Raw genomic sequence first — 127036 nt, forward strand, 5'->3', positions numbered from 1 at the left:
CCTCTTACTTTTATAATTCAAATCCTACATCAAAATTGCCTCCGAACGACTTTTAGAGCCTATCAAGAATAATATTTTGCGATGCAGAACTTATCATTATCTTAATCCTACTAAAAGTTATTGATGATTTCTCACCTTAAAACTCATTATTTCAACTTTAATTTACTCAAATACAAAAAATAACATAGTTTTGCAAAACCCACATTATGTAGAGTGAACTATGTTCTTTTAAATGCCGTCAACAAACATTTTTTATGTTTGGCCCAAAAAGAATGACAAGCGAATGAAGAGAGCTTATTTTTTGGAAAGAAATATCAATAACTTTGAGTAGAATTGAGAAATTGAAAGTTCAGCATCGCAAAATATTTGTCTTAGTAAGCTCTGAAAGTGTTCTCAAGACAGTTTGCATTTAAAATTTGAAATATAAAAATTAGCGTCGAAGACAGTTTTTGTCTAGAAAATAACTGTCGAGCTCTAAATGCTAATTTACATTTAAATGCACTTTCTGGAACTTTGTTCATTGTGGAATCGAAGATGGTTACTTCCGGTTCGTCAAAACCGGCTCTACAAGCCTGGAAATGGAATGAAATCCCACAATATAATCGGGAATGATAGTGTTAGCATATATGAGAATGAAAAAAGAAAATAAAGTTTGATTGTGAGCAGATAGGAGGTAAGGATATATATATATATATATATATATATATATATATATATATATATATATATATATATATAAATGGATTTCTGTCTGTCTGTCTGTCTACCATAGAAATGAAAGACAAATTTCTGCATAACTCGAAAACTAATCAAGCAAACGGAACCAAATTTGGCATATGGAGCTTTTAGGGGGCAAGAAACATTTAAAAGGTGGTTAACACATCTCTCACCTAAGGGGAAGGGGGGATGGTCTGCTATAGAAATGAAATACAAATTTCTGCATTACTCAAGAATTAATCAAGCAAATGGAACCAAATTTGATATATGGAGGTTTTAGGGAGCAATAAATGGCTTATGGTGGTTTGACACCATAAAGGGAGAGGGGGGGTGCTGTACAACTCGAGAACTAATCAAACAAATGGAATCAAACTTAACATATAGAGGTTTTAGGGATTGATAAACATTTCTATGGTAGTTTGACACTCTTCCCCTCTCTCTAAAGGGGGGCTCCCATACAAATGAAACACAAATTTCTGCATTACTCGAGAATTAATCAAACAAATGAAACCAAATTTGGCATGTGGAGGTTTTAGGGTGCAATAAATGTTTTTACGGAGGTTAGACACTCCACCCCTTCTCTAAGGGGGAGCTGCCATACAAATGAAACACAAAATTCTGCATTACTCGAGAATTAATAGAGCAAATAAAACGAAATTTGGCATGTGGAGGTTTTAGGGTGCAACAAATGATTCTATGGTGGTTAGATACTCCTCCTCCCTCTCTGAAGGGGGGCTTCCATACAAATGAAACACAAATTTCTGCATAACTTTTGGGTACGAGAAATGTTTCTGTGATAGTATAACACCCCTTCCTTCTCTGGAATGAAGAGGGGGTTCCATAAAAATAATACACATTCCAACCAAACATGACAATTGAAATTTTTCGGAAAACTCTGAAGGAAAATGGAAAAATTCAGAAAATTCAATTCGCATGTGTTCTACAATAACATATTGACAAGCGTTGTTAGTCCATTTTATGTTTGCGGTAACGAAATTGATCTTCGTTCGAAAATGGAAATGGATTTCAATGTGATCAAACGCACTCCTATATCGTCTTCTATCTATATAAAAAATGGATCGCCGAATGTGTTGATAAGAGCAAAACTCGAGAAAGGAATTGTCCGATTTAGGGCTGTCTTCATTTTATCATATTTTCTGTATCAAACATTTATTCCATGTAACGGAGAAACATGTTATTTGCAGGTGGATGAAAAATCTTGAACGAGAATTGTGTCTGAAATTAATCTGATATTCTAATGTCGAGTTTTGGTAAAAGTACTGAAATTTTATAGTAAAAAATAATGTTAAAGGGCAGATTAGAAGATCAATCAATGAACAGTTCTGCGATTGCACCCATGAACGCGCTTAGTAGGAAAACGTTGATGTGATAACGAAAAATAAATTTTGGCGGGACGAAGTTTGCCGGGTCAGCTAGTGTTAAATAATTACGAAGTAATAACGGGGTGGCTTCCTTCGAAAAGGACATCAATCCACCCAAATACCCTCAATTTCGCCTAAGGGTCTGTCCACATACCACGTGGACAGAAAAAGCACGATTTTAGACTCCCCCTCCCCCTCCACCTCCGTGGACAAGCGTGGACATTTTCATACCCCTACCCCTCTTTGTCCACGTGGACATTTTTCTCTTTTTAATTAAAATAACTAAGGGAATAACTGAATTACGCCTAAATTACATTTGAGTTTATTTTATTTCAAGTTTTACTAGCTGTACCCCGCTGTACCAGCTTTGCTGTGGCTCATTGCTGATTTACGGTAGAGAAATGAGTAGCATAACAAAGCACATGTTTCATTTAATTTTAAAATACTTGTGAGTAAACAATATTTCTTTCCATTATCAGCGAAGATAACGGGTGTTAAATAAAAAATGAGAATTTTTTCAATCACAGATAAAAAAAATGTTTTTTTTTCATCGATTTCAGTATTTTTTATTAATAACATAATGTATTTTCTTCAAAAAAATGTCAGTGTATGTTTGAGTAAAGGCAGTGGTCTGCTGTTCGACGCAACTTTGTCGCGATGCTCTCACAAGAACGTTGTACGGCACTTACGTCCATTTTCCGGATACAATTCCGGATTCTTGTTTCGTGACCTTAGCCCTCCAATTGTTTTTATACACTAGGGCACTCAGTGAGCCAAAGAAATCCTCTATTGGGCGGCACTGGGGCAAGTTTGTTGGGTTACGATCTTTCGGCACGAACGGTATCTTTTTCTCCTCAAGATACGCCAGCATCTTCTTGGCGTAATGGGAAGACGCCTTGTTCGGCCAGAAGACGTACTTCCCATCCGCGTGATGCTCGTTCAGGAACGGCAGCAGGATTTTATCGAGGCACTCTTCTCGATAGATTTGTTGGTTGATTGCCAGACGGCTCGGCTTAAACCAAGGCTTTGAAATGCCTCGGTCGGAAATGGCGATGTACAACATAACCTTTTTTTTAAACTTGTGCTTGAATTTGCATTTCACTTCAGGCGGTGTGGATGACTTGTCGCTGGAGTAGTAATTATCATTTCCTGGAATATGCGTTTTGGATAGCGGAAAATAGCTTTCGTCGTCCAGAACGAAAGACGTCCCCCGGTATTTTTTGGTCATCCACCGACACTGTGATTTAACCGTCTCAATCTTCTCCCCCGTGTACTCCGGCGACCTCGTCTTCTTCCTGCAGACGATTCCTTCCATCTTGAGGGTCCGATGGATCAATACGTGGGAGCAGCCATATTTCCGACCGGCGTCACGCAGGCTGGTTGCGTCCTTGTTTTCAAACAGCTTCTTTAACGATGTCTTCCCCTGCTTCGTTATTATCGTCACCGGACGACCAATTCCGACCTTCCGCTCTACGTTCAGGGAACCCAGGATACGATATACCGTACTGACAGGTACATTTTCTTCCTTAAAATGTGCCACCGTGAACTTTTTTCCTTGCTGGAAATGCGTTCCGTAGAACCGTACAATGCGTTCACGGAGCACGTGCTGTTTCGACGCCATCTTTGCTTTGACTAAATTCAAACTAGCAAAATCAAACACGCCTACTGTTTCTAGGGAGCCCAAAGAGCAATTTTCTTGGAGAATGAAAATTTTACGCTATTTATTTAAGTTACTGAAATGTATTGAAATTTTTTTTTATCATTTTTTATTCAAAACCCGTTATGCAGGCTATCTAGTTTGCCAACACGGAAACTCGTAATGTACAGTTGACTAGGTGAGGAACAATCTGCATCTGAATATAAACTACACAACTTCAAAGATTGATCCTGTGCTTCACTAATTGTGATTGCAAACGCTAATCGAATAAAAATAAAAGGATTTAAAATTATTTTCAAATACAATTTTAGCTCAGGATTTTTTCAACACTTGTAATAAAATGTGTTGATATAACATAGAATATATAGATACAATAATGTTAGTTTAAGTTCACAGCTTTGTTTCAGAAATGTACTTATTCCATCTGGAAATCCACTAACATCTTCGCCAGTAATAATCCAATTAACCTGATTGATTCGCTTTCATTCGATTCAAATGAAATTCCAGTAGAATTTTAGAAATCATCCTTTCATTTTGAATTATGAATATTTAGTGACATAACGATCGCATAGCTAATCGATGGACAGTTTTGAAATGTTGTATACAAGACCCAATTATTGCTTTGACAAATGCGTTTTATAACAGTTACAGCGTTCCAAAACCCACTCAATATTTTCGATGTTGCATTCTGGTCCTTTATTTTTTTTGCTGAGTGCAGATCTGTGCCCACTCCAGAATATGATCGATCACAGCAAATGCCGATTCATTTTCGCTCTGAATTTTCGATTCACCTTTAGTATGTAGCGCAATACGAAACCTTTTCCGCCATAGTTCGGAAAATTTTCAGAGGGTATTGAAAGTGTATCAAAATATTTTATTATTTTTTAAATCCTTATTGACCATTCTGCAATTCATTAATCTTTTGCGGTAGTATGTCTGCTCTTAGGCACTACAGCGAGGTATCATACTAAATACTTTATCCAACCGCATGCAATAATTTACATTAGTACCATTACAATTTTGTACAAATTGTAATGGTACTCGGTGTAAACAAAAGATTATGAGCGTGGAGAGATAAGAGGATCATAGGAAATTATGACGACTAGTGGTGCATGGATCATCTTTCGCAAATGTAAATATTTAATACTAGAAATTGAATGAAAATGAAAAATTCCAATACTTTAAAAAATTGTTACTTTTGGAGAAAAGTAATACAAAAAAATGGTTTTACACGCAATTTTGCATGAAAAACTATACAGACATTTTCATTCTAAAACTAACTGTTCTCGAGTTAGAAAAAAATCTATAGAAAATTATATTTGATGAATAAGGTACACTGGGGCAAGTGGAATTTGGGGGTAAGTGGATCAAATATAAAGTAAACAAATAACAAAAAATATTTTGCTTTGTTTCCACACAACATCTGCCAAACAATCAATAAACATCTACTAAACGTACTTTTTAGTCGTTGTGAACCACCAGACGCAACCAAATATTGCTTTGTTTACAATCGCATTTCTGCAGCTGCGATCAGAGTCGATTACGCTGTCAGTAAAATTACATTTTCGACGATCGGCAGTTCGGAAAACTGGTTACATTTCACTACTAGGTAATTGAAAAATGCTTATTTTTGTGTTTACCGATACAAAATGTGAAAGATTGTCTTTTTACTATAAAAATCGGCCTGTTTCCACTTGCCCCACATGTTTTTGTAATTGGGTTAAGTGGAATACGTGAAAGTAAACATTGCTTATTGAATGTTTTTAATCTTTACAGCCACCGGAAGAATGGTTCGCAAATACATTCGCAAGCGTTCTCCTGCTAAATACAGTGGACAGGACTTGACAGATGCGATGGATGATGTAAAAAACGGCAAGATGAAGATAAAAGCGGCAGCAAAGCACTTCCGAATCCCATATGCAACACTCTTCAAGCGAGTGAAATGTCTGAGAGGCATTAAAAGTATAACGGGAGGCCGACCCACTGCTTTGCCGTTGAAGGTTGAAACACAGATCGCCGACTGTATCAAGAAAATGGATAAGTGGGGCTTTGGACTATCCAAAGAGGAGACAATTTTGGCAATAGCAGAGTACGTAAAAGTTAACAAGCTTCAAACACCGTTTGTAAGCGGTGTTCCGGGAGACGATTTTTTCCGGAATTTTAAGCGCCGGCATCATCTATCGCAAAAAAAGCCCCAAGCCGTTGAGGTCGCACGGAAACGAGGAGCTGATCCTTTCGTGATGACCGAATACTTCAAGCTCCTAAAACAGGTGACCACGAACGTTCCTCCAGAGCAGATATATAACATCGATGAGACTAGCTTCTGCCTCGATCCGAGTCGGGTTAAGACTGTGGGAGAAACTGGAAGAGCTGCTCATCGTGTCACGGGCGGTTCAGGAAAAGAAAATTTTACTGTATTGATGGGAGGAAATGCGGCTGGTGACAAATTACCACCACTTATTATTTTCAAAGGATCCAACGTATGGAACAGCTGGATGGCTAGTAAATGTGATGAATTTCCTGGAATAGTTTATGCTGCAACCAAAAACGGCTGGATGGAGACGGATGTTTTCGCCAACTACTTCGAACGGTCCTTTCTGAGCGCTACCGCTGAGGGACAATTGGTCCTACTTTACGATGGCCATGTATCACATGTTTCTCTTGCTCTCATCCAAAAAGCAATCGAGAATAATGTTGTGATACTCAAACTTCCGCCCCACACAAGTCATCTCTTGCAGCCTATGGACCTGGCGGTGTTTAAACCATTGAAGCAAGACTATGACAAGTGCGTTATCCAGTGGCAACGGAATCACTATGGGACGAAGCTGTCTAAATCAGCTTTTTCAAACATTATCTCCAAAGTTTGGAGATCATTTGATTCACAAATAATTAAAAATGGGTTCCGCAAGGCCGGCGTATACCCGTTTTCCGATAAGGTGATTCCGGAAGACAAATACGAACCGAGAGCATGGGCACGTTTCATCGCATCACAGCAAGCAGCTCAAACGTTAGATGACAACACTGTTGAGATCGTCGAAGGATCGAAGAAGGCGCTTCCAAGAGTAACAAACACCAGAGATGCAGCTTCAGCAACTTGTAATTGCATTGCTTCCTCAACAGGGAATGACCAAATGGAAAATGATAATCCACAAAATAATTCTTTTGAAGCGATTCTCCTTGACCATGTGAAACAGATTCCTGTTTCCAAAGCGCAGAGAAAAAAAGTTTGTCCTGGGGCAGAAGTTATAACATCGACTGATGCCGTTGTGAAGCTGGAAACGATCAAATCGGTTAAAGAGGCGACACAGAAAGCAAAGCGTAAGAGAGCTTCGAAGAAATCATAACTGTGGTTAGCGATGTACCTGCTATTTTTATCTATTGACCTGATTTTGAAGACTTGCGAAGCAATAACGATATTTATTGCATTTTTTTTTTATTTCCTTAAATGCATTGATTAATTAATTTTGTATTATCAAAGAATAAAAGAAAGTGAATACAGTTTGTTTTATTCATTCCCAAACACCTTTTTAACAGAGTTTAACTTGTTGTAAACATAAAATTCCAGGTTTCCACTAACCCCCGTATCAAGGGGTAAGTGGACTTTGGGGACTTGGAGATTATTTTTGGCCAAACTTAAAATCTAGTTGAGGAATTCATTTTTCGGTTCCATATATTAATAGCTAATCGGCTACAGTAGTGATGTGTATAATTCGTTTTGAAAAATAATCAAAAACAGGAAAAATAGGACACTTTATTTTTGAAATAATGGTTTTTGGGGTTCCACTTGCCCCAGTGTACCTTAAACCATATGCGTAATACCATGAAAACTCAACCATTATGGAGTTGTTTAATTTTTACAGTTTTTGGTTATGAACGTCTATGTATATCCCGTAACTATAAAAGTCATAGGATCATAGGAAATAGCTCGGTTGTTCACAGTTTACGTGAGTTATTTTCAGAATATGGATTTCAGTGAAGAAGTTCAATGATTTAGTAAATATATATGAAGCACTTTCAGTAAATATCTGACTCTCAACTCAATCAGTTTATTGTTAATTACGGAGTACTCAGGTTGGGCGGGGTTTCAAAATTATTGAATACGGAACAGTTTTTATTTAATTTAGAGTGTATTGGTGATTATAATTGAAAAAAATATTTATTCTTCGTGTCCACGTGGACATAGTCTATACTCCCTCCCCCCTCTCCATGGACAAGCGTGGACATTTTGAAACCCCCTACCCCCCCCTAAAGTTGTCCACGTGGTATGTGGACAGCCCCTAATGGAGAATTATTGGGCAATTGTAAAACAGAAGTCAAAGAAGAGTGGAAAGATGTCTCGGGATGCGTGGAACAAAATGACAGCTAAGGTTCTCCAACGATATGATCGATTGTATGGATGAGCAAATGACTCAAACTTTATTGGAAGATCATTCGAAATTAGTCTACTTTTAATGTATACAATAAATGGTTAGATGTCTAGAATCTTAGAATATTGATTTCCAAACTCAGATTTTTTTAATTGATAGATTTGGAAATCTAGAACATCTTGATCGATTGACTTAATGTCCTCAGAAACGGAACATGTTCGAATAGGTTTAAAGATTTCCAATCCATATAAATCCACAGATATTGTACTGTTAATTGAAAAAATCGTCTGTTCATGGCATGAAACGCAGTCAAAAAAAAATTCAGTCTCGACCACTGGATGCACTGCAGTCTCCATAGTATTCCTTCTCTAAGCGACCTGAAGTCGACGTGGTCGTCAGATATACATTTGAACTGAAGTCCGAAGCTGATTATTATATATAATAAGTAATATTTTAATTCTCGATTCCCGTTTATAAAGCACGGGAAAACCACACTACGCGAACAAGGTTGAAGTTTGCGTGACGACCTTTAAATATTAGAGACCCTTGATGTTTACTGAATTCTATGCCAGAATCATTAACTGATCCGGCGCGTCTTTCCACGAAAGAAGCTGCTCATTGAGAGAGTAAAATTTCCCCAAGAAGGGTACTTCCCTGGCACCAACATCAACAACTTCAGTTTGTTTTCGTTTCGAATCTTTGTTTGTTTACGATCTTCAATTGTATATAGCTACAGGTGCCGGTTGTGTCTGTATGTTCTTTGAGCAGCAATTGATTCTGTTTAGGGGTGTTCGATTTGTACGGTTCTCATCATTAATCCTGTATGTTTGTAGTACTTTCATTTGTTCGCAATGATTATATGATTTCAGTATGGGAATAAAATTATGCAATCGATACAGTGCGGTGTTTTAACTGATATGAAAACCCCTTTTGGAAAAATTAAACCGTTGCTGGACGTCACCTCGTGTCGAGCCGACAATCAAAGCTCTCAGTATGTATTATAAATTTGAGCGATCTCTTCATGCAGCGATCAGTTTGTTTGGAACTATCGCAACCGACGGTTCAGTCGAAGGTTGTTCGTGCGTATCCGCGGTTTGGTACGGGCGCCGTGCGTTTGTGATCTGAATAGCAACTGACTTGCTAATAGCAATAACATATAATAAGTGCTCGGAGAAAAGAGTGGAGTGCAGTGGGAATTTCCAGGTTTTCAAAGCAACCTTAGTAAAAACAGATCGTCGAAGAAATCGATTATCAGTGTTTAGTATTTAGTGAAACTTATTCTAGGGAAGAACAAATATTTGGAATGGGGCATTCTAGAATGCTCCCGTTCGCGGTTGCTGCAATATGTCTGGCGTTTGCAACAACTTGCAGCTGCGAAGGGTTCGTATCCTGTTACTTTGAAGCTGTAATTAGATTCTAATTTTCGATTGCGCGATTACCGTACTCTCGACGGAGAGATCAATGATATTGGTGGTAGTGAAAATGACTATTCGCGCTATTCAGACTTGTACCGTATTTAGCGATGACGAAAGCCTCGGCGCTTTTATACTTCACAAAGTTGACTTGCCACTTATGGTCAGAACGTGTTTCCTTGTCGAATCTTCGACCGCAGGGAAGTGCAAACAAACAGTGCAAAGTCGCCGAGGTTCATTGATGGTTTCTACGGCACAAGCAGCCCAATGTGCGGGAAAGATGCGTCGGCGTCTCCCAATAAACTGGTTGCGTGTATGTTAGTCATCAGGTGGAGGTTTTTGATCGCGAAAACTGGACTCAGACTCTGAGCGTGTCATGTAACCAAAGTATTCAAATTACATCCACTCTCCCACGTCTCCGGCAACACCACCGCGCTCGCGCGGTTAGTCATTCATTTAGAAGCTAAAGTTAATCGAATGCGTTACAACTTCAACTGTGCAACTATTGTTACCGAGATTTGCATTCTTCCGGAACGCTCCTTCTATGGTTACCGTTAGTGAAGATGGTGAAGATCACCTTGGCATTGGATGGCACGATTGTAACGACTATGCAACCAGTTGACAATGGTTGCAAAGGGAGATGAATTACCATCAGGCTATTCATGTGTCAATCGTATGAAAATAAGTTATTTCCCTTCCTTCCTTCGTGAAAGTACACGGGTCAATTGACGGAAATTGGGATTTGTTTGGATATAGAGTTACAGCGTGGATAATTCTTTAGAAGTGTTCCACGGAATAAATACAATCTTGCGAAAAAACAGTGTCGGGTATTTGTCATCAAATGTAAGATGTTATCGCAGTGGGTAGACCGAAGTACGTGAGAAAATTTTTCTCTTAGATTCTAACATCATATAATTGAAACAAATACCTGTCGCTTCGAACTCTTTCTCCATAAAATCTTCGTTTTTTAGATACACGTCTACATTGCGAAAGAAATATATTCGCTAGTAAATGAACACATGCATTCTAACGATAAAATTTTTTAGTTTGCGGAATTTTTGAACGATGTCAGTGAATTATCGTCGTGATTCGAAGTGTTGAGTAATGAAACTTGTTTGGGGGTTTTCATTCGCAGGGATGCAATGTTGGAGTGTCACATAGTTTTTCATTATATTTGTGCATTCGATTTAGTGCAGTTGTTTAATGATTTTTTCCCATATGAGAACGTGGTAGTTTGAATTCTTGTTTTCCTTTTGTTTTAACATTAGGAGAACAGTATCCTGTTCAACAAAATCACTCAGAAAGATAGGTGTTCGATATACAAGATGTGGCGATAACTTCGGGAATTTTGGATGGAACACAAGCAAATCAAGTTAGCAGCGGAATTTTTTCTAAGCCTTCACAATACAGGTCGGACTCGATTATCCGGAGTATTGATTTATTTTTCACTCCGGATAATCGAATCCTACGGATAATCGAGTGAAAAAAGAAACAATTTTCTCTCGGTAAACATAATATAATTATGATTTGCACTTATTTATTAAACGGTTTCATCTAGGTTGACCCGTTTGTATGTTCGCGACTTTGTAACTTTGTCTGTAGCGCTGTACCACATTAATAGAAATTTAATCCCCTTCCTGTTGACCGATTGATCTGAAATTTAGAACACATCTTTACTTCTGGTTCCATTATAAAACTGCGTATTCCATGATCATGAAAATCCAAGATGGTACAAAATGGCGGATTACGTACATATTTTCTCAAAATCCCATCAATATAGGTTTTCCCAAAACCCCCTCAATATGGGTATCGAATATCGACTATTAGAACTAGTAAAACAAGATGGCGACCGCTACAAAATGGCGGATTACATATTTTCCCAGAACCGCTGCAATTTGTGTATCAAATGAAAGGGCTTGACTAGTAGAACACATTTGTTTATGAAAAATGCAAATCTCAATCAGCTGCCACAACAAAATGGCGCCATATATTTTTTTTCAAAACCTCATCAATATGACTATCAAAAGAAAGTTCTCGACTAGTAGTACATAGCAGATCATGAAAAATCCAATTTAAAGATGGGCGCAGTCCTCAAACAACTAATTACGATTTTAAAAGATTTCATTCTGCTTGACCAGTTTGTATGTATGTTTGAATGTTTGTAGTGTTGTCCCACATTAATAAAAAATTGACCCCGTTCCTGTTGACTGATTGATCTGAAATTTGGAAGACACCTTTAATTCTTCTATCATTATAAAACTCCGTATTCCATGATCTTGAAAAATTAAATTTGGCCGTCGCTTAAAATGGCTGAATGACTTGACTTGGAGAGCACGAAACATAATAAACAACATACATTCAAAAAGGTCGCCGTCTCTAAATGGTCGACCATGTATATTTTGCAATCCCCTCAATATCCGTATCAAATGAGATGATTTGACTAATAGAATACAGTCTCATCATTGTCCTAGATTAATGAAGGAACGGATGTGATAACTACTAACTGCTACTTGTCTAATCATTTTCTAGCTTTTAGTACATTAAACCATTACCTAGCTTTCTTCGGAATATTTTGATGATGTACTGTATTCTATTAGTCAAATCTTTCATTCGATACCAATATTGAGGGGATTGCAAAAAATACACAGTCAAAAATGTTGTGACGGCGACCTTTTCGAATTTATGTTGTTCATTGTGTAGTGTATTCTCCAAGTTGAGCCATTCAGCCATTTTTTAGCGGCGGTCGAATGGAATTTTTCAAGATCATGGAATACGCAGTTTTATTATGACAGTAGAATTAAAGGTATTCAAATTTCAGATCAATCAGTCAACAGGAACGGGGTCAATTTTCTATTATTGTTAGACAACCCTACAAACACTCAAACATATATACAAACTGGACAAGCCGAATGGAACCATTGAAAAGTAATTGTTTATTTGGGAACAGCGATCATCTTAGATTTGGATTTTTCATGATCTACTGTGTTCTACCAGTCGAGCACTTTCATTTGATACCCATATTGATGGGTCTTTGAAAAAAAAATATGGCGCCATTTTTTGATGGCGGTCATTTTGGATTTGCATTTTTCATACTAGTCAAGCTATACTAGTTCTAGTTCTGAGAAAATATGTAATCCGCCATTTTGTAGTGGTCGCCATCTTGTATTTGCATTTTTCATAAATAACTGTATTCTACTAGTCAAGCCCTTTCATTCGATACCCATATTGATGGGGTTTTGGAAAAATATATATGGTGCCTTGTGGTGGCGGCCATTTTGAATTTGAATTTTTCATAAATAACTGTGTTCTACTAGTCAAGCCCTTTCGTTTGATACCCATATTGATGGGGTTCTGAGAAAATATGTAATCCGCCATTTTGTAGTAGCCGCCATCTTGGATTTGTATTTTTCATAAATAATTGTATTCTACTAGTCAAGCCCTTTCATTTGATACCCATTTTGTGAACAAAATATATGTCGCAATCTTGTGGCGGCGTCCATTTTGGATTTGCATTTTCATAAATAACTGTGTTCTACTAAAGGGTGTGTCACATCAAATTGCATCACGGAAAAAACGCTGTAGAAATTCGCCCAGTAGACCGATCCTTTTGAAAAATTTAGACAGTAAAATAAAAACTATTAAACAACTTTTGGCATTTTCTTTTTATTCATACTTCGAGCCCAAGCCCGTATGCTCGCACCTTCCTCTTTACCCCGTCCATAAGGTTCTGTACAACGTCAGGTTGTAGTTTTTTTTTAACAGAAATCCATTTTCTTTTGAAGTCCGCCTCCGATTTGACAACTTTTGGGTTCTTCCGGAGGGCCTGCATCATAATCGCCCAATATTTCTCTATTGGGCGAAGCTCCGGCGCGTTGGGCGGGTTCATTTCCTTTGGCACGAAGGTGACCCCGTTGGCTTCGTACCACTCCAACACGTCCTTTGAATAGTGGCACGAAGCGAGATCCGGCCAGAAGATGGTCGGGTCCTCGTGCTGCTTCAATAGTGGTAGTAAGCGCTTCTGTAGGCACTCCTTAAGGTAAACCTGCCCGTTTACCGTGCCGGTCATCACGAAGGGGGCGCTCCGCTTTCCGCAAGAGCAGATCGCTTGCCACACCATGTACTTTTTGGCAAACTTGGATAGTTTCTGCTTGCGAATCTCCTCCGGAACGCTGAATTTGTCCTCTGCGGAGAAGAACAACAGGCCCGGCAGCTGACGAATGTCCGCTTTGACGTAGGTTTCGTCGTCCATTACCAGGCAATGCGGCTTCGTCAGCATTTCGGTGTACAGCTTCCGGGCTCGCGTCTTCCCCACCATGTTTTGCCTTTCGTCGCGGTTAGGAGCCTTCTGAACCTTGTATGTACGCAGGCCCTCCCGCTGCTTGGTCCGCTGGACGAATGAACTTGACAAATTCAGCTTATTGGCGACATCCCGGACCGAACTTCTCGGATCACGTCTAAACTGCTTAACTACGCGCTTGTGATATTTTTCACTGACGGAGCATCCATTTTTGCCGTTCTTCACCTTCCGGTCGATGGTTAGGTTCTCGAAGTATCGTTTTAGTACTCTGCTGACCGTGGATTGGACGATTCCCAGCATCTTACTGATGTCCCGATGTGACAACTCCGGATTCTCGAAATGAGTGCACAGGATTCATTCACGACGCTCTTTTTCGTTCGACGACATTTTTCCAAATTTACGAAAAATTGACAGTGAAGCATGGCCAACCTGATCTATACACTCTTATCTGATTATAAGCGAAAGCTGAAGATATTATTCCTGAAAATTAAATTTCTACAGCGTTTTTTCCGTGATGCAATTTGATGTGACACACCCTTTAGTCAAGTCCTTTCGTTTGATACCCATATTGATGGGGTTCTGAGAAAATATGTAATCCCCCATTTTGTAGTGGCCGCCATCTTGGATTTGCATTTTTCAAAATAACTGTATTCTACTAGTAAAGACCTTTTATTTGATACCTATATTAACTATTTAATATGGAATTATTATACAAATTCTTCAAAATTTACGAAAATCAAAAATAAATTACTCCGGATAATCGAATCCCGGATAATCGAGTCCGACCTGTATATCCATTCTAACTTGAAACATTGATCCCAACGGTACTTCCATGATTGGAAGCAACGTTGATGGTCTTCTGCAGTTAAGGCATTTATTATTTCATGTGTTCTTGACAATCACTGCGTCAACATAATAGGACCTATTTCATGAGGTTATGCACCAAATAATCAAATTTTAGATCAAGTTTTAGAGTAAAATTTATAACGTTATCAGAATAAACACTGTTTTTTATACACCAACCTTTGAGAAAAGCGTGTTTAAAAAACTATTTAATTATGTTCAAAATATTTTAACTTTTCGCTATTTTTTGTCTTTTGAGATATCTCTGCACTTACTTCACCAAACTATAATGTATATACACCATTGAATGAATAATTTAATACTTTTTTGAAGAGCAGTGGGTCGTCGTCCTAGGTTTCATTTTGTAATTTATGATGCTTCTAGGAAATTTTCTCAATTCTGACTTTGTCATCGTTTACTTTTTGATAATCGTTTGATTTATACTTGAAAACGAGAAAAAATATGTTTTAGTGAGTCAAAATGTGGCCACGTCACACTGGAATGGGCCATAGGTTTCCTTGAGGTAAGCCTTCAGTTTTGGGAACGAGAAAAAGTCGTAGGGGCGATATCGGGGCTATAGGGTAATGTCGGGATATCGTCAAAAAGTCGTTCACAATGTGTGAAGAATGGGCGGGCGCGTTGTCGTAACCAGAGATGCCAACCTGCCTGATTTATCAGGATTTCCCAGACTTTTCAGCACGCTCCCTGATATCCTGACGAATACTCAATTTATCCTGATTTTTCCTTATTTTTGTACTCTTTACATTATTTGTAATAAATATACTGGTTTCCATGCCAAAGTTTTCTGTCATGATAGTTCTCCGGCTCGCACTTGTATATATCTTACATTAAGTTAAACTTTGTGCTTAACTTTTTTTTCTCTACCCTCAATGGTTTCGTGGCTTCCCAAAACATTGCTAGAAAATTTCATTAAACCAGATTGTCTGACGAATTTATGAAATTACAATGAGATAAAGTTTGAGGATCAACTTTGCTTTATTGAGGATTATGTGTATGTAGATGTATCCCCAGAGTTATTAATGTAGGTATACGTTTCAGATTGTAAAATTACTCAAGAGAACACTTTTGAATTTATAGTCAATATAAAAAGATTTTATATGTAATTTGTTCGTCTGATTCAAAGTTGAATAAACTTAAAAGATGGGACTATGGTAAATATTATATATCTATAACCGTACTAAATATCATAAAATTAGAAAAAAATCTGAAAAAAAAGTCTTCTCCTGCTGATGTGCTTTCCTCATTTGTTGAGTAAAGATTTATTCCAAAGCATGGATGATGAGTTCAGTGGAAATTTGAATATTGATTTCTCTGCAAATCTCTGTAGTGATGCTGTATGTTTTTCGGAAAAAATATAGACGATCAAAAAGTCAGGCGAAACACTAGCATTTCCGCTTCTGTGAGGATGTATACCATGCTTATTAATTCATTTCGTCTTCAAGTCTTCAAGTCTTCGCCCGAAGGAAGGAAGACATAGAACTATGGATATACAATTATATTATAATGCTTTGATTGAAAATGATGTTTTTGTTTTCCCAAAAATCTACATTAAATTTTCGGACAACCCAATATGAGCTATCCTGATTTATACTGATTTTTATTTTTATTCTCCCTGATTTTTTCAAATTATAGTTGGCAACCCTGGTCGTAACAGAAGATCCAACCGGCGAGTTCAGGCCGTACACGAAAAACTTTAATGTAATCATAACAATTCATTTTGGGTGAAACAAATTGGATTTTTTGTTTTCCTGAGTCACAAAATGCTCGCACGATAATTTTTTGAACAATTAAATATCGAAAACGTACGAGAAATTTTTCATTCAAACAACAATATCTCTGTATCTATAAATATATTTGCTTTTGAATTGATAGGAAAAAAATTGTGTTAGTCAAAATCTTGTAAGAAACAGAAAGAAATCGATTTTTATTTCTTCCCGATATTTTTGTCCACTACATCTACACACACCAAGATAAAAATTTGTTAGTAAAATTTACCAAAACTTGAGAGTTTGAATTTTAAAATGATGTACATCCCATCTTTATTCGTTCATTCTATCTACAAAAAAGATGTGTTTAGCTTGTAATGTTATTTCAATGAATCACACAGACTGGTTTCATTAAGCTCATATTTATAACTTGAGCTTATGAGATGTCATCAGGTGAACACCCTTACAATGCATTATACAAGTTGGAAGTAGTTCTTGAAATGTTTGATTCGGAATATGACGAAAGAAATGAAAAAAAAATGTTAATAAAGATATTGATTTATGTCATTTTGCTCAATTCTCTTCTTCTTCAATGAAACTAACGCTCCTGAGGAATTGTATATATCTGAAGCTTCTACTGCAATTTATGCGACAATAATGGACGCTACCCAGCGGTCATAGAAGCCACCACTTCAATGCAGGCAACTAATTAGAAACCAGCCGGTTTTGTACACAAACTTACCATGATTTTATGATTTTAATCGAGGTGACTGAGATTTGATTCGCAAAATTGTCATCGGCCGTAACATTCAATCGCTAAAAGAATTACCTCTACTTGGGATATTATGTTCAGATAGAATCGATGAAAAATAAAACAAACCATCCTTCCAATGTCGCTATACCAGTTTTTGCGATAGTAAAACTCAATGACATTTGATAGCCTTCGCTCGTTGGGTTCGTCAAGCAGTCAAGTTCATCAACCGTGAAATTGTGTACTCTCGCTTAATGGATTCATTTGAAATCTGTTCAGCGCATAAAAATTCTGATTTGACTTTAATTTGATGTATGTATTTTTATGAAACGTAAACAATTTTTTCCTGTTGGTTTTACCTCATTCTGATTGGATATCTGCATTTCAACCGCTTTCTCGTATGTTGTGCTAATAAAATAAATATCTAAGCTATTATTAAAACAATTTTTATTCATGGTACTATAGTATTCTCATTTATTTCCTAACAGCGGCATTCATTTCTCAACACTTTTTAACAACCTGCTTTAAAAAACAAGAATGAACTGATGTTATATTCTAGTATACATTTTAAGAAGCCACATAGCCGATATGGTCGGTGTTCAGTCAGACCGGACTAAGTAACATAATTATAATCTCGAGTAAACCGAACTCAATGTTTGAAGCTGTGTAGTTTTAGTAGCTTTCGATCACTCTCCCTAATTGTGTTTCTACAGCTCTTCGTTACTCTTTAACAAGGTCGTGTTATTATAATATTAGGCTGTCAAAAAAGTCCTGCGGTATTTTTTTTGAATTTTCATTTGTTCATGAAATTAGTTACAATCATCTGTTTCAAGTCAAATATGCGCCGTTTTGTTCGATGACTTGTTCCCAACGAGATGCCAACTTCATAATACCCCTGTTATAGAAGCTCGCTTCCTTATTGGCAAAAAACTCGGATAGCCAATTTTCACAGGCCTCTTTTGTGGCTAACTTCTGGCTACCTAGCTCGTTCGCCATGGACAAAAACAGGTGGTAGTCACTTGGTGCAAGGTCCGGACTATACGGCGGATGCAAAAGAACCTCCCATCCGAGCTCCCGGAGCTTCTGGCGCGTCACCAAAGAAGTGTGTGGCCTGGCGTTGTCCTCATGGAAGACAATGCGGCCTCTGTTTTTCAAAGATGGCCTCTTCTTCATGAGTGCTACCTTCAAGCCGTCCAGTTGTTGGCAGTACAGGTCCGAATTGAGCGTTTGGCCATAGGGAAGCAGCTCATAATAGATTATTCCTTGACAATCCCACCAAACACACAGCAGAACCTTCCTGGCCGTTAATGAGGGCTTGGCCACCGTTTGAGCCGCTTCAGCGGGCTTCGACCACGACCTTTGCGCTTCACGTTGTCGTAAGTAACCCACTTTTCATCGCCAGTTACCATCCGCTTCAGCAACGGGTCGATTATGTTGCGATTCAGCAGCGATTCACATGCGTCGATACGGTCAAAGATGTTTTTTGCGTCAACATGTGTGGCACCCATACATCGAGCTTCTTTGTGAATCCAAGCTTCTTCAAATGGTTAATAACGGTTTGATGACTTATCCCCAGCTCTTGGCCGATGCTACGGCTGCTAGCTACTATGCCGGTCTTTCTCGGCTAATTCAGCGATTTTGTCGCAATTTTCGATGACAGGCCTTCCGGAGCGTGGCGCATCTTCGACGACCTCTACACCAGAACGAAAACGTTGAAACCATCGTTGTGTGGTGGAAATGGAAACTGTATCGGGTCCATAAACTGCACAAATTTTATTGGCAGCTTGAGATGCATTTTTGCCTTTGTCATAGTAGTACTGTAAAATATGTCGGATTTTCTCTTTATTTTGCTCCATATTTGCGACACTATAACTCACGAACGACTTAACCAAAGAAAACAATGCTATATTATAGCGCGCAAAAATACCTTTCCAACAAGCTATAGTATGACTCGATACAATGAATACAACTAGAACTACGCGCTTACAACGACACCTCGCGGAAATACCGCAGGATTTTTTTGTCCTTGTCCTTGACAGTGTTTTGTTTGGTTAAGTCGTTCGAGAGTTATAGTGTCGCAAATATGGAGCAAAATAAAGAGAAAATCCGACATATTTTACAGTACTACTATGACAAAAGCAAAAATGCATCTCAAGCTGCCAATAAAATTTGTGCAGTTTATGGACCCGATACAGCTTCCATTTCCACCGCACAACGATGGTTTCAACGTTTTCGTTCTGGTGTAGAGGTCGTCGAAGATGCGTCACGCTCCGGAAGGCCTGTCATCGAAAATTGCGACAAAATCGCTGAATTAGCCGAGAAAGACCGGCATAGTAGCAGCCGTAGCATCGGCCAAGAGCTGGGGATAAGTCATCAAACCGTTATTAACCATTTGAAGAAGCTTGGATTCACAAAGAAGCTCGATGTATGGGTGCCACACACGTTGACGCAAAAAAACATCTTTGACCGTATCGACGCATGTCAATCGCTGCTGAATCGCAACAAAATCGACCCGTTTCTGAAGCGGATGGTAACTGGCGATGAAAAGTGGGTCACTTACGACAACGTGAAGCGCAAACGGTCGTGGTCGAAGCCCGCTGAAGCGGCTCAGACGGTGGCCAAGCCCTCATTAACGACCAGGAAGGTTCTGCTGTGTGTTTGGTGGGATTGTCAAGGAATAATCTATAATGAGCTGCTTCCCTACGGCCAAACGCTCAATTCGGACCTGTACTGCCAACAACTGGACGGCTTGAAGGTAGCACTCATGAAGAAGAAGCCATATTTGAAAAACAGAGGCCGCATTGTCTTCCATCAGGACAACGCCAGGCCACGCACTTCTTTGGTGACGCGCCAGAAACTCCGGGAGCTCGGATGGGAGGTTCTTTTGCATCCGCCGTATAGTCCGGACCTTGCACCAAGTGACTACCACCTGTTTTTGTCCATGGCGAACGAGCTAGGTAGTCAGAAGTTAGCCACAAAAGAGGCCTGTGAAAATTGGCTATCCGAGTTTTTTGCCAATAAGGAAGCGAGCTCCTATAACAGGGGTATTATGAAGTTGGCATCTCGTTGGGAACAAGTCATCGAACAAAACGGTGCATATTTGGCTTAAAACAGATGATTGTAACTAATTTTATGAACAAACTAAAATTTTAAAAAAATACCGCAGGACTTTTTTGACAGCCTAATATTATAAATACCATAACCCTAAACCTGGCTGTTGTTAACATAAGTGTGATCTGATATAAGTAGAATGTAGGTTGAGAATTTATTGATTGTTTGCCAGTTTTACCTCATTTTTTCTTATTTTGTTACTTAGTCCGGTCTGACTGAATACCGACCATATAATTCCGACAATGTATTTGCAGTCAATTGGAATTGTCCAACCAGAACCACACAATATGAGTATGCTAGTGATCGGCTAGCCCTAGGTCATTTTGGAGGCCAAAATTGGCACTTCTGGTTAGTCAAACCAAAAAGTATATTATATCGCAAAGTATACTGCAGTATTCATGACTTCAGTAAAACATTCAGACATTGTAAAAGACTTGATATCTCCAACAGCTGTACCAAAATGATTGACACACTCTTTCGTCGTGAAGGCCTTCCATACGTCCACAACACTAAGCGTTAAATAATCTTTGTAATGCTTCGTAAAATTATAAATGATACCCTGGTCAAAAGGCTATATTAAGGACGTCGTGTTTGAATGCATGAAGATTACTTTCACGTTAGGGTGATCGGATTTCCAGGGCATTATCGACGAGCACAAAAACATGAAACTCAAGACCTCTCTCTTCAAAAAAAGCCTTGACGGTCACCTGATGTATTTCTGAAGAAGTGATTCTATCTTTTGGAGCTTGTAATCCACCCGCCCTTTTCTTATTTTTCGTCAGATATGTGCGAGATGGCATTTTCTTCCAGTAAACTTCACTCTCGTCCGCATTGAAGATTTGATGGGCTTCTTGATAATTTCATAATCTCGTCAGAGGAAGCATATTCCTCACGAAGTTTCATATTGTGAAGAGAATATCTCTTCAAAAATCCGAAAAACCACCATGAGCTAGTACTGAACAACTTTTTTCCGTTACTCTTGGTCAAAGACGGTTCATGTTCAACAAAGGCGTTATATAAATGTATTGCTATATAACGCAGTTATATAGAACTATCAAGTAAAGTTCTTCTCTGAGTGTGGTTTTTCAATCTACAGATTCAACCCCTTTTCATCTTTTCAACCAAGGAATCTCGAGCATATAAAGAAATCTTCATTTTTTTTTTTTTATCTTCGCTTATTTTTTCGTCGGCCTATTTCCGCCACTTTAGTGCCAATCACCGACATCAGGGAGGCGACTCCACCTGTTCCTACCTATCAGACTCAACAACTCATGAGCCGGGCCAACTTCTTTTACTTCCGCTCCGAAGGAAGACGTAACCAGAGATTTTTCGCCTCAGAAAATCCCAACGACGCCAGCTGGGATTGATCCCAGGCCGATCGGATTGTGAGGCTGTTACGCTAACCATACAACCACTGGCGCCGTCACAAAAATCTTCATTGTTATGGACCATTTCGATTTCGATGTTATGGACCACTTGTCGCTGTCAGTTCAGCACAACACCAATAACTCATAAACAAAAGCAAGCTGAATCCAAACAATAACAATAGAACAAGACGATACGAGAAAGGTATCGGATAATTCCTATTGCTATAATACAAAGCTCAATTGTTTATAGCGAATATTCCAGATCAAACCGGTCTAGCTAGAGACAATTGAATTCACTGTATCGTGTACCAAGGAAATAGGACGCGTAATGTTCAGTACATGTTCAGTCGCAAAAATACTGAATTGAAGAATGTTACAAATGCACATCGGCCTTCAGATCAATGTCACATTAGTAGCGGTATAAAAAGTATTAATATTTGCATTAAAAAAATGGACAATTTCCGGATGGCGATATAAAAAACTACAATAGGTAATTCAATAGGATAAAATTTCTATAAAACATATTTTTATTGACCATGTTACAAAAAAATTTCGACGCCCTGTCGGGGGACCTGTCTTACATTTTCGCTATTGCTGTCGAAAACATACTTGTTGGCATGTTTTTCAGTTAATTCTTGGCTTTATTTATTAGTTCATCCTCCGTTTTCACCACGAAATTTTTAGAGTAGACCCTCCGCTTCAGGGTTGCCCAGAAATTCTCGATGGGAACGCAGCTGGGTGACGTTCGGAGAACTGGCGAACTTCGGAACAACAAATGTCTTCAAGTGATTCATCCCCTCCCCAGCCTTTGTTTTTAATCATAGCTTGCTGTTCCAACACTGCCGGTCTTGACATACCTTTCCGCGTGATGATGTCCCTCACTGATAGATATTTTTTCACTGTCTGGACCGTTGCTCCGATCTCCCGGACCAAAACCCAGACGATGTTCATTTCCTTCGCAACGAGATGGAGCTCCCAGTACGCACAAACTATGGAGCGCAGTTGTTTTACTGTTTTCGTCATAGATTCCGAAGTTCAACTGATAGGACTGTCAAATTTTGTTTGAAAATTCATGGGTTACTATGATTGACGATGCACAAGTGGACTCATCATCAAGTGTTGAAGTGAGCACATTAAAAATTGGTAAAATTTGTCCATGTTTAATGCAAGTGTTATTTTGGTAAATTTTCGTTTGTTTTTTTGTGATAAGCAGGAAACCCGTTGGAGTAAGCCATCTTTTGTTCGGTAGGCACAAACCACCTATATCTCTTTATGTTAATAATTATGTGCATGATCTGTTCGATTTTCAGAAGATAATTGAGATTTGTCACATATATTACAAAAATGCTGAGATAGGAGAAGTAACGTTAAATTGGAAATATAAGTAATATTTTCTTAATAAATGTGTACATCTGGAGGCAATCTGGCGTAGTAGTAACATCCATGCCTCTCACGCTAAAGGTCACGAGTTCAATTCTCACTCCCGACATTCTCCAAAAATGGAAGTAAAAAGTGACGAACCAGCCAAATGAGTTGAAAATCACTATAATACAGATAAAAAAATGTGTACATCTTTCTTGCGTGCAATCTTTTACATATTTCATTCATCATCCAATTTATATTGTCGCCTTTAAAGTAGCTTCCTTCTGAAGCAATATACATTTTCCAGCGAACAATCCAGTCATCGAAACATTTTTATCCAGGAATTTCGTTCAGTTCACGCAGCGAAATAATTTTTCGTTAAAAAGTTTGAGGTAATACTGCGCCAAGGTAATACTGCTTATTGATCGTTTGGCCTTCCGGAAGGAGTTCCGAATGAACAACATCATATCAAAAATCGTCGAACAAAAAAAAGGATAACTTGTTCTTAATTACGTTGTAGATAAACTAAATCAAGCGCCAAACAAGCGTTTGCACACATACAGAGCCATACATTGGTGGCTCTAAGCGACTAAAAATATGAACAATTCTCATCATTTTGCGCTATTCTAAACAAAACGATTCTGTTAATATTACTGGCCTCGAAAATAGTTGCATTACTTTCTCATATTCAAGATAAGCGCAGCTGTCATTCTTGGTGGAGGAAGTTTTGCTAGTGCCGAGCGAAACCAAATAACATACAAAATTCCAGAACAACATTTACTTTCTTGGTTACTAATTAAAAGTGAATAATCTCTTTCTGTCAATCTCAACAACCTCGAAAAAAGTTGCATTGCTTCATTATGATCAAGATTAGCGCAAATGCAATCCTAGTTGAAAACAGTTTTGCGACTGGCACGCGAACCTAAATAACTTATATAATTTCAGCACGACATTCAAGATCCTTGGTATTCCCCAAATAATGTTTTGGCGTACAACCTTAACGCCTGCTTCGCCATAGCGTCGATTCAATGCATTGATGCAATTTCAAAGGCACCAACGAAGCCTTTATGATGACGGAAAACAAACAATGTCAACTGCTTGGAAAAATTCTGAATATTTGGCCTCAGCAGAGATTCATTACTAATATCCTAGCGCAAATATTTCCCTCCCGCTATCTCCCCTCCTTGTTTAAATTTATCATTACGGCTGCATAATTTGCACCACCAATGCACACGGGAGCATATACAAATGGGGTTTCGCGTACGGGTTATGAAGCTCGCACGTACCCACACAAATATCCATATATATCCATATTGAAGCATCGAAATATACACACACACTTATCTCCATTTTGCGCTCCTCTCAACAAAAGCCCTTTCTATTGTTATTGCCTGTCTAGATTAGCTTACCGCCATGCGTGACCAAATCTCAGGCAGAATTCCAGAACAATTATTTTCTTCCTGAGCTGACGATAGCCTAGCTTGATGATTCCCCACATAATTGTGTAGCTCAAAACATTAATGCAATGGCGTCAGTTTGATGCAATGATTACAATGCCAGAGACATCAGCGAGTGAGTAACTTGGTCGCGTCCACAGCTCAGTCCGAAACGAAGACATGTGATGGCGCAGAACAAGGAAGAACAAGCGATGTTCATTGCTTCGTATCTAGAACGATACTGAACGTTTGTCTTTCCTTTCCTTGTTGAATTAAATAGACTTTAAACTTCTTTAGTTCATTCGTCTCTAGCCTTCAAAAAGGTCCTTGGAAAACTCTACTCTTTCCTCATATTACTCCTTCACTCCCCCCCCCACTCGATCCCTCGCCGTCCAGCTCGCTCAGCAGCGGTGTTATCTAGTCAGTGTCCTCACAAAGAATGAACGTTTTCCCCAGCGAGATCCACTGTTTATATTATAAGCAAACATTCCCCTTTCTTCTTCTTCTTTTCCTTTGTTCACGGAGACTTTACATCTTACGATTACCCCTTCGTTGCTCGTTGATAATTTGCTCGTTATTGACAGCACACAAATGGAGAAAACAAATGTATAGGGAAATAAGATTGCTTCCAATTTTTATCAATTTAAACCATATACAGACTATGGGATAGTAATATATAGCATATCAAACAAATCTTAGAAAGCTTCCGATTCGATTGGTATGCAAATCGTTAAAATCCCCTCGCAGCAAAAATAGTTTTTAACGTTAACTTTATTTCGTAAAAACCAGTTTTCTGATTTGGCACCTTTAATGAAAGGCGTAGTTCTACGTCAACAATTAAAAAGGTTCAGCCGGAAGGTTTAAAACTACAACATTTTCGGTATCTCGCGTAACTTTTGAAAAGGTCCTATGTAACAAATGTAAACAAATCGAGTTAATGGATGCACGCTATTAGTCTTCAATCATTGAATGCATTACAAAAACTATCGTTCACGTATCCATTTTCTTCATCTTTTTATCGCCGATACAAAAAATATCCAATGTACAGATTCGGATTTTAAGCACCCGGCGGTTACTTCGGACGCCACTTTCCGCCGATGCCCGAAACGTCCGAAGTAACAAAGCAGTTAAAACAACACGAATTCGTACTTCGGTCGTTTTAAGTTTTTGTTTCTTACAGTAGTTGTTATCGATTTCAGTTAAATTCAACGGGTGATAACAATAATAATCTGTCTTTAGAACGAAATACTGATTTTTGATTGTTGTTTAGTAGTTAGTTTCAAATTCTTATCGTACAACGTAATATGTCCAATGTGCAAACGCGGACAGTCAAAACGACCAATGTAACATTTTTCGCTCATTGGCTTCAACTTTCTTGATCGCAAGTGGTGAGAGGAGCGATAAAGATCGATAACTTTTAAGACAATACGCGGAATAATGTTCGGGTCTTCAACTTCGTTTTTCTCGAGTTGACGAAAATGTTACATTGGACCTTTTCAAAAGTTACGCGAGGTATATATTCTACAGAATATAATAGGTTTTGGCGAAAAATACAAATTGTTCCAGCCATCGAGTTCATCACAAAATCAATATTTTGAGTAACTACAACAGTGAAATTAGGTCCTGAACGTACGCTTGTGATATTTTTTTACTTTCAAACTTCTTAAATTTACACAATGTTGCAATCGAAAGAACGATACGGAATGTTTTTCCCCATTTTCCCATTAACATCATCCATTGTTATTCGTGTAAACATTAAATCGTATAATCGAGCACATTTTATTGCGAACGCTCGGCTTTGTCCCCATAAAAAAGCGATTCCAGCCACAATGCAGAAAAATCGTGAACAAAAACTGTTCTAAAATACTTCCAGTGATCTGCGCGGTAAAAAAATATGATCGTTGCTTGCTAACTTTTTCAAACACAGCTCAGCTTTCAATCAGAGATGACATGCGAATGAAGCATTAGGTGAACTTAATAAAAAGGGAACCAGGAATAATTTGATCTTGACGGATTGAATGACTTCCAGGTAACATTGGGTTGAACCCGGTTTTTTTAAGAAACGATGATGCCATCCGAAAAACCGGTTAAGGATTCGGTTGTTTTATGATGGGTTCTGATTAGAACAAGAAGACATGCGCTCGGCGAGTGAGAAACAAAAAAAAAGATGCGATTTTGATAAGCGGTCCGAATGACTCTTCTTCTGATGTTCTTTTGGTGCTCCAAAACCTGTATCGTTTCAAATTGACTGGACATGTTCATGAGCAGTACTTTAAATAAATTATTCCCCGTTTTCTGAAATGCGTCAGTTTGAATGTTTATACAATCGAACAAAAGTTTATACAATTCAAACAATTTGAGCATATTCAGATCCGACGTTGTGGACTTCCCCTTCTGCGGTCGCCATTCAAACCACTTGTGCTATTGCAAATAATTACACTATTTAATTATATGGAATTCTATCGTGATAATTGACCGTTGATTATCAATCATACTACTGGAAAACCGATGTTGTTGTTTTCAAACATCGGTCTTGATCGCTCACCACCATGTTGATTTCTATTCTGTTTCCAGATTTTATTCCATCGTGGCATCGAATCTCTTGAGGCCCAACTCCGAGTACCACGTATCGGTTAGCAATCTGAACGTACCGGAAACGGTGCAATTTCGGATCACGCTAAATAACACCGATAGCGCAACTCCTATCGCCAGCGAGGAAGTCAACCTCAACCAAGGTGAATCGCGTCTAATTCCATTCGCGGTAGGTCAAATTGACACACGAGAAGCAATTGGAATGGGTATGACATAATATTGTTGCATAATGTTTGCTTCCAGATTGGCGATATCGCCCAAGCGGAGTACAGCCTGATCGCCGAAGGGTTATCTGGGTTCATTTTCAAAAACGAATCCAGTCTCACGTTCCAACCTAAAAGCTTTTCGGTGTTTGTCCAGACAGATAAGGCTATTTACAAGCCGGGAGATACCGTCAGGTTCCGCGTGTTGGTGCTCGATCCCAACACGAAACCCCTGCAGAAGGTGGGCGCGGTGAAGATTCACATCACCGATGGCAAGGCAAACCGCATAAAGCAGTGGACAGACGCCAAGCTTGTCAAGGGCGTGTTTGAGTCCGAGTTGCCGCTTTCTAGCGCACCCGTGCTGGGACGATGGTTGATCAATGTGGAGGTTTTGGGAACGGTTGGTTAAATTTACTTATAAAAAGTATCTATTATTATTGCGTTTTTTTCCCCAGACAAAAACACAAGAATTCGAAGTGGACGAATACGTGCTGCCCAAATTCGAGGTCAGCGTGGAGTCACCCGGAATCACAACATTCAAAGATGGATCCGTCAAAGTGATCGTGCGTGCGAAGTACACCTACGGGAAGCCCGTTAAGGGAGAGGCCACCGTGTCGGCCTATCCGGATTTCCGTTTCCACTATGTTCAGCCGTTTGAGCGTGATGTGATTACTAGGAAGACGGTTCCGATCGACGGCAAAGGTTCGGTGCAGTTTGATCTGCGAAGCGAAATAAAGTTGGAAGGTGATTACACGAGGGATATCGTTGTTGAGGCGATCGTTGAAGAGGAGTTGACGGGGCGAAAGCAAAATACTACGGCCAAATTTACTATTCACGATAAAAGATACAAGATGGAATTGATTAAAAACTCAGACAAGTTCAAGCCTGGACTGCCGTACACAGCTTGGCTGAAGGCATCCTTCCAGGATGGACGTCCGGTACAGGATACTACGAACCAGATTGAAGTAACTCAGGAGTATGGATACCCCAACCGAACAATAACGAAGCGTAACTATACTTTGGATGAAAATGGAATGGCAAAATTGGTTGTGAACACTGAAGATGGACCAAGCTACATGGATTTCAAGGCCGTATACCTAGGATCGACCTTCTATCTCGGTGGGATTTCAAAAGAGAGGGCAACGGGTAATGCCTATATGCGAGCAAAGGTTTTAACCGAAGTGTATGTAGGGGTAAATCTGTAACTATGATCGAAGTGTGATGACTTTCTTTTATCCAGGCCTACAATCAATAAGGATCTAACGGTGGATGTCACTGCTACCGTTCCGATGAAGTATTTCAGCTACCAAGTACTTGGACGAGGAGATGTTATTGTTGGGGGAACCATTTCCGTTCCCGATCGTAAATCTCACACTTTCCGTTTTCCGGCTAGCTTCGCTATGGTGCCCAGAGCACGTTTGATTGTGTACTTCGTACAAGATGATGGCGAGCTGATTAGCGACCGTGTTGACATTGAGTTTGGAAATGAACTGCCGAATTTCGTAATTATTTGCAAGAACCACTTTCAGAACAGTTCTTTATGAATACGTTTTGTTTGTTCCACCACAGCTCAAGGTATCGCTGTCCAAGACCCAGAGCAAACCCGGTGAGGACATGGACATCACGATCAGCACGAATCCCGATTCTTACGTTGGGCTGCTCGGAGTGGATCAAAGTGTTCTGCTGTTGAAGAGTGGAAACGATATCACCGGTAGCAAAGTGTTTGACGAGCTGAAAATGTACGAACAGCGAAGTTATGGTTATGGTCGGAAGAAGCGGTTGGCTACCTGGAGATTCCAACCAACGTACGATGATTTCAGTGTGAGTAATTAAAGTGTAAGAATAACATATAGATTTATCATTGATATGCTCGTGGGACTGTAGTGCTGAATTGGAAACGATAGTGCTATTCAAGAATACCTGCGAGATTCGTTGATTTGGATGCAATTATTCATATATTATAGTTATGAAGTGGAGTTTGACGCGATTTTGATAAATGCCCCATGCAAATATTAGGAGAGCTGTTTGGCTCAATTTTTCAAATTTAGGGCGCAAATGACACTTATTACTTATGAAACTCAGATTTTGACGTAGGACTACGTCTTCCATTTCTATACTGGAGTATAAGTTCAAAGGTTTGGAAACGAAATAGACGCAAGCTGCGGATACTTTTGTAATCGTTTACGTTTTTGCAAATCGGAATGTTTCCCTTGCACAGACTTCAAAACCATGGAACCTGGGGAAATCGGCGTTGCGGAATAGATGCAAGCTGCGGGTATTTTGTACTCGTTTGCGTTTTTGTAAATCGGAATGTTCCCCTAACACAGACTTCAAAACCACGGAACCTGGGGAAATCGGCATTGCAAAATAGATGCAGGTTGCGGGTACTTTGCGTTTTTGCAAATCGGAATGTTTCCCTAACTTAGATTTCGAAACCAAGAAGTTGGGAAAATCGGCATTGCAGATACATTCAATTCGGCAGTATTTTTGTCCTATATTTATAGTGGATTCCGAGATCCAGTGGCGTTGTGTACGGGAGCCAGGTTGACGATCCGCCCCGGGTGTCATCCTCAGAGGGTTGATGCCAGGGCCCTGATACCACCTATCTCTTCTTATGTGCTCGGATGATGGAAACATCAAAGTTATCAGTGAGGTTAAAAATTATAAAAGCGCCTACATCTCAGCTGTCAGATGTCAGCTCAGATGTTGGCATCAAAAACATGATTGCCTATGAGAGGGCTGTGTGACATCCACGCCATGATTAGTACATTATATTTTTCCGAAAAAAAGTCCAAGATTTTGAATAAACTTCGCTTGTCAGGAAATGGTGTTATTCTATTTTCACGTTGGAACTAAAGTTTCACTGAATAACTCACTTTCGTTTGCTCAAATATAATCATACAGAAGTCATTTGCCCAAAATTTAAACGGAGAGGGTAATACCCGGTACACCCGCCCCGGGTGTCACTCGGTCACGACATACCACTGCCGGGATCACAATTAATATTTGCTTATTCCGAGAATCCTTAGCTTCAAAGAAGCACAGTATGTGCAATGCGAAAAAAGATCACAAGAAGGATCAAATTTCTCATGCCGTTTCCATCACAATGTTCATTCCCATGATCGGAACAATCCGCCTTTTTTGTTATTTTTTGTTTTGTTATTTGTTATCTCTTCCCTTTGATAGATATGAAAAAAATACCTTCTTAAAAATGACATAGATCATTTCAAATGAAGCAGTACGTTTAATTGTAATCATGGCTCGAAGCCGAACAGTTTTGCTCATCTTTGATCTGAAACGACATCTTCGAATTCCTAAAAAGGCAACATAAATTGGTATTGCTTCATGATTGTCATGGAAATCAGCGGGTATTTCCGTGAATGTCTTAGGCTGAGGACATAGTAAACGTGGTGCGGTGCGATGCGATGCGGAGCGATGAATTGGAGCTCATCGCGTGCTATGACATACTGATCGCTTCAGATCGCGCGTTTTATGATGTTTCATTCCACTCCATTCCACATGTAAACAACCCAGCACACGGATGACAGATATGATAACATGTCTTCATTTTGTAAACAGTTGAATTCTCGCGTAACTTTTCAAAAGGTCCAATGTAACATTTTAGTCGAGAAAAACGAAGTTGAAAACCCGAACATTATTCCGCGAATTGTCTTAAAAGCAATCGATCTTTATCGCTACTCTCACCACTAGCAGTCAAGAATAACTCTGAAAAACCAATCGTAACTGTTGTTCCGTGATTTGAGATTAAAGTTGAAGTTTCGGAGTGAAAAATGTTACTTTGGACATTTTGACTGCCCGCGTTGGACATATTACGTTGCACGAGAAAAATTTGAAACTGACTACTAAACAACAATCCAAATATCAGCATTTCGTTCTTAGGACAGATTATTATTGTTATCACTCGTTGAATTGCACTGAAATCGTTAACAACACCTGTAAAAAAAACAAAAACTCAAAACGACCGAAGTACGACATCGTGTTGTTTTGACTGCTTTAGTACTTTGGACGTTTCGGGCGTCGGAGGTAAGTTACGTCCGAAGTAACAGCCGGGTACTTAAAATCCCAATCTGTACATAGGATATTTTTTGTATCGGCGATAAAAGATGTAGAAAATAGATACGTGAACGATAGTTTTTGTAATGCATCCAATGATTGAAAACTAATAACGTGCATCCATTAACTCGATTTGTTTACATTTGTTACATAGGACCTTTTCAAAAGTAACGCGAGAATTGTGAGATCGTTTTTATCTGTGAACATAGCCCTTAAGCGCCCTTAACGTAACGTTTTCGTTAAATGCATTATGTAAATTAGAATAAAGTTATATAATTCATCGAACAAAACGAAAATCTTTATTTTCGATGAGTTCGATTGTGAAGATATTTATGAAAATCGTCTGGCAACCACCACTTGCGTTAACTCGCGGCAAAACACTCCACACACAGTTTCGCCGCATTGAAATCGCGTTCGCATCGCGTTTACTATGTCAGGTCCGGGCGGTTTGCATTTGATTTCCACAGTCGTAAACTAAAGAACTTTGCCGCAAACGATCCCACGCTTGCGCACGCATCGCGTCGCCTTTACTATGTCCTCGGCCTTACGCATCTGATTTAGCTCACGTTGAGCTTGAGTTTGGGTAAATTGTAAACATCATAGATGCTCTTCATGCTCGATCTGTAATAGTGAGATTGCAAAAAACAAAACTAGAAGTGGGTTATATCTGTGATACAACCGCAAGGTTAGCGTGGGACTACCGTTGGCTTAGCAATCAATAAATAACAAACATATAACTCTTAGATTTTTAACTTTCGAATAAAGTGATTATCATATCACTTCATTGAGCCGGAAAAGAATTATTAACGCTCAAAAGAGGAATCGATTTCTACTCGAAAATAACAAGCGCAAATCATGACGCTGACGTTTTCGAAACATTAACTCATTAACGACCAAGCTGTAAAAAATATTTTTGTAACGAAAGCTATTGATGTAAATTTTAGAATTGGCGTTACAGGAACCCAAATCTTCAAGAATTATTTTCTTCCGTCTACATCACAATGTATGTTCTATTATCAAAGTAGTACTGTTGAAAAGTTTACATATTTTTGGATTTTACGAGGAATGGCTATTTAATAACGAGACTGTGCGCCTGGAGGGCGCCCTAGAGAGAGGGGTGGAAAAACGAATAGTGCGTTCAGTAGCTTGAAGTGTCTGCTATAAACGTACGAAAACATGTTTTTGCCACTATAGTAATTTGCGAGCAGCAGTGGTTTGAATAGAATGTGGTTTGTAGTGCGCGTCGGAAATCATGTGTGACGAAAAACACGAACAACAACGCACAACGCTCATAACGTGCTGTCGGCGAAGCAATTTTAGCCGATAAGGGGATTCCAGTGCCCTAACATGCCCCGTACTCGCCAGATCTAGCCCCATGCGTTTTTTTCTATTCCCCAAGATCAAATCCGTGTTGAAAGGTACCCGATTTCAGTCAGTAGAAGAGACGAAGGAAAAAGCGATACGGCTTTTGAACGCCATCACAAAAGAAGAGTTTCAGCACTGCTTAGAACAATGGAAAAAAACGCATGGAAAGGTGTGTGAGGAGCCAAGGGGAGTATATTGAAGGAGAGCATATCGTTGTACCGTATTTTTTAAAATATAACCCTTTTTCGTAACCAGTCTCGTTATTTAATAGCCATACCTCGTATAATATTTTGTTTTTTGTTAGGTTATGAGAAATAATACAAAATTTGATGAAATTGATGGTTGGTGGTAGCTAATGAACTAAGCTATCATTTGATACCGAAACCTTGCCATATGGTTGCTTTCCAGAGTCATGAACAATTATCAAAGTTGCTGTTCGGTTTTTTTGAACGCTTGGCCTAATATGGGTTAAACTACATCTCGGGACAGAAATGAAAGACGTAGTCCTACGTTAAAAAACTTAAATATTTCGATTTAATGGTTCAAACCATGATCATCATTATTCAAGTTACAGTCTCATTTCAGCTAGCAGGCAGCAGTCTTTATAATGCTGTTTTACAAAGGAGAAATGGAAGATAGATATCTCACACAGTCGTGGAATTTTGTTCAGTGAAAACGGTGATGCGATTGATTTCCATGCCGCCTGGTGGAGAGTGCTTCTGTATTTTTGCACCACATCATTTCTGTATCTGTGCTGGTGAAAACTTAAACTTTTAAAAATGAGAGCGTTACATGTGGGGTGCAAGGATTTGAGCCTTAATACCGTGCTGAACAAAGTGGTATGATAATCACTCTTCAAAGATGAAAGGTGTAATAGGTAATAAAAAAAATTAAAAATATTGATGGTATCACAGAAATCTATAAATATTCTTGAAAGTACATCGAAGGCAAGATAGGAAAGCTGTAAAAAATGACAATTTGGAAAATCGAACACTCTGCCCTGAGAAAATTTATTCGGAAAGCCCAGTTACCACTGTCATCTAGTCGTTAGCAGGATGACTGATGAATCGTGAATAATTTACTGGTGACTTTTTCCGATCGAACAATCCATTTCCGTGAAAACCGGTTCGGATTTTCTGTAGCGGTTCTGTGTGTTTTTGGAGCTTTGTTTCTGAGAGCGTTGGAAATGCAATGTTGCTAAGAAATACCAAAAAAACTAAAGAAAATTACTTGGATATTCAGTAAGTTTAGTGTTTCAGTGTCGTCATAGACAGCGAGCAACGTGTTATATCTGAGAGTTAATTTGAAACTCTGCTCAAATCGGCGTTTTATTTTCTCGCGAAACGTTCGCGCTCCTCATTCACTGAAATCATTTATTCATCGGCCCTTGTCAGTTCTACCAAATGGTTTGTACTGAAGTGTTCTTTATTTCTTAAAAATCTGCGATGTTCTATTTCTCGCCGGTTATAATTTCATAGTCCTACGTTAACAATGGACGTGGTCGTGTCTTGAACAACACATTTCATCCCCTATATTTTTACCAAAAGTCTTTTGAAACTGTCCATAGTAAGTCCCTTGGTACTGACCAGCACAAACAACAAATATCCCCATGCAAAAACAAATCAAGAGGATTCATATCAGCTGAAGAAAATGGCCACTCTTTCGATAAAATCCGGAAGATGGTTCTTGCACCAGTCCAGAGTAGGTTTGGACTGTGATATGATGGTGCAGAGTTTTGTTGGAAGTAGAATAAGAAGGTTATGACATCTTTGATGTGTCTAAGGTCCTTCTTCAAAATAAGTTCTATGGATAACTGAGATATTTCTAGCTGCCTGACCATCCAGATTGATTTGGATCTCGACGATTCTTCTGTTTCACTGTTTTCATCGCTTGTGAGGTTTCATTACGGCAATCCAAAACGCAAAAAATCGCATCTGAAGCCCAGCCAACCAGGGACACCAACGCCGTAGCCGAATATCCACGATGCCAAAGTAATGCTTTGTATTTGGTGGGATTAAAAGGTAGTGATCAACTATGAGTTACTAAAACATGATCAAATTATCAATGAAGACTTCCACCAGCAACAATTGATCTGTTCAAAGCGAACTATTGCTGAAAAATGACCAGCTTATGTATGCGTCCAGACCGGAGTGGATAATATTCCATCATGACAACGCTCGGCCTCATGTTGCTGTTCGGGTTAAACATTATTTGGGAAATTGCGGTTGGGAAATTAGGGTTCACCCGCCTTATAGCTCAGACCTTGTCCCTTCCGACTACCATCTGTTTCGACCGATGTTTCTTTCAATACAAAGTTTCAAAAACAAAAAAAAGCGGAGAGGTGATTTTGCGTGGTATTAGTCATATGTCATTTCAAGGATCTGATTTATCGCGATGTTACTGAGTTCAAAAAAACTACTAAACTTTATTGTTGCTGCGCGTCGGTCTTCTTTTTTTTGGCATTTGTAAATTGAGTGGGGTTTGCAGACTGGAATAATTTTAATAATAGTATTTTTTTTTCTTTTCAGAATGTTGGAGCTCTCATTATGACAAACGCTAACGAACCACCACGTAAGTATCCAAAACTCATGCCACGTTTTCTGAAATATCATTCTCGGGAAAATATCAATTCCCTCCAATGAACATTTCTTAAAAAAAATCCAATCGTCGTTATTTGTTTTCGGCTTGTTGATCAAACACAATAGATTCTATGACCAACATGTGTGTCAACAATTGATAAAAAAGAATTTACAGGGCTTCAGTATCAATATGCATTTGGAGGGATAGTTTCAACAAGTACGATAGCTCTAACAACTAGCGTTCCATCTCAGCACCCGACAGTCGCTAGCCAAAGTTTGCAGACTCCCGTTTCAGTAAGGACACTTTTTCCCGAATCTTGGATTTGGGAAAGCGCCCCAGAGTACGTGTCATTTGATTACTAAAGATTCTCTTTTGATCTGTAGTGTAAATAATAACACTTCAATCGCAGCTGTTTTTCCCTAATCGTACGCTCCAAGTAGAGATGCTAAGCATGGTTGAATCATATTTAACAGGAAAACGTATTCCCCTATAGGGCGTACGTATATTTTATATTCGCGACCTACTGTCCTGTATAGCTTAGGCCTACCTGATCCATCTCCAGCTTTTAATGCGAATCATGATCGATCGGTACCGAAATTACCGAAGCCGATTCAATTGAGGAAATATTTTCCCGAAGCCTGGTTATGGGAAAATTTAGACGAAGAAAGGTGAGAGCTTGGCATCAACATATCCTACAGAGCATTTTCATATTATATACAGCATTCGCATTCTGTGATAACCCATCAAACTGTAGTCGATGGTGGCTGCATCTCTTCGTAACACAATCAAGATCACCATAATTTTGAGTCGTGGGTTTGGAAAGTGCTCCAGAGTACGTGTCATTTGTCATCGTATACCTTACACTGGCTCAAAGATTCCCTCGAGATACGTAGTGTAAATAATAGCTCTTCAATCGTAGCAGATTAACCGAAATGTTCATTCCAAGTAGTGATGCTATGCCTGGTTGAATCATATTAGGCTGTCAAAAAGGTCCTGCGGTATTTCCGCGAGGTGTCGTTGTAAGCGCGTAGTTCTAGTTGTATTCATTGTATCGAGTCATACTATAGCTTGTTGGCTTGTTTTTGCGCGCTAGAATATAGTCCTTGACAGTGTTTTGTTTGGTTAAGCCGTTCGTGAGTTATAGTGTCGCAAATATGGAGCAAAATAAAGAGAAAATCAGACATATTTTACAGTACTACTATGACAAAGGCAAAAATGCATCTCAAGCTGCCAATAAAATTTGTGCAGTTTATGGACCCGATACAGTTTCCATTTCCACCGCACAACGATGGTTTCAACGTTTTCGTTCTGGTGTAGAGGTCGTCGAAGATGCGCCACGCTCCGGAAGGCCTGTCGTCGAAAATTGCGACAAAATCGCTGAATTAGCCGAGAAAGACCGGCATAGTAGCAGCCGTAGCATCGGCCAAGAGCTGGGGATAAGTCATCAAACCGTTATTAACCATTTGAAGAAGCTTGAATTCACAAAGAAGCTCGATGTATGGGTGCCACACACGTTGACACAAAAAAACATGTTTGACCGTATCGACGCATGTGAATCGCTGCTGAATCGCAACAAAATCGACCCGTTTCTGAAGCGGATGGTGACTGGCGATGAAAAGTGGCTCTCTTACGACAACGTGAAGCGTAAACGGTCGTAGTCGAAGCCCGCTGAAGCGGCTCAGACGGTGGCCAAGCCCTCATTAACGGCCAGGAAGATTCTGCTGTGTGTTTGATGGGATTGTCAAGGAATAATCTATTATGAGCTGCTTTCCTATGGCCAAACGCTCAATTCGGACCTGTACTGTCAACAACTGGACCGCTTGAAGGTAGCACTCATGAAGAAGAGGCCATCTTTGATAAACAGAGGCCGCATTGTCTTTCACCAGGACAACGCCAGGCCACACACTTCTTTGGTGACGCGCCAGAAGCTCCGGGGGGTTGGATGGGAGGTTCTTTTGCATCCGCCGTATAGTCCGGACCTTGCACCAAGTGACTACCACCTGTTTTTGTCCATGGCGAACGAGCTAGGTAGTCAGAAGTTAGCCACAAAAGAGGCCTGTTAAAATTGGCTATCCGAGTTTTTTGCCAATAAGGAAGCGAGCTTCTATAACAGGAGTATTATGAAGTTGGCATCTCGTTGGGAACAAGTCATCGAACAAAACGGCGCATATTTGACTTAAAACAGATGATTGTAACTAATTTTATGAACAAATGAAAATTCAAAAAAAAAATACCGCAGGACTTTTTTGACAGCCTAATATATAACAGGAAATCTTATTCTCCTATAGGAGCGATGTATTTTTATCAACCATTTTCTTTATCTGGTGTCGCGTATTCTGGTGCAAGCCTTCCCGGCCCACCGCTAGTTTTATTTGACTCTCCTAGTCGATCGGTACCGAAAGTGCCGGAACCAATCAAATTGAGGAAATCTTTTCCCGAAGCCTGGTTATGGGAAAATATAGACGAAGAAAGGTGAGAGCTTGATATCAACATATATCCTACAGTGCATTATTATATGATATTCAACATTCGCATTCTGTGGCGTCCCGGCAAACCGAAGTCGATGGTATGTTTTGCATGCTGACAGCATCCCTCCGTAGCACCATGTGGCGTTAGGCAAAGTTTGCAGATACCCGTTCCAATTTGAGCACTATCTTCGGGATCTTGGATTTGGGAAAGCACTCCAGAGTACGAGTCATTTGATTATACCTTATATCTGACACTGGCTCAAAGAATGTCATAGGAATATACGCTCCAATTAGTGATACTAAGCTTGGTTGAATCATATATAACAGGAAAATTTATTCTTATATAGGGCGCAGGTATTTTCCCCAACACTATCCGCAATTCGCTGTCGCGTATAGTGCAGGCATTCCTGGCCCATCTGTAGCTTTTATTGGTACTCCTAATCGATCGGTCCCTAAAGTACCGAAAGTACCGAAACCAATTCAATTGAGGAAATCTTTTCCCGAAGCCTGGTTATGGGAAAACATAGACGAAGAAAGGTGAGAGCTCGATGTCAACACATACCCTACAGTGTATATAGATATACAGCATTTGCATGTGGCGTCTCGACAAACTGATATCAATTGTATGTTTTGCATGCTTACAGTGTCCCTTCATAGCAGTATTTTCAAACACCCGTTTTGATTAGAACAATATTTTCTTAACTTAAGATTTGAGAAATTGCTCCAGAGTACGCGTCTACACGAATATCCCGATCGCTGTCCTCTTCCTTGGATGTATGCACCGAGAGAATCACATATTTGTATAACTGAGAAAATTATTCTTCTATAGCGCGAGACTTCTCTTTGCGTCGGACGGATTTAGCTTTAGAACTTGAGCTTGGGTAAACACTTCGTAGTTGATCTCCGTGATTGACCTGAACCAGCGAAATTGCACAAATGGTCAAATGGTCAAATGGTCAGTAACGATGCCGGTCACGTCCTTACATTCACCAGGGGGAAGGGAAGGAATGTTAGTATGATATTCGCCGCCCGAAGGCCACAAGGATCGCCTCTATAGTGTGGTTCCCTATGGATTATCAAGGAAGGGTTATTTGCTAGTGGGGGAGGTGATAATCAGGATTCACTGTGGAGAGTTTATCAATTTCCTATTTGCATAATAGCCATGGATAACAGCTATTACAACCATCTTCCTTAAGGGTTTTGGACCCTCTGTTATGGTTCCCAATAGTTTCAGGTTATTTTTCGGCCATGCTACTATTGGCGGAGTTGTTTACCGTTCTCTAGCGAGAGTACCGAAACCAACTCCATTTAGAAAATGTTTTCCTGAAGTTTGGTTGTGGGAAGACACAGGTGAAGAGAGGTGAGATCCCGATCTTAACATGTACCCCGATATAGATAATGAATTCAAGATCGTTACACGGCAATATCACCTTTGAATTGTTATAAATCATGTTACGTCGTGAGACATTTTTATGAAATTTTTTTTCGATTTTAAGGAAGTTCTGGAGATTCTGAGGGTCTAATGCGTTCCACGCCTTCTGGAGAACTGTCAAATAAGTTTCCTTACTAGTGACACCGTCTTTCACCACTATGTTGTCGAGAATGGCCCACAGGTTCTCAATCGGGTTGAAGGCAGGACTTTGTGGTGGCCATTCAATGGGTTTTATTTTGCGTGGACGGAAATAGGCTTTGGTCTGTTGGAAAACAAACCTGCTTCGTAGGCCAGTTTTTCGAAGCGATTCTTTCAGGTTGTCAATGTACACATCTGCTGTCCGTGAATTCGCACCAGATTTTCAACATCAGTCCAGGAAAAACATCCCCACACCATTACATTGCCTCCTCCCTGCTTGATGGTAGCATGCAAATGAAGTTCCTGCAAGCCTTCATCATCCTTTAGCCACACTCTTTCGCGCCGCTTCTGTTGAAAAGCTCAAATTTCGATCCGTCATTCTAAAGCAGGGGAACCGCGGGTAATACGGACAGTGGGGGTAATATGGACAGGTGGTTGATTTGTATAGTTACATTTTGAGTTTCCGATTTCTGTTAATGAGAACACCTTCTACATGTTATGCTATAATATTTAAGCCACCCTATGGCAATGAATACTGATCAAAAGTGGAAAAGGGAAACAAAAACCCGAAAATCATACATGATTCCGCGTGAGGATGTAATTTTAGCTGCTTTGATATTAAGCATTTTGAGTGGTTCAATATCAAATTTCAATCCGGTGATGGTTTTATTTCGGTTTGTGATTTAACAGAGAAGCGATATTAGGTATGTACGGAAATGTAAATTCATTTTTGAGTGGAAAATTTTAAATTTTTGAATGATTGTACTGGTTGGATAAAGCGGACAGTTGCCAGTGGGAGTGAGGTGAGCTGTAAAAAGTCTGTTTAATCTATTCCTAAGGAATGCCCTGCGTCTATGAATGGAAATCAAATCGTCAAATGTGGACAGTTCCAGTCAGTTGACTGGAACCAAAAACAAAATAGTTGAGTTCGTTTATACTGCTGAAAAGAACGATATAGCTTCTAGGTGGATTAATTCGATTTTTTAATCATTTAACGGACATTCGTGATGAGTTCAGACCTTGGTTGAATAAAATTATTCTTTCCCATATCACACTACACTACATGTCCATTATACCAGCATCGAAAAAAATGTTGTACCGAAAACCGAAAATTGTTTTAATTTTAGTAAAAAATATTGAAAAAGATTTTTCTGTAAAATATTTGGTCAATTAAGTAGAAAAACAGTATATTGAATTGCAAGAAACTGCATCAAAGTTTTGAGAAACATGAGTTTCCAAACATATAATTGAAAGTCTTCTTAACTTGTCCGTTTTACCCTCGCCTCCCCTACTTTTTTTTTCCTAAAATCTGATTTTATTAATTTGTTTCCAACCGTTTCAGTTTATTTTTCTTGTTGATAAACGGACTTTTTTTTGTGAAACTGCTGCTGAGTTCATGTTCAGCTAGTCTACGGCATGCGGTTCTGGCCGATACCGCAAACGAGAGGTTTTCCTGGATGACTTTGACAGATACTTTTGGAGATATCTTCACTTCCCGGATGATCCGACCGGCTATCGGTCTTCCGTCGACGATCTCTCACGGATCTGTCAGCGAGCGAACCGTAAGATTTGTGCTTGTGCACAATTTTACGGACTACTACCCGGCTTATTTCGAACTTCTATGCAATATTCCGCTGTGAAGCCTGCTCAAAAGATCCTGAAAAACAAGATTTCGGATTTGCTTTTTTTTCCACACGCTTTTTCTTTTGTTAGAAACCTTTTGTGTAGACAACAAAAATTACTTTTATGTGCCAACGTAAACAACACTTTGTTTATTTCGCAATAATTTAGTTCATTGAAAGAATAAATAATATTGCACAGCCTTAGCTGTCATAAAATGTGGGAACGAGGGGTTACTCAAAGGTTTTGAGATATTGATATATATTTTTTTTTGGAGGAAGGCTTTTGTTGTTGTCATCGTATATTTGCACACTTCAAAAAAGTCATGTAAGGAAGTAAACAAAATCTAACAAAAATGGCAAAACTTGTTAATTACCTGAAAGAGTAATAGTTAATATACAATTCTATGAAATTAAGGTAGTAGTTTTTGATAAAATAGTCCAGAAATTGAGAAACGGTTTTAAATATGCAAGGTGGGCTTTGTTATGCATATAACTATATGCATTAGAAATTCATTAGAAATTGTTGTTCGGAATTCTGGTTTTCTATAGAAAAAATATAAAAGCACGAGCTGTGGGGAACTTAAAAAAATATTCACTGAGAAAAAAAGAAAAATGAAAGAATGAAAGAATGAAAGAATGAAAGAATGAAAGAATGAAAGAATGAAAGAATGAAAGAATGAAAGAATGAAAGAATGAAAGAATGAAAGAATGAAAGTATGAAAGAATGAAAAAATGAAAGAATGAAAGAATGAAAGAATGAAAGAATGAAAGAATGAAAGAATGAAAGAATGAAAGAATGAAAGAATGAAAGAATGAAAGAATGAAAGAATGAAAGAATGAAAGAATGAAAGAATGAAAGAATGAAAGAATGAAAGAATGAAAGAATGAAAGAATGAAAGAATGAAAGAATGAAAGAATGAAAGAATGAAAGAATGAAAGAATGAAAGAATGAAAGAATGAAAGAATGAAAGAATGAAAGAATGAAAGAATGAAAGAATGAAAGAATGAAAGAATGAAAGAATGAAAGAATGAAAGAATGAAAGAATGAAAGAATGAAAGAATGAAAGAATGAAAGAATGAAAGAATGAAAGAATGAAAGAATGAAAGAATGAAAGAATGAAAGAATGAAAGAATGAAAGAATGAAAGAATGAAAGAATGAAAGAATGAAAGAATGAAAGAATGAAAGAATGAAAGAATGAAAGAATGAAAGAATGAAAGAATGAAAGAATGAAAGAATGAAAGAATGAAAGAATGAAAGAATGAAAGAATGAAAGAATGAAAGAATGAAAGAATGAAAGAATGAAAGAATGAAAGAATGAAAGAATGAAAGAATGAAAGAATGAAAGAATGAAAGAATGAAAGAATGAAAGAATGAAAGAATGAAAGAATGAAAGAATGAAAGAATGAAAGAATGAAAGAATGAAAGAATGAAAGAATGAAAGAATGAAAGAATGAAAGAATGAAAGAATGAAAGAATGAAAGAATGAAAGAATGAAAGAATGAAAGAATGAAAGAATGAAAGAATGAAAGAATGAAAGAATGAAAGAATGGAAGAATGAAAGAATGAAAGAATGAAAGAATGAAAGAATGAAAGAATGAAAGAATGAAAGAATGAAATAATGAAAGAATGAAAGAATGAAAGAATGAAAGAATGAAAGAATGAAAGAATGAAAGAATGAAAGAATGAAAGAATGAAAGAATGAAAGAATGAATCCGCAATCCGCGCAAAAACAACATAACAGAAACGTTGTTTCGGAGTGCAGAAGCCATCAACGATGGTAATCGTTGGCTTTTTGTCTCCTTTTGGATAATAATCATCTCGCGTCTAACTTCGTTTTTTCTAACTAACCAGAACTACCATACGTATCATATTCGGGCGTTGAACAACAATTCGTTGAAGATTCCATATCATCGATGGCCTCTCCGAGGATAATAGAGGATGATGTATCATCGATCGCAACACTTCCGTGGGAAGTACTGATAAGAAAAGCTTTCCCCGAAACTTGGTTATGTCTGAACTACAGCGAAAGGTTTGTGTTCCAGAGTTGTCCGTCTCGCAAACTAATTCACATTTTTAGTGGGTTGCATGAATTCGTGATTGATTTATTGGCGACTTTCATAATCGGGTTGATTATGATGAAATTTTGAGTCTTCATACTTTGATTCGGGGCGAAGATGATATGTGTTATGTAACTAATATTCATATTGGTCCTAACAAACGATAATTTTCTGATGATAGCTGGAATACAACATGTCGACCAGAAACGAGGACGTTTTCGGAACAACTTGTGGATATTCGTATAGAAAATAAACAAATTCAATGTTTTTTTGTTGTTGCTACTTTTGGTTTCTATATCGCATATGTGCACAACTAAATTCTCGCTGTTTGTTAATAGATGATAGTGAGTGTTTTCTCGTCTATGACCAACTGTTGCAGTAGCATAATGGTAGGGTTTTCTTAATCGCATCGTGACAGGCGATGAAGAAAAAAAGATTCATTACAGTAACTTAAAGAAAAGAGAGTCATGGGGACTGTCCCGTTCATTATGGCAAGATTTCCTAATAATATTCAGAGAATATAATTTTCTATCTTCTCATCGAATGCTGTTAAAGCCTTGAATGTTTGTATGATCACAGATTCCTTGGTGTCAAAGAACAAACATTGGCTTTATTTTCATTGAAAGTCCAATTATTCATCTCTAGACGACAATCGCGGATGTCTCGTCGTGTTTTCGTTACTAACATCATTAATTTGATTTTCTATGATAGAACCAGAATGGGTTTTCAAAACAGTATCAGACATGGACAACATTTTCTTCCAAAATGCCGTGCCGATGGCTGCTTCTGCTGCTGCTGCTTTCGGTTCTGCTGGCGCAATAGCGTCTTCGAAGGAAGTGGTCGTACGTAAAACTTTCCCTGAATCGTGGATATGGCTGGATTACCCCAACGAGAGGTTTGTGCTTTGAAGGTCATCACTTTAGGAACTAATTTTGGACATATTATGTGTAACGAGGATGGATGAAATGTTGGTTGAAGGGGAAACAGTGTTTGAAAGCTGAGTGTTAACTTTTTAGTGTTTGTGTTGTTTTTCCGCGGCGTTGGCAGTGTGTGACATATTACTAATATCTTCATTCATTTCTAAGGGTGCTCATACACTATTTGACCGAACCAAATATTTGAAATTTTTGACATCACATGACCACATGTTCTCTAATTGAAAAGTTTGATGGTTTTATCGAATGTTTATACTTTGTAGTCATAGCTGCAAATTGCCATCATCATCATGCTATGGTATATGAACAAGAATAACTCTCAGACACAAATGAGAGTAAACGTGATTGACATTCGTGCATCCAATTCGTCTAATATTTAGGTCCTACCATAACAGTGAGAAAGAAAATCCAGAAACAACCGATTTCTAGGCCTGTACCCTTGGCCAATCGTGTGGGAAGCGATCCCATGGAAACACAACGGATAGATGAGCCGGCTGTGGTGGCTGTTCGTAAAACGTTCCCAGAGTCATGGATTTGGGATCGCCTCAATGGGTTTGTTACATCTTGAATGGTGATGGAGTAGAAACTGGATCGATTTGCATAGTATTCATCACTGTATTTAGAACCTTTCATGTCGTACGCAGTTTTATTTAATCTTCTTCTGTAGAGTACAAGAGATACATGCTAGACTCGTAGTGTACCCGTAGAAGCGTGCTTTTATCCGTTTAATAAAGTAGCGGCGTGGCTTAATTTTTATACATCACTGTGAAATAGGCTTCGGTAAATTGCTCGCTCGAAATGCAAATGCATTGCTCGATCTACGGAATCGAGGAAACATTGCAACCATTCGTTTATGGGTAGAAGTGACACCACCCGCGATTTTCGTTACACAGTCTCGCTCCAGGCTGCGATCTGTCTACAGTTTTTCTTACCATTGACAACGTATGCTTTATTGAATAGACTACTTTGGGATGGCGACGAAATTAGTCCATTCGATAATTGAATCCTACGTTTATTAAGCCTTCTACAAAAATGCTTCGACGACCAGCCCGATGGCCTTAGCATTTTCGTGTCATTGACGATAAGCTGCTTCTTCGTTTTCGCCACGAAGTTATTCGAGTAGTTTTTCCGTTTGATGTTCGCTCAAAAATTTCTTTTCGGCTTGTAGCTGGGGAATGTTGGGAGTGTGCGCGGTCTTCAGTGCAATGCGAACTTGCTTAAGGCTTTCGTCTTAATGTCTAGATAAACCTATTTTGTTATTGTTCCATCAGTGGATTCAGGTTCTCCGATGCCCCACGATGCCTTTGAGCACCAAACCTTGACTCTACCTGTACAGGAAATGGTAAAAAAAATAATTGAATCACAATTTATGATGTTGCAATAATTTCTTCTTCTTCTTGGATGGCACTTCCGTTTCCAGTGGGACTTTTGTCTTCTCAACGTAGGTATTACTTGCGTCTTTTTTTATTAGTAGTACTTAGTTGAGATTTCTATAACATGCCTTGGATGTATTCTGGAGTGGTCAGCTCTAGAATACGCGTGACCACAGTGCAAGTCGGAAGCAATTTCTTTGACGAAAAATTCCCCGACCAGAATGGGAATCGAACCCGAACCCCCGGTATGATAATGTGGGACGCTAGCCACTCGCCACGAGAGCACAATGCAATAATTTACCTTCCTCATTTTTGACTATTGGTTCTCTTTGACTACACTCTCTTTTCATACTTTCTCCGGTTCGTCACCATTTGTGTGTGATATCATTGGATCCAAATAATATTATTTCATTTTATTTCTAAAATCAACAGGCCTTCACAGGCCATTGCGCACTGTTTGATACGATAGCCCTGTCAATTCGAGAAATCGTCCTGATTTTCGTTGCTCGTACCATCCTTTCCAACCATCCATCCATTATCTTTCGGTGACTTAGAGGAATTTGTGAGTTTTTGGGCATTTTGAAGCAAAATAACACCATTATTGATCATGAAACCTTCCAAACTTTCGACAAAGTGACAGAAACACTGTAGTGCACAACAAAGTGATGCTAAGCATATTTGAGTATATTTGGTAGGATAAACTTTTTTCTGCATGTTTTGCTTTCGTTTTTAGTTTCTCACGATGTAATAACATAAGGTAAGAATAATTTCAAGCATTCGATAAGTACTTCAAATTTTATAAGACAAATACAATTATTCTAATAATTATGCCAGTTTCAAACGAAAAACAGAACATGTGCAAATTTAGAGCAGAGGTGGATAAACTTTTTTTTACATGCTGTACTTTTGGGTGTGTGAAGCTGTTGATTATGTGCCAAACAATTGTCATTTGCGGGAAGTTTTTTCGTCTATGAACAACTGACCCAGAGGCAAAAATTTCATGGCATCGTAAAAAAAAAACAGGAAGTGGGTTATATCTATGGTATAACCGCAAGGGTGACGTAGGACTATCGTTGATTTAGAGATCATTTGTATGAAGTTGAATCTGAATTCATTCTGAATGAATGAATATTTGGAGAACTTCGAAAACGAGAGCGTTACGTTGGAGGCACAAGGTTTTATGCATCCAATATTGGATACGGAAATATCCTACTGATGGGGAAGAATAATCTTCAGAAGCTATCCTGTTGATTGCGATTGATTGAAAAATCACAAAACCTAATGTATTTGGTCACAGTGTTACATGGATAGAAAACATTCAAATAAACTCTTTCACATAAATGTATTTCTAAATTCCTAGAGGAACTGGCAGATTATTTTCCAGATCTTTCTCGATCCAAACGGAAAGAATTCCGTGCGTGTATGTGTGTGTGTGTAGCGGCTGCTTCGAGATCTTCCCGGGGAACCGTTTGTAGCATCACTCTCCTCCTGATGGATTCCCTTCTGGCCTAAGGTGCACAAACAGGCTCTTGGTGACACCGTTCATCCGCGCTTTCATGATAAATGAAGAGCTTCACCACAACAGCGACAACATGCTCCAATCGCTGTTCAATTAGAACTGAGTGGATTTCCGACCAGCGCTCGCTTATATACCGATTGGTGATTTCAATAGCCTATTGAAAGCAAATTTAAGACTATTGAAACAAGTTTTTGGATCAGAAAGTAACAAGTATAGAACGCGTAGACATTTTATCTTTCGAATGAAGTGTTTATCATACCATTTCGTTCAGTTGTTTAGGAGCTATTAACACTCAAAATCTCGGTCTTCGGCGTAACGCTTTCGTTTTCGAAACTTTGATTTTACACCCCAGTATAGAAATGAAAGACGTAGTCCTACGTCAAAAAGATCTACTACAGCAACCAAACGAGAAGAAGGTCATGGGGATTGTCAGGTTCTTCATGGAAAGATTGTCTAATGACTTTTAAAGAATTAAATGATTTGTATCAGTGAAAAAATTTCGATGCCAAATGACAAACATTGACCGTATTTTTACTGAAAGTCTTATTATTTAGCTCCAAATAGAATTTTTCGGAAACCGAAGGGCGATCAGGCTCTTGCAATGACCGGCGCTGATATCTCGTCATATTTTCGCTAACTAACGTCATTAATTTGATTTTCTATGATAGAACCAGAATGGGTTCTCAAAACAATGGACGACAGCGTATTCTTCCTAAATGCCTTGCCGATGGCTGCTTCTGCAGCAAACTTGCCAGCCCCTGCTGCGGCTTTTGCAGGTTCTGGTAGCGCAATGGAGCCTTCGAGGGAGGTAGTGGTGCGGAAAACTTTCCCCGAATCGTGGATATGGCTGGACTACCATAACGGGAGGTTTGTGCTTCGAAGGTTATCACTTTAAGAACTAACATTGGACATACGGGGTCTGTTCAAAAAGTGTTACGTTTTTTGAATTTCCACGGGTTATGTATATTAGATTTTCGGTTATTTTTTGGTGGTGTCAACATAGCATCGCATTAACATTGCTAAGAAGCTGTTGGACTTTGTCCGTGACGTTTCATATTTGCTCCAGAGGGTCATAACTGGTGATGGTTTATGTTCATGACGTGGAAATGTGCACTTCTTGCTACGAAGGTCTGTATTATAACTTTCAACGCTTCTTGGCTGGTTCGTCACGTTTTTACTTCCATTTTTGGCAGAATGTCGGGAATGAGAATTGAACTCGTGACCTTCAGCGTGAGAGGTGTGGATGATACCACTACGCCAGATCGCCTCCATTGTTAAGAAAGTAAATCCCCCAAAGCTATAACGCGTCTTACCTGTTCGAAGGTTCGAAGGGAAGAGAGGACGAGTCATGGTTGGGTAAGTATGTCGACTTGAGTTCGGTTGACATTTCTACTGATTCGGTAATATAGCCCTGCGTACCACACGGAAAACAAAGCCCAATCATCCCAATGGAATCTGCAATGCTATAATTGAAAAGATAAAGATGGAGTCAAAGGTGGAGCTGAAATAAAATTAGTTTTTGAATGTTCTGGAAAAAACCGTTCGCACAAAACTGAAATAATTTATGGAAAAAAGCAAAACACGCGATACTATTTGAACAGACCTATGTAAAAAATTGGGATGAATGAAATGATGGTTGAAGGGAATAATTCTTGGGAACTGAGTGTCAACTGTTAGGTATTTGTGTTGGTTTTTCATCGGGTTGACAGTGGGTGTCATATTACTAATATCCCCATTCATTCCTAAATATTGTACCGTATGCTAACCAAACCTAGAAAGTTTGGCATCACATAATCGTGTTCACTTATTGGAAAACTTTAGGGTAATAACATATGTTATTGTTTTATTATTATAGATTCAAATTGTTATAATCACCATGCGATGATTCTTGCACAAGACCTTTTCTTTTAAAGCGTTACAAAGCTCGATATAATGTGCTGAGATGAGTAATAACACAATAATAAGGAAGGGTGAGCTTCGGTTAACAAATACAAAAGTGAGTTTCATTATGCGTGCTCGGTTGACGAATCACCAGTATTGAAAGAGACGAGAAAGCAAGGAAATTCTGACGTTTCAATATTTCAAATATCAAGATGTTTTTTTTCTTTGTGTGTGTTTATAAATGTATATATTCCCGGTGTAAAGTAGTGTGGAATTACAAATTAGTAAACAAATTAGCGTCACAAATTCGGCGAAAAATGATCATGATGGTCATAAGCGATCAGAAGTGGCCCTCTTACCATTTTCCTCTACGTCGAATCGTAACTTGAGTGATCATCCTCTGAGTTTATTCGGCTATTGAAACAGTAACCGTGCACAAAATACTTGCGTTTGATACTTGGAATTCCGAGAAATGTGATCGATTTTGTGTATCCAATTTCTCCAATTTCTAGGTCCTATATTGCTATTGGCAGATCGTGTGGTAAGCGATCCCATAAGAACTCAACAAACAAATGCGCTGTCTGTGGTGGCTGTTCGAAAAACGTTTCCAGAGTCATGGATTTGGGATCACTTCAATGGGTTTGTTATATTTTAAAGGGTGGTGGGATAGAAGCCGGGTACATTTGGTATGTGATCAAACCTGCCTATTGTAAGGCACTATATTTAGGAACTACACCAAGGACCTTTCATGTCGTAAGCAGCTCTATTTTATTATCTTCTGTAGAGTCCAAGAGATACTTACTTTCTATTGCATGTGCTTTATCGGTTTGATTATTTTGCTGAATCTGAATCTTAATTTAATATTTTATTTTAATACACAGTGCTCAGAATTTGATTTGAATTTCCTGAAATTTTATTTCAAGTTTGAAACAAGAATATCGTAGAGATTTAATGCTCTCAATATTTTCTCTTCTCATCGTTATAAGTATATGATCACTCTAAAGCATAACTGTTTTCATTTAATTTTAGTTTGTACACCTTTGAATAACATGAATCGGGTGCTTTGTTTCAAAAAACTGTTATATAATCAATGATTTTCGCAGGATTTTTTTGACGTAGGACTATGTCTAACCGGAAGATATAGGGGGTGAAATGGAAATCTAGGCACTGAACAAGTAGGAAAAAATGCAAGATTTGGAACGCTTATAACTCGAGCATTTCTCAATAGATCGCAAAGGTTTTTGCATCAATTGATAGGAAATATATCTACGCATCTATCATAACGAATAACATTTCATTTTTATTGAGATAAATAATTGAATAATTGTGAAATATCAAGCATTGTCCAAATGCACTATGTGCCCATTTTTGATTGGTCCATTTTGTGCTCCTCAAATCGTACCGACCAAAACGGGCAACCAGAGCAGCAGCGAAATAGAATGAAGCACGATTGGAAAGGAAAAAGAAAAAAAAATAACGAAACATTGGTCGCAGTCTCACACATGCGTAATTCTCGAGCCAGCCAGTCAGCTTAAAAATCCCCGCTCCGCTGCCGCAACGATCATTCTCATCCAAACCGTACACCACATCGGTTCGCATCAGAACACATCAACAAACCAACCCAAGCAGCCATGTCTGGACATGGTAAAGGAGGAAAAGTGAAGGGAAAGGCAAAATCCCGCTCGAACCGTGTTGATCTGGAGTTCCCCGCAAGGGTAGGTAGGCCGAGCGCGTTAGTACCAGTGCACCAGTCCACCTAGCCGGCGTTATATAGTTTCGGCCGCCGAAGTGATCGAGTTAGCTGGCAAAGCTGCTCGCGACGACAAGAAAACCCGCATTCGGAACAGAACACATTCGGTTCGGTGGACATCAAGACAACAGGCAGTTGCAGCGAGTGGCGAGTGGCAAACGCAATCGCAAAACGGCATCAGGTAGCAGTAGAAAAAAGTTTGTTCTTTATACAAACTGCTTTGGTGGGAAATCCAGAACAAGGCGGCATCGAGGGCGTTCGAAATGTTTTTTTTCAAAACCACGAGTACTAAGGTTTCTAAATTGGAACCATTCTATAAAACAAGGCGCTTTTCAGGGCCATTAAACCTTCCAAAAAAGAGTTTAGGAAATACAGTTCAATGCTTTCTAAAACATTATCCAAAATTATAATAAAACACAAATTGATTTTTTCATAATTTGTTTGCCAGGATATGATGAGTATGTGAATTTGGCAGTTGTTCTGAGCTTATTGATAGTTGGGGACTTTCCTGATTATTCAATTTTCACCAATTCTTAAATCGTTTCCAGATTGAAAGTACAGTAATTTACAATTAGTTCGACATTTAGCTAATTGGACGGACATGTAATGCGACTTATTTAGTTGGACATTTTTGTAAACATAGAGATCCAAATTATGACCCCACATTGAAAGTCGACACTGTACCACTGTCATCGTAAATGTTCAATTACAGGTTAAAATTACCTCCAATGCGACACTGTACAACATGTCACGAAGCTGGATGGGAAGAAATTTTCCAACTGTGAAAGCTGTGGCGAGTGGCAACAAATCGCTAAACAGGAAGGTTTAGCCGAACAAGATGGGGATATCGAGTGATAACAAAACAATAAACTCTTTAGATTGAAGATAATTTTGTGATCCTGAAAAGGACCCTTTTTAGCCTGCATGTGAATCCAACGAGCGAACAAATCGTAATGAATGTATTTTTTTGCCATCGCTCCCTTTTAACGCTCATTCGTTCGTCTCGTTGGACTCGCCTCTCTGGCTGAGTCTGCCGATTTGTCTCTATCCTGTGAGTGTGTACCGCTAGAGTATAAAACACGCGGACCCCAAAAAAATATCTTATTTTCTTTCAAACCGTAAACCCGTGTGGTTGTACGGCATCGGCATCGTGGACGTAACAAAGGAGGACAAGTTAAGGGAAAGGCAAAGTCTCACTCGAACCGTGCAGGTCTCCAGTTCCCTGTTGGTCGCATTCACTGATTGCTCCGCAAGGGTAACTAGGCCGAACAGATTGGTGCCGGAGCACCAGTATACCTATCAGCGATTATAGATTTTCGGCCGTCGGAGTGCTCGAGTTGGCTTGCAAAGCTGCTCACGACAATCAGAAAACCCGCATCAAGAACAGAGCAGCTTCGGTTCGGCGCTCATCAAGGCAACAATTAGTTTCAGTGAGTGGCAAAGTGTTTTTCCGGCACGTCGCATTAAATATAATTTACTGAACAACATGTCACAAGCTGGATGGGAAGAAATTTTCCAACTGTGAAAGCTGTAGCGAGTGGCAAACGCAATAGCTAAACAGGAAGGTTTAACCGAACAAGATGGGAATATCGAATGATAACAAAAAGACAACACCAAAGGTTCTTTTCAGAACCATCAACATGTTCATAAAGAGTAAACAGTAAACTAATCCATTTTTCAGGTAGATAGGAAAATAAAAAGATGGGTGGGTAATGTCGGGGACATAACCGGAGTGACGTAGGACTATACAAAGGGGACAGCTTTTGTTAAATATATATTTTAATAATATTGTTTTATTTTCTTCTCCTACGTGAATACCTACCTATCTACCTGAAAAATGGATTAGTTTACTGTTTACTCTTTATGAATATGTTGATATGAAAAGAACCTTTGGTGTTGTGTTTTTGTTATCACTCGATATTCCCATCTTGTTCGGTTAAACCTTCCTGTTTAGCTATTGCGTTTGCCACTCGCCACAGCTTTCACAATTGGAAAATTTCTTCCCATCCAGCTTGTGACAGTAAATTACATTCAATGGCACGTCGCATTACCACCACTCAGTATCGGATTGGAGGTAATTTTAACCTGTAATTGAACATTTTGCGATCACAGTGGTACAGTGTCGACTTTCAATGTGGGCTCATAATTTGGACCCCGAACTTTATGTTTACAAAAATGTCCAACTAAATATGTCGCATTACAGGTCCGTCCAATTAGCTAAATGTCGAGATAAGTGTAAATTACTGTACTTTCAATCTAGAAGCAATTTAAGAATTGGTGAAAATCAATAAGCTCAGAACAACTGCCAAATTCACATACTCATCATATCCTGGCAAACAAATTATGAAAAAAACCAATTTGTGTTTTATTATTATTTTGGATATTGTTTTAGAAAGCATTGAACTGTATTTACTAAACTCTTTTTTGGGAGGTTTAATGGCCCTGAAAAGCGCCTTGTTTTTTGGAATGGTTCCAATTTAGAAAACTTAGTACTCGTGGTTTTGAAAAAAACCATTTCGAACGCCCTCGATGCCGCCTTGTTCTGGATTTGTTCTGGATCAAAGCAGTTTGTATAAAGAACAAACTTTTTTCTTCTGCTACCTGATGCCGTTTTGCGATTGCGTTTGCCACTCGCCAATCGCTGCAACTGCCTGTTGTCTTGATGTCCACCGAACCGAATGTGTTCTGTTCCGAATGCGGGTTTTCTTATCGTCCCGAGCAGCTTTGCCAGCTAACTCGATCACTTCGGCGGCCGAAACTATATAACGCCGGCTAGGTGGACTGGTGCACTGGTACTAACGTGCTCGGCCTAGCTACCCTTGCGGGGAACTCCAGATCAACACGGTTCGAGCGGGATTTTGCCTTTCCCTTCATTTTCCTCCTTTACCATGTCCAGACATGGCTGCTTGGGTTGGTTTGTTGATGTGTTCTGATGCGAAATGATGTGGTGTACGGTTTGAATGAGAATGATCGTTACGGCAGTGGAGCGGGGATTTTTAAGCTGACTGGCTGGTAGAGAATTACGGATGTGTGAGACTGCGACCAATGTTTCGTTCATTTTTTTCTTTTTCCTTTCCAATCGTGCTTCATTCTATTTCGCTGCTGCTCTGGTTGCCCGTTTTGGCCGGTACGATTTGAGGAGCGCAAAATGGACCAATCAAAAATGGGCACATAGTGCATTTTGACAATGCTTGATATTTTACAATTATTCAATTATTTATCTCAAGAAAAATGAAATGTTATTCATTATGATAGATGCGTAGATATATTTCCTATCAACTGATGCAAAAACCTTTGCGATCTATTGAGAAATGCTCGAGTTATAAGCGTTCCAAATCTTGCATTTTTTCCTACTTGTTCAGTGCCTAGATTTCCATTTCACCCCCTATATCTTCCGGTTAGACGTAGTCCTACGTCAAAACAATATATTTAAATTATATATTTAACAATAGCTGTCCCCTTTGTATAGTCCTACGTCACTCCGGTTATGTCCCCGACATTACCCACCCGTCTTTTTTGTTGAACACATTTTTTTACATAGAAAGATGACGTCTTTCCATAAGTGTGCCAAATCAAAAAAGAAAATTACAGCTTTATGAAATAGATTCAACGTTAATAACTATTATTGCTGAGGACGAATTTTTATGATTTGCATACCAATCGAATCTAAAATTCCTCAAGGTTTGTTTGAACTGTTACACATTACGTTTCCCAAGTCTGTAAATGCTTTACATTGACGAAGCTACGAAGAAATGTTTTGTACATTTCTGTGCATATATATTCGTGCAGTCAATAACGAGCAACTAGCTTAGGGGCGGGCACCATTTTGTATACCACTGTGAATTAGGTGCGCGTAAATCGCTTGCCCGCCAGTTTTCAATCTATTAGGCATAAAAAAGCCATGGTCGTTCGAAACAAAAAAAAAGTTGCATTTTTGACGATTCAAATGTCTTACAAATAGTGCAATTGTGAAAAAAAGTTTGTTCATGCTATAGAGAGATTATAAAGATGTATTTATATCAAAATCAGTGCGGTAGAACATGGGATATCGTGTCTGTAAGTTCCAAAAAGCTTAGAAACAGCGTCACCGAAATGGCTATAACTTGATAATAATGGGAATCTGGAAAAAACTTTCAAGAGCACACTCTTAAATGTCTAAACTTCAGAAATAGGAAGGAAAACAATTTAGAACAAACAATTTTTCAAATTTGAAAATTGGAATACCCCTTTAACGTCAATGTCACACACAGTGATTTTACAGGGTCTTTCAGATTAAACGTTCACGCAACAAAATTTTATAACTTCTACAAAAGTGAACCGATGTTTAGTAATACGATTTCACTAAAAATACACGTTTTTGTTAATTGTACATCTTAACACTAAAAACCATCCGATCAGACTGAACGAGTTGCCGAATTTTATCATCCCGAAGTGGGGAATGCAGTGTTACCATCGATGGCATGATTTTTTTTTATAAGGAGCTATTCCATTTTTTTTTGCGTGAGCGTTTAATCTGAAATACCCTTTACTTGATACGCTCGATGTCACAACGCGGGGTATTTTTTTTCTGACACAAGGAAGGAAGCTAATACACAGCGTTGGTTTTCACGCCGTCTGACGAAGAGTGCTTGTGTATTTTTACTTCGCTCGTACACATTGTTCTTGTTATCATGCGTTGTTAAAGATAGATTGATTTGTTCGGGAGACTTCCTGACATGTATGTATTCGTTGGTAAACACCAAAGTCAGTTAATAGGGATCGGTCCGAATTTGAACCTTTGACAGTCTGGTCTTGGCTCAGATCAAAAGTGTAACAATCGTTTCAGAGTGCACAATGGTCCATATGTAACAGTCACTCGTCTTCTTGTTTTCAATGTTCTTTCTGTTGCGCTCTTCAGTTTTGGCCGTGAAAATCTTCTCTTTTTCGTTTGCTATAGACAACAGCCCGAACTCTATCTATATTTGTATATTTGAAAGACTGTATTCTTCTATTCAACTGTATTCCTCTATTTTTTTCAAATCGTATCTCAAGTGATGGACTTCATCGATATACACACCCAAGACGATGAATATGATGCGGATGTAATGGATATGGATGAGGTCGATAGTCCGGGCGCAGGCACTGTGCAGTCCACCATTAGGAAATCCTTTCCAGAGTCGTGGATCTGGGACTCGATCGGACAGCGCGATGGGTTCGTGAAATTTGTTTGATCTTATGACGAATTATTGCTTTCATTTACCAATTCTGTGGGGATCCCTTGTAAATAGGCTGGTAAAGCTTCTCGTTTGATAGAATTCCGATAAAGATGTAAGAGATGATAACCATGTGGGCTTGAATAATTTTGCATATGCTGGTGTTTTCGCAGAAAGAATAAAGGGTGTGTCACATCAAATTGCATCACGGAAAAAACGCTGTAGAAATTCGCCCAGTAGACCGATCCTTTTGAAAATTTTAGACAGTAAAATAAAAACTATTTAACAACTTTTGGCATTTTCCATTTTTCATACTTCGAGCCCAAGCCCGTATGCTCGTACCTTCCTCTTTACCCCGTCCATAAGGTTCTGTACAACGTCAGGTTGTAGTTTTTTTTGAACAGAAATCCATTTTCTCTTGAAGTCCGCCTCCGATTTGACAACTTTTGGGCTCTTCCAGAGGGCCTGCTTCATAATCGCCCAATATTTCTCTATTGGGCGAAGCTCCGGCGCGTTGGGCGGGTTCATTTCCTTTGGCACGAAGGTGACCCCGTTGGCTTCGTACCACTCCAACACGTCCTTTGAATAGTGGCACGAAGCGAGATCCGGCCAGAAGATGGTCGGGCTCTCGTGCTGCTTCAATAGTGGTAGTAAGCGCTTCTGTAGGCACTCCTTAAGGTAAACCTGTCCGTTTACCGTGCCGGTCATCACGAAGGGGGCGCTCCGCTTTCCGCAAGAGCAGATCGCTTGCCACACCATGTACTTTTTGGCAAACTTGGATAGTTTCTGTATGCGAATCTCCTCCGGAACGCTGAATTTGTCCTCTGCGGAGAAGAACAACAGGCCCGGCAGCTGACGAAAGTCCGCTTTGACGTAGGTTTCGTCGTCCATTACCAGGCAATGCGGCTTCGTCAGCATTTCGGTGTACAGCTTCCGGGCTCGCGTCTTCCCCACCATGTTTTGCCTTTCGTCGCGGTTAGGAGCCTTCTGAACCTTGTATGTACGCAGGCCCTCCCGCTGCTTGGTCCGCTGGATGAATGAACTTGACAAATTCAGCTTATTGGCGACATCCCGGACCGAACTTCTCGGATCACGTCTAAACTGCTTAACTACGCGCTTGTGATCTTTTTCACTGACGGAGCATCCATTTTTGCCGTTCTTCACTCTCCGGTCGATGGTTAGGTTCTCGAAGTATCGTTTTAGTACTCTGCTGACCGTGGATTGGACGATTCCCAGCATCTTACCGATGTCCCGATGTGACAACTCCGGATTCTCGAAATGAGTGCACAGAATTAATTCACGACGCTCTTTTTCGTTCGACGACATTTTTCCAAATTTACGAAAAATTGACAGTGAAGCATAGCCAACGTGATCTATACACTCTTATCTGATTTGAAAGCGAAAGCTGAAGATATAATTCCTAAAAATTAAATTTCTACAGCGTTTTTTCCGTGATGCAATTTGATGTGACACACCCTTTAGAATGATTTTTTTTCAGAGTTGGCATTTACCCGTTTATCGTTCATCGTAGTCTTTACGCATCCCTGCTTGACTTCGAAACTACAAGCAACACACACTATTTCGAATATTTTTCCATGAAGGAGCAAAATTACTAAAGTTTTCAAAGCGGTTTTAGTTCTTCTGAACTGACTGTTTTTGACGTAGGACTACGTCTATGATTTCTATATAGGGGAGTCACTCTACGAAAAATGTAACGTTATTAAGAGTTTTCAAATGCATATTACACAGAATCGTTCCTACGATATATGTTATATATAATATATACCATTAGACGGCAAATTTATCCGCATTTTTTTTTGCCTGAGACTTCAACAGTGGAAATGATAAAACAAGTGAACAATTTAACAAATAAAAGAGGTATGTTTTGCGAGCGGGTGCGAAGGTAAATCATGTGTTATGCATTCTTTCTTCCAACTTCGCTCCCATGAATGTTGTATGTAACATAAAATTGCGTGCAATGATTCGTTCTATCTAACAAATTAGCAAGATCAGTGTTCGGATTTCGATCAAAATCGAATGATACACAATGTGTCATGCAAGTAACCTCTCACGAACATATAACCAAATATGAGACGATCATTCAGATACTTGTATGAATGACAGTAACCACTTGTGTAACATTACATGATTAAACCAAAAGAGGAACGAAGACTGTTGTTTGCAGATTCGAGCTGTATCAAACATCGCAAACCATTTACGAAGCCTGCATACAAGTTTGAACCGCATATATCGTCCCGCTCCACTATAGCGAAACCCACTGCATAGACAAGTGCAAAGCAATAAATGATACAAGAAAAATTACGTCATCATTCGGTCGCCATTTGCGGAGAGCAGCGAATGGGAAAAGAGAGCGGTGTTGCTAGTAAAACTATGCGGTCTATATGAATATACATATTTCAAGGGATAACGGCGTTAAAAATGGAAAATATGATCTGTCTACTCTTCCCTTAGCCTCTTTCGAGCTAAATAATCATATAGTTTGCACTATCTGAGACTTAAAAATCAGGATCTGCTATATTAGCTGAATATGAATCATTCGCTTTGCGTAGTCCGTACGATCCTGCTGTTTCATGATGCATGGAGAGGTCGATATGCATATGTTAAGACGCGTCCACATTATGCCGAATGATACCGATCGGCCTGTACCAGGTGGCATATTCGGTTCGTTATGTAATGTGGACGCCCCATCGGGTGCACGAAGCCGAAGTCCCATCGGATGCACGAAGCCGTCACGAACACACGAAGCACAATGTCGTCAACGCTAATTTACTTCGTTTTGTTTTGGTTCAACTTTCTCGAACCGGACCCACTTGTTTCGGTTTGAGTTCGGTTTGAGTTCGGTTTGATTCGAGTCGGTTTTCGGCACGTCAGCAAGCCCGGGCGGTACGTCCACATTTAGTCGGCTTTACCGGGCGGCCAAGGCCGATTGGCGTAATGTGGACGCGTCTTTAGAGGCAAAGAAGAAAATAAACTTTCTACACCGAAAGCTTCATGATACCGACACGGTATCATGAAGTGCGAACCGATGCAGTGTTGTCTCGTTCTCTTTTGTGTCGTGATTTGCAGCACGTAACAACAAGAGGATGCCGCTGGGGGAAATTATTTGTGTATGATCATATTTGAACGAACGAAAGCGATTTTTTCAGTGAATGGATCATTTGGCAAACACTGAGCAAGATGTTAAAGTAATCGGATGCAAGATTTCATGCATCACTCAAACTTCATGCGAGATTTCATCAAAGCTACGAGGAAAGTGTCACCCATACAGTGATTGTTCATTAATTAGGAGGAGGCAGCGAATATCATGCGAAGATTTATTGAGATGTTAAAATTCTTCATGACTCATATTCATAATTCTCAATGATTCAATCCTTTCTATGATAGATTGAGCAGTAGAACCAATACGACATGATTGTGATAGTCTGCAAACGAACATTATTTCTCAGAAGAAGCTACTGCTTCCGATGCTAATAATAAAAATAAGACAATGTAAATAAATCACAATACCATAGCTATCCAAATAAAGCAACTTCATGATTTCATGTGTATTTTACCTCAAAATACCATGAAATCGTGAGTATTTTCAACTTGTTGTTTTAGTTTCTTCCCCATAAATTTCATATTCAAAGTAATCAATGACGATGTAATTTTCTACCGATTCACATATACTTCATCTACCATTCCAAACTGTTATGTGTCCCATTGATATTCATTAATCATTTTCAATTAAAAAGTTGAACAACCTGCCAGAAGCTTATTGTCTTTCTTTGTGCGTTATAAACCGTTTGAAGGTTATGAGTACAAACAACGAACGGCCCTTCTCAGGGCTACTATTTAGAGTTTCAAAAAAGTTAAACTAGCAGATTTCTGAACAATGAAAAGAATTACATTTAAAATAACCAAGTGTTTTGAACAATCACAGTCTTACGTCAAACTTCCGTCCGTGCCCCTAGGCTCAGACCCTTCTAATTTTTTGACGTGGGACTACGTCTAACCGGAATATATGGGGGGTAAAATGAAAACATAAACACTGAACATGCAGGAAAAAATGCAAGATTTCGAATGCTTATAACTCGAACATTTTCTACTGGATCGGAAAGATGTTTACATCAATTGATAGGGAATATTTCTACGCATCTATCGCAATTAATAAAATGTCATTTTTCATTAGATAAATAATTGAATAACTGTAAAATGTTAAACGTTATCTAAACGCCCTAACTGCCTCGTTTTGATTGGCCCGATTTACGGTTTCCCCAACACAGACTTCAAAACCAAGCAGCGTTGGGGAAATTGGAATTGAAAATACATGAAAGTAGGGGGACTTTTGTTCTCTCCGAAATATGTTCCCTAACACAGACTTCAAAACCAAGCAGCATTGGCGAAACCGACATTGCAAATACATGAAAGTAGGGGCAGCTTTTGTTCCCACCGAAATGCGTTTCTCTAACACAGACTTCAAGTTCATGGAGCGTGGGGAAGTTGGCATTGCAAATACATGCAATTCGCGGGCATTTTTGTTCCGACTGAAATGTGTTTCCCTACCACAGACTTCTAATCCATGGAGCGAGGGAAAATTGGCATTGCTAATACATGCAAGTCGAGGGCAATTTGTTCTGACTAAAATATGTTTCCCCAACACAGGCTTCAGAACCAAGGTGTCTAGGAAAATTGGGATTGCAAATTCATGCAGGTCGGGAGTATTTTTGTTCCAACTGAAATCTGATTACCTTTAAAGACTTCTAAACCAAGGTGTCTGGGGAAATCGGCATTGCAAATACATGCAAACTGCGAGTACTTTTATACTCGTTTGCCTTTGTGCAGACTCGAATGCGTTTCCCTAACACGGTCTCCTAAACTTAGGTACCTGGTAAGATCGTGCAGGGGGGTCTCCGTAGCCACAATGGTTGCGCGTTCGCTTAGTAAGCGATCGATCGTGAGTTCAAAACTCAGGGCCCTCATTGACCATCTTTGTGTTGTTACAGAATACCTACGTCCACGCAACAATCATCAGCGATGGAGATCGATCCACGGTCGAAATAAGATCGATTCATCCATACAACTGCTCTGCTCTGCAAGACACATCGGGCTGCTGTTCTATAAATAACTCAACAATGATCAATCAACTGTCTCCGCTGTCCGGTCTAACTGGATAATGGAAGAACAGATAGAAAACTCTTACGCCTAAATGGCTATTGTGTGAATGTACCATATGTAATGGTATAGAAGGAATACTGGCGAATGGCAACTGTGTGTAATGTGCTAATTATAGATATGATAATCATGTGACATGTACACGATTAAAATTCGGCTCTGTTACAGCTAAAATACTAATGAGCCTCAAATAAATAAATGGGATAAAAAAAAAAGATCGTGCAGACACTAGATACATGGCATTTGTTCAAACATTTTACTCACAACGCAAATATATTGAATTCAATTGAATTCGGAAATTGTTTCATTCAATCAAAAATTCAATCAATACATACAAATGATTACTAAGCTAAGGTAGTCCCACGTCAACCTTGCGGTTATATCATAGATATAACCCACCCATTTTTTTTACAATGCTATGGACAATTTATCCTTAGCTCGAATGCATTCTCTGTCTTAAAAAGTTGTTCCGTTCTATTCAACTCAATTAAATACTCCACTAGGGCACCTGGATCCAGAAACTTGCGTATACGGCTGGGGTGAAGAATCGTTTATTTCTATTCCTGAATCGCTGGATGGTGATTCACTTGGTGCCTCAATGGGTACGACCGTTCCTGTAGTTACTACCGCCAGCATTAGGAAATCTTTTCCCGAAACGTGGATATGGGACAATCTCGTACAGTTCGATGGGTTCGTAAATTGTGTTTGACTAAAGTGTTTGTCAATAATTGAGTTGTATGAGGTTGTATCGGTTTGTATCTTTGTATCATTTGTAAAATAACATGGCATTATCACTGAAAACTCAATCATACAGATAACCATGGACAGGTTTGGACCGGAATTTACGTTTTGACGGGTTCCTCCGAAATATTGCTTTTGATCTAATTATAATGTTGTTGTTTATAATTAGTATCTGCCCAAGTCAAGCTCTAGCTCGCTACATTCAGAAATGTAATGCGTGGAGCAATACATTCAATGAGATAAATTTGAAAACACATATGTGAAGTAAACTAACGGTTTGTCACTCCAAAATCGTCCAAACCTCCATAATTCGTTGAAATTGAGTGTTAAATACGTTAAATATGAAATGTAATTAGATAATGTTTCGATTGGCATACGCTGAAAACAGTAATCCGTGGATCTCTGCATGTCTGGTCGGACACCGCTAGACGATGATCGTAGTGTTCTAGTTTTAGTTGTGTTTGCCTCAATGGAATTCTAGTCAGAATGTTACTTGATCATAAAATTCCCGGCATCGTTCGGAATTCATGTAATATGGAGCACTTTGCTTATGTGTTTTATGGTATCTTGGTATCTTTCCAATAGAAGTACCTAAATTACTGACGCAACTACGTTAAGACTCTTAACTTAAGAGGATAATAATCTTTTGGGACGGTTGGTATCATTGGAGACACTCTTTCCACATTTCAATTCTGTTCAACAAATCCAAACATTAACCGAATATTCCACTAGCGTATTCAGCTACGGACTTGGAGAACGCATATTTATCGCCGACAGTGGAGATCCACTTATGGTTGTTCCTGCACTACTGGATTGTCAGCTGATTGACATTCGGGAGGAAAATTCCATTCCTGTGGCTACCGAGCCCAACATTAGGAAGTCGTTCCCCGAATCGTGAATCTGGGATACTATAGACCAGTATGACGAGTTCGTAAAATTGTGCTTGTCTACTATATACCATAACGAAAAGTTCTTCAGTGTATAGATTATCCTCACTGACGAAAAAAAAGTTCTATTTGGATGGTCCTGATGGTTTCAACGGGTACTGGCGTGATTTACGGAAGAAGGAACGGTATTTTTCAACCAGGAATTTTGGTGGAGGCTCGTGCAAGGTTTGGGCGGGGTTATGTGCAATCGGAATGCTCAATATAGCTTTTACATCATTCAAGGATTACATACATGTTCTGGAATTCTCTCTCCTACCGATTTTGCGTGGATATCGTCACAAAAATTCACATTCCAGCAAAACATTGCTACTATTCATACCAGCAAGAAATCTAAGCAATGGATTAAGGACCAAAAACTTATTTTTTTTGGACTGGCCGGCTCGCTCTTCAGACATGAACCCTATTGAAAATCTGTATGAATGTATCTAGTTGAAACTTCAACTATTTTTTTGTTGCAACGGAATAGTGTGGTCTTATAGAAGTTGGACAGAGTGTATGTAGTGGGAACCTCAACCGTTATGGGTGATGTGTTAACCATAGCGTAATGGTAACTGAGTTCCCGGTTATATCGTTTTGCATCATTGTTGTATGATTTGTGAAATCATATCATACCTATCATTGGAGAAAAGGTCGTACAGAAAGCCACGCATAGGTTTGAATTCTGCTCAACCAACGAACATAAATTTTCGTTTGTCCAGTTCTATGCTGATTGTTTATTGTATTGAAGATTATGTCAGAGCGACTTTTGAATGTTGAAGCACAAACTTTACGTAACTCGTCTTGTATAGGACTTCATGTACACAAACTATTCGCATATAATACTGATCAAAAAGTCCTCGGAAATTATTCCACGTGATCTGCAACGCGCTTGTGCTGTGCGCATGGTACAATTACTCGCAAATCTCGCTAAGGCCATTAGAGCCGTCTTCGCTGTATCACAGTTTTTTTTCGAATCGATCGATTCGGATATTGGCTGATGTTCAGTGTGCCTTAGTGTAAATGTTCTTTTATCAAAAAGTTTCCAGTATTGCTCGGAAGTTATGTTTCTTTAACACGCCATGTCATTGAAGATTTGTGAAACTCAATTCAACAAATTTCAACATTAACCAGATAATTATTCTACCAGTGCTCTACTACGAACTTGCAGCCGACAGTGGAGGTCCACTGATGCCGGTTCCTGTATCGCTGGAAAGTGACGTGATCAACGTACCGATGGAAAGACCCGCTCTTGTAGCTTCTGAGCCCAGCATTAGGAAGTCGTTTCCTGAATCGTGGATTTGGGATACCTTAGGCCAGAATGACGGGTTCGTAGAATCATGTTGGATTTGGGGTGAAAAAAATGGTGCGAGAACCTCAATCGTTACGTGAAATGGAGGTGGATGACTCAATATGTAATTCAATTGAATTTGTCACTAATTGAATTGTTCGGTGTTTCGGGGTTCTCTTGCAAACTAACATATCTCTATCGCTGAATTCAATGCCATGGTCAGGCATGAGTAGGAACTTATATCCGACTACAAAATATATATTGCTTATCATGATTTATTGTATCGGCTTCTAAGATCCCAACCAAAATAGAGTACTAGTTTATTAGGTTGCTTACGTCAAGGGATAATCCAATCGTCAAAACATTAGTGAAGTCCATCTTCTGGAACAGAAAACAAGTGCACCAAGTGTTGATTTGAGTCTTAGAAAGATGAAAGAAGTCAGCGGGAGCTATCTCATGGGAATACCGTGATTGTTCGATGATATTTGTTGACAGTCTCACACGAAATCTCAAAACGATCTAAGGTTCGTTTGGAAGATAATCTAGTATGATATGCTAATTTAAATTGATTTCCCGGCTTGTTGTGTGTAAAAAGATAAACTCTCTGATAGAACGATCTAAAACGATAACTTTTACTCGATTGATTCTGGAAGGTGCATAATTTTGTTCTTCACGCAACAATGATTTGGATAAAATATAACTCGTACAATTTCTCCTTATTCCCACTGAAATTTAGCCAGGGCTGCACTTCCCAATGATTCCAGAGCAGCAAAAATGGGAATAAACACCCTCTCTTCAGAATCGTTCCGGTAGTAGTTGTGACTATTTTTATTTCACTCAAGAGCAAGTTCATTTTCGTACATGGAACGAATCCTCTAGTCTGGAGATTGAATCAAAAACATTCGCCAAACTGTTAATAATTTAGACTCTCAGTGGTGACCAGGTATAACCATGACGCGGGCGCATCAAGTTTTCATCATAGCCGCGGGCAATGTTTTTTTACCACTGCTGTTTTACGATGAAATGTAACATATACAGATTTAACAGTCTATGGCTCACTACAGCATTCAAATGAGAAACTATTCTGTTCTATAATATGATCACGAATAAATTGGGTGTTCTTCCATCATAAAAAAAATATTACAATATTTATTAATTTATTTCAATATAGAAAATGTTGAAATACAAACATACTCCAACGCTGTCGTGATTTTACCTGGACAACTTTTTTGAACCAGTTGAGTGGACGTTACGCGGAGCGAATTTTCCAAATGATCGCCAATCAATGGAATGGAATAGAAAAAGTTCCGAGAAATCTTTCTTGTGCTTTGAAGTTCCCAAATCTGTGATAAAAATCAGCCTTCATCGCCTGGGGTGCGTCAACGTATTTCCTAGTTGACGATCTTCTTCTGTAGGTGCCTTGAACCACAGAGACCTTTGTAAGTGCTCAGTGTCACAAAATGGGCACAATTAAATTTTTCCATTTGTTTTTCAAACAACATGAATTAGATTTGTTTTTTTTATTTGGTTGAGTTGTGAACTGATTTACGTCGCAGGCCCAAGTTCAGGCTGTACAGATGCCTTGTAATGTTCGGTTATGGTCCGCTAAACGGATATGGTCTGGTTTTAAGTGAAAGATGGAATGTTACCATACTGTGCGTCCGCATCTTCATGAAAAGCTTGGAACTCACTTTGATTCAATGCGTGTGATTTGATGTAGTTCATGATTTTGACGACGTTCTTCATGACATCTTTCCAAAGGTAAAAAGTCAATATTAATTTGAAATATGGAAAATGTAATCAAAATTTAATTTACCTCACAAATCAGAAGTTCCATCAGCAACTGCACCGGAAATTTTCTTCAACAATGGATCGAATTTGTGCTGAACTTTACGGGATGCGTTGAAGATATCGAAGCGTTTTGGTCGTTCCTTTCTTAGGAAAAGGCAAATCAATTCTTCCGCCACTTCAAATTCTTAAGATATGTCCCGAAAAACAATACAAGTTGGTTGGTTGGCGGTTGGCGCAGGTTGGTGGTCGACTCGGATTGCGTCACCTGCGCTTTGGGTCCACCTTGGTTCCTTATTCTCGTTGGATGAGGACTTCGATGATCAGCTTGGATATACACGGTTAACAAGAATTACTCACAAAGTTATTTTTGTTCAGTTTTATGAAGAAATTTTTAACTATATTCATGCATCACTTAGATAAAAAAAAATCCATCATTTTTCAAATCAGGCCGCGGGCCGCATGAACAAAGCCGGAGGGCCGCATGTTGGCCACCACTGATTAAGGGCAAATTTTCATCAATCCTCTTTTTGTTTGTGTGAGTAATTTATCATCCAAAAATAGTGGATAAATATTGGTAAGGAAATAGTGGATTAGTTTTGATAAGGAGGATAAACATAACTGAAGCAAATCATGAGCTAGTGTGAGTGACAGCACTGTATGATATACATATACTTGTACTTTGTTGCGAGTTTGCATGTCATTCATTGTGTTCATACCCAGAAAGCTGCTGCTTCCATTTAAAGTTAAGTGATTCTTTTATCAATTGACAGTCCTTTCATTCAAGTGTTCACTGAAAATCAATGCAATTCTACAGCGAGGAGTTAGTATCTAATATTAGGTTAGGGGAAAAAAACCCATTATTCTTGCGAGAAACTCTAAACTTTATTTAATATGCTTCGGATTATCCGATTTCGGTCAAATATGCACCGCTTTGTTGTAAAATTTGTAAAATTCTAAAGCAAGCTTCATAATGCTTTTCTCTTAGAAGTCTTGGTCCTTCTTCTTCTTGAATGGCGTTAACGTTCCCTGTGGAACTTTTGCCGTCTCAACGTATGCATTAACTAGCGTCATTTATTAATACTTAGTTGAGATTTTCTAAGCCAAATAACACGCCTTGAATGTATTCCGAGGGGCAAGCTCTAGAATACGCGTGATCACAGTGCAAGTCGAAGGAAATTTCTTTGACGAAAAAATCCCCCGGCCAGAACGGGAATCGAACCCGAACACCCGGCATGATAATGTGAGATGCTAACCACTCGGCCACGGGTGCACAAAGTCTTGGTCCTTATTGGCAGCAAAATCTAGCACTCGATTTTTACAATTTTCCCTTCATCCCAATTTATTAAGTTTCGCAATGCGAGAAAAAGATTGTAATCACTTGGTGCCAGGTCCGGACTATATGGTGGATGCGTTGAAACATCTCAGTGAAGCTCCCGGAGTTTCTGGCGAGTCGCTATTGACATGTGTTGCCTGATGGAACACAACTGTTGGCCAATTCTGGTCAACGTTTCTGGTCAATCGCTGGCTTCAAACGGTCACTCGGCAGTAGAGATCTTAATTTAGTGTATTGCACTAAAAAAATTAAAAAATGAAAATAAAAATAATTAATGAAAATAAAATTGCATGAATTTATCTATTACAGTATCGGCACCATAAACACCATTCACAATTTCAGCGTTCTGCCTTAAATTTTCGCCTTTATAAAAGAAAAAGTTTAAAAGGTACCGAATTTTTTTTTGTTGACTTCCATTGTTAACACCCTGTAACTCACAACTGAATGAAACAAACAAAAACAGCAGAACATTATTTTTAGTGTGAAATGTCATCTTCACAACGAGTATAAACTTGAGGTTGTATGATGAATATTACGCGAGATGTCACTAAAGCCACCGAGCCACCACCAAATAATAGATTACTTTTCCTCCAATATATCATACCGGGAAAGATGGATAAATATAAAGTTCTTGAGTCATCCTCATTTCATTCGATAAAAAGGATAATTTTACGATAACTGTTTCGCTATATCTCTGGCAACATGTGACAATGACAATGCTTAAACTTTGGACCAACACTTTTTCGAGCAATTATTACCGCGCAATTATTGATTCGTACCGTGGAAGACAAAATTTCGGAAGTGATTCTTCAATTTTTCGTCTCTTTTGGCAATCTTTGTATGAGCTCCTACTGACGTCACATAGAACCTGAGAATTGAACGTGTGCATAAGAGGTTTGTACAGCTTGCGCTCTGGAATCTACCGTAGCATGATCCATCGAACCTACCGGCATATCCTGACAGATGTCGCTCGCTTGAACTTGAAACACTTGATGGGTGATGTAAGATTCAGCAAGTGACGTTTGTAGTTAAACTATGCAATGGCGATGTCGACTGCTCTTATCCCCTTTCGCTTTTGGACTTTCGGGCCCCGGATAGGATGCTGAGATATCGACCCCTGATGCTGCCGGGATTTCATCGTACTTTGTATGGACCTGTTTGTACAATGGTCCACATGTTTTCGTCTGTTGAATCAGTGTTTGGATTTGGAATGTCCACACTACAATTTGTTAATAGAATAAGAAGATTGCATGTGTTTTAAATCGTGATAGATTATTCATTAATACTGTTTCTGTTAGATGAATAAAATAATAATAATGAATCTTCAGTGGTAGTTCTCGATTATACGGCGTACACGAATAATCGAGAACTGTCAGTGTAAAGGTTATGAAGAATCATTGAACGATCTTTCTTGTTCAACCTTTGCACAAGTGCTCGCATCCTAATTGTTTCAAGAAATATGTTTGCTAGGCTAGGTTTGTCGGGGCTAAGACTAGTATCGACTTGATTATCAGAGCCCAGAATTTTTGAATCCAAAAAAGGAAATTATTTTTTACTCGATTCTTCTACCATTTTCGGTTGATTAATTTTATACACATACATCGATTTAATTTGGGAAGCAGAAGCCTTCAATGGACATTGAAACTGCCCAAACGCGGCTTACAGCCGTTTCATTTCACCAAAATGGATTGCCGCGGACCACCTTTCAAATAAAGCTATGTTAGAAGCGACAAAGGAGGGCATAGCAGTCGCGTTTACCCCTACACACCAGCGCTGGGAACTGATTACTCATGTACATCATTTCAGCCCTCTGTTATCCAAAATACTCATTCGAATCTGAACAGTTCGAATAAATGAATGTTTCAATTCGCTCTGAAAATTACAATTGAAAACAACGTCCTATCAATGTGAAAGAGAAACGATTGAACGTGAAAAGCGAAGGTAGCATGAATACATCCCAAACCTTAAATTTTTGAATGTAGCAATAGCTCTGTGAAAATGGTTGATTCGTTGGATTCGTGCCTGATACACAATCGCAAAAAAAACAAATTGCATATGTATGCGAAATATAATAATCAACATTTGATCAAATATTTCACCAGCACAGTACTACTACGACTCTCTGTATGCCACTGATCGCATAGCGGATGGGGAATATCTGGAAAGGGGTGTGATTGACATCCGCCAAGATTCGGATGCTTCTGTCGAAACTGAGCCTACCACTACTATCAGGAAATCATTTCCCGAATCATGGATCTGGGACTCTTTTGGCCGGCTGGATTGGTTCGTCTATTATGTTTTGATATCATCTTTTTGTTGGATTATTTTGTCCATCTCATTCTCGCTGTCTCGTAAACGTAATGGTATTTAAAAGCAATGTGATTGTCTCTCACCAATCCAAATTGTCGATATTTTTGAAATTATTAGATTACTAACATCGAATTATCAATGTAAATTAGTTCACACACACACATACACACACTACTATCGAGGTGTTCTAATATGATGGTATTGGTTATGATCATTGCTTCATGTAGGTCAGTATCTGCAACGAATTGAACTTGCAATTCGCTCTCATACATGTGTTGGGTTTTATTATGATCGATTTCGACTCTCTCGAAATTACGCGGTTTTTACGCCTTTTTCGCGCGTACGCATCAATCGCCTAAAAAAATAATTCAATATATTTAGCATTACGTTTCAGTGATTCTGTTTTACCATATATTGTATGATATATAGATTCACAGCTACAGTGACCTCGAAGAGGTTCTCACAGTTTTCCAATAGATACAGTTACGAGAATTTTGTGCGGGTAGTATCGCTTCCGTGATAATTCACAACTGATCCTCCCACGATAATTTTCAGTTAGAACAAACGAATCATTCTAAAGTTCCAGCAAATTATCGATTCGAATACAATTGTTCACATTATTATTTCTAAACATATTAACGAAACAATCATACATCGAAATTGTGTTCCACCAGAGATTTACTTCGGCAATTACCCAGTAGGAATAGCAGTTTCTGCACCGCTAGACGAGAGTGCGCCTGTTCCTGTAGCATCCGAGCCCATTGTTATCCGGAAGAACTTCCCCGAATCCTGGATTTGGGATACCTTCGGCCAGTTCGATGGGTTTGTGAATTATGTTGGGCATTCCACAGCGATCGTTCGTTAACCGGAAAAACGTAATCAACCCAATTATTGATTTTTACTCGTTGACTGGGCTGCAAAGCAAAACTTCAAATTGCAGATGACGTCTATTATTGATACATAACTGCTTTGCAGCCCAGTAAATACTCGCTCTGTTAGATATAAGTCCAGTTGAAGAAAGCCCAGTTAGCGAATGATTGCTGTATCTTATTTTTGATCCGTATTTTGAGTATTTTTTTTCTTCTACCGTCGCTTAATATGTAAGTTACAGCTTCTCGCTAATTTGGATTTTCAATATCTCGGGATTAATGGGGATTAATCGGGAAAACTATTCAAACGTGTTGCTGTAGTCGAAGTTCGATAATTTTTTCTTTGACATCTATATACTGATACTTCACTAATTGTTTCTCGTATAAAGAACTTTATCCTTCTTATTCTTCACAATATGCTACTAATTATTCATTGGATCGTAATATAAAATTTAAAAAAAAACTTGATTTGGCCCAAACAGTTTCTATCATCATCAAATGTTATTGAGAACGTCAGTTTTGAATAACTTTTTTCGTCGCAAGAGCAAGGACGGTCAAAAATTAAAAAAAATATATAGGAGGTTGTTATTTTATATAAGTCGCTTGTTTATACCTTCGGATATTATTCTATAATGCTGTGAAATTTTCGAAACAACTGCTTAGTAGAATAATCTTTGAAATGGTTTTTCATTGTAGAATCAGTTGACGATAATTGATTTATGATTCATTCTTGCCCTCGCAAAACAATAAACTAGCTGATCGTATGTCGCAATTTATTCCATGTCAATGCATTGAAAATTTACCTCGAACGCTATTCCGGTGGCCTTTTTCGCAATTGACATAGACTCGGCTACAGTTGATTATATACATGTTACACCAGCACCATTATTCCACATCTCATAACTACATCAATATAGCTTTGACACCGAATGGAAACAACAACAATGACAACACATGCAAGTATCAAATATCATGCTACAAGTTATTTAGTATTGCCTCAAAGCAATCGCACCTCTAGGCATCGTTCGTACAACGTAAACCAAGCGGCATAGCATGCATACAGAACCATACATTGGTGGCATGAAGCTACTAGGAATACAAATACTTCTGTTTGTTTATTCATTACTATCAACAGGCCTGAGCATGAGTGCCCTAATGATACCTAAAAAATAATAACTTAAAATACTTAATCTACTTAAAACTATGCCTAACTGGAAAGAGCGGTCAAGAATGCCTTTCTCAAACTGGCGTGAGATAAGTGAAAGTCATGAGATAAATAACAGCGGTTAAATACACGAGACATACTCGATACGGGTTCGTTGTAACCGTAGTTTGTGCGAGAGTGAGGAAGGCAGAGAAATGTATGTGAACGCAGGATACGAGGGCGTATATTAAAATCGATCGACTGAAGAATCAGCACAATCGATTTTCGAGGAAATTAGATCGGATATAAAAGTTGCCTTCGCTACATCTCTACGTAAGCTCAACAAATCGAGTCCGATAAATTTACAACGATCCTCATAGCTGGGTAAGTTCGAAGGATCGCTCCAGGGCAAGTTGCGTAGGGCGAAACGGACGAATTTCCGCTGGATCACTTCAATTCGCTGGACACTATTTTGGTATCTCATCATTTTGCGCTATTCTCAATAGAAACGCCTATGTTAATATTACTGGCCTCAAAAAAAGTTGCATTACTTTCTCATGCTCGAGAGAAGCGCAGCTGTCACTCTTAGCGGAGGAATTTTTGCTACTGGTAAGCGAAACCTAATCACATACAAAACTCCAGAACGACATTTACTTTCTTGGTGACTAAACAAGCGAAATAACTCTTTTTGTTAATATCAACAAACTCGAAAACAGTAGCAATGCTTCATTATGATCAATATTAGCGCAAATGCAATCCTAGTTGAAGGCAGTTTTGCGACTGGCACGCGAACCTAAATAACTTATAACATTCCAGTAAGACATTCAAGATGCTTGGTATTTCCCAATTATTTTTTTGTCGGAGTTTATCGTGTACGTGTTAGATGTTTATCGTATCTAACATATGGTGAATTACGCAAGAGTATTCGTACTGTTCCGTTGTTCAGTTAGATCGAACAGCGGAGACAATTGGGGGGTGGAACAAGATAGCAAATACGGTTATTAGCAGTGCTGTGCATTGAACAGCTGACGAATAATTTTTATGTTTTTTCTTAGAGTAATTAAAAAACCTACAAAATGACATCCTTCCCTTTTTTGTACGTTGTTTCTTCTGCTGAGAAATGTCTTACTTTATGCGATCAAATACTAACTAAAACATTTCTAATTGAATGCGGAGAATTTCTTCATAGTCCCCTGACTATCCTCAGTTGAATATGACTTTGCCGAGCCCTGGTCGGTACACTCTCCCCAACCGATTTAATGTAAAATTGAAGCCCCGGCAGCTTTGCGGAGTTCTCTTTGACATATGTATCGTCGTTCATCAAAATACCTCGGTTGGGATTATCCAGGACACGTTCATAAAGCTTTCGAGCCCTCGTCTTAGCACGTTGTTACTATTCCAGAGTTTGTTTTGGTACTTCCTACTTCTTGTTGTTTTTCAAATCATGTCCCTCTTCTTAATCCGCTGGATCATTCTGATGCTGGTACTCAATTCTCTGGCCAAGTCACGAATAGAGGTAGATCGATTATTATTTACGACTTTCTGGTCCAATCTGGGGTCACTAGAACCAGGTTTACATCTACGCCTTGGAGAATTCTCCAGATAACACTCATTGTCAAACTTCTCAATTATTCGTTCCACTTTTTTGACGTAGAACTACGCCTTTCATTTAAGGGGCCAATTCGGACATGTTTTCTGATCGTTTTCATAAAATAAAGTTAACGTTAATAACCAAACGAATCAGAAATTCCCTAACATTTTTTAATGCTATATATTACAATCCCCTGATGTGTAAACGATTTAAATTGATGAAAACTAGAAGCATTTCCATTTTCCCATACATTTACTCTGCTCAATTGTGAGCTTCCCTACCTATGCCGTCAATAACAAGCAACTTATCGGCTAGAGCCATAAAGGCTAGATTTAGACATTTTGATAATATTTTAGCTAGTAAGTTTACCTTCGCATGTAGGTAGATTTTAGGTTAGAACAAATTCACTAGGTATTCTAGAGCGAGCGCTGCATATAACTTTTAATTAGTTAACTGACTTTCAATATTTCATATGTTATTTTTTACCAGAGAGATCAATAGATATCACAATAATATAGCATTAGTTAGCACAAATTCAATCAACAAGTTAGCTTGTATATTTATAATAAATTTGCTGCACGTTTGCATGGAGCACGCGAAATTGTTGTTCTTTTTGTTACAATAGATTCCGATGGTGACGTTTGGTCAACCTTTTCGGTGAAATAGGTGTCATACTATACCTGCATACACTGGTGGGTTGAAGATGTTGGATGGAAAGGTGCGTATTTGCGCCATGGGCGTACTCAACAGTTCTATAGGGGGCCATCGCTAGAGAACCGGCCATTCACAGCTTTAGCAATCACCCAAACACTTCTTCAAACCAGGGCAGTGAGTGTACGTAAGGACTTTCCGGAGTCCTGGATCTGGCACAGGGAACGAGAGCAGGGGTTTGGGGGTCTATTTTTCCCATACTTTCATCTGGCGTTCGAATTTCGTATTTCCAACTACTTACTGGAACTAACACTATGTATCGTTTTCACTGATGATTACTTGGCTACGGTTCATTCTTTTCTGCTTAACAATCTCGGTATACGATTCTCGATCGACTCCTCATTTCAGGATATGTGTCGACACGAGGACCGAGAGCGAGGACGAGGTTTAGAATGCCAAAGTCGCGCCTGAATTCAAAGAAGACTATGAGCGTCACAGTTACAGTTCGAAAACAATTCTTTGAGGCATGGATTTGGGATAAGTTTGTATTGGTTGTGTCTCTCAGACCGTGCATGTACATGTCAAGTTCCATGAACTAGAAGTATTGCATGCAAAAATTATTGCTTTCCTCGTTCTCTCTATCACATCGTCGTTGTATTCAGTGCCTGACAGGAGTCTCCAGAGAAACATACTCTCGAGATCCGGTCTCCCAGATCTAAAAGATGTTAGAGAAATGTCAGTACAAAGGTAGTTGAATAATTATTCAACCCAAACAAGAAGAATTTATCGAGTTTTATTGTATATATTTTTTTCTCTCTTCTGTTTCAATGAACTGGACTCATTGTTAACATTTAATGAATTGATTTTATACTTTAAATGCATGTTTGTGTGGCTGAATTTTATCGAGTACAGTTCTCAAATATGTGTACTTAATACTACTTCCTTTAAATAACAGAACTGATTATATCCGTGAAAACTTTTATAAGAAAATATATCATGGCGTCTTTTTAACTCGACTGATCCTTATCTATATCGTTGAATCCTTGCATATACCAGGTCTGCGAGTTGGAATTGTTTTTTTAAGAAGAAAATAAATTTTAGTAGAACACAGATACAGATATTTATACGATGTAATCCCCATTTGATTTTACACATTTCGATCATGTCTCAGACGAACTATGGATTTCTTTTTTGTTTCGACGAAAACCATTCACCGACCTATTTTTCGACTACTTTATATTCGACTATCAGCAAACGGACCATTCCCAGTGGGAGCAATCCCAGGTGGCCTGCCATTCGCAATTTCCGAAACAGCTCTTCAAACCAGTGCCAATCCAGTGAGTGTACGGAAAGACTTTCCGGAGTCCTGGATCTGGCATAGTGAGCGGGAACAGGGGTTTGTTCTTTTATTTTTTTTTCCATAGTTAGGTCACCTCTTGTTCTAACTTCATAGCTATATCTGCTTTCTGGAACTAGAACTATGAATTGGTTATGGTTTATGCTTATCTGCTTGGCGAGCTCAAATCCGATAGCAAACTCTCTTCTTTTTTGCGTTCTCCATCAACGATATACTTTTCTCGAGCCACTGTACCGAATTAGATTCACAACAAAAAAAATGAGTGGGTTATATCTATGATATAACCGCAAGGTTGACGTGGAACTACCTTAGCTTAGCAATCATTCGTTTGTATTGATTAAATTCTTGATTGAATGACACAGTTTCCAAATTCAATTGAGTTCAATATATTTGCTCTGTGAGTGAAAAAAATGAACAAATGCCGTGTAAAGTCAATTCATTTATTGTGATTGATTGTTCTTCGTTACAAGTAAATTTAATGACGGACCTTTTACGTTTGGTATGATGACTAGAACAAAATATATGTACGGAAGAATTATCAAACGTTTGATGAACCAGCCTAAGGCTGAAAATCTTTCCAATAAAGACAAAAAAAAATTATCAAACGATTATTTTATTTTAAATTTCCCTCTGAAGTTTACATCCCAAAAGTGTACATACTTCTCGAGTCTCGAATTTGCTTGAAACTGGGAAGTTCATTCGCTTCTAGTGTCTGCACGATTTTCCCAGGTTCCTAAGTTTAGAAGATCATGTTAGGACAGACATATTCCACTCTGCACAAAGGCAAGCGAGTGGTGTGCTGTGAGCGTCTCCGTTGAAGCATTGTTTTCGGTTACCGTTGGCTGTTATTATTTTTTTTTTGTCGCCCGGGTGTGGTTTTTTCGCGCGTTTTCGAATTGTTCGAGATATCGTGGAACGCAGTGTGAACTCGGAATTGGTGAGAAAAGCTGAATCGTCAAAGCCTGGCAAGGCCTGCCGGCTTTCAGTTATCGCCGATTTGTCGCCATCGCAGTCGAAGTCGGACATCGGTGGTCAGTTGCACGCACACAATACCAGCGCGATTCGCTGCTAACTTACAGCAGTGTGAAGGAGAGCATCACTTCTTAGTGGTGTGTGATAGTACCGAGCGCTCAAGCGCTCCGACTGAGAAGCAAGCAGCGGTTGCCAGTTCATCAGCACTGGGGTGCATTGTGGTGAATAGAAATAAATAAGATATAAGATTTATTTTTTTTTTTAATTTTTTTTTTTAATTATTATTATTATTATTAAAAACAAATTATTAGAATATAAGTACGAATTACAGAATGGCAGAAGGAGGGGGAGGATCTCCAGATATGGAGATCTCTGATGATGACTCCCCTCTGGTTGAAAAAAGTTCTAATAAAGGAACAGCGAAGACACTTAAACGCGTTCCTACATCAGAGGATGTTTCGTCCGGGGACGAGTCTGCTAACTCTAGCAAGCCCCCCTCTAAAAAACCTGCAAATACCTCCTCTCCAACCCCCCTCGCTCCTACAACAGCTCAGATTTCGCCTCCCCATCCTGTTGTCCCCGATCCCCTTCAATCCTCGTCATCTCCTTCTCGTCCTGTAGTCTTCTCTCCACGTGTCAAGGTCTATCCTGAAGATGCACCTGGAACTGGTCCGTGGGTTGTTTTCTTCAGGCCTAAGCCAAACGGAAAAGCACTTAATGTTATTCAGATCATGAAAGATCTGGCAAGATACTCCTCCGTGACAGAAATTTCGAAGGTTAGACCGACCAAACTGCGTGTTGTCGTAGCTGATCGGAAAGACGCAAACGGTATTGTCGTCGACCAGAGGTTTACCCTGGAATATCGTGTCTACGTGCCTTCCCATGACGTAGAAATCTCGGGGGTGATAACCGAAACGGGTCTGACGTGCAAATCAATTATGGAAGGAGATGGCAGATTTAAAAAGCTGCCTTTGATTAAGGTTAAAATCTTAGAATGCCGACAACTCGGCAAAATCTCCCAGGAAGGGAAAGAATCGAAATTTACGCCGTCCGACTCGTTTAGAGTCACTTTTGCTGGCTCCGCCCTCCCTGACTACGTTATGGTGGACAAATTGAGGCTACCGCTGCGACTCTTCGTGCCAAAGCCCATGACTTGCCTGAAATGCAAGTCAGTTGGTCACACAGCAGCTTACTGCGCCAACAAGGAGCGCTGTGCCACTTGCGGAGAGCAACATGTGGACAAATCCTGCAGTGCGATTGAGCAAAAGTGTCCATATTGCGGAGGAACTCCGCACGTGCTCTCGGCTTGTGAAACTTACAAGAGTCGCTGGGAGAAGCAGAAGCGCTCTTTAAAGGAACGCTCGAAGCGCACTTTTGCGGAAATTTTAAAGGGCGCTTCTCCATTGGCCCAACAGCAACAACCTTTAACCGCAAACAATGTCTTCGCTTCGCTGCCAGTTGACGAAATGGAAGCGGATACAGCTAACGAGGGCACACCGTACATCTTCCAAGGGAATCCCCGGCGCAAAAATGTGACCACTCCCAAAGTTCAAGTACAAGCCCCTCCGGTTATACCCTCTGTTAGCATGCCTAAAAAATCGAGTGCAGCGGACAAGCAAAATCAGGTTCCTCCTGGCTTCCGTGGGAATAATTCACCTTCGAACGACCCAGCACTCGAAGGAACATCAAAAACCCCAACTGTCCCTATTTTACCGTCAAGTTCAACTTCCCAATCGGGATTTATAAAGTTGACTGACCTTGTGGCTCAAATCTTCACATGCTTTAATGTTTCCGACTCCATCAGAACCATTGTCATATCAATGCTTCCAGTATTAAAGACAATTTTGCAACAATTGATGCAAACATGGCCCCTCCTTGCAATGATTATCTCTCTTGATGTCTAATTCAAATAGAGAGGTCGGAGATATCACTGTTTTACAGTGGAATTGTCGTAGTCTTATCCCTAAATTGGATACATTCAAATTTTTAATTCATAAGTTCAATTGTGATGTTTTTGCTCTGTCCGAAACTTGGCTTTCTTCGCGAGATGATCTCTCTTTCCACGATTTTAATATTATACGCTTGGACCGTGATGACAGATACGGAGGGGTGCTATTGGGGATCAATAAGTGCCACTCATTTTTTCGAATTGACCTTCCACCTATTGGAGGGATTGAAGCTGTTGCTTGTCATGCAAACATCAGAGGAAAAGACCTCTGTATTGTCAGCTTGTATTGGCCTCCGAGAGCTGCGGTTAGCCGCAAGCAACTTGTTGACATGTGCTCACTCCTTCCTGAGCCACGATTGATCTTGGGAGACTTCAACTCTCACGGAACTGCCTGGGGGGAACAGTACGACGACAATCGTTCACTGTTGATATATGATCTTTGTAACAGCTTCAATATGACACTTTTGAACACTGGGGAAACAACACGTGTACCTAAACCTCCTGCTAACCCAAGTGCTCTTGACCTCTCGCTTTGCTCGAATTCACTATCGTTAGATTGCAAGTGGAATGTAATCCAGGACCCCAACGGTAGTGATCACTTGCCAATCAAAATTTCCATCACCATTGGGTCGAATTCTTCTGAATCTATAAACATGGCATATGACCTTACAAGACACATTGACTGGAAAAAATATGCGGACGCGATTGCTCTAGCCATCAATTCCAGAGATGGTTTACCTCCATTGGAGGAGTATAACTTCCTTTCTCGTTTGATCTATGACAGCGCGGTTCGCGCTCAAACGAAACCCATCCCAGGTTCCACCATTTCCCGAAGGCCTCCCAATCTATGGTGGGATAGCCAATGTTCCAAGCTTTATGTAGAAAAATCGAATGCATTTATAGCTTTTCGGAAACGTGGAACCCCTGAAAATTTTCAAACGTATTTAGCCCTTGAAGATCAATTTAAAAACTTAATCAAAGGGAAAAAACGTGCTTATTGGCGAAATTTCGTGGGAGGTTTGTCACGAGAAACGTCAATGAAAAAATTATGGAAAGTGGCTCGAAACATGAGAAATCGCTCTTCAACGAATGAAAGCGAAGAATATTCACATCGATGGATTTTTAATTTTGCACGGAAGGTTTGTCCTGATTCCGCTCCTGTGCAAAAAATTGTTCGAGATATACCACAAGATAGGTGCGATCTTGATTCCGAGTTTTCGATGGTAGAATTCTCTCTTGCTCTCCTTTCATGTAACAATTCTGCTCCGGGATCGGATAGAATTAAGTTAAACTTGCTGAAAAACCTCCCTGATGTGGCGAAACATCGCTTGTTGAATTTATTCAATCGGTTTCTGGAGAATAATATTGTTCCAGATGATTGGAGACAAGTACGAGTTATAGCTATTCAAAAACCCGGAAAACCCGCGTCCGACTTCAATTCGTACCGCCCAATAGCAATGCTGTCTTGTATACGGAAATTGTTGGAGAAAATGATCTTGTTTCGCCTTGATCGATGGGTTGAAACGAATGGCCTACTCTCAGATACACAATATGGGTTCCGCAGGGGCAAGGGGACGAATGATTGTCTTGCGTTGCTTTCTTCAGAAATTCAAATGGCTTACGCCGGAAAAAAACAAATGGCTTCAGTATTCTTGGACATAAAGGGGGCCTTTGATTCTGTTTCAATAGAGGTTTTGTCAGACAAATTACACTCTCGGGGTCTTCCGCCTCTATTGAATAATATTTTATATAACTTGCTTTGTGAGAAGCATTTGAACTTTTCTCACGGAGATTCGGCAGTAAGTCGGGTCTCTTACATGGGACTCCCCCAGGGCTCATGTTTAAGCCCCCTTTTGTACAACTTCTATGTAAGCGACATCGACAATTGCCTTACACAAAATTGCAGCCTAAGACAACTTGCAGATGATGGAGTGGTGTCTGTCGTAGGATCAAACGAATCCGACCTGCAAGGACCCTTACAAGATACTTTGAACAATTTTTCAACCTGGGCCATTGGGCTAGGGATCGAATTCTCCACGGAGAAAACAGAGATGGTGGTTTTTTCTAGGAAGCATAGACCAGCAAAACCAAAGCTTCAACTTTTGGGTAAACCGATCACTCATGCTATGTCATTCAAGTATCTTGGGGTCTGGTTCGACTCCAAATGTACTTGGGGGGCCCATATTAGGTATCTGAGTAAAAAATGTCAACAAAGAATAAACTTTCTCCGTACAATTACCGGCACCTGGTGGGGAGCCCATCCCGAAGATCTTATAATGTTGTATCGAACAACTATTCTCTCAGTAATGGAGTATGGCAGTTTCTGCTTTCAATCAGCTGCCAAAACACACCTCATTAAACTCGAGCGAATTCAGTATCTTTGTCTCCGTATCGCGTTGGGATGTATGCCCTCAACGCATACCATGAGTCTCGAGGTTTTGGCAGGCCTACTCCCACTAAAAGATCGCTTCAATTTATTATCTCTTCGGTTCTTCATCCGGTGTAAGATCATGAACCCATTGGTGATCGGAAATTTTGAGCAGCTGATCGAGCTAAATTTTCACTCCGGATTCATGAGTTCATATCATGAATTCATCTCCATGCAGGTTGATCCTTCTTCGTATATTCCCAACCGTGTTTGTTTCCCTGACTACATCAATTCCTCTGTGCATTTTGATCTGTCCATGAAGCAAGATATCCATGGATATTCAGATTACCAACGATCGAGGATCGCTCCAACGATCTTCGATGAAAAGTATGGGGGTATCAATTGTGATAATATGTACTTTACTGATGGGTCCACTATAAACGAGTCCACAGGATTTGGAGTGTTCAACGAATTTTTTAGCACCTCACACAGTCTTCAGAATCCTTGCTCAGTGTATATTGCTGAATTGGCAGCAATTCATTGGGCGCTGGACAGCGTCGCCTCACGACCTGTTGAACACTATTACATTGTAACGGATAGTCTTAGCTCTGTCGAAGCTATCCGTTCAGTGAGGCCGGAAAAGCACTCGCCGTACTTCCTTGAGAGAATACGAGAAAATTTGAGTGCTTTATCCAGACGCTGTTATGTCATTACCTTTGTGTGGGTCCCTTCTCATTGCTCAATTCCGGGTAATGAGAGGGCTGACTCATTAGCAAAGGTAGGTGCGATTGAAGGCGATATTTATCAGCGTCAAATCGCCTTCAATGAATTTTACTCTTTAGTCCGTAAAAATACCATCGCTAACTGGCAACGCAAATGGAACGAAGGTGAATTGGGCCGGTGGCTTCACTCGATTATCCCTAAGGTTAGCCTCAAACCATGGTTCAAAAGTCTGGACTTGAGTCGGGACTTTATTCGCACCTTCTCCCGACTCATGTCCAATCACTGTTCGTTAGACGCGCTACTCTTTCGTTTCAATCTGGCCGGCAGCAATATCTGCGTTTGTGGCCGAGGCTACCACGACATCGAACACGTTGTTTGGTCGTGTGAGGTGTATCTTGTTGCCAGATCGAATTTAGAGAACTCCCTTCGGGCTAGAGGAAGGCAGCCCAATGTGCCGGTGAGAGATGTGTTGGCTCGGTTAGACCTTGATTACATGTCCCAAATATATGTTTTCCTTAAATCTATCGATGTTCGTGTGTGATTATCCTTATATCCTTATACCCTCCATTTCTTCCTTTATGAGTAATTGGTCCGCTTGCTATAAACAGGAGAATGAAATGTAAATTCACAATAGATGTACGAATAGATTTAAGAATTGAGTGTGTGTGATTATCAACATTGTAATAATTTCCTTATACCCCATCCTTTTCCTGAGAAAAATATGTCACCCTTCTAATCTCGAGTTCACCGCGAGTAATCGGTTTCCCACATTACTAACCATAGATTTAAGAAAATTGTTCATATATATAGTTTTAAAAATATATTTAAGATTTCGGCTCCTTTAAACTTATGCAACTGAGCCTGTAAAAATAAACGAATTTATATAAAAAAAAAAAAGGCAAGCGAGGACAAAAGTACTCGCCGTTTGCATTTATTTGCAGAGCCGATTTCCCCAGAAACCTCGGTTTTGAAGCCTGTGTTAGGGAAACACATTTCAATCGGAACAAAAATACCCCCGATTTGTATGAATTCGCAATGCCGATTTCCCCACGCTCCATGGATTTGAAGTCTGTGTTAGGGAAACACATCCCAGTCGGAACAAAAATACCCCCGACTTGCATGAATTTGAAATACCGATTTCTTCAGGCACCTTGGTTTAGAAATCTCTATTAGGGAACACATTTCGGTGGGAACAAAAGCTCCCCCTACTTTCGTGTGTTCTTCTTCTTCTTTTTGGCTTTAAGAGGGTTTAAACTTTTCAGTTCATTCGCCTCTAGGCTCTTTCGTGTGTTTGCAATGCCGATTTCGCTGCTTGGTTTTAAAGTCTGTGTTAGGGAACATTTTTCGATGAGAACAAAAGTCTCCCTACTTTCATGTATTTGCAATGCCGAATTCTCCAAGGCTGCTTGGTTTTGATGGCTGTGTTAGGGAAACCGTAAATCGGGCCAATCAAAACGATGCAGTTAGGGCGTTTAGATAACGCCTAATATTTTACAGTTATTCAATTGTTTATCTAATGAAAAACAACATTTTGTTAGTTGCGATAGATGCGTAGAAATATTCCCTATCAAGTGATGCAAACATCTCTCCTATCCAGTACGAAATGTTCGAGCTATAAGCATTCGAAATCTTTCATTTTTTCCTGCAGGTTCTGTGTTGAGGTTTTCATTTTACCCTCCATATATTCCGGTTAGACGTAGTCCCACGTCAAAAATACCATATACAATTTCAGAGGATGTTGGCGATTTAAGAAATATGTTAAAACGGCGACATCCACTATCGAAGACGAAGACGAAAGCTGCCCTCGAGTTGAACCTCAATTCAAACGAGGATATGGACGTGACAGTTACGGTTCGAAAGCAGTTCAATGAAACTTGAATTTGGGATAGGTTTGTGTCATTCGTTCCTCTCAGGGTGTGTATGTGGCCTATCACTCCATTCCACATGTAAACAACCCAGCACAAGGATGCCAGATTTGATAACACATCTTCATTCTGTAAACAGTTGAATTGTGAGATATTTAATTCGAAAAAAAAGGGGGGGTTATATTTATTTATTTATTTATCACCGTCTCGAATTGTTTATAATTCCTCAGACTGAATCCTTATATTAAATTCTTAATCCTATTTTATCTATGATAAAACCGCAAGGTTGACGTGGGACTACCTTAGCTTAGTAATAATTTGTTTTTATTGGTTTAATTTTTGATTGAATGAAACAATTTCCGAATTCAATTGGTTTCTATATTTTTGCGTTGTGAGACCGTGTTAGCGATGGACGAATTCAACAAAATAAACCCGGCTCAAATCGGACCATTTCATACTCGAGTTTTGCGCTTACGAACACATTTGGCGTTCCATTTTTATCTATATAGATAACGCTAATAACGCAGACGTTTGTATAAGAATGTAGGACATCATGCTAAATATGAATCTCGAAAACAGATGATTCTCATTTGAACAGATTCGAAGACTATACGAATAAAATGGATGAGATGGGCAAATATTATTATCAAGCCATAACTTTTATTGGAACGTTCTTTAAAAAATCTGGACATTTTGTATGAATCTCCAAAAATCTGTAATATCAATCTTCAGATTCTTGGTATCAAAAAGTCGAAAAAATCTGTAGAAATACAGATTATTCTGTAGATATGGTAACCCTGCCCCGACTTGCATGAACTTGCAATGCCAACTTCCCCACGCTCCTTGGATTTCAAGTATGTGTTAGGGAAACACATTTCGGTGGAAACAAAAGCTCCTCCTATTTTCGATTTCTCCTACACTGCTTGGTTTTGAAGTCTGTGTTAGGGGACACATTTCGGAGAGAACAAAAGTCCCCCTACTCTCATGTATTTGCAATTCCGATTTCCTCTAGGCTGCTTGGTTTTGAAGTCTGTGTTGGGGAAACCGTAAAGTGGGCCAATCAAAACAAGGCAGTTAGGGCGTTTAGATAATGCTTAACATTTTACATTTATTCAATTATTAATCTAATGAAAAATAACATTTTATTATTTGCGATAGATGCGTAGAAATATTCCCTATCAATTGATGCAAACATCTTTCTTGCATTTTTTCCTGCATTTTCGGTGTTTATGTTTTCATTTTACATTCAATTATTTTTCAATTGTAATGCAGTTAACAATAAAATTCTGAGCAAACAACAAATAACAACCAAGGCAGCGGAAAAAATATTCAAAAATGTTGAAACCTGAATAAACATACATACGTACATACAAAAAAACCTGAAAAACTCTATGTTTTAATTTGGGAATGTATACTTTTATGAATATTTCAGTACTGTTAGTATTTGAATGATATCAGGTTTGAACTATAGGGCTTTATTCCCGTATACAATTCACAGTGAAAACGAAATGAAGTTGATGACAACGGTACGGTGTCGACATCTGGATACGACATTAGTTTTTATAAAGGCTTAGTACTCTACCAGAATAATCGGTGAGAAGGCAGCTTTAAATTGCTAAAATCTGAATCATCAAAATTTTTACTTGGCGTTATTTATTTACTGGAAGCAAAGACGTGCTTCAAGTAACTTAACCTAACTTAACCTACTTTCTATACACTTTCCGATATTTCCACTAAAACTTATCATTATAATATAAAATTATCTTCAGATACAATTTTTGTAAGAGATTATTTTACCGTATAAAGAAAACAAAGTTTTTCATTCACATTAAACACTAGTTTGATAGGGAGAAGTTAATTTTCATTCATGATTTCTATTTGAAAAATGTTCATTCTGTCTGAAAACCTATTAAAGTAACGTCTCAATTATATAACGATCCAATAAAATTTTCGCGTGATATAATTCAAACGTGATATATTCGAAACAGGTATAATTTGAACACTTTTTTCCCTGTAATTTGCAAAAAAATATAGAAAAACATTTATTACATTTTTATAACATGAACTGTAATACAACATATTATTACACAATGCAACATAACATATCGAGATTATTGTTGCAAAGCTTTTCTCATAGCAATTTCATATTTCCTCAAAAACACTCGTATATTATAAAAGTGATTTATTTTGCCAAAAAATCCAAAACATCTTTTAACGTTTTTTAGTGCCTTGTTCAATGTTTCTGAATTTAGCATGATTGACGATTTAATTTTTTTTGGTTGATTAGTTTTATATTTCGAATTATTCTCTGATCCATTGGTTGAGTAATAGATACTGCATTCGGCAATTGTGGAAAATGAAAACCCATATTAATCTATTTTCAGAGAAAATTTAATCCCCTCAGAGTAGTTATCCATCATATTAATAAAAGGGTTTAAAGTTGTAGTTTTTTTGTTAAAAACTAACAGCAGCAGAACCTCGGTATTACACTGGAAGTGATAAATCTATAAAAACATCGAAGATTATTCGATCTTTCAATTATTATCATTGGCAGTTTAAGAGTATTAGTAAAATAGGAACACTATATGAAACTTATTCGGTTTTGTCAGGAATGATTTCTGCAACACTTTTGACGTGGGACTACGTCTAACCGGAGTATACGGGGGGTACAATGAAAACATAAACACAGAACATGCAGGAAAAAATGAAAGATTCCGAATGCTTATAACTCGAACATTTCTTACTGGATCGGAAAGATGTTTGCATCAATTGAAAGGGAATATTTTTACGCATCTATCGTAAATAATAAAATGTTATTTTTTATCAGATATTAAGATGAATAACTGTAAAATGTTAAGCGTTATATAAACGCCCTAACTACCTCGTTTTGATTGGCCCGATTTACGGTTTCCCCAACACAGCCATCATAACCAAGCAGCCTTGGGGAAATCGGCAATGCAAATACATGAAAGTATGGGGATGTTTGTTCTCACCGAAATGTGTTCCCTAACACAGACTTCAAAACCAAGCAGTATTGGAGAAATCGACATTGCAAATACATGAAAATCGGGGGTGTTTTTGTTTCGACTGAAATGTGTGTTCACAGACTTCAAATCCATGGAGCGTTGGGAAATTGGCATTGCAATTTCATGCAAGACGGGTTTTTTTTGTTCCGACTGAAATGTGTTTCCCCAACACAGACTTCAGAACCAAGGTGTTTGAGGAAATTGACATTGCAAATTCATGCAAGTCGGGGATATTTTTGTTTTGACTGAAATGTGTTTACCTAACATATTGCGGACCGCTCACGAGATTTCTCGTGTTTCGCGTTTCGTCTGTTACTGATGGATCACTAAATAACTGGTGTTTTCTACACTTGAAGGTTAAATCCTTGGTTTCCCAAGAATCTAACAAGGCCTACCGATGCCTCACCTTCGTCTCATCCACATCGAAGGAAACGATCTCATTCGTGGGATCCGAACAAATGAAGCGTTCAAGTTTGCCCCAAAACGTGCGTTCCTTAATGTGCTAATACAGACTTCTAAACCAAGGTGTTTGGGAAAATCGGCATTGCAAATAAATTCAAACTGCGAGTATTTTCTAACACGCTTGCCTTTGTACAGACTTGAATATGTTTCCTTAACATGGTCTTATAAACTTAGGAGCCTGGGAAATAAAAAGTATAAGTTGAAGGTGTTGATTCATGCAAGTCGGGGGTACTTTTGCACCCGCATGTTTTGACGTGTACGTCTAACCGGAGAATATGGGGGGTAAAACCAAAACCTAAACACAGAACATGCGGGAAAAAATGCAAGATTCCGAATGCTTATAACTCGAACATTTTTTACTGGAACGGAAAGATTTTCGCATCAATTGATAGGGAATATTTCTACGCTTCTATCGCAATTAATGAAATGTTATTTTCCATTAGATAAACAATTGAAAAACTGTAAAATGTTAAGCGTTATCTAAACGCCCTAACTGCCTCGTTTTGATTGGCTTGATTTACGGTTTCCCTAACACAGCCATCAAAACCAAGCAGCCTTGGAGAAATTGGCATTGCAAATACATGAAAGTCGGGGGTATTTTTGTTTCGACTGAAATGTGTTTCCCCAACACTGACTTCTAAATCAAGATGTCTGGGGAAATCGGCTTTGCAAATGAATGCAAACTGCGAGTACATTTGTACTCGCTTGCCTTTGTGCAAACTAGAATATGTTTACTTAACACGGTCTCCTCAACTTAAGAACCTGGAAAAATCGTGCACACACTAGAGGCGAATGAACTTTCCTGTTTGAATCCTCTATAGTATAAAAAGTAGAAGTTGAAGTTGTTGATTCATGCAAGCCGGAGGTTCTTCTGCACCCGCATTTTTTTTTTGCACTCCGAAAAGTATTTTCCTAACACAGATTGCAAGAGCGGGTACGAACATAACGCTTTGGCTCGGTTATTCAAGATTGCATTGAAAGATATGCCTTCATATCTTCTGCTCACTGAATTTCTACGCATACCATTTGATGATTAGGCAAAATGTTGATAACCATTTGCTGCGAAATCGCGTATTGATATTGATTAAACAATGTGCGTTCGACGTACATGTCAGAATCGAAACTGAGTTCCTGAAGTTCATCAAATCAAGCAAATTCTCGGTTCGAGAAGTACGTACACTTGAGAGATGCAAACTTCAGATGGAAATGTAAACTATAATAATCATTTAACAATTCTTCCGTTCGCATATTTTGTCCTTGGCATCATACCAAACGTAGAAGGACTGTCATTAAATATACCTGTAACGAAGAATATAATCTATCACAATGCATGAATTGATCTTACATGGCATTCATTCAATCTCTTTTCTTACAAAACTAATATATTGAATTCGATTGAATCCGGAAATTGTCTCATTCAATCAAAAATTTATTCAATACAAACAAATGATTGCTAAGCTGAACTAGTCCCACGTCAACTTTGCGGTTATATCATAGATATAACCCACCCATTTTTTTTACTTCGAATGAGTTATATAATGTTTTAATAAAAAGTAAACTAGATTCGTCGCGAGTATCGAGTTTATATACCTGATTGAAACTATCCATTACCCGATGATCGGTTGAAGACTTTCAGCCACAAACAATATTTGAAGCTTACGAATGCCGAAACTCTTTTTAAAATTAAGGCACTACTATGCTAGAACGATGCAAGTGCTCCAAAAATACGTACGATTTTTTTAGTTTGCAAGTGAATCATTCTTTAGGTTCCTTAAAATGTTATCTTTGATGTCCAACCCTCTGGTACTCTGGTCACGTAAATCTTGACATGGAAGTGGCCGCTTAGGAAGTTGGATATCGTCAAAAAACCAACAGTTCGGCTGAAATGTTCATAAGGTTGACGTCTAGATGGCGCCTCTTGCAAAAATCTACTTGACTATCACAAAGCACCATTTTTCAATGGATACGTGTCAAAATTTGACAGCAAACGGTCGATTGGATCGATTGAGTTACAGCATCGTGAGTGAAGAAACTTTTGGTATTGTGAAAAAATTCGAAAAATAACAAATCAATGAAAACGATGGCAAAGTAGCATCAATTGGGCTTCGAATTGCTTCTGCATCCACCGCATTCTCCAGATCTGGCCCCCAGTTGAATAATTGATACAAAAAAAATGGTATAGTTCAGAAAATACATGATCCGAAGGATACATGTTTCTCTCATGGGAAAATAATCTTCCGAAATATTATGACATTTGGCAAATTTCACATTTCACGTTTGTGATGCTCGAGATGTTGGCACCAAAAACATGGCTTTCTGCCATGAGGCTGGATTTTACCGTCGGAAGATACAGTTTTTTTCAAACAATTAGCTGTCAAAATATTCCAGATACGCCTGCTGCGCCTGCAGCTATAAGAGGAACAGTGATTCCGGATTCTAACTGAATCAAATCTCACTACAGGTGTGCAAAGTTTAATGGCTGTTATTACAAGGATAGAACGCAGTCATAACAGAAGTGAAGGTAAATAATTTTAATGACACTTCTCTGTGTGAGTTCCATAGGACATTGGTTTTGATTGGTTAACCTTTTTGGTTGCCCCGAAATAGAAGTGATTTCTTACGAACGAATTCTAAATAGACAATGCATTATTATCAGATTGAAACCGATTTTTACATTTCAATCCAGAACGAGCGATAGGAAACTATGAAACAGCCGGCACGTATTTTATTATGACCATTACTTTAAATTCATATAAACTTACTATATTTTCAATTATTCGCTTAAGTGCAATTTATTTTGATACACACACAAGCTGTAACGAAACAAACTGTGTTTTATGATTGTTTCTCTGACGAACAAAAACAATCTCATGGGTTCTGTGGTTCATGCAAAACTATTTTGGGAACCATACAAATATGTCATCATTCGTTTCGTTCTGTGGCAGTGTGGAGTATTGCCGTGATCGGTGTTCCGCTTAGAAATCCGAAATTTAAAACCAATAAAAATAATCCCAAAATCCGAACTAAATTGAACTTTTTCAGCAAACGATACCTCCTCTCAGCCGCCTCCCATTACCTATAAAACACTTAGAGGCCCGGACGGAACCCCGCTGTACACGGTGATCGAGAAGGATCCGCGCTCGCTGCCGGTTCACAAGTTCATAACCAATACTCGACCACCGTTGGCAGGACCGTACGCTTTCAGCCGTATTCCGAAGCCCCATAAGAACACTCCGCGAGTTTTCCTTCCGCGTGAAATCGCCAACACGTGGTTGTTTGAGAACGCTTACTCCGGGTAAATATTTGCGTTCCCGCTGCTGGATGCTGCGAACTAATTGAAGCGTGTTAATCCGTTTGTAACCAAGCAAATAATAATCGATTTTACACCTGCTGTCGCTAATGCTGCGCACGCAAACGCATACGCAAATACGTTAACGGGAGATGGCCGTTTGAGGTTGAACTGTTTAGGCGGACCCCGCGCTGACTGATACCCAGGATTCACCGTAATATGCCAAGCTACTAAAATTCCCAAGTGGATTAATAAAATGATCGATGACTACTAAATGATGACGGGGACCTGAGCCTGTTGACATTTTTTTCAGGTGGCATCGCTTACGCCATGATTCTTAAAGCATGTTTCATTCTCGGTGATTCTCTGTTTAACTCTGTTCTTTTGGTTGTACTTTGTGAAGCTCTAACCATCTGTTCGCTAATGTGGCCTTAGGTTTTGGTGTGTTTTCATGTTTCTCATTTGTAATATACTAACTTGTATGGAATAACAACAGAATGTCAATAAATTAGACATTTTTAACACTCTTATTCCCTCCATTGTAGTTTTTCCGGTGAGAAGACCATTTCGAAAAAAGTTCCCGATACTATCACATCTTGGATTATCACTGGGTTCTCGGTCAGTCCAGTCCACGGTCTTGGCTTAACCCAGCAACCAAGGAAGCTCAATGTTTTCCTACCATTCTTCGTGTCCACTAATTTACCATACTCAGTTAAACGGGGGGAAGTTGTATCGATTCCGATTGTTATTTTCAACTATATGGAATCCGATCAGAATGCTGAAGTGACGTTCCACAATAACGAGCAAGAGTTCCAGTTCGCCGATGTAGAGAACGAAGTCGATGAGACCGCAAGTGGGTTATAAATCATGATCGGGTTTAATCAATAAATAGCTACATTTATTCTACCCATACAGAGCTGGAACTGTTCCGAAAGAAGAGTGTCGCAATTCCAGCCAACAGTGGAAAAACGGTAGCGTTCATGATCAGACCAACCAAGTTGGGTCCCATCACGATCAAGGTAACGGCTGTTACCAAGATGGCCGGAGACGGTGTCGAGCGTCAGTTGCTTGTCGAGCCGGAGGGTCTACCACAGTACGTTAACAAAGCCCGATTCGTCGATCTGCGTGCTTCACCGGAAACTGCGACCAACTTTACGGTTGACGTGCCGAAAAATGCAGTGCCTGACTCGACCCGGATTGAAGTCGCCGTGATTGGTAGGTATCGTATTGCTTGGCTCCTGGTAAGGGAATAACCATTTTTTCGTTACAGGTGATATCTTGGGATCTACGATCCAGAATCTCGACTCTCTCATCAGGATGCCTTACGGTTGTGGGGAACAGAATATGTTGAATTTCGTCCCCAACATTGTTGTTCTGGATTACCTGAAAAATACCAATCAGTTGACATCGAAGATCGAAACGAAGGCAAAGAAATTCATGGAGTCCGGCTATCAGAGAGAATTGACCTACAAGCATGACGATGGATCGTTCAGTGCATTCGGAAGTTCTGACAAGAGTGGAAGCACTTGGTTGACAGCTTTCGTTGCGCGGTCGTTCAAACAAGCAGCTAACCACATTAGCGTTGATGAGAATGTGATCGACCGTGCCCTTGAATGGCTGGGCAGTAAGCAGGCAGCTAACGGAAGTTTCCCTGAAGTCGGAGTAGTATCCCATAAAGATATGCAAGGAGGATCTGGACAAGGAATTGCGCTGACTGCGTATACGCTGATTGCATTCCTCGAGAACAAAAATCTTATTCCGAAGTACAGGAACGTTATCGACAAAGCGTTGGATTACATCGTTAGAAATACCGAAGGTCTCGAGGATAACTATGCATTGGCTCTTGCCGCGTATGCTCTGCTGCTTGCCGAACACAGCTCCAAAGACTACATACTGGCACAGTTGGATACCAAGGCCACAACGGAGGGAGACACCAAGTGGTGGCATAAACCGATCCCGGAAAGTGACAGCAAAAACCCATGGTACCACAAGCCAAACTCCGTCAACGTGGAGATGTCATCCTACGGACTGTTGGCTTTCCTCGAAGCTGATCTGGACACCGATGCTCTGCCCATTATGAAATGGTTGATCGCTCAACGTAACGAAAAAGGTGGTTTCCAGTCCACCCAGGATACGGTTGTTGGTCTTCAAGCATTGGCTAAACTTGCTGCGAAGATTTCATCAAAGAACAATGACGTTACGATCGTGGTTACATACAACGAAAACCAACAACGGGAAATGAAGGTCAACGCCGAGAATAACCTGATCTTGCAGAAATTCGAGCTGCCATCTTCTGCTAAGAATATCGATGTCAAGGCTACTGGTAGTGGCTTCGCCGTGTTTTCGCTATCGTACAAGTATAACATGAATGTGACCGGAGAGTGGCCACGATTCGTACTAGACCCGCAGGTTAACAAGAACTCCAACCAGGATTATTTGCATCTGTCGGTTTGCACAAGCTTTGTACCGACAACTGGTCAGAACAGTTCCAATATGGCTGTAATGGAAGTTGGATTCCCGAGTGGTTTCACCGCCGATACGGACACTCTGCCATCTTTGGAGAACATGGACTACATCAAGGTATGCAGGGTGAGTCAAGATGTGAATTTTTTGTTGATTAAACTATTTTTCCATTGCAGAAAGTGGAACTGAAGGATGACGACACCATTGTTGTGCTGTACTTCGACAGCTTGGATCGCAATGAACTCTGTCCCACGATCTCCGCCTTCCGTACACACAAGGTGGCCAAACAAAAGCCAGCTCCCGTTGTAATTTACGATTACTACGATAATTGTAAGTATTTCTAAGTTCAAGCCAAAGCCGATAAACATTCTAATGCCATCCAACAGCTCGTATCGCCCGTCAATTCTACGAAGGACCAAAATCCGGCTTGTGTGATATCTGTGAGAAAGAGGACTGTGGTGATTCTTGTACCATTCGTTCACAGAAGCAGCGTGCAGCCCGGGACGAGGATGGCGGCCGCGTATCGACTAGTGCCGCTGGTAGGTTCGGAGTGGTCGTTGTTTTTCCGTTTGCTGTGGTTGGACTACTGCTGAAGATGTTCTATTGAGTGTGTACCTCATTTAAAGAGTGACTTGCAATAGTCTTACTGGAAGGAATGGTCGTTGCGTGTGTGGAATGCTGAATGGAAGAGTATTGCGATTCAATCTTTGTATTGTATAGTATAAGATGTATTTTATCCCCATGATAATTCAATCCACGAAATAAAGAAAACATCAGTATGGGTTAAATATACATGAATTTGTTTTAATGTCCAAAACATAAAGGGCGAACACGAAATTATTGCGACACATTCAACAGGGCATAACTTTTTTACCATTGGGTAAAAATCAACCAAATTTTCCACATTTTCTCATTGATGTGTATTGTCTACATGCTGTCAAACTCGAAGTCGTGTTTTCCGATTCAACGAAAATGGAGGTGAACCAACGCGAGTCGAGAGAACAAATTCTTTCCAAACACCTGGAATTTCCTGACCTGTCGCACCGGCAGTTGGGAAAAATGTTGAACATTTACCATTCAACCGTCTCCAGAGTGTTGAAGCGGTTCCTGGAGCGGTTGACGTTGGACCACGGCAAAGGAGCTGGAATAAAACCGGGACCGGAGAACAAAAAGACGGAGGGGAAGGTGAACCGGATGATTAAAGCAAATCCCATCGTCTCAAGCCGTGATTTGGCTAAAAAGATCGGCATGTCGCAGAGCTACGTCCAGAATGCAAAGAAGAGAGCTGGACTACATACATACAAGGTACAGAACTTCCCAAACCGCGATGAGCAGCATCAATCGACGGCTAAAACTCGGGTACGGAAGCTCTACGAGAAGATACTGACAAAATATGGCTGCTGTGTGATGGACGACACAATGTATTTAAAAGCCGATTTTATATATCTTGCAAAGTGTTAGCTTCCCCAACACCTTACGAACCCATTAGCCATTCCTAGCAAATACCCTAGTTCAAATGGAATTTCATTTAGTAATTCTCCACTGCAATCGAAAGCCCTTATTAAAGCCTCCCCATGGTTCTGCATAGGGAATATACAGGGTTTTCCAACTTTAAATTCCGAAAGTAAATTGAAATAAAACACACCACTTAGAATTCGAATTTCGATGAAACTTTTATTTCGAATTAAAGTTTGGTTTATGCCATTATGTGTGAAATACAACATCATTCAAATGTCCACCTAGGGCTTCCTCGCACACCTTGATCCGGAACAGGTAATTTTTGATGACTTTTCAGCACATATGGGGCGGTATCTCGGTCATAACTTCACGAATGTTGTCTTTCAAATGTTCAAGAGTTTGCAGAGAGTTGGCATAGACACGGTCTTCCGCATAACCCCACAAAAAAAAAAGTCTAGCGGGTTCAAATCGCATGATCTGGACGGCCAATTGGCATCACCAAAACGCGAAATTATTCGTCCCTCAAATTTCGTTCGCAATATGGCCATGTTCGGTCGTGTTGAGTGGCACGTGGCGCCGTCCTGCTGAAACCACATGTCATCCGTATCCATATCTTCAATTTGTGGCAAAAAAATTAGTGGGTTATATCTCTGATATAACCGCAAGGTTCACGTGGAACTACCTTAGCTGAGCAATCATTAGTTTGTATTGATTAAATTCTTGATTGAATGAAACAGTTTCCAAATTCAATTGAGTTCAATATATTTGCTCTGTGAGTGAAAAAAATGAACAAATGCCGTGTAAAGTCAATTCATTTATTGTGATTGATTGTTCTTCGTTACAAGTAAATTTAATGACGGACCTTTTACGTTTGGTATGATGACTAGAACAAAATATATGTACGGAAGAATTATCAAACGTTTGATGAACCAGCCTAAGGTTGAAAATCTTTCCAATAAAGACAAAAAAAAATTATCAAACGATTATTTTATTTTACATTTCCCTCTGAAGTTTACATCCCAAAAGTGTACATACTTCTCGAATCTCGAATTTGCTTGAAACAGGGAAGTTCATTCGCTTCTAGTGGCTGCACGATTTTCCCAGGTTCCTAAGTTTAGAAGATCATGTTAGGACAGACATATTCCACTCTGCACAAAGGCAAGCGAGGACAAAAGTACTCGCAGTTTGCATTTATTTGCAGAGCCGATTTCCCCAGAAACCACGGTTTTGAAGTCTGTGTTAGGGAAACACATTTCAATCGGAACAAAAATACCCCCGATTTGTATGAATTCGCAATGCCGATTTCCCCACGCTTCATGGATTTGAAGTCTGTGTTAGGGAAACACATTCCAGTCGGAACAAAAATACCCCCGACTTGCATGAATTTGAAATACCGATTTCTCCAGGCACCTTGGTTTAGAAATCTCTATTAGGGAACACATTTCGGTGGGAACAAAAGCTCCCCCTACTTTCGTGTGTTCTTTTTCTTCTTTTTGGCTTTAAGAGGGTTTAAACTTTTCAGTTCACTCGCCTCTAGGCTCTTTCGTGTGCTTGCAATGCCTATTTCGCTGCTTGGTTTTAAAGTCTGTGTTAGGGAACATTTTTCGATGAGAACAAAAGTCCCCCTACTTTCATGTATTTGCAATGCCGATTTCCCGCCAATCAAAACGATGCAGTTAGGGCGTTTAGATAACGCCTAATATTTTACAGTTATTCAATTGTTTATCTAATGAAAAACAACATTTTGTTAGTTGCGATAGATGCGTAGAAATATTCCCTATCAAGTGATGCAAACATCTCTCCTATCCAGTACGAAATGTTCGAGCTATAAGCATTCGAAATCTTTCATTTTTTCCTGCATGTTCTGTGTTTAGGTTTTCATTTTACCCTCCATATATTCCGGTTAGACGTAGTCCCACGTCAAAAAATCGTTTAACATGCGGCCATAGCGCTCACCATTCACAGTTACCGTCTCGCCGTCTTCATTTTCAAAGAAATACGGCACCAAACAGTGACTTTTGGCGGATGCAATGGCCTCTCGACAATCACGTGTGGATTTTCTGAGCCCCATATACGGAAATTTTGAGTGTTCACATAGCCACCGAGCTCGAAATGTGCCTCATCGCTGCAGAAAACTTGATGCGAAAATTCAGCGTTTTGCTGCTGTTCATTCAGCCAATCGACGTATGCCCGACGCATTCGATGGTCACCACGCTCTAATTTTTGTATCAGTTGTACTTTATATGGATGTAGGTGCAAGTCCAAATGCAAAATTCGCCACAATGACGTGTTTGACAAGCCCAATTGCTGAGCACGCCGTGGAATCGAATCATTCGGGTCATCCTCCACACTGGCAGCAATAGCAGCAATATTTTCGGCCGAACGCACATTACGATGATGCACAGGTTTCACAATATCCGCTATGGATCCAGTTTGTTCGAATTTACGCACTACATTAGCGATTGTGTGCTCTGTAGGTCGTCCATGACGACCAAAATCCGTCCGTAATGCTCGAAAAACATTTGCCGGTTTTTCATCATTTTTATAGTATAATTTAACAAAATTAACACGTTGTGCGATGCTAAAACGATCCATATTGTAAAATGACAGACATTCAACTAACGATATGACGCTTTGGTAGACAGCTATGTCAAACGGTTGTCAGCGCAGGGCTGTATACTTTCGGAAGCCCGAATTGGAAAACCCTGTATCTTTCCTGTGTAGTTTTCATTCTATTTACAAGGGTGCTTGGGATCTAAATAGTTCTTGATGATTTTCAATAGTATGTCTCTAAGACTACCGTCATGTACTTTTCATCACATCCTAATTATTCTTGAAATTTAGGGTTTTTATTAGGTGCGGACTAAGTTCTAAAAAAATTTCAGTAATTTTAAAATTCCGCGTCCATATCATGATCGGGAACTTGATGCTCCTTCTGAACGCACCCCTGAAGACCTGTCACTTCTGTCGCCGCTCCAGCTTCGGGCCAGTTGAGATCAGCTCAGATTTCTTCTGATGCTTCGAATTCTTGCTTTACCATGTGGGGTAACTGGGGGTAAGCCCGACCCAGTAAGGGAAAGTATTATTTTGTGAGATCTGAGGGCACATATTGTTCTGTTTCCCTCACAGTATCATTTTCCAGATTATGTTCCATGAGATTATGTTCCACTGATAAGAAATATCAGTGCTTTTAAACAGAAATTTTGCAAGTAATAGTCAATTTTCATAGCAGACATAGAAACAGAGTTCACCAACCAGTGCGCGTGAAACCGGCACCCTCAATCTGTCAATAAATATACTTGACACCAGCTGAGCCAGTTTGAATGTTGCAACCGCCAAATGGGAGGTATTTTAATTCTAGATGTCGCTATCGAATATGGTTCGAATCGCTCAACTGATTCCGGAGATATGGTCGGAACAAGCTCCGACAAAATAAAGGATTTTGATATTAGGCAAATCTATCAAGCGGCACCTCAGAGCAAACCACAATTCAATTACTAGTTCGATGGAATCTAGGTCCTAGATTTACTTCCGCGGGTAAGACGAACATCTCGTAACCTCAGTTCCTGGTCTGAGTCTCGGGAACCTTCGAGGTTGGGCTCTCATGGCCTCTTTCATGCTGGAAAGCTTGAACTTGAGGTAAATCGCTTTCAGGGTCGGTTCTTCGGGGAAAATCTGATCAAGGCTCGGATGGTACAGTGTAATCAAAAGTGCACATATTTTTTTCGTTTTCATTACCTTAAGTTACATACTCTATGTGGAGTGTGGTGTGATGTCCTTCACTGAAATACTGGATCGGTGGTTGAACGCGATCTCCGCACTCTGCTCGCTGAGGATTTCGGGGTTATGATGGCGATGGCTATACTCGCTATTAAACCCAAATCAATTGGTCCTAGTCGAACAGAGAGGAAGAGAATTTCCACTATGAGCCTTTTTCCATTCAAATCCAGTCGAATGGTACTTTTTTTTATATGTATATATATACCTGATTCTATCAGCTCCTGTTATTTTCACAATCTAGTGTTTAACTTGTAACGACTTAATTACTCGTTGAATTTTGTTAAATATTTTCTACGTGTATTTTATTGAGTTGCACTCAGTTACCGGTCTGGTCGGGAAATGATTCACTAATTCAGCGATCATTTCATCTGACTTCTGTTGTTCTCACTCTCTTGATCTTCTCGTCTCTCTCTTTCCTTTCCTATTTATATATTCATCATTGTTCATCTCTAACCCTATCTCTACTTCCGTTGCATTCTCTCATTGCTCTTATTCCAGCTTTTATGTGAATGTGTAAATGTTACTTGACCGAATTCCTCACAATAGTGGTAAGTATTTTATGGCATGTCTATTAACACTGAAATATTACAAAAAAACATTGTCGACGTGATCCTGCAATGTATACCTGGGGATTCTAAAGTCTTGGAAGCACGTGTGACAGAAATTCCACCAACGATAGCCTCTTTTGCAAGGGTGAGGTTCACCTGGGACCCACTCTTGGGAGCTGCGAGGCATCTGAAAAAGATGGAAAATATGTCCCAATAACCTTCAACTAACTGGAAATCATGACGGGCTTACTCCACTCAAAGGGTGACGGTCTTACTCCAACAGCATACAGTTTTAAGGAGACTATTCCGATTAATTTATTGCTTTAACTTAACTCAACTCGAAACAACTAAAAAGGATTTGAAGCCTCGTTCAAGAATTAAAGCTTAAATTCCATTACCGAAAAATTACATCTGGTTGCACATCATCGGCACTCGCGTTTGTTTTGATTTATATTCTAACATTCAACGAATCACGGTGGGTTGGATTTGAATTAAAACGTCTAAAATATAAAAAATATAAATACTAACAAGTACAGTGTTCAAAAACATAGTTAATGAGAGTTTTCTAGTAAAATTCAAGGGATGCCGGTTTCACACCCCAGTGACGGGTTTACCCCCTAAGGGTTACGACTGATTGTGATTCTATCCGTTTCAGAACATCCGAATTACTCGAAGATGGCTTATCATCGGAACCTTTCCAAACAAACTCTCGTATGGAGGTTTCGCACTGTCTATGACGTACAATCGCTCTATTGCATTCAATACCATTATGATGAAAATCTTCATATTTTGAGGCTATCAACGAATTTAGCTATTTTTTGTTTATTTTCATAATGAAGCGGGGAAGAACCTTCACTTCCAGACAGATTGCAAAGCGAAAAATACTCTGACGGACACGCACGGACAAAATAACCAGATACACCTCCATTCACATCTTCCAAATCGAATAATTTTGATTATTAAACCGAGAAGATGAGCATTTCTCAGCCATCATGTGAGACTGAGCGTTGTCATGTTGTAGAATCCTGTTTAAACGGTTTAATTTAGCTTGCCCTGTTTGTACGTTTGTATGTTTGTAACATGTCTGTAGCGCTGTCCCACAATAATAGAAATTTGACCCCCTTCCTGTTGACCGATTGATCTGAAATTCGGAACACACCTTTATCTCTGCAGTCACTATAAAACTGCGTATTCCACGATCTTGAAAATCCAAGATAGCGGCCGCTACAAAATGGTGGATCACATATTTTCTCAAAACCTCATCAATATGAGTTTTCCCACAACCCCATTAATATGGATATCAAATGAAAGGTCTTGACTAGTAAAATACAGTTATTAATGAAAAATGCAAATCCAAAATGGCCGCCACCACAAAATGGCGTCATATAAATTTTTTTTCCAAACTCCATCAATATGGGTATCAAATGAAAGGGTTTAACTAGTAGAACACAGTTATTTATGAAAAATGTAGATCCAAGATGGCGGCCGCTGCAAAATGGCGGATCACACATTTTCTCAGAACTTCATCAATATGGGTATCAAATGAAAGGGCTTGATTAGTAGAACATATTTATTTATGGAAAATGCAAATCCAAAATGGCCGCCACCACAAAATAGCGCCATGTATATTTTTTTCAAAACCAAGTGAAAAGGCTTGATTAGTTCCAAAAACTCATAAATATGAGTATCAAATGAAAGGGCTTGGATAGTAGAACACAGCTATTTATGAAAAATGCAAATTCAAAATGGCCGCCACCACAAAATTGTGCCATATATATTTAGCTGGCCCTATTTGTATGTTTGTATGTTTGTAACATGTCTGTAATGATGTCCCACATTAGTAGAAATTTGACCCCCTTCCTGTTGACCGGGTAATCTGAAATTTGATACTCACTTTTATCTCTGCAGTCACTATAAAACTGCATATTCCACGATCCTGAAAATCCAAGATGGCGGCCGCTACAAAATGGCGGATTACATATTTTCTCAAAACCTCATCAATATATGTTTTTCCAAAACCCCATCAATATGGGGATCAAATGAAAGGGCTTGACTTGTAGAATACAGTTATTTGTGTAAAATGCAAATCCAAAATGGTGACCGCTATAAAATGGCGGATAACATATTTTCTCAGAACCCCATCTATATGGGTATCAAATAAAAGCGCTTGATTAATAGATCACATGTATTATAAGAAAAATGTAAATCCAAAATGGCAGCGTGAATAATTGGTCGATCCGACGAGGTGAAAACAAGACCTAACAATCCACATGGCCTCTCTTTATTTGGGTTGCTGTTCTGAATCCACTTTTTGTCTACTGTGATAATGTGAGGGAGGGAACCCTTCTGTTTTGCCGTTGGAGTAGTTGTTCCCAAACGAAAAAAGCACATTCAACTTTCTTCGACTGCAAAACATGAGGGACCCAAGTTCCTTGCTTTTGAATTATTCTCAATGCATGCAATCGCCTGGAAAGAACTTTACGGGTAACTCCTAATGCTGATGTGAGCTCTTCTTTCGTGTGGCTAGGATCCTCGGGAAATATCTCCAATTCAGCATCTTCAGAGATATTTGATTTTCCTTCACGTGGTCGGTCGTCAATATCGAAGTCATTATCTTTGAAGCGACGGAACCTATCTTGAAAGGTTGTTTCACCTGAAGTCTGCTCCATTTAGAATTTCCAATTTTTTCATCTTTTTTCTTACGATTTTTTCTGATACGATTCATTATTCTTTATCGACGATCATCAGAGTGACCTACTTAAAATCGATAGAGGAACTGGTACAAATTCGGTACCCCATTTTGTTTTTTTGGACATAGCTCTTGGCCAATGCTCGGAATTTCTTCATATTAAAAACATGTCATCTTTGGCAGAAATGATGCCATTTAATGTGCTGGAGAGTCAAATGCGCAAATAATGAGCTGTTTTAAAAGCTTAAAAATGGTTTGTATGTGTGCGAGCAGACATCTCTTTCTGTTTTCTTTTCTTATTTCATTTGGGATTGTGCCAAAAAAAAAGTCCGTACTACGTCAATGAGGATCGAACAAAGGCCGGTTGGAATGCAAAGCTATTTTACACGGCCATGCTATCCACATGGCTAATGATGCTTCATCAGTTGTTCAGCACATACATGATAATATTTCACCTGATTACAAAATGAAGTTGGGAAGCGTTTTCTAAGAGTAAAAAAGGAGTGCATGAAAGAGAACAATATCTATCTTGGTCTGGGCCGTGTATGTGGCAAAGTATGCGGAAAGCTTATTTGTCTTTTGTTTCGCTTGCTCGTATTAATCTTATATTGCTGTACCATGTATATTATACAAATGCTTCCCTGTATTTGTGAGTCATGACATTTTCTGTTATGTTATGTCTCATTTAATGTCATATATCGGGATGACAAAACATGAGCTAAAAATAAATGTTGGGTGTAAAAGTGAAACAACTCAAATTCGAGTACACGAGATGCCTTGGCACCCCATTTTTTATTTTATCAAATTAAAAGAATCGTCCTGAAATCACTGAAAAATGTAGCTTTTGAAATTTTCATACAAAATAGAAGTGAAGTACACTATCTTACGTAAATTAACTCAACTTTGACGAAAAAGCATGCAATTTTACAAAACAAAGAGGAACAAAGAGAAAAAACGATTTTTCAAGAAAAAGTGAACAAATTTCATCTCGATTTATTTCTAACTAAAAAGTAAAACGAATCGTCGATTCGTCAACAGTAGAAATTGTGAAATGATGGAATTCCGGCCCGAAGAGCTAACGCTAAAGGAACCCAATAAACTTTATATTTTGGAGAAAAAAATCACGTTGTCTACATTGAGCTTCGTTTTACGAGTTTGGGAAACAACAATGACAATGATGGATTTTCAGGTGGAATGAAATAATTCAAAATAAAATTATAAATGAAAATAATCTTTTCCGTATCGAATATGTATTCTGTGTAAACAAGTAATGAAGAGTAATATTTTTCCAAAGAGTACTAACATTGGCTTCCATTTGATATGTTGATTATCGGAATCGGTTCAGTATTCCAGAAGCGATGAATTTTTGAAAAAAGTAATTTTTGGAAAAAAGGGAAAAAGTTGTTTTAGTGAACCACCCCAAAATTTAAATGGGCACCCTAATGGGAAAATAAAAAAATACGGGTCTAATATTTTGCGATAAGAAACAAAACTACAATTTTTTCATGAAAATCTGAGGACCACTATATCGGTTTGCCATGGAATGGCTGCTATCGTATTAGCAGAACCGAAAGCAATTTTAAATTGTAAAAATTTGAATGAAAACATGTCATCATATTTGGCATGTGTTATTACTCGATGTTATTTGAATACTTAAAGGCATAGTCCTAACTTAACTCTTAACTTAACTTTTTTTTAATAAATTTCCTGGCATTTACCTGGCATGGCATTTAAAACTTTCTCCATAACCTGAAATTATTATCAGACACAATTTTCATTCAAGATTTTTCCCCACCCGTAGGGCATGTATTACCTTATAACATAGAACACATATTTGATACGGTAAAGCTGATTTTTATTCATTGTTTATGTCTCAAAAGTGTGTTTATTCCACCCGAAAATTCATCACCATTTTCGCGTTACGGAAGTGGGACACAAAGCTCAATGTCGTGTTTGTCGAATAGCGTGTCAAAGTTGTCATATTGGCATGATTCGATTTTATATAAATCTAACGGATTACAGAATGTAAGAATTGTGATCCGTTCGGGTAAATCTGACTCGGTCAGATCGCAGAACACGGATGGGTAGTTGGTCAATAGACGTTTTTGCCTGGCAAGTCTGTATCGGCGTTGCTCATGATAGTATCTCGGAAGTGAATGTATTCTTCCTCACACCGCTTCTGTTGTATCGTAGGAATCGCAGTCGTTCGTTTTCTACATTCGCCTACATGTCGACCATGAATTGTTGGTATTGCTCATGACATCGTAGAATAATGTTGCCTCAAATCATCATAAAAATCTCAAATCATCATAAAAATCCATCGAGCGCACTCTTTTGTTTTGTTCATAAAGATTAATTCAAAATGAGCAATGATGTTCATAATGTGACGGGACTTCGTCTTTGAATGTTGATTCAATATCCATTTTGTCCCTGTGGAACCGCCGGGTAATCTTGCATCAAAAAAAAATCTTCTGACCTTTAGATGTGGTCACACATATTCTAGAGTTTGTTACTCAGAATGCATTTATGTTTCTTGGCATAGCAATTTCAATTAAGTAAGAATAAAAATGACGTAAACAATACTATGTTGAGAAGACGTACGTTATGGACGTTAGTTCCATTGATGAAGAAGATGGAAAGCGTCACACGTGATCTCCAGCCGGTGTTTTATCAACAGCAATGACAATATCGTAATTGTCATTTACAGTGCCAAAAAATAGTCCGTACTACGTCAATGAGGATCGAACAAAGGTCGGTTGGAATGCAAAGCTATTTTACACGGCCACGCTATCCACATAGCTAATGATGCTTCAGCAGTTGTTCAGCAAATACATGATAATATTGCACCTGATTACAAAATGAAGTTGGGAAGCGTTTTCTAAGAGTAAAAAAGGAGCGCATGAAAGAGAACAATATCTATCTTGGTCTGGGCCGTGTATGTGGCAAAGTATGCGGAAAGCTTATTTGTCTTTTGTTTCGCTCGCTCGTATTAATCTTATATTGCTGTACCATGTATATTATATAAATGCTTCCCTGTATTTGTGAGTCATGACATTTTCTGTTATGTTATGTCTCATTTAATGTCATAAATCGGGATGACAAAACATGAGCTAAAAATAAATTTTGGGTGTAAAAATGAAACAACTCAAATTCGAGTACACGAGATGCCTTGGCACCCCATTTTTTATTTTATCAAATTAAAAGAATCGTCCTGAAATCACTGAAAAATGTAGCTTTTGACATTTTCATACAAAATAGAAGTGAAGTACACTATCTTACGTAAATTAACTCAACTTTGACGAAAAAGCATGCAATTTTACAAAACAAAGAGGAACAAAGAGAAAAAACGATTTTTCAAGAAAAAGTGAACAAATTTCATCTCGATTTATTTCTAACTAAAAAGTTAAACGAATCAAAGCCTTTACAACAGGCGTAGTAACCAGTCTCGCATTCGGTGCAGGCGGAATGGGCCCATGGAATCATTAAAATGTAATTAAAATGCAAAATAACCCGCATACCGAATTTTCACTTTGGAATGAAATCTATGAAATTTGTGATTAACATCTCGATACACTTACTCGAATTCGTTGAAGAACATCAATTTCTTGATCCAAATCAGCTTTAATGCTTAAAATCGGTTCACTATTCGATTTTTAATGATTTTTCAAAAGACGCACATGAAAAATTTTCGAGATTTCAAAAACAACAAAAATTGTTTTTTTTCTAAAACACAGACATTTTGGGTTTTTGGCATCTGACGTTTTTTACTACATTACTAGAACCCTTTTTTTTAATTCACCACCAGAGTGCGCTCATTACCGCCGGAGATCCGGGTGGGTACCAAATTACCCACGGGGTACCGAATTTGTACCAGTTCCTCTAATCTTATGATTTTATTACACCAATTTAAAATTCAAATTTGAAAAAACTGTTTCATCTTGCCGCGGCGTACCTTCACTAAACAAATGAGAATGAAGAGAAAGAGGAAAAATAAGGAATCGAGATTGAAAAAAAAGTGGAATCGAGTTGTAGAAGAAGACTCAACACGTGTGAGTCGGTTGAATATTTCGAAGAAGACAGTACGTACCAGACTTCACGGTAGAGCTTGGCCCCACTCACCGTTACTCGGACTTGAAACTGACTGCGTCCCCGTCTCGATGATATGGGGAGAACTTCCTCAGTTAGAGCTGATACAGAAGGCTTCTTCACCAACACGAATGAATAGTTCGGTCTCCGGTTGGTTATCGGATTAAAACATTGTCTAGTAAATAATCATCGGATAAACACAGACCCATTTACAATATGATTTAAATATTATTTTTTTACATTTCACATCTATTGTATTTATTCCTTATATTTAGTGATAAATATGAATGATGCTGGTTGTCAATACTGTCTCATGATTATAAAGCATATTTTCACTGAGTTAGAATGAATAAGCACTTTTAAAGCTATCCCAACCACATGATGTATCTTATTTAAAATGAATTGATTTGAATCAGCGAAATAATAACTTATAGTACAATCAAAGTCTTCTGGGCTGTCGCTCTAACCGGGCAACGATAAAATCATACAATGGTGCAGTTACTCGTCAGTCTCACGTAGATTCCCAACACCGCTTTAGTCAGGAAGAATAGTTGCGATCAGTTTCCTTGCCGATCTGTAGATGCACTCGCGTTGTGGTAGTTCTCCGATTTCGTACAGCTTCAGCGATGCGATCGCTGCCTCCGAATGACCGGTCCCGATGAAGGCGATGGTTGCATCTCGTCCAGCGTGTTCCAGTAGTACATCGTGGCCACCGGGATGCTGAGGAACGGGAGCATTGTAAATAGTGTTCATTATTGGTAAGTTGATTTCAATGAGTTTTTAGTGTGAAAAGTCTTGTTGATAGTACAACATAGAGTTGGAATATGTCGTGAAATTCAAAGAAGAGATTCTTACAAAAGACGCATTTCATACACACAAAATTCGTCGATTCGTCAACAGTAGAAATTGTGAAATGATGGAATTCCGGCCCGAAGAGCTAACGCTAAAGGAACCCAATAAACTTTATATTTTGGAGAAAAAAATCGCGTTGTCTGCATTGAGCTTCGTTTTACGAGTTTGGGAAACAACAATGACAATGATGGATTTTCAGGTGGAATGAAATAATTCAAAATAAAATTATGAATGAAAATAATCTTTTCCGTATCGAATATGTATTCTGTGTAAACAAGTAATGAAGAGTAATATTTTTCCAAAGAGTACTAACATTGGCTTCCATTTGATATGTTGATTATCGGAATCGGTTCAGTATTCCAGAAGCGATGAATTTTTGAAAAAAGTAATTTTTGGAAAAAAGGGAAAAAGTTGTTTTAGTGAACCACCCTAAAATTGAAATGGGCACCCTAATGGGAAAATAAAAAAATACGGGTCTAATATTTTGCGATAAGGAACAAAACTACAATTTTTTCATGAAAATCTGAGGACCACTATATCGGTTTGCCATGGAATGGCTGCTATCGTATTAGCAGAACCGAAAGCAATTTTAAATTGTAAAAATTTGAATGAAAACATGTCATCATATTTGGCATGTGTTATTACTCGATGTTATTTGAATACTTAAAGGCATAGTCCTAACTTAACTCTTAACTTAACTTTTTTTAATAAATTTCCTGGCATTTACCTGGCATGGCATTTAAAACTTTCTCCATAACCTGAAATTATTATCAGACACAATTTTCATTCAAGATTTTTCCCCACCCGTGGGGCATGTATTACCTTATAACATAGAACACATATTTGATACGGTAAAGCTGATTTTTATTCATTGTTTATGTCTCAAAAGTGTGTTTATTCCACCCGAAAATTCATCACCATTTTCGCGTTACGGAAGTGGGACACAAAGCTCAATGTCGTGTTTGTCGAATAGCGTGTCAAAGTTGTTATATTGGCATGATTCGATTTTATATAAATCTAACGGATTACAGAATGTAAGAATTGTGATCCGTTCGGGTAAATCTGACTCGGTCAGATCGCAGAACACGGATGGGTAGTTGGTCAATAGACGTTTTTGCCTGGCAAGTCTGTATCGGCGTTGCTCATGATAGTATCTCGGAAGTGAATGTATTCTTCCTCACACCGCTTCTGTTGTATCGTAGGAATCGCAGTCGTTCGTTTTCTACATTCGCCTACATGTCGACCATGAATTGTTGGTATTGCTCATGACATCGTAGAATAATGTTGCCTCAAATCATCATAAAAATCTCAAATCATCATAAAAATCCATCGAGCGCACTCTTTTGTTTTGTTCATAAAGATTAATTCAAAATGAGCAATGATGTTCATAATGTGACGGGACTTCGTCTTTGAATGTTGATTCAATATCCATTTTGTCCCTGTGGAACCGCCGGGTAATCTTGCATCAAAAAAAAATCTTCTGACCTTTAGATGTGGTCACACATATTCTAGAGTTTGTTACTCAGAATGCATTTATGTTTCTTGGCATAGCAATTTCAATTAAGTAAGAATAAAAATGACGTAAACAATACTATGTTGAGAAGACGTACGTTATGGACGTTAGTTCCATTGATGAAGAAGATGGAAAGCGTCACACGTGATCTCCAGCCGGTGTTTTATCAACAGCAATGACAATATCGTAATTGTCATTTACAGTGCCAAAAAATAGTCCGTACTACGTCAATGAGGATCGAACAAAGGTCGGTTGGAATGCAAAGCTATTTTACACGGCCACGCTATCCACATAGCTAATGATGCTTCAGCAGTTGTTCAGCAAATACATGATAATATTGCACCTGATTACAAAATGAAGTTGGGAAGCGTTTTCTAAGAGTAAAAAAGGAGCGCATGAAAGAGAACAATATCTATCTTGGTCTGGGCCGTGTATGTGGCAAAGTATGCGGAAAGCTTATTTGTCTTTTGTTTCGCTCGCTCGTATTAATCTTATATTGCTGTACCATGTATATTATATAAATACTTCCCTGTATTTGTGAGTCATGACATTTTCTGTTATGTTATGTCTCATTTAATGTCATAAATCGGGATGACAAAACATGAGCTAAAAATAAATTTTGGGTGTAAAAATGAAACAACTCAAATTCGAGTACACGAGATGCCTTGGCACCCCATTTTTTATTTTATCAAATTAAAAGAATCGTCCTGAAATCACTGAAAAATGTAGCTTTTGACATTTTCATACAAAATAGAAGTGAAGTACACTATCTTACGTAAATTAACTCAACTTTGACGAAAAAGCATGCAATTTTACAAAACAAAGAGGAACAAAGAGAAAAAACGATTTTTCAAGAAAAAGTGAACAAATTTCATCTCGATTTATTTCTAACTAAAAAGTTAAACGAATCAAAGCCTTTACAACAGGCGTAGTAACCAGTCTCGCATTCGGTGCAGGCGGAATGGGCCCATGGAATCATTAAAATGTAATTAAAATGCAAAATAACCCGCATACCGAATTTTCACTTTGGAATGAAATCTATGAAATTTGTGATTAACATCTCGATACACTTACTCGAATTCGTTGAAGAACATCAATTTCTTGATCCAAATCAGCTTTAATGCTTAAAATCGGTTCACTATTCGATTTTTAATGATTTTTCAAAAGACGCACATGAAAAATTTTCGAGATTTCAAAAACAACAAAAATTGTTTTTTTTTCTAAAACACAGACATTTTGGGTTTTTGGCATCTGACGTTTTTTACTACATTACTAGAACCCTTTTTTTTTATTCACCACCAGAGTGCGCTCATTACCGCCGGAGATCCGGGTGGGTACCAAATTACCCACGGGGTACCGAATTTGTACCAGTTCCTCTAATCTTATGATTTTATTACACCAATTTAAAATTCAAATTTGAAAAAACTGTTTCATCTTGCCGCGGTGTACCTTCACTAAACAAATGAGAATGAAGAGAAAGAGGAAAAATAAGGAATCGAGATTGAAAAAAAAGTGGAATCGAGTTGTAGAAGAAGACTCAACACGTGTGAGTCGGTTGAATATTTCAAAGAAGACAGTACGTACCAGACTTCACGGTAGAGCTTGGCCCCACTCACCGTTACTCGGACTTGAAACTGACTGCGTCCCCGTCTCGATGATATGGGGAGAACTTCCTCAGTTAGAGCTGATACAGAAGGCTTCTTCACCAACACGAATGAATAGTTCGGTCTCCGGTTGGTTATCGGATTAAAACATTGTCTAGTAAATAATCATCGGATAAACACAGACCCATTTACAATATGATTTAAATATTATTTTTTTTACATTTCACATCTATTGTATTTATTCCTTATATTTAGTGATAAATATGAATGATGCTGGTTGTCAATACTGTCTCATGATTATAAAGCATATTTTCACTGAGTTAGAATGAATAAGCACTTTTAAAGCTATCCCAACCACATGATGTATCTTATTTAAAATGAATTGATTTGAATCAGCGAAATAATAACTTATAGTACAATCAAAGTCTTCTGGGCTGTCGCTCTAACCGGGCAACGATAAAATCATACAATGGTGCAGTTACTCGTCAGTCTCACGTAGATTCCCAACACCGCTTTAGTCAGGAAGAATAGTTGCGATCAGCTTCCTTGCCGATCTGTAGATGCACTCGCGTTGTGGTAGTTCTCCGATTTCGTACAGCTTCAGCGATGCGATCGCTGCCTCCGAATGACCGGTCCCGATGAAGGCGATGGTTGCATCTCGTCCAGCGTGTTCCAGTAGTACATCGTGGCCACCGGGATGCTGAGGAACGGGAGCATTGTAAATAGTGTTCATTATTGGTAAGTTGATTTCAATGAGTTTTTAGTGTGAAAAGTCTTGTAGATAGTACAACATAGAGTTGGAATATGTCGTGAAATTCAAAGAAGAGATTCTTACAAAAGACGCATTTCATACACACAAAATTCGTCGATTCGTCAACAGTAGAAATTGTGAAATGATGGAATTCCGGCCCGAAGAGCTAACGCTAAAGGAACCCAATAAACTTTATATTTTGGAGAAAAAAATCGCGTTGTCTGCATTGAGCTTCGTTTTACGAGTTTGGGAAACAACAATGACAATGATGGATTTTCAGGTGGAATGAAATAATTCAAAATAAAATTATGAATGAAAATAATCTTTTCCGTATCGAATATGTATTCTGTGTAAACAAGTAATGAAGAGTAATATTTTTCCAAAGAGTACTAACATTGGCTTCCATTTGATATGTTGATTATCGGAATCGGTTCAGTATTCCAGAAGCGATGAATTTTTGAAAAAAGTAATTTTTGGAAAAAAGGGAAAAAGTTGTTTTAGTGAACCACCCTAAAATTGAAATGGGCACCCTAATGGGAAAATAAAAAAATACGGGTCTAATATTTTGCGATAAGGAACAAAACTACAATTTTTTCATGAAAATCTGAGGACCACTATATCGGTTTGCCATGGAATGGCTGCTATCGTATTAGCAGAACCGAAAGCAATTTTAAATTGTAAAAATTTGAATGAAAACATGTCATCATATTTGGCATGTGTTATTACTCGATGTTATTTGAATACTTAAAGGCATAGTCCTAACTTAACTCTTAACTTAACTTTTTTTAATAAATTTCCTGGCATTTACCTGGCATGGCATTTAAAACTTTCTCCATAACCTGAAATTATTATCAGACACAATTTTCATTCAAGATTTTTCCCCACCCGTGGGGCATGTATTACCTTATAACATAGAACACATATTTGATACGGTAAAGCTGATTTTTATTCATTGTTTATGTCTCAAAAGTGTGTTTATTCCACCCGAAAATTCATCACCATTTTCGCGTTACGGAAGTGGGACACAAAGCTCAATGTCGTGTTTGTCGAATAGCGTGTCAAAGTTGTTATATTGGCATGATTCGATTTTATATAAATCTAACGGATTACAGAATGTAAGAATTGTGATCCGTTCGGGTAAATCTGACTCGGTCAGATCGCAGAACACGGATGGGTAGTTGGTCAATAGACGTTTTTGCCTGGCAAGTCTGTATCGGCGTTGCTCATGATAGTATCTCGGAAGTGAATGTATTCTTCCTCACACCGCTTCTGTTGTATCGTAGGAATCGCAGTCGTTCGTTTTCTACATTCGCCTACATGTCGACCATGAATTGTTGGTATTGCTCATGACATCGTAGAATAATGTTGCCTCAAATCATCATAAAAATCCATCGAGCGCACTCTTTTGTTTTGTTCATAAAGATTAATTCAAAATGAGCAATGATGTTCATAATGTGACGGGACTTCGTCTTTGAATGTTGATTCAACATCCATTTTGTCCCTGTGGAACCGCCGGGTAATCTTGCATCAAAAAAAAAATCTTCTGACCTTTAGATGTGGTCACATATATTTTAGAGTTTGTTACTCAGAATACATTTATGTTTCTTGGCATAGCAATTTCAATTAAGTAAGAATAAAAATGACGTAAACAATACTATGTTGAGAAGACGTACGTTATGGACGTTAGTTCCATTGATGAAGAAGATGGAAAGCGTCACACGTGATCTCCAGCCGGTGTTTTATCAACAGCAATGACAATATCGTAATTGTCATTTACAATCCTAGCATGTGTGATTTGAAGAATTTCAATAACCCAATGTGCTCATGTGTGCAGCTATCAAAATTCAATGCGACCGCTAAGGGTTAAATAACTTAAAGTACCGTAATTTGTCAGATATAGTGATAAACAATAAATAATATTCCACCATTTTGAGCTTGAGCTTGAGCTTGTGTAGACTGTACAATTCGTAGTTGCTATCCGTGATTGACCTGAACCAACCGAATTGCACAAAGAACACACAGAATGACGCTTGGGACTAGCAAATCATTCTCGTTGTGCAATTTTCGGTGATTCGAGCTTTAAATGGTCAATAACGACGCCGGCCACGTCCTTGCAGTCACCAGAGGAAGGGAAGGAATGTTAGTATGATATTCGCCGCCCGAAGGTCAGAAGGGTCGCCTCTATAGCGTGGTTCCCTAGCGTTTATCATGGAAGGGATAGTTGTTAGTGGGGAGGATTATCACTGCGGTAAGTGATGTGAATATGTTAACACGGGCCCTGTCGCCGGAGATCATGAATATTAGGTTACCTAAAAAGGTTATCGAAAGAACTCCTCAAGCATAGTTCGAATCGGTGCTATGTTCTTTGTGTTTTCGGGCGTAGTACTATATCAGAGATTAAGAGCGCGCCGCTGGAGGGTTATTAACACGCTGAGCCCCGAATTTTTCTTGCTATACTTTCCGTTCAGTCTGCATCAAAAGCGTTTACACACTATCAGTTTCGGTCCCCGCTTCCCAAAGATATTTATTGTACAACGTGAAAAAATTCACAAATTAGATTAGAAAGTAATCACATATCGTAAAACATCCGAAGACAAACAATGTTTCTTTATAGTTGATTATTTTGTAACTGTCAGTCCAAGTGATCAACGTTTTTCCGAGGAAAAGCTTATCGTCAATCCCTAGGGACCGATACGGGGCTCGTGTTAATGAGCTACCTTAGACCACTTTTTGAAGCATAGAAGTATATATTCTTATCAATATAAATACAAACTACAGACAAACTTTGTACATTAGTACATTAACAAATCGCCCAAAACCATTCAAATACAATAGAAAAACTGAATCTAAAATCTGACTTTCACGAGCCTTCGAAAGGAATACACAAATATATCACACTTATTCTTAAAAATACAACAGATAACTGATACAAAGATAGACCACTATCAGCACTAGTTATAGAAAGTATATAAAATCGTATTCGAAACTAATAATAAATAAGGAATGAATTGAACCTACATACACACATAAGAACGCATCCAAACAAAATAACTGGTTCGGATCTAGAATCTGGAATCCACGCCAATCCTCCAAATTGTATAAATTGTGGTAACCAAAATGTTTTTTGTCAGATCGGTACAGCACCACCCTTTCATAAATATTACACATCTTTTAAAGCTACGCACACATAAACACATGACAAGCAATTCAATAAATAATATCCCACCATTTTTAACATTTTTTATTTACTGAACTTCTTTAAACATGAAACGTCCCGAAAAAACTTTTTTAATCATTATTAGAATTCAGGACACTTTTGCTTTAAATTCCGGATACATATTGTAAGCAGCATTTTGTCGAGAATAATTAGTTGTTGATTTTTGTAAAGCTTATTATTTCATTGTTATTCTAGTATAATAGTAAAACAAACACCAACATCCTTGTTCCTTTCTTTCTGTTATTAAACACTCCTGCAATAAGAAATTTCATCGTGAACTTTTGATCCGTCCAGATTCAGAATCATCTTCTGAATGTGATTTTTATTCTGGGCATCCGGCATTTTTTTGTTCTACTCGTTTTGATTTTTGACATTTTTTTGACAACAGTCTTGCACTACACTAAATTGTCTCAATAGTACCTATCAGTTGCATCTATTGAAAATGTTAATGATATTTTGGTTTTGTGGTGATATTGATATTGGAGATAATGATGAAGTGTCCGGATTCTGAAGCATTACTATACAGTACAAGGTCATCAATTGGGGATTGACTGTACCCTAACTAGTTTAAAACATTCTCTAATCGGGGGTATGGAAAAGTGTCAATGTTCGTTTTGGTTTGTGCTTTCGTTCGCTGAAGTGATAATTGAAACGTCAGAGCAAAATTGAACCGATTTAGATGATCGACATATCAAATTGAAGCCAATGAGCTAGCCTTTTGTTAAAAAATATTGAACTTGCAAAAACAATGGGTTTTATTTTCGTAATTATTGATTGTAGTTTGTTTTTTGTTGTTTTCATGGCTTTGGACTGAAGGGCACTATAGTTTTTTATATTTTTCCTTGAAAGCTGAGGATGTTTTACATAACATATCTTAATATCAGAGATGCTATTTTCTTTTTTTTTTGAGATATGATTTTTCAAAGTTAACCGGTGGTCCAAAAAGTTATTCCCTTTTTATCCAAAAATGATTTTTTGCAAAATTCATAACATTTGAACTACTGAACCGATTTAGATGATCGATATATTAGGCTGTCAAAAAAGTCCTGCGGTATTTTTTTTTGAATTTTCATTTGTTCATAAAATTAGTTACAATCATCTGTTTTAAGTCAAATATGCGCCGTTTTGTTCGATGACTTGTTCCCAACGAGATGCCAACTTCATAATACCCCTGTTATAGAAGCTCGCTTCCTTATTGGCAAAAAACTCGGATAGCCAATTTTCACAGGCCTCTTTTGTGGCTAACTTCTGACTACCTAGCTCGTTCGCCATGGACAAAAACAGGTGGTAGTCACTTGGTGCAAGGTCCTGACTATACGGCGGATGCAAAAGAACCTCCCATCCGAGCTCCCGGAGCTTCTGGCGCGTCACCAAAGAAGTGTGTGGCTTGGCGTTGTCCTGATGGAAGACAATGCGGCCTCTGTTTATCAAAGATGGCCTCTTCTTCATGAGTGCTACCTTCAAGCGATCCAGTTGTTGGGAGTACAGGTTCGAATTGAGCGTTTGGCCATAGGGAAGCAGCTCATAATAGATTATTCCTTGACAATCCCACCAAACACACAGCAGAACCTTCCTGGCCGTTAATGAGGGCTTGGCAACCGTCGGAGCCGTTTCAGCGGGCTTCGAACACGACCGTTTGCGCTTCACGTTGTCGTAAGAGAGCCACTTTTCATCGCCAGTCACCATCCGCTTCAGAAACGGGTCGATTTTGTTGCGATTCAGCAGCGATTCACATGCGTCGATACGGTCAAAGATGTTTTCTTGCGTCAACGTGTGCGGCACCCATACATCGAGATTCTTTGTGAATCCAAGCTTCTTCAAATGGTTAATAACGGTTTGATGACTTATCCCCAGCTCTTGGCCGATGCTACGGCTGCTACTATGCCGGTCTTTCTCGGCTAATTCAGCAATTTTGTCGCAATTTTCAACGACAGGCCTTCCGGAGCGTGGCGCATCTTCGACGACCTCTACACCAGAATGAAAACGTTGAAACCACAATTTTTATTGGCAGCTTGAGATGCATTTTTGCCTTTGTCATAGTAGTACTGTAAAATATGTCTGATTTTCTCTTTATTTTGCTCCATATTTGCGACACTATAACTCACGAACGACTTAACCAAACAAAACACTGTCAAGAACTATATTATAGCCTTTCCTTTCCAACAAGCTATAGTATGACTCGATACAACGAATACAACTAGAACTACGCGCTTACAACGACACCTCGCGGAAATACCGCAGGACTTTTTTGACAGCCTAATATTAAATTGAAGCCAATAAGCTAACCTTCATTGAAAAAATGTCACACGTGTGGAAATAATGGATTCTATTCGAATAGGTCTAGTCTAGTCACATAAGAATATTGAACGAAGACCTAAAACATGTTAAATTTGAAAAATCATATTTCAAAAACGAAAAAATTGCATCTCTGATATCGAGATATGTTAGGTAAAAAATCCTCAGCCTTCCTGAACAAATATAAAAAATATATAGCGCTTTCTATTTTTATCCGCGAAAATTATGAAAAACTGACTCAATCAATAATAACAAAAACGAAAATCAAAATTTTTCCCAAAAGTAATATTTTTTTCAAACAAAACTAACTCATAAGCTTCAGTTTGATATGTCGATTATCTGAATCGGTCCAGTAGTTCAAAAATTATAAATGTTTGTAATGGAAAAAAGGTGAAAAAAAATGTTTTTTTCCGAACCATCGGTTAACTTTGGAAAATCATATCTCAAAAACAAAATAAATAGCATCTCTGATATCGAGATATGTTATGTAAAAAATCCTCAGCTTTCAAAAAATATAGTCCAAAGCCATGAAAACAACAAAAAACGACTACAATCAATAATTGCGAAAACTAAATCCATTTTTGGCTGGTTCAATATTTTTTATAAAAAGCTAGCTCTTTGGCTTCAATTTGATTTGTCGAACAACTAAAACGGTTCAGTGATTCTGAAGTTATGAATTTTTGAAGCCATTTTTAGGAAAAAGTGGTAAAAATTGATTTTTCAAACTGCCCTAAAATGCAAATGGTCACCCTGACGAAAAAAAAATACGGGTCAATGTTTTGTGATAAAGAAAAAAATTACCACTTTTCAGGAAACTATATAGATTAGGCATGGAATGGCTGCATAGGTACTGCGTCATATAATTATCAGTTTAATGCTTCGTTTGTTTTAGGAATGGAGAGAAGGGAGAGAAGAGTTGATCTTATGATCTGTGTTTGAATCAGAAAGTACCGGATTTTTTTTATTTTACACTAAACCTACCAAGGGGGTGTCAATTGACCCATTTTTAACTTTTAGTCAAAATTTCCTTGCAAATTACATTGTCACAACATAATTTGCTTACACTACTTTTCTTAAAACATACATTGAAAGTATTTTTCAGTGTTTATTCCTCTCTTGTTATTTTTTTTTACTGAGAAATATTTGTAATCTGCCTTAACTACCGCAACGGGTTATTTGACTTGTGCAAACTTTCATATGATATCAGAAAGATTTGTATGTGTGGTTGTGATAGAAAACTATTGTATTACATATTGTTGCTATTACTTTATATATTTTGTTGTTTTTTTTTTTTTTTTGAATGAATAGTGAATGATTAGAATTAACCAGTAACCATTTCAAGCTACAGTGCTATTTTGCGTGTCAAAAATTGTGATTTCATTATTTAAATAAATTTAAATTTCACTAATAATTGTTATCCTAAAAATGTCGAAATATACAGGAGCAATATGATATGTCACATTTCTCAACAAAACTATATAAATCGATTCATTGTTCACTAACTATTCATAAAGGGTCACTTGACCCGCTGTGGTAGGAATAGGTATACATGAAACATCGGTAGGTTTAGTGTTAAACATACCGTGTATGCGGGAACCTATTCAATTTTTTTTCATGTGTTGGTACGACCTTACATCTGTCAGGTTTCAGTGCCATCCGACGTCGCAAACGGCCGGAAATGTGGGCCGACAATTCTTGGATTTTGCATGATAATATCGCTCCATCGCACCGAGCCCGAATAGTACTGAATTATTTAACCAAACATCAAGTAAATACCATCGAGCAAGCACAGTATTCACCTGATATGGCCCCGTACGCTTTTTTCCCCAAGTTGAAGTTGCCACTTCGTGGAAAGAGATTTCAGTCGATCGAGAAGATCAAAGAGAATGCGACGAGGGAACTAAAAGCCATTCCTTCGTCGGGCTACCAGGGATGCATGGAGGACTGGGTCAAGCGTTGGCACATGTGTGTTGCTTCAGATGGATCATATTTTGAAAGAGATAAAATAAATTTGCTTGAAATTTAACCCTTTTTTGTTTTATTTATAAATTCCTGGTATTTTCTGTTCATAGGGTATATTAATTGACGTTCGTGTTTCACGCTTCTACGATCCTGGACCATTAAGATAAGATATAGTTCGAAACGTTATATGTAGTTTGTTAGCTACTGACAGTGTGAAAAGAGTAAGTTGGTATCTCAAGTTTCCCCTCCCATCCCATTCACATCATGAAGCATTGCCTTGTTTAAAGTAGTTATCACTGCATTTTGTATAATGTCTCAATTTTTTAGACGAAATATTTCTACAGAAACCATTTCTAGCGCATTGAACGAATATTTGTGGTTGTACCACCGTAGCTTCAAGATCAAGTGTAACGTGTACCAGAACGTGTACCACGTGTCACAGAACGTGTTAAGCAAGCAGCAATAGTGTCAAAACAGATTATGTTTACCAACAGCACAGCACTTGAGTTCAATCTAGGTAGATCAGTTAAATGAAGCAAATCAAATATTATTCTTAATTTTTGTTTTCAAATAAGATTCTAAGCACTCGTTGGCAGTTGTACTTCTTTCGAAAATATATCTTTCCATTTATTGCTTCTTCTCTTGCAAACATGCACGAATATCGCACGATAACACACTGAATAGTTTCGTTTCATTTTTTATTCAGTATAAATTCTGTAACAAACCCACCTGCCGGAGAAATTTGGTAACGTCGTATACCCGATCGTACAGCACGATCCAACAATCACTGAAAGTGTCATGATAAGACACCTCGTCAAGAGTAATCTGCTTCCGATTGAGCAGCTCGTTATTATTGGTGCGATCACTGCTAGGAGCTGCTGATGTGAGGCGCAACGCTGTCATCGCCATTTGAAGGATGCTGGTACTTTGTGGACTGCCCAGAGCTGCCGTCGTTTTCTCTGATATAATTTCATCGATCATTTGCCCTTCCGCACTGTCAAGTATCTGAGTATCGACGATGGACATTTTATCCGTGAGTGCTGGCTGCTGCAGTGAGGTACGGCTTCTGTTGACTGTATCCTGTGCCAGGTTTGTTGTTTTTTTCCGATTTACACTAATCACAATTGAAGAAACTAATATTTTCAATTCAATTCGTTGAGATGTTTTCACAACCGACGTCGAAACCGAACTAGTAGATTTCATGTGGCTCCCGAATGCTTTATAATTTATTTTTTCGTTATTTGATACGGATTCGCCTGGAGACAGACCGCGCGCGTGTTCGTGGCGGCGAGTCTTTTTGTAGGTCTATTTCGTTCTCCCATTTCTTTTACACTCTCCAATATACCTTTTACCGGGTATGTGTTACTTGGAAAAAACTAAATCCTTTTTATGAATGAAAAAACTATCTTATTTTATTGTGTATTGAATCTAGAATGTATTTTATATTCCAAAAAAAGTAAAGCGATCAGAACGTTCCAGACGGTTGAATTTTTTAGCGAAAAATCCCGAGAAGGTTAATCTAACTATTCTTTGTCATACGATTGTCATGTGCCACATAAAAAATCGTGACCTACCACAAAAAAAACCTCACTGATAACGAAACGTCTTGTTTCACGCTGAATCGCTACTAATTAGCACAAAACATGGCTTCCATTAGGCACGGTAGCGTTTGATTATAACCATATTCCTTGTAGCCGCCGACGGCCCGGCATCGTCTAGCCTGTAATGAGGTCAATAACATTCGTGGATTCTCCGTCGCCGGATTACCGTTACACGTGGTTTGGAGAGGTGTAACTATGTCTAGATATGGTAACTGAGACAGTACAAAGTCGCTGCTAAGGATATTGTTTCACTTTGTTGGAGACCACTTATGTCACCGCAAACGCAAGTAATTAACAAATCTCATTTAAGTGCAACTAGTCGCTTCGTGTAGGGATCTTGGCAGCAATGAAATTGTTCATGCTTGTACGGATTCCTGAACTGGGATACATATGTAAGGTGGCGTGAAATTACAACATTGTTTCCTATTTAGAGCGTGGTATATTTATTTCCGATTACACGTTGTTCGGTAGTGTATTTTCGATTTTGTAGAATTCTGTATATGGAACATTATTCGAGAATTATATTCACTTCGGCCATATCAAGAGACAATTCATAATATCAGTACGAATAATGAATGAATTGAATACGATTGGTCAGTGACGTTAATTCTAATCACGCACATCGTGTTGAAGGTTTTGGGATCAATTTCCGTTCAGACAAAGTAATTTTTACGTCAAAGATGCTCTCTGACTTACTGCGTTGTTCAATAAGATTCGTCGTTTGATAAGAAATATACAATTTTATGGTTTGAAATACATTTTGTTATTCAATATCTCTGAACTTCAATATACTTATTCCAGTGATTTTTTATTTTTGAAGTTTAATTGGAAGGGAAGGATTGTTAGTATGATTTTCGTGGTGAGTTGAGTCTGAAGTGCATTCTAAGGACATCATTGATTTATGTTTTGCACACCTAATACAGAATCATGAGTGAGTTCTAAAGAAATGAGAATATCAAGCTAACGCTCATAACAAAATGCACATAGAATTCACTTTCTGGATTTGTAGAAATAAACTGCACAAAAATGGTAGCTAGTGTCCATAAATTAAATTTTTCGACTTGTCAAATATCTTCTTTTTTTTTAATTAATCCGTTTATGTTTACAGGCTCAGTTACATAAGTTTAAAGGAGCCATACTTTTAACTATACTTCTACTAGCATATATTGTCATGACTCCTTCGATGGTTAATAAAATAGGAAACCGATTACTCGCGGTCGACTCGAGTTTAGAAGGGTGACACATTTTCATTAGGAAAAGGATGGGATGTAAGGAGATGTGTGTTCACACTCACATTCACATTCACATTCTCATTCACACTCAATTCTTAGAACTATCCTTACATCCAATATGTATTTACAATTTAACTTATTCTAATGTTAGTAGGAAGCGAACCGATAGCTCGTGAAGGACAAAAAGGAGGGGAAAAGGATGTATGAACATTCACACTCGAAGATCGATAGATTTAAGGAAAACATATATTTGGGACATGTAATAAAGGTCTAACCGAGTCAACACATCTCCCACCGGCACATTGGGCTGCTTTCCTCGAGCCCGAAGGGAGTTTTCTATATTCGATCTGGCGACAAGATACAACTCGCACGACCAAACAACATGTTCGATGTCGTGGTAACCATGGCCGCAAAACGCAGAGATTGCTGTCGGCAAGATTAAAACGAAAAAGTAGCGCGTCTAACGAACAGTGATTGGACATGAGTCGGGAGAAGGTGCGAATAAAGTCCCGACTCAAGTCCAGACAAGTCCAGAACCACGGTTTGAGGCTAACCTTAGGGATAATTGAGTGGAGCCACCGGCCCAATTCATCTTCGTTCCATTTGCGTTGCCAGTTAGCGATGGTATTTTTACGGACTAAAGAGTAAAATTCTTTGAAGGCGATTTGACGCTGATAAATGTCGCCTTCAATCGCACCCACCTTTGCTAATGAGTCAGCCCTCTCATTACCCGGAATTGAGCAATGTGAAGGGACAAAGGTGATGACATAACAGCGTCTGGATAAAGTACTCAAATTTTCTCGTATTCTCTCAAGGGAGTACGGCCAGTGCTTGTCCAGCCTCACTGAATGAATAGCTTCGACAGAGCTAAGACTATCCGTTACGATGTAATAGTGTTCAACAGGTCTAAAGGCCCAGTGTATTGCTGCCAATTCAGGCATATACACTGAGCAAGGATTCGGAAGACTGTGGGAGGTGCTAAAAAATTCGTTGAACACTCCAAATCCTGTGGACTCATTCATAGAGGACCCATCAGTAAAGTACATATTATCACAATTGATACGCCCATACTTTGCATTGAAGATCGTAGGAACGATCCCCGATCGATGATAATCTGGAGTTCCATGGATTTTTCCTTCTTGAACAGATCAAAATGTACAGAGGAATTGATGTAGTCAGGTAAACAAACACGTTTGGGAGTATACGAAGAAGGATCAACCTGCATGGAGATGAATTCATGATATGAAGTCATGAATCCAGAATGAAAATTCAGCCCGATTTAGCTCAAAATTTCCGATCACCAATTGGTTCATAACCTTACACCGGATTAGGAACCGAAGAGATAATAATTTGAAGCGATCTTTTAGTGGGAGTACGCCTGCCAAAACCTCGAGACTCATGGTATGCGATGAGGGCATACACCCCAACGCAATACGGAGACAAAGATACTGAATTCACTCGAGTTTAATGAGGTGTGTTTTGGCAGCTGATTGAAAACAGAAACTGCCATACTCCATCACTGAGAGAATAGTTGTTCGATACAACATTATAAGATCTTCGGGATGGGCTCTCCACCAGGTGCCGGTAATTGTACGGAGGAAGTTTACTCTTTGTTGACATTTTTTATTCAGATACCTAATATGGGCCCCAAGTACATTTGGAGTCGAACCAGACCCCAAGATACTTCAATGAAATAGCATGAGTGATCGGTTTACCCAAAAGTTGAAGCTTTGGTTTCGCTGGTGTATGCTTCCTAGAAAAGACGACAATTTCTGTTTTCTCCGTGGAGAACTCAATTCCCAGAGCAATGGCCCAGGTTGAAAAATTGTTCAAAGTATCTTGCAAGGGTCCTTGCAGGTCGGATTTGTTTGATCCTACGACTGACACCACTGCATCATCTGCCAGTTGTCTTAGGTTGCAATTTTGTGTAAGCCAATTGTCGATGTCGCTTACATAGAAGTTCTACAAAAGGGGGCTTAAACATGAGCCCTGGGGGAATCCCATGTAGAAGACCCGACTTACTGTCGAATCCCCGTGAGAAAAATTCAAATGTTCCTCGCAAAGCAAGTTATATAACATATTATTCAATAGAGACGGCAGACCCCGAGAGTGTAATTTGTCCGACAAAACCTCTATTGAAACTGAATCAAAGGCCCCCTTTATGTCCAAGAATACTGAAGCCATTTGTTTTTTTCGGCGTAAGTCATTTGAATTTCTGAAGAAAGCAACGCAAGACAATCATTCGTTCCCTTGCCCCATGCGGAACCCATATTGTGTATCTGGCCTACTATTCGTTTCAACCCATCGATCAAGGCGAAACAAGATCATTTTCTCCAACAATTTCCGTATACAAGACAGCATTGCTATTGGGCGGTACGAATTGAAGCCGGACGCGGGTTTTCCGGGTTTTTGAATAGCATTAACTCGTACTTGTCTCCAGTCATCTGGAACAATATTATGCTTCAGAAACCGATTGAATAAATTCAACAAGCGATGTTTCGCAACATCAGGGAGGTTTTTCAGCAAGTTGAACCTAGTTCGATCCGATCCTGGAGCAGAATTGTTACAAGAAAGGAGAGCAAGAGAGAATTCTACCATCAAAACTCGGAATCAAGATCGCACCTATCTTGTGGTATATCTCGAACTATTTTTTGCACGGGAACGGAATCAGGACAAACCTTCCGTGCAAAATTAAAAATCCATCGATGTGAATATTCTTCGCTTTCATTCGTTGAAGAGCGATTTCTCATGTTTCGACCCACTTTCCATAATTTTTTCATTGATGTTTCTCATAACAAACCTCCCACGAAATTTCCCCATTAAGCAGGTTTTTTTTCCTTTGGTCAAATTATTGAACTGATTCTCAAGGACTAAATACGTATGAAAATTTTCAAGGGTTCCACGTTTCCGAAAAGTTTTAAATGCATTCGATTTTTCTACATAAAGCTTGGAACATTGGCTATCCCACCATAGATTGGAAGGCCTTCGGCGAATCGTGGGACCTGGGATGGGTTTCGTTCGAACCGAAAGTGTAGGTGAAAGCCGGATAACTTTCCACCGTCTTGCGACCAACTATTTGTTGATCTTTCGGGGATACTGTTTTAACCGATAATTAGTAAAGAAGACGTCTTCGTACTGGAGGTAAGTGTGTTTTATATTAAATGTGATGAGATAAACTAATCGAAAATGTTTCCAACTATCCCATACACTCGCTCCTTGGATCTTCCAAAACGTTCCGCTACCATTTGTAGCGTATCTAACATTTCCAAAGAATCTGGTGAAGCTGCTACCGGAAACCTTTCCAATGTTTCTATTGCCAATTTTTGCATGTATATTCGAACGATGCTTTGATAAAAGAGAAAAAAACAGCAGTGTGAGACTTAATCTTTCATCATATTACCAATTTGCGGGAACGACACTGCTTCGACATAACCTCTCCTCACATTTGTGCATCGGTGTTTGCATTATTTTTATAATACAGGTGCGATAATTTTACTGTTTTAAATTTTAAAATGATTAAGTAAACTGCTATTTCATCATTTCGAAACATATTTTGAGGCAGTTCTTGTGTACAATTCTAAAAAAAATTTTAAAAATGTTCGAATTTACATGGATTCGACGATGGTTTATTACAATTTTTTGCTTTTTTTCTTTACCTACCATCTCTTGAACAAAGTAGGGAGGAGACTACCTTCTTATTCTAGTAATTTGGTTATGGACGACGGAACATACGCAGCCGGGTGCTGTGATTGGTGCTAGGATCGTTAGCAAAATCTCAAGCAGAGCTGTCAGTGGGATACCCAATTCATGTGAAAACAAAGGGAAAATGTCAGTGGGATACTCGATATGTTGGCCCCTGTCAGTTCAATAGGGGTTCTCTACAGACGTTACCCAGGTGAACATACGTAAAATCCAATGAGGTATATATGAGGTGGAGCAGAAGGCAGAGTATATTTGGATTGGTAAACAAAATATACTGTCGTCATTATTCGCATTCAATATGGAATGTATAAGGAAGAAACGATACAATGTTAGAATAACTCACATTTTGATGATGTCATAAGCCAAAATGCGCATGAAATCTTGTAAGGGATTGTTTTTTAATAGATGATAATTGCATTGTGACTTATTTCCATCATTAAAAAAGCAAAAAGGTCCAGAGAATAGTCGTATTCTTAGTCCTAGGGAACAGCAGCATTTTCAATGAAATGTTGTATTAATGTTAATACAATTAAGCAACATTTCATTGAAAATGCTGCTGTTCCCTAGGACTAAGAATACGACTATTCTCTGGACCTTTTTGCTTTTTTAATGATGGAAATAAGTCACAATGCAATTATAAACTGTTTTTCTCAAATCACATACGCCGACACTGAGAGCCTTGAAAATATTATCATATTATCGCGAAAATAACGAATATTAGTTTGTTTCTATGAAGGTGAGAGAGTGAAAATGACACACAAAAATATCACTTTTATTCATCTTGTCCGACATCACTTCACAAATATCCACTGCACACTGTCACATTATACTCATATTTAGTGAGAATTCCAAGAAAATATCTGTTTTTAATTGATAAAAGACGGGTGGGTAATGTCGGAGACATAACCGGAGTGACGTAGGACTATACAAAGGGGACAGCTCTTGTTAAATATATATTTTAAATATATTGTTTTATTTTCTTCTCCTACGTCAATACCTACCTATCTACCTGAAAAATGGATTAGTGTACTGTTTACTCTTTATGAACATGTTGGTGGTTCTGAAAATAACCTTTGATGTTGTGTTTTTGCGTTTTTTGGTTTCCCTTTCGACAGTCCCCTCTGGGCTGGTTTTATTGTGGCTCTCCACTGGGCTAGAGGCGAATGAACTTCAAAGTTTAAAGCCTCTTAAAAACAAAGAAAGAAAGAAAGAAAAATACATTCATTACGATTTGTTCGCTCGTTGAATTCACATGCACTCACTCACTTATCACTCGATATCCCCATCTTGTTCGGCTAAACCTTTCTGTTTAGCGATTTGTTGCCACTCGCCACAGCTTTCACAGGTGGAAAATTTCTTCCCATCCAACTTTGTGACATGTTGTACAGTAAATTACATTCAATGCGACGTGCCGAAGCACCACTCAGTGTCGCATTGGAGGCGATTTTAACCTGTAATTGAACATTTGCGATGACAGTGGTACAGTGTCGACTTTCAATGTGGGGTCATAATTTGGATCTCTATGTTTACAAAAAATCTCCAACTAAATATGTCGCATTACATGTCCGTCCTATTAGTTCAATGTCGAACTAATTGTAAATTACTGTACTTTCAATCTGGAAACAATTTAAGAATTGGTGAAAATTGAATTTTCAGGAAAGTCCCCAACTATTAATAAGCTCAGAACAACTGCCAAATTCACATACTCATCAGATCCTGGCAAACAAATTATGAAAAAATCAATTTGTGTTTTATTATTATTTTGGATATTATTTTAGAAAGCATTGAACTGTATTTCGGAAACTCTTTTTTGAAAGGTTTAATGGCCCTGATAAGCGCCGTGTTTTATGGAATGGTTCCAATTCAGAAAACTTAGTACTCGTGGTTTTGAAAAAAACCATTTCGAACGCCCTCGATGCCGCCTTGTTCTGGATTTGCCACCAAAGCAGTTTGTATAAAGAACAAACTTTTTTCTTCTGCTACCAGCTGCCGTTTTGCGATTGCGTTTGCCACTCGCCATTCGCTGCAACTGCCTGTTGTCTTGATGTCCACCGAACCGAATGTGTTCTGTTCCGAATGCGGGTTTTCTTATCGTCGCGAGCAGCTTTGACAGCTAACTCGATCACTTCGGTAGCCGAAACTATATAACGCCGGCTAGGTGGACATGTGCACTGGTACTATCGCGCTCGGCCTAGCTACCCTTGCGGGGAACTCCAGATCAACACGGTTCGAGTGGGATTTTGCCTTTCCCTTCACTTTTCCTCCTTTACCATGTCCAGACATGGCTGCTTGGGTTGGTTTGTTGATGTGTTGTGACGCGAACCGATGTGGTGTACGGTTTGGATGAGAATGATCGTTACGGCAGCGGAGCGGGTATTTTTAAGCTGACTGGCTGGCTCGAGAATTACGCATGTGTGAGACTGCGACCAATGTTTCGTTCATTTTTTTTCTTTTTCCTTTCCAATCGTGCTTCATTCTATTTCGCTGCTGCTCTGGTTGCCCGTTTTGGTCGGTACGATTTGAGGAGCACAAAATAAACCAATCAAAAATGGGCACATAGTGCATTTGGACAAACAATGCTTGATATTTCACAATTATTCAATTATTTATCTCAAAAAAAATGAAATGTTATTCGTTATGATAGATGCGTGGATATATTTCCTATCAATTGATGCAAAAACCTTTGCGATCTATTGAGAAATGCTCGAGTTATAAGCGTTCCAAATCTTGCATTTTTTCCCACTTGTTCAGTGCCTAGATTTCCATTTCACCCCCCTATATCTTCCGGTTAGACGTAGTCCTACGTCAAAAAAGCCGAAAACAGCGTTTTCACATGGATGTGGAAGGCAATTAAATGTAAACACAAATATTGACGTCACAATGTGAAAAGAAGCTATGGCAGCGCATGCTATCACGCACACTACGCTCACAAACTCTACCATCTGCTCCAACTAATAATCCTGCTCATGGTGTAAAATCGCCCTACAAGAAGCTTCCGGGACAAGCCTGTTGCACGACGATGGGAAGAAGAAAGGTGACAGACTTCATCAAGACCATGAAACTATCCAAGTTTCCCAAAAAATACCTGATTTGATTATTTGCATTCTGCGGCTGGAAAAACGATTTTTTCATCGCCACCGGGACCATAATCCGAGGCATACACGCAGATCTGGAAAATGTCTGCATCTCCATCTACCGACAGCAGGCATTTATCAGTTGTCGGAATCAATGAACGGATGATCTTAATCTGAAATAATTAAAGTTTCTCATTAAAGTTTCTCATTAAAGTTTAAAGCTCACGCAGACGTATAAGTCTGATATCGATGATATCGAGCATGTTGTTTGGTGAAAAAAATGCAATGAAAGAATTTAACTAGCTGCCGATTCAGAGGATCGAAAGGGTATACTCACGCATATCAGATCGAGATATCTTAGCTAGTCGCGACCTCAATCTTTTGTTACCCATGGATGGTCGGGGTTGCGCCTAAACAAACCATGCACCGAAAACATTATTTTGAGATATTTTAATTCCCCACTAATTGACCGTGACTGATCAAATCTATTATTTTTATCGTTCGCGTGCCACAAACAGGATGTCTTCTAAACACTGAGATTATGAACATCTATAAAATTACATATCAATATAGAAAGAAATGATTTTTAGTTTTGGTACACATGCACTCAGTTCACTTTGGCAGATGAATTTATAGTGTGAATCGTTACTGCAATAATAATATCAAAATTGTTAAGAAAAACTTATGATTCTGGTTAGGTCATAATCGATAGGACTATTTTCGATTCATTTATATGTATCAACAGCTCGCTCTCAGCTCTCTAGAGCA

The 127036-nt window shown here is 38.9% G+C and overlaps 3 protein-coding genes and 1 long non-coding RNA gene across 22 annotated transcripts; 2 read left to right on the top strand and 2 right to left on the bottom strand.

The window, feature by feature from the left end:
- The first annotated feature begins 5084 nt into the window (after positions 1-5084).
- Positions 5085-7547, top strand: LOC129777130 (uncharacterized). The gene is made up of 2 exons (XM_055783208.1): positions 5085-5365; positions 5533-7547. Exon 2 carries the CDS (start codon positions 5544-5546, stop codon positions 7098-7100), a length of 1557 nt encoding a protein of 518 aa, XP_055639183.1. The 5' UTR covers positions 5085-5365; positions 5533-5543; the 3' UTR covers positions 7101-7547.
- A 1594-nt stretch (positions 7548-9141) lies between these two features.
- On the top strand, positions 9142-92696 carry LOC129778316 (thioester-containing protein 1 allele R1-like). 18 transcript variants are annotated; one of them, XM_055785155.1, is made up of 13 exons: positions 9142-9503; positions 27004-27190; positions 27265-27624; positions 27680-28407; positions 28465-28726; positions 28794-29045; positions 35192-35234; positions 35418-35583; positions 89987-90294; positions 90357-90656; positions 90712-92021; positions 92081-92234; positions 92291-92696. In XM_055785155.1, the coding sequence occupies exons 1-13, from the start codon at positions 9427-9429 to the stop codon at positions 92509-92511; spliced, it is 4368 nt and encodes a 1455-aa protein (XP_055641130.1). In that variant the 5' UTR covers positions 9142-9426; the 3' UTR covers positions 92512-92696. The 18 variants fall into 18 exon arrangements, with proteins under 18 accessions (XP_055641130.1, XP_055641126.1, XP_055641122.1 ...); XM_055785151.1 differs by lacking the exon at positions 35418-35583 and adding an exon at positions 35737-35911; XM_055785147.1 differs by lacking the exon at positions 35418-35583 and adding an exon at positions 37532-37715.
- LOC129778318 (uncharacterized) lies at positions 65594-98137 on the bottom strand. 2 transcript variants are annotated; one of them, XR_008743418.1, is made up of 4 exons: positions 97941-98137; positions 97348-97877; positions 97101-97254; positions 65594-65857 (listed from the first exon to the last, which is right to left on the bottom strand). It is a non-coding gene; the product is annotated as an uncharacterized LOC129778318 (long non-coding RNA). The 2 variants fall into 2 exon arrangements; XR_008743417.1 differs by having other exon boundaries at positions 97101-97877.
- Positions 98138-105240: 7103 nt separating this feature from the next.
- Positions 105241-117900, bottom strand: LOC129778676 (uncharacterized). Its single transcript, XM_055785732.1, has 2 exons — positions 117389-117900; positions 105241-109134 (listed from the first exon to the last, which is right to left on the bottom strand). The coding sequence occupies exons 1-2, from the start codon at positions 117860-117862 to the stop codon at positions 108949-108951; spliced, it is 660 nt and encodes a 219-aa protein (XP_055641707.1). The 5' UTR covers positions 117863-117900; the 3' UTR covers positions 105241-108948.
- Positions 117901-127036: the final 9136 nt, after the last annotated feature.

This window comes from Toxorhynchites rutilus, chromosome 3, assembly GCF_029784135.1.
Source record: "Toxorhynchites rutilus septentrionalis strain SRP chromosome 3, ASM2978413v1, whole genome shotgun sequence".
Classification (NCBI taxonomy): Eukaryota; Metazoa; Arthropoda; class Insecta; order Diptera; family Culicidae; genus Toxorhynchites; species Toxorhynchites rutilus.

Bases quoted from the DNA above. Each gene is read 5' to 3' on its own strand.
- LOC129778676 (XM_055785732.1), bottom strand. From the start codon at position 117,862: ATGAAATCTACTAGTTCGGTTTCGACGTCGGTTGTGAAAACATCTCAA. The intron at 109,135-117,388 runs GTGGGTTTGTTA...CCCGTTCCTCAG, and splicing joins TTACCAAATTTCTCCGGCAG to CATCCCGGTGGCCACGATGT.
- LOC129778316 (XM_055785142.1), top strand. From the start codon at position 9,427: ATGGGGCATTCTAGAATGCTCCCGTTCGCGGTTGCTGCAATATGTCTG. The intron at 29,046-35,191 runs GTGAGTAATTAA...TTTTCTTTTCAG, and splicing joins CAACGTACGATGATTTCAGT to AATGTTGGAGCTCTCATTAT. The intron at 90,657-90,711 runs GTAGGTATCGTA...TTTTCGTTACAG, and splicing joins GATTGAAGTCGCCGTGATTG to GTGATATCTTGGGATCTACG.
- LOC129777130 (XM_055783208.1), top strand. From the start codon at position 5,544: ATGGTTCGCAAATACATTCGCAAGCGTTCTCCTGCTAAATACAGTGGA.